Here is a 144179-nt window from a genome sequence, read left to right as displayed (position 1 = left end):
GAAATACTATGATGTAAAGTAACCAAGTGTAAGGGAACTGAGTAATCATTTCCGGGGATTTTTTTTTTTTACATTTAGTGGGATTTGTGGTGATGTTAAAAATCACCAAAGGGGGGATTGATGGAGCAGGTAAAGACAAATGTGTATACCTTCTCTATTTTTGCATGAAATATTAATTACGTAACCATTCTAAATATTAACTTGTACTAATAGTGTGAAGTGGTATAATTAATCAACCCTTGCACCTTAATAAACGCAAGATACACGTGGGAATAAAATGCAAATTGCATGGCTAATTAATAAATGATTAACTATGGTACGCAAACTAACTGTAGGATGTGTTGAAATAGAGAATTGCATGATTCATGTTGCGTTTGTGATGGTTTGTGCCTCCAGTGCTGCAGAATGGTGAGTATTATTGCTTTAAATGTTGCTCTACGCTAGGAAAATACTAATATATATTGGGATTAGTGTGGGTTTTAACATTAGAATCTTCATTTCCATATATTAATTACTGTTATGTTTGTTTTTGCTTAAGTTGGTATTCGGACCTACTAGGACGCAGTACACAAAATGGAGGGCCCGATTCACAGAAATAACTTAAGACAAAATCCTAAACTTACTACCATTTTGGTATTCACAGAAGGCACTTACTCATTTCGGTATTCACAGAAGTTTGGAGTCCTAACTTTAGGACTCCTAAATACCTTCTGTGAATACCGAAAGTCTTGAAATTAGGATTTTTCTCAGTTTAGTAGTAGTATAGTTAGGACTCCTAACTTTAGGATTCCTAAATGCCTTCTGTGAATAAGGAATGTCTTAAAATTAGGATTTTCCTCAATTTAGTAGTAGTAAAGTTAGGACTCCTAACTTTAGGACTCCTAAATACCTTCTGTGAATACCGAAAGCCTTAAAATTAGGATTTTTCTCAGTTTAGTAGTAGTAAAGTTAGGAGTCCTTACTTTAGGGCTCCTAAACTGAGAAAAATCCTAATTTTAAGACTTTCGGTAGTCACAGAAGGCATTTAGGAGTCCTAAAGTTAGGACTCCTAACTTCTTTGAATACCGAAGTGAGTAAGTGTCTTCTGTGAATACCAAAATGAGTAAGTGCCTTCTGTGAATACGAAAATGGTAGTAAGTTTAGGATTTTGTCTTAAGTTAGTTCTGTGAATTGGGCCCGGAGTTCGGAATTGGCCACCGTCATGTGAGCGCGATGTCGACTGCGCAGACTCAGATGGCTCTGAAGATCTCCAAGCAACCTCCGATGAGAAACAAAATGTTCCTTGTCAAGGATAGGAACGTGGTTGACTGCCAAGACCCAGGCTGGTGTAATGACTGAGGGGACAATGAAAGACCTGTATAAGAAGGTTTACATGTTGTTACTTCGGAACTTTCGCCTGTGAAACTACGAAAAGAATACAATTGGGAAGATGTCATACCCGGTCTCATGGGAAACAGGCAAACCTGGGAATATTGAATAGACTTACAATTTTCGGAGGGTTTAGCCAATCAGAACACTTTCCACCCCTAAATTGTTGCACATTGTCCTAAGGAGAAAAAGAGTATAAAAGGGGGGGTTTAGAAGTATATCTTCATCAATATCCTTATTGCTGTTAGGCTGTTGGTGTGCAGAGTCGATTTGCTGGATTGTTGGTTCGTTGGTGTGATCGCCTGGTCCCTTGGCTAAATCGTGGGGACTGCGTCGTGCTGAGGGAGATTTCCTGGACTTACCTGGTGTTTTCTTTGATGATAAGAGGACAATACCATCTGAAGGTGTTTGCTTATTGCTGTGGGTTGACGGGTTCTTCTGGAGGTGGTCGCCAATGTCCAAATTTAGGTAAATATATATGTTATGTCAATTTATGTTAGAGATCAAAGACTGGAAATCGTTCAAAAGAGAGATCGGTGAACTGTAATCCTGAATATTCCAACACAAAGTGACTTAATTAGATAAACTAAATTTGATTAATAAGAAACGAGTTTGTGATTCTTTAATAAGGTATTGAAAAGCTAATCGAAAAGTTCCGAAGCTTTAAATGTGTTTTAGCTGGTTCTAAATCACCATCAACCAGTCCAACTAATTGGTCCATCGACCAAGTGGTGGAGTGCCTTGATGTTAAAGTTAGGATTCTATAGGTTCAGATGTATATAATGTATATAATGCAAAGGAATTACGCAATGAATGTGTGTATGAATGAGCTAGTGTGGTGACGAGTCTGTGATATAGGGAGGATATGTAAATTTTCCCTTTTCCGCTGCAGCACTGGTTTCACTTTCACTTCATTTGTTTCTCCCTTCCTTTGGGCACTGACCAAGTACTGATAGCTTCTTTTTAATTAGTGTCTTTCCTCTGCTCACAATTTCAGAAGTACTTTTTTTTCATTTAGTTGCATTTTACAGTTCTCGATAAGAGTTCATGTGTTTGCTTGCCCCATTTTTGTAGCTTGCCACCCTGACCGGAAGCTGTAAGCATAATCCCCATTAGTGGAATGAGAGACTGTTAGGATGAGTGCACTGCTATTTATAGTGATAGGATGGAAGGATATTGGGATATAATTCCAATAGTATAATGGACATCGATATGTGCTTAATCAGCAATGCCTTATGTCACGTGATGGAAGATGGCTGTATTGTTTACCTGTACTGTAATTGTTGACTCTGAAACACAATGAAAAAACCTGTAAAAAAAAAAAAGCATAATTCCCATTTGTCGCGCAGGACCTTCCTGGGTTCCACACGACTTGCTCTTATAAGCTGCTTTGTGCTTTTCTCAAGGCTTGACTCTTTTTATGGTATTACATATGTGCCACGCATCTTCTCTAATCAAGATATAAATATGTTCATGAAGCCTACATGAAATCCTTGTTTAGTTTTAAAATTTCACAGTGATTCTCTGCCAGCCCTACTTCCTATTTAATTAACAGAATGACACATTTTAAGTTCCGAAAAAGCATACAGCAGTGGCTGCTACTTGCTTACCTATAGTTGTTAAAGTACTTCCGATAGCGCCTTGAAGACATAAGACAAATTATTGTAAGGATTGCTAGTAGCAACCGTTGCTGAAGTAGTGCAGGAACTAATCGTAAAATAAATATTTATAAATATAATATTCTTAGTCGTTCTGAATTCCTTTCCTGCTATTTTGTGTTTATGCAACACTTCCATTTGCCCAGGGGCTTGTCTTTGTCTAATGAACTCTAAAACAAGTTGTTAAACTTCAGGACAGTTAGATTTGTTCTTTGATGTTTTTATAAGACTCTCTAATTTAGAGAAAGAATTCACTGAATTTGGTACCCTCCCACCTCCCCTTCCTATGGCGGCCGCGCGCAGCGGGCGCGCTAAAAGGCAAGACCGTCCACGCCCGTCGGCGCCTGGCTTGCGCCCAGCGCCAAACCCGCTGGCCCCCGCGAACCCAACGACACCCGACGCCGCTACGATGCCAGCACCCTTCACGCACTCAACGCCGGCCGATTACACACCTGCGTCTGGGCCACCGTGAAGCACACCCATGGGCTGTTCTCCTGCCGGAACTGCAACTATACCAGCCTACAAACCACCACCACACCCACCGGGGTAGGCCGCAACAGCCTCCGATGCCTCCTGCTCAACACCCGCTCCACACGCAAACACGCAATCGAACTCTGGGACCTTCTCGACTCCACCTTCCCGGACGTCGCCTCCCTGACGGAGACCTGGATGAACCCCTCCTCGGCACCCGACATCGCCATAGCCATCCTGGACGTCTACAAGATCACCCCAAGGGACTGCACCAACGGAACAGGAGGAGGAATCACCATCGTCCACAGGAACACCCTCAGAATCTCGACCAGCACTGATGACACACCTATCACCGCCGAACACATGCACTTTCAGAACCACATCGACCCCAACACCACCCTCAGAGGAACCGTCATCTACAGACCTCTAGGCCTGACCACAGTTCAGCGACTCCATCGCCGACTTCGTCAGCACGCACGCCCTTGCGTCCACGGACTACATCCTCCTCGGAGACCTGAACTTCCACCTCGAGAACAACAAGAACAGCAACTCCACCACCCTGCTCGCCAACCTCGCCAACCTCGGACTCAAACAGCTCGTCATGACTCCCACCCACTCCACTGGACACACGCTCGACCCCATCTTCTCAGCCAGCAACCACGTCACCTTCAGCCACACCACCGAACACCACTGGACCGACCACCACGGCGTCCACTTCTCCTTCAAGAAGCCCACCACGCACCATTACACACAATGGGCCCCCCACTGCAGCTGGAGCAAAGACACCGAAGACCAGCTAATCACCACCCTCACCCAAAACCCACCAACGGACACTACCGACAGACTCCGCCGCCCTCAACCGCAGGCAATGGATCGACGACTGCGCCAACACGCTCGCCCCGATCAAAAAACCCTCGAACGACAGAAAAGCCATCTGGTTCACCTGCCGATTTCGGAGCATCCAAGCAGGCCTGCCGCAGGCTCAAGAAGAAGTGGCACCACGAACAGAAACCGGACAGCAACACAGCCTACAAGAGCGCCATCTGCAGACACCACCAACTCATCCGAACTGCCAAAAGGACCTCCTTCAACGAACGCATAGACAACAACGCACATAACAGCAAAGATCTCTTCAACATCCTGAAGGAAATCTCCAACCCCAGCTCTAACTCCAACGACATCCCGCCATCACAAGACCTCTGCGACTTCCTAGCCACCTTCTTCCACCGCAAGATCGCAGACATCCACGACAGCGTCAGCAACCAGGCCCCCCGACAGACACAGAGACCTCAGACACCTCAGACTCACCGCCCCCCAGCCACACCGACCCCCTGCTCTCCTGGACACACGTCAACCGCGAAGACACCATCAAAATCATGAACACCATCCACTCCGGTTCTCCATCTGATCCCTGCCCGCACCACATCTTCAACAAAGCAAGCTCCACCATCGCACCCAATCTCCGCAAGCTCATCAACAGCTCTTTCGAGACCGTGACCCTCTCAGAGAGCTGGAAGCACGCCAAGATCAACACCCTACTCAAGAAACCCAAAGCTGACCCCAAGGACCTCAAGAACTTCCGACCCATCTCCCTCCTCCCGTTCCCGGCGAAAGTAATCGAGAAGATCGTCAACAGGCAACTGACCTTCTTCCTCGAAAGAACAATATCCTGGACCCATCCCAATCCGGATTTCGCAGCAACCACAGCACCGTAACAGCGCTCATCGCCGCCACCAACGACATCAGAGCCATGACGGACAATGGAGAAACCGTGGCCCTCATCCTCCTGGACCTCTCGGCCGCCTTTGACACTGTCTGCCACCACACCCTCCGCACACGCTTCCACAACGCAGGGACCCGCGACAAAGCGCTTGACTGGACCACCTCCTTCCTCACCGGCAGAACCCAGAGTGTCCGCCTCTCCCCTTTCCGCTCTGAAGACACCAAGATCATCTGCGGCGTACCCCAAGGATCGTCCCTCAACCCGACACTCTTCGACATCTACATGGCACCGCTCGCCAACATCACCAGATCACACGACCTCAACATCGTCTCATACGCCGACGACACCCAGCTCATCCACTCCCACACCAAGGCCCCCACCACCACCAAATCCAACCTCCACGAAGGAATGAAGGCCATCGCCCGTTGGATGACTAACAGCCGCCTGAAAATCAACTCGGACAAGATGGAGGTCCTCATCATCGGATCCACCCCCTCCACCTGGGACGACTCATGGTGGCTGACCGCACTTGGAGCTGCTCCGACGCCCACTAACCACGCACGCAACCTGGGAGTCATCCTGGATTTTGCGTTGTCAATGACCCAGCAAGTGAACGCCGTCTCCTCCTCCTGCGTCAACACCCTCCGCATGCTCCGCAAGATCTACAGATGGATCCTCACCGGTACCAGAAAGACAGTCACCCAGGCCCTCGTCAGCAGCAGACTGGACTACGGTAACGCCCTCTACACAGGAACCTCAGCCAAACTCCAGAAACGACTACAACGCATACAGAACGCCTCTGCATGCCTCATCCTCGACATCCCCAGCCACAGCCACATCTCCGCCCACCTGAAAGACCTGCACTGGCTCCCCGTCAACAAGAGGATCACCTTCAAGCTCCTCACCCACGCTCACAAAGCTCTTCACAACACCGGACCAGCGTACCTCAATGAACGACTCACCTTCTACACCCCGAGCCGCCAGCTTCGCTCCGCTGATCTCGCCACCGTCCCCCACATCTGCCGAGCGACCGCCGGCGGCAGATCATTCTCCCACCTCGCTGCCAAAACCTGGAACACCCTCCCCAACCACCTACGACAGACCCAGGACCTGCTGGCCTTCAGGAGACTCCTCAAGACCTGGCTGTTAGAGCAGTAGCAGCACCCCCCCCCCTCCTCCCCCCCAGCGCCTTGAGACCCTCACGGGTAAGTAGTGCGCTCTACAAATGGATTGATTGATTTATATATGTATTCGTGTTGTGTAACCAACAGTTCAAATTCTTCATTTGTATGTCCCTTACTTACAGAATAAATATTCATGCTATACCCGTATGTAATGTATACCATGGTTTTGGAGCACGGATGTGCAATGTTCAGACATAACCGATGAGCTGCTGCCCATTTTATTTACAACACAGCTCGGCTTTCTTTTCCTATCTGATCTTCTATTCTTATATTTTTCTGTATCGGGAACATTATATTTTTGCATATCTCGAATATGCTCAAAATAATCGATTAAGCAACACGCACCATAGCCGTTGTTTTCTTTTAAAATAATGATTCATCGACTAAATTATTGTTGTCTCTGTTGTGGTACGCCGTTATCAGTTATTTTATAAATAAACAATTGAAACTTGATCTGAGTCATCCTCCCTGCAGAGAACGCTTTGTAATACTTCAGGCTTTGTTTTTCTATTTATCATTTTTTTTCAATTTTATATTTTCATGCAAACTTTTTCCGCTGGGGTTGTGGGTCCAAAGAAGATGTAGCATTATGGCCAGAGCTGCCAACTTGGGAACCAGATTTGAATCCTGGCGGCTGCTCAGCATCCTGTGATTCGGGACAAATCACTTAATTTCTCCATGTCTGAGAAAAAAACAAATAAAAAACGTTGGCGAAACCAATAGGACTATTGGCTTTGTCAAGGTTTTTTTTAGCCTTGTTGTTCAGCAGCGCAACTGCTGTGCAGCATGCCTGAAAGTAAAAAAAACTATTGGCATGACCTGGCCAGCTCTGACCGCATCATTGCACTTTTTTCTTTACTTTGTCATTCTACACAGCTGCTCTACAACATGACTAAAACAAAGATTGTCAAAGCCAATAGCTCTCTTGTAGGAGAGACCTTTTGGCTTTGTCACTGCATGTTTTAGGAGTTTGGTAACCTATTCTATTTTCAGGCAGTCGGGAACTTTGCCTTGGGTTCAATCCTGGTTTCTCGTGAGACTTTGCCTCTATTCCCTCTGCGGTATGTGCTCAAAATCTGAATCCAGCAGGTTGGTTGAGCATTGAGTTTAACTGATGCAAAGGCCTCTTTGGACTGTAAATCAGCACCTTCTAACAATGTGCAGCATAGTAGACACAGCATCCCAAATGAAGACACACGCACTAGAGGTTCAAAGTACCCTGATCAGGTTGAATTGGAGCCTCACTGCAGTTTAGCAAGCATGACATCTCTCCCCCTCTGTGCACATAAAGCCTCTTTATACACATGTGAAGGACAGGCAGCCCCTTAGCACGTCCAGCCTTCTTACACTTCTGTCTCTATTTCCAGGCTATGTCGAGCAGAAATTACAACCCTATGAGGTAATCCAACAAAGCTGCTAAAGAAGCAGAAGTACTTTAATTGTCTTTGTTGTGTCCTTCTGTGTGCAAGAGAGGATGTTGTCCGTTCAGCCAAGAGTACATGTTCCAGCCAACTCTGTGCTCTTCTCTGATTTTTGGCTTTAGGTTGTGCAGGGTGAGAACTGACCTGGTGTCCATAGCAGAATCTGGAAAATCAAGAATACTCTTGTTGTGCTACTTCTCCGACCGAGATACTTTGTGTGAATGTGTTCTTACAGCATTTGACTCTCAGAATAGACACACAAACTACAGTGACAATAGAACATGGTCAACGCAGAGAGGGGTGCCAGTTTGCTTGTTTGTAGGGCATCCTCACTTGTTGCCTTTACACATGCTGGATTCCATGTTCTAACTCAGTCCACATGGGTCAGCAGGGGATTGATTGCTGTCATTTAGTAACGGAGGATGCGCCTGCTGATCTTTTTGATTCGTCCATTGTGTTGGCCAAGGTTTAGTTGCAGTGCACTCTCTCTGAGTCATGATTTTGGTCTATAGACTTGGCCTTTGGTTAAAGATCTTTCATGAGTAAGGTAGACGAGGGTGACCAGACCAGTCCACCAGTAAGACGGAGTCAACAGAAAGGGCCCCCTCGTACGCAGTCAGAAAGCCAAGAGTCCGGCTTGTACAGACCTGTGTCAGGTTGTTGTTACTTAGACAGGCGCTCTGCTGTGTTACCTGAGAATCTCTAGTGACGTCCTAGTGGAGTTGGAATTCTCCCAAAAAAGCATCTGAAACATTTGGGTTAGATTGAGTTTCTGTGAGTAACTGCGATCCCTCCACTGCATCGCCTCGAATGGTCTCATCATTTGATGGTGAAGTTGACAGGGAGCCAGTATACCGATCGGAGGGGCGGAAAAGGCATTTTGCCTTGTCAATGCCATAAGTGTCAATAGACTCAGCAGTCTCTGTGCAGTGTTTCACAGCAGGTCTGCAGGTATGTAGCATGCATTTCAAACTTGGATGAGATGGTTTGGGTGTGCTTTGTTTCTGGTTGGCGAGGCCTGCACATTCTTTAACTTCTATAACCTGGATCCTCCAGGAATCAGTTCATGAGTGAGTGGATTATTACCTTATAGTGTGCTTTGAGCTCTCTCTTAGTTGGATCTTTGTTATTTCTAGAGATGGAGTGCCATGGATGGCATGGAATTCTCATCTCTGTGCCTTGTGGCATGAAAGAAGAGGAGCTTTCCAATTTATTTTATTTATTTATTTTTATACGTTTTTCATAGCGCTAGCTAGACCCGAAGGTATCAGAGCGCTTTACATATAATGCGAGATCATTAGATTTAAGTACATGCAGCGGTAGTTGCAGTATGCATACATAGGAACCACTTGAGCTAAAAAACGTACAAGAAATAGTGGACCACTGAAACACTAATTTAGCCGCTATAACTGGTGAGGGCAGAGTGGGTGTGAGCTTTGGGGGGACATAGCTCAGTTAGGGTGTGTGTTAAAGTATTTGTTGAGCAGTAGGTGTTTAAGGTCCTGTTTGAAACTGGAAAATGAGGGGTTACAGCGCAGGCCACTAGCGAGTGAGTTCCATATTGGGGGAGTATTTCCAGAGAAAGAACGGGCCTGGGAGGATTTCTTTTTCAGTTTGGGAGGTATGAGAAGTGCGTTAGAGCTCCTTAGAGATCTGGCTCTACCAGCTTTTGAAAGTTTGTTCTCCAGATAGTTGGGGTTATGTGTGTGAAGGGCTTTGTGGGTGATGCAAGCAGTCTTGTAGAAACATCTTCCTTCGATTGGGAGCCAATTGAGGCTCTTGAGGGCCGGTATGATGTGCTCAAACCGATTGCAACCTGTTATTAGCTGGGCTGCCATGTTGAGAACTGAACTTAAGGGGGCCGGGTGAGTTTTCGGAGTTCCTGTGAAGATGCTGTTACCATAATCCAGTTTTGAGAGGACTAGTGATTGCACTACCGTCTTAAAATCTTCAGGGGGAATGAAAGGTTGGATTTTCTTGAGGTGTTTTAGTATGAGGGTGCTCCTTTGGCTGAGTTGTTGATGTGGGCTTTCAATGACATGTTTCTGTCCAGGGTGATACCTAAGGACTTAACGGTGTTGGACAGTTTTAGAGAACAGTTTAGAGCGTCCAAATTCTTGAGCCATACCTGGATTGGTAGCAGGATCTTTTTCGGGGAGAAAAGTAGTAGTTGTTTTGTTGGGGTTCAGCTTTTCCTATAGAGGTCTGTGGAGTTTAGATTACCCTATGTAGATTTTCAGTTGGTTTAGTCTTTCCTCTTTTTGGAGGATGGCAAGGATTAATTCTGAGATTTCAGATAGGAGGGCATGTACAGTTCTGTATTTGCTGCCATGGGTCTTGGCAGGATGGGGGTAATTAGCCGAGGCAGGCTCGCACAGGTCAAGGAGAGAGCCATCTGTGGGTGTTTATTGATTAGAAGGGGGCACAGTAACTTGAGAACTATGAAGGGAGATAAGATAAGACTCCTAAAAAGAGAAGATTTTGGGGAAGTAGGAAAGTCACTCTCATAAGCTTGAAGGCTATAGACGGTATGGTTTGGTACAAGTGATTTGAAGGGTGCAGGAGGGTTTAGGTGTGAGTACATCATTTGTTAGAGGTACCAGTGGGTGTGTAAATTTCCAACCTGTGGGTGTGTTAGTGGGGGGATCATACGTACGTGCTGACAGGATAGTGAAGAGTAAGCTGGAGGGGATATTAATGAAAGGTGTGAATGCAGTGGATTAAAAGACCGCTGCCAGGGTAGTTGGACATGGTCAGGCTCTTGCAATACTAAATCATTTGGTATCACATTGGAGATTAAACAGAACCTAGATATGCACATTTGAAAAATGGAAAAAGGGGCAGTCTAGCAAATAAAAAACAATGTTACCAAAGAATGCACTCTCTAGTGCTAGCTCGGCTGGATTATGGAATAGCCACACTCCATGGTCAGAAACGTTTGCTCCGAACGCTTGTGAAGTGTATAGCTGCAATATCTTGTTCCAGGTCACAGGTGCCCTGTTCCCTTGTTTAACTGCTCCAAAATAATACATTTGCAAAACAATTAATACGAGTAAGAGGGGCAAACTGTAAAATGTAAACAACTCTCAAGTAATCAGGTATCAGTGTGTCAATGGAATTGAGGTACCACATGTATTCAATAAGAATAATAAGACAGTCCTTCATTAAGATGGTATTCTTTATTTCATTCTTGTAATACAGTGATGAACACAACCAATGCGTTTCACCCCTGAAACAACAGGACTTCTTCAGGGCAATCGTTAGTCACAAATTTTTGTTCACATTTGATGGGCAGAAAACTAATGAGTATTTTTAAACCTAATTTATGCTTTTCACAGTGTTCTATTTTCAGTCAATCCAAAAAGTCTGTATTTTAACTTTAAATCAGCAGTCCCATGTGCCGGTCTCATAGGTTAAGCATCAAAGTGGCATGGTGGTGTGCCGCAAAGAAGCCTGCTTCAATTTTTAGGCAATGAAGCTAAGCGTCTGTTGCATCCTACAGAATAAATTGACCTTATCAGGAAAGTTCCATCCACTCCACATCTTTCTCCCTCCCCTTCCTCCTCAATTCCTTTTACGTTTCTTGTGTAACTTCCTCCTATCCCTTATGCTGCTGTTCTAAACACCCCATTTTTTTAAAATAACCATATACATTTTTCACAAAAGTATACCATTTTTCTGGTTATTGGTATTTCTTCATTTTGACATTTTCGCATAATAGAATGTGTCAGGCTGACTTTCTTCGTTGTGGAAATTTGTTAAAATGCCGGAATTCCTAATGGAGGAGCCATACATAACCTGGCCTCTCCTCCATGCCCCAAATGTAGATAAAAGAAACTTGTCCTGCATCCATGCCTCTGCCCCTACCCTCTTTTTCCCTTCTTGAAGATGGAGACCTATCTGCTCCCCATCGAAGCAGAGATCCAGTGCCGCGCTGACAGGCTCTCGGAGAGCCCTGTCAGAACAACCTGGATTTTTTTTTAATAACGTAGCAACAGTAGGAAATAACATTTGTTAGCCACTGTTGCTATGACATAGCTGTGAATAACCAGATTTAGTGACATGTGGTAGTCATTTGCTTCAGACGCTGTCTTTGTACCATTAAGAATTGGATGTTATTCCATTTTCAGAATATCAGATGGACCAGAAACAAATTTCTCTTTCGTGGTGGGCACCTCCAAGATTTCTTGTTCCCTATTTGAATTGCGGTTACCTTCTTTCTCCACATGTTGTCGCCCCCTCACCAGTGAAGTACTTTCAGTTCAACCTTCAATCTTGCATTAAAATTCACTCATCACACAATTGCTCTCCTCTTGCATTTTAACTCTCTTGCGGAGTCAAACCTCTGCTGGCAGATTACAACTTTTATATCCCCGTGCAAACATTGTCTTTTTTTCCCTCATACTTCACAGTGGGAACCTCGTTCTTCCAGTCTTTCTCTCCTTCCCTTCATTTCACTCTTTGCTTTATGCCTGCATATTTCTAGCTCTCAAAATGTGGCCACATTACTTCAGTTCTTTTCAGCTCCTCCGATTATACTTGCACTTTCTCATTCTATTCTGAATTGGCTGCATAAATACAAAGCTACCCCTCAAACTGATTTGGCATGCAGCGAGTCGTGTCATCACAAATACTAAAAGATTTGAGCACATCTCACCTGTCTTACTGCCCCTCAATTCGCTTCCACTTGAACTCCTTTCTGGATATAACTCCTTTCTGGATATAAAACAGCGTGCATCACTTACAAGCCAGCCTATCATAACAATCAATCAATCAATCAATCATTTGTAGAGCGCACTACATACCCGCAAGGGTCTCAAGGCGCTGGGAGCTGGGGGGCCGCTACTGGTCAAACAGCCAGGTCTTGAGTATCCTCCTGAAGGTCAGCAGGTCTTGGGTCTGTCATAGGCTCAGTGGGAGGGTGTTCCATGTCTTGGCGGCGAGGTGGGAGAAGGATCTCCCGCCGGTGGTTGTTCTTCGGATGCATGGGACGGTGGCGAATGAGAGGTCGGCGGAGCGTAGCTGGCGGTTGGGGATGTAGAAGGAGAGCCGTTTGTTGAGGTAGGCTGGGCCGGTCTTGTGGAGTGCCTTGTGTGCATGGGTGAGGAGCTTGAAGGATATCCTCTTGCTGACGGGGCGCCAGTGCATGTCCCTCAGGTGGGGGGGTGATGTGGCCGTGGCGTGGTACATCGAGGATCAGTCGTGCCGAGGCGTTTTGGATGTGTTGTAGTCGTTTGATGAGCTTAGTCGGGGCTCCTGTGTAGAGGGCGTTTCCGTAGTCGAGTCTGCTGCTGACGAGGGCCTGGGTGACTGTCTTACTTGTATCTGTCGGGATCCATCTGTAGATCTTGCGGAGCATGTGGAGGGTGTTGAAGCAGGAGGAGACGGCGTTGACCTGCTTGGTCATTGAGAGCGTTGAGTCGAGGATGATTCCCAGGTTGCGTGCGTGGTCGGTGGGTGTCGGGGCTGCTCCCAGTGCCATCGGCCACCAGGAGTCGTCCCAGGCTGAAGGGTTGGAGCCGAGGATGAGTACCTCCATCTTGTCCGAGTTCAGCTTCAGGCGGCTGGTCTTCATCCAGTTGGCGACGGCCGTCATTCCTTCGTGGAGGTTGGCTTTGGCGGTGATGGGGTCCTTGGTGAGGGAGAGGATCAGTTGAGTGTCGTCGGCGTAGGAGATTATGTTGAGGTCGTGCTGTCGTGCGACGTGTGAGAGCGGGGCCATGTAAATGTTGAACAGTGTCGGGCTGAGGGAGGATCCCTGGGGTACGCCACAGATGATCTCGGAGGCTTCGGACCGGAATGGGGGGAGGCAGACGCTCTGGGTTCTGCCGGAGAGGAAGGAGGTGGTCCATTCCAGAGCCTTGTCTCGGATCCCTGCGGCTTGGAGGCGTGCGCATAGTGTGCGGTGGCAGACAGTGTCGAAGGCGGCGGAGAGGTCTAGGAGGATGAGTGCTGCGATCTCGCCGTTGTTCATCAGGGTCCTGATGTCGTCGGTGGCGGCGATGAGGGCAGTCTCGGTGCTGTGGTTGCTGGGGAACCCTGACTGGGAAGGGTCCAGGATTCTGTTTTCTTCGAGGTATCTGGTTAGCTGTCTGTTGACGATTTTCTCGATGACCTTGGCTGGGAAGGGGAGCAGAGAGATGGGCCGGAAGTTCTTGAGGTCTCTTGGGTCAGCCTTGGGTTTTTTCAGTAGGGCGTTGATCTCGGCGTGTTTTCAGCTCTCTGGGAAGGTCGCGGCCTCGCGTGAGAGATTGATGACGTTGCACAGGTGGGGTGCGATGGAGCTGCTTGCTTTGTTGAAGACGTGGTGCGGGAAGGGATCTGACGGAGAGCCGGAGTGGATTGTGCTCATGGTCTTGATGGTGTCATCGATGCTCACGCTGACCCAGGCTAGCAGGAGGTCGTGGTCGATGGCGGAGGGTCTGTTGTGTTGCTCTGTTGGATCTGTCTGGGTGTTAAAGCTGTCGTGGATGTCTGCTATCTTGCGGTGGAAGAAGGTGGCGAGGGAGTCGCACAGGGCTTGTGACGGCGGGATGTCGTTGGTGATGGAGAGTTCCTTCACAATGTTGAAGGGCTCCTTGCTATTCTGTGTGTTGTTGTCGAGGCGGTCTTTAAACAAGGTTCTCTTTGCGCCCCTGATGAGGTGGGGGTGGTTGCGGATGGCGTCCTGGTGTGCTCCGCGGTTGTCCGGAGTTTGTACGCTGTGCCATTTCTTCTCTAGTTTCCGGCAGGCTTGCTTGGAGGCTAGGAGTTCTGGGGTGAACCAGCTGGCCCCCTTGCTGGTGTCTCTGTGGGGGGGGTTTCTTCGGCGTGGCGAGGGTGTTGGCGCAGTCTTCGATCCAGCGTCTGAGGCTGTGGGCAGCATCGTCGGTGTTGGAGAGTTCGGTGGGTGGGCTGAGAGCGAGGTTTGCATGTAGTTGGTCTTCGGTGATTTTGCTCCTGCAGCGGCGTGGGATCTGTTGGGTGCAGTGGTGTGTGGTGGGTTTCTGGAAGGTGAAGTGGATGCAGCAGTGGTCGGTCCAGAGGAGTTCGGTGGTGTGGCTGACGGAGACGTGCGGGTTTGAGGAGAAGACGGAGTCGAGCGTGTGGCCGGCGGAGAGGGTGGGCGTTGTGACGAGTTGCTTTAGTCCGAGGTTGGCGAGGTTATCGATCAGGGTTGTGGAGTTGTTGTCGTTGTTGTTCTCAAGGTGAAAGTTCAGGTCTCCGAGGAGGATGTAGTCAGTGGAGGTCAGGGCGTGCTGATGAAGTCGGCGATAGAGTCGCTGAACCGGGGGTAGGGACCGGGGGGTCGGTAGACGAGGGTGCCTCTGAGGGTGGAGTTGGGGTCTGTGTGGATCTGGAAGTGCATGTGTTCGGCGGTGCTGATTGCGTCGTCGGTGCTAGTCGAGACCCTGATGCTGTTCTTGTGGTCAATGGTGATTCCTCCTCCGACTCCATTGGTGCGGTCTCTGCGGGTGATCTTGTAGACATCAGGGATGGCTATGGCGATGTCGGGTGCGGAGGAGTCGTTCCACCAGGCCTCTGTCAGGAAGTTGACATCCGGGGATTTTGTGTCGAGCAAGTCCCAGAGCTCGATGGCGTGTTTGCGCGCGGAACGGGTGTTCAGTAGTATGTATCACAGGTGGGTGCAGTCTTTCTTGGCGGGTGGTTCGTCGGTTTTGAGGCTGGTGTAGCTGCAGTTCCGGCAGTTGAAGGGACCGTGTGTGCGTTTCGGGGCGGCCTTGGAGCAAGTGTGGATCCGTCTGGGGTTGAGGGCGTGGAGCGCGCTGGCATCGTAGCGGTGGCGGTCGTCGTGGCGGGAGCGGGGGTCAGGGGTTCTGGCGCTGGGCGCGGTCCATGCGCGGACTGGCGCAGACGGGCTTGCCTTAGGCGCGGCCGCACAGCGGCTGGCATATATGGGGAGGTGGGAGGGAGGAGCAACTGGGAGGCGGAAGGTGTGGGCAGCGAATGGGCAGTCAGGGGGGCAGGGTCGCAGGGGACACAGTGGGGGGGTGGTGAGGGACGACGGAGGGAACAGAAGGAAAAAGGCACAAAAAACGAGGGAAAAACGAGTGGAATAGAATGCAAAAAGGGCACAAAATCAGTGGAAAAACGAGTGACACAGAAGGCAAAAAGGGCACAAAATCAGTGAAGAAACGAGTGGCACAGAAGGCAAAAAGGGCACAAAATCAGTGAAAAAACGAGTGTCACAGAAGGCAAAAAGGGCACAGAAATACAGGGGCAGTTAAGAATTAGAAGGCAAAAACCGTGCAGAAAGGCACGGGGGCAGCAAGGGGAACAGAAGGGAAAACCAGGCAGAGAGACACGGGGGCAGCGAGGGGAACAGAAGGGAAAACCGGGCAGAGAGACACGGGGGCAGCGAGGGGTACAGAAGGAAAGAAAACGGGCAAGGACCACGTACAGGCAGTGGGGGAAGACAGACAGCAGCAGTCACAGGCACAACAATGAAAATACAGGCAATACAGTAAAACAATAAGGCGGAAGATGAACAATCTTACGGCTTACCACTGGCCACCAGGGATGAGGCGCAGGTGGTAGCCTGCGGGTGGAGGAGGGCCTCGATCTTCCGCAGCTGGGGCAGGGACACACAGGCGGAGCTGTGCGGAGGGGGGAGCGACCTACCTGGAGGGTCAAGGGTCGCCACTGAGTAGCAGTCAGTGGAACTTCACATCTGTGATAGAAACGGAGTCCTAAGAAGTCTTGTCCTGATTAAGATTGACGCAGACAAATGCAAGAAGACATCCACACAGAAACGTTCCTGTTAGGATGATGCTTCCAAGATCTGAAATGCTTGTTCCTTTCGCATCGGAAAAACCTTGTCGACCTTATGATTGAAAAGAGGCCTTGCTTAACACGACCTAAGTAAGCGTAGCCATCGTACGCAAGTCCATCACCGAGCTATGGAAACAGCTTATGTCCCCCCGGTTGTCTGATAGAATGTTGATGACAAAAATAGCGTGTGGATGGAATATCGCGTAAAAAATATCAAGGAGCTAAATATTGCGGAGGTAAGTGCAAATAGGTAAGTATAGATGTAGTAAATTCACAACATTCTATTCCCAATAACTTTGGCGCCGACTGACGAATCTTCGCGAAATTTTCAAAACTTGTGGGGCGCTCCGGTCCGCTCCTATCTTGAAAGTTTCGGGGTGATTCGTCAAGCGGGGGATGAGAAAAAAGGGGGTCCCAAAACTTGTTTTCCCCATGCAATTTTCCTTAGGAAACTTTAGATACGGCTACAGCCCGAACTGCTGAACGGAATTACACCAAATTTGACAAAGAGGTAGTTCTTGGTTCAGAAGGAACCCTTTCTTGTTAAATGGTGTAAATCCGTTCAGTACTTGCTGAGAAAATCAAAAGTAAAAAACACATATAAATCTAGGGCCGCGGATACTCCCGAGCATGAGCTTTATGCTAATCGGCTGTCAACACTCCAAACCAGGGTAGAAACACCCTGACCCCTTAGGCCTGCTCAGGGGGTCCCTCAAGGACCCCCAGGGCCCAAAAAGTATTTTTTTTTTTTAAATCGGCGAGATTCGTGCACCTAGTGCGAATTTCGGCTGAAATAAAAAAAAAAACGAAGTGCGGGTTCCCGCGCTTCGTTAATATTTAGCCGCCGGGTGGGATTTTCAAACACAATTGCGGGGGGGGGGGGGCTCACTGCCAACCCCGCAGCCCCGGGGACCGCTACCCCCGGCGCTTCTTAGTTTAATGTTGGGGGGCTCTAAGGCCGCCCCGGGGACCACCACCCCAGGGGCTCTACTTAATTGTTATTGCAGGGGGCACACTGCCCCCCCTGGGGACCGCCACCCCCTGGGGCTTTTAAAATAAAAATAACCTGTGTGGGGGGCTGAAGCCCCCCCACACGCCCCGGGGACCATATTATACTGTCAACTTGTGCATTAGAATTAAAGCAATTCATATGCATTTTTCTATTGTGTTTCAAGTACATTTTGTCACAAGTGATATTCCGCAAGACAGAAAGGTGCATTCTTTTCTTACTATAAATAACTACAAAAATATTAATCTCAAAATGATGTATATTAACATGTTGTTCATAAATACATTCTTGCATTTCATCATATAATTAATTTCATATTATTCACAAGCTATGAAATTAGTTATAATTATCTGATAAAATGAAAGAATGTATTTATGAACAGGATATTAATATATCTCTTTTAGTCTCAAATAAACTAGATATGAGTACCTTAGGACTAAGCAAAACTTGGGAAATGAAATGCCTTGCATATGATTTATCTTTAGATCATTTTGAGATTATTATTTTTGTGATTATTACTAGTAAGAAAATAATGCACCTATTGGCTTTGCCAATGCTTGTTGGTTTAGCCGTCTGTAGGTCTGTAATTCTTCCGACACTGTACGCAGGATTGCAACCAGAGCCACGTTTACAAGGCATGTTTGCTGCGTTTCAGTGCCACCCACTGGCCACTTGAAAAACAGCAGCAGACATGTGGAAGATACATCGATCCTGACAGACTGCTTGCTATAAACTAAAGGAGCATTGGCATTGCCAGTCGCTCTCAATTGTGTGCAAAAGTAAGAAAGATCAAACGGCATTGCCAATGCTTGTTCTTAAAGCAGTTATAGCTACTGTTAACTGAGCAGGAAGGTTCCCCATATGTAGAGTTTGCCTTTGGGTGTTTGGAGCTCTAGATGTCAAAGGCTCGGAATGAAGCGGAGTCCAGACATTAACAAGCATTGGCATAGGCAATAGGTCTCGCCTTTGGGACCTTATAAAGTGTTTAGTCAGAGCTATTGACTTCGCCAATTTCTTTAATCCGTTGCGTGCTTCTGGCGGCTAACGGCCGTCACGCGCACTAACTCCGTAGTGCTGCGCACGTCCGTTGGCCGACGCGACCCCGCCTACTCATCAAAGGTGCCGCACCGCGGCGAAATTTCTGTTGCGGTAAAAGGGTTAAGCTATGTTGTGGAGCAGTGTGGCTGCTGTGCAGCATGTTGAAAATTTACAATAAAGTGATAAGCATTTTTTTACCTTATATATAACAAAGTAGACATCATGTACAAATGAACAACCCTATTAAAAAACAGAATTGACATATACTATGTCTTCTAGTTTTTCTGTCCTTGCAATGTTGGCAACTTCTTCTTGCTGTTCTAATGCTTGCTTGTTATAGTTTTTTTTATATGGCGGGGTGGGGGGTGGTGGACATAAATAACAATAAGGTGGAGGTTGCGAAAAAGTACCTGAATTACAACATGACCAGCATACGGACACGGGGGGAGAATCCACAGATGCCAGATTCCAAGGGTGGACTGAGATGATGTTGAGGTGGTGGTGTGCTAGCGCGGAGGTGATGCTGAATGATACTTACGTAGTGCTGACTGATGCTGGGGTTGTGGTGGGCTGGTACGGAGGACATGCTAAGGTGGTGTTGAGTGATGCTGAGGTGTGCTGAGTGATGCTGAGGTGGTGTGCTGAGTAATGCTAAGGTGGTGGTGCTGCGCTGGTGCTCAGGGAGTGCTGAGCTGATGCTGAGTTGGTGCTGCGCTGAGCTGATGCTGAGGTGGTGCTGCGCTGATGTTGAAGTGGTGCTGAATCGCTGCTGAGATAGGCCTGCACTGGTGGTGGAGCACTTATGTGCAGGTGGTGATGTGCTGTGCTGATGCTGAGATGGTGCTGATGTTGAGGTGGTGCTGCGCTGGTGCTAAGGTAGTGTTGCATTGATTCACTGGTGGTGAGTTGGCACTGCGCTGATGCAATGGTGGTGCTAAAGTGGTGCTGCACTGGTGCTGTGTGGTGCTGAGGTGGTGCTGCACTTGGGCTGAGTGATGAGTAGGTGGTGTTGTGGTGGTATCAGGTCCTGCTGAGTGATGCACAGGTGGTGCAGATGTAATGGTGCTGAGGAAAGCTGACTGGTGCTGAAGTGGTACTGAGCTGATGCTCAGGTGGTGCTGCGGTGGTGTTGCACTGTTTCCGGGGTAGTGCTTTGCTTATGCTACGATGGTGTTAAAGTGGTGCTGTGCTGGTGCTGAGTGATGCTGAGGTGGTGGTGCTGTGCTGGTGTGTAGGTGGTGCTGAGGTGGTGTTGTGATGCTGAGGTGGTGGTGCTGTGCTGGTGTGTAGGTAGTGTTGAGTGATGCCGAGTTGGTGCTAAGGTGATGCTGCACTGATGCTGAGGTGGCGCTTCACTGATGCAGCGGTGGTGCTAAAGTGGTTCTGCGCTGGTGCGGTGTGATGCTGAGGTGGCGCTGTGCTGGTGCTGAGGTGGTGCTGCATTCGGGCTGAGATATGCGTAGGTGGTGCTGTGCTGGTGTTGTGGTGGTATCAGGTCCTGCTGAGTGATGCTCAGGTGGTGCTTCTGTAGTAGTGCTGAGCGAAGCTGACTGGTGCTGAAGTGATACTACGCTGATGCTCAGGTGGTGCTGTGGTGGTGTTTCACTGATGCTGAGATGGTGCTGTGCTTATGCTGCGGTGGTGCTGAGTCATGCTGAGGTGGTGGTGGTGGTGCTGTGCTGGTGCGTAGGTGGTGCTCAGGTGGTGTTGAGTAATGCTGAGTTGGTGCTGTGCTGAGGCGATGCTGAATGGATGCTGAGGTGGTGCTGAGCTGATGCTAAAGCAGTGGTGCAATGTTGCTAAGTTGCTGCTGATGTGGGGTTGCGCTGGTCCTGAGGTGCGGCTGCGCTGGTTGGGGTGCACTGATGTGGAGGTAGTGCTGCGCTGATGCGGAGATGGTACACAGTTCTCAGGTGACTTACTGTACTATTTGCATTTTTCTGCATTTTATAATCTGACATTTCTTGTCTGAAATTCGGTCTTCATTATGTCGTTGGACTTCTTTTTCTGTTTCCTTGTTTTTAATCATAACCAGTTCTTCACGCACGTTGGCGCGTTTCCGTTCATCAGCACGGCACCCCAATTCATGTTTAAATTGCACGGCATGTTTGCAGCACATAGGGAGAGCTCAGTGTGTGCGAGAAACAACGCTGAATGTTTCAAATGGAAGTTGGTATATTGATGCAATCGATTGCACGCGTGTGTAAGTAAAAATATAATTTGTGTTACCCATCCATAATTTTGATAGCAGGCTTGTCAGTTAAACAGGTTACAAGATGCTAAGGCAGACCACGCTCTTCACCTTGGAATATTTATGCTCGCGGTCCACCTCGGAGCCCTTTCTCCCCATAAAACACAGCTTGTTCATTTTTATGGGCGAACCTGGTCAGTGATAGATTTTAATATTGTAGGGTGATACAGGTCAGGGATCGTAGATCTGAAGCCGCCAAACCACCACCAATACCACCACCACCAAAACCAGTACCACCACCACCAATACCACCACCAATACTAATACCACCACCAATACCACCACAAATACCACCAATACCACCACCACCAATAGCAACAAAACCACCACCAATACCAATATCCTCACCACCACCAATACCCCACCACCAATACCACCACCACCAATACCACCACCACCGATACTAGTACCACCAATACCTCCACTACCACCTCCATCAATACCTATATTGCCAATACTGCCACCACCAGTACCACCACCACCAATACCACCACCACCAATACCAATACCACCAACTCAGCGCCTCTCTCTCACTAGTAATATCAGCGGCACTGTACGAGCCCAGAGCTGCAGCCGAGACCATCCCTCCCTCACTCCCTACCTCCATGCCTGGAGCACAGCCCGTCCTGCACCAGGTGGTGAAGCCAGGGCCCTACTACATCTGGAGCGTTTTTGAAGAATAGACGAAAGACGAAGGGATACATACACGACCCCGATATATGAAAATTAAGGGAGATGACAAACTACATGCTCACCCCTGCCTGAATAACAAGTAAATATAAAAGAGGGATCAACATCCATCTGGAATAAATAAAGCTCCAGAAAAGAAAGTGACCGAGATCATTTCCGGCAAACTAATTGAACTTGAATTGAAGCCTACCCCGTCTTTTTCGTCCCTTGAGAGAAATTGAGCAATCTCTGCAAGTTTCCAACGTTCTGTCAAGATATCTACAAGTACTCCACTTTTGGAGACTCTTTTGCCGCAGTATAATTGTACCGGTGAATTCGACATCACAATTGAACACTTATATATATAAGGAGAAAATAGCTTGAGTCCTGAGGAAGGTGGTTCTATGTGAAGTTTTCACCACCGAAACGCGTCGACGCCTGTTGTGTTTTAAGTGTTAAATTTGGTACAGTTAGGGAAAGACAGGGATTGGTAATTTATGTCTGACACTGCCTTCAACAAATCCAAATTGACAGATGTATGACACATTGCTTGTCAATCACTGTTCTCCTTTTCATGGCATGAAACATGTTTTGAAATAATTGTGATAAAGTGTGTGGTGCTTTTATCATTTTAACTGTATACGATCTTTATGTGTATGATTTATTATGTTTTATATAACACGTCAGTGATGAATTTATATTGATTATTAAAATACAGATTTTTTATCTATTTCGTTTCATTATAAGTGCTTCTTACAGACCCAACAGTTAGGGTTAAGTAAAGTGTGCAACATGAGTGTGTTTGAAGATTGAGAGGATAGTGATGGTTGACCAATAGCCAACAGGCATATATATTTTTATACTTGCGTTTTTATTAAGCCAAAGATAGCAATGACATTACATAATGCCACAGTGCACACACAAATCACGGAGAGGGCAGGAAATAGCCCCCTCCTCCCGCTCTTCCTCCTGAGCCGCGACAGTGTAATCACAGAGCGAAAGATGATGGAGCGCTTTGTTAGTGTTTATAGCTCGGATCATATGTAACTCTCACTTCACACTTTGTGTCTGTGTAATCTACAATACTTACACATCTTCTTCATTGCACTATTAATCACTACTTTGGAAGTCGTCGCAGGCCGGTCTCTTCCTCTTATAATTACAATCTAACAAGCGGTCGAGAAGGCCCTTTATTGCAATGCCATATGTCTCGCATTTGCAAGAGTTTAAGCTATAATTATTGTAAATGACAATACCTTTTATTTATGTTTTTAAACCCAATAAAAGGCATTGTCATTTACAATGCCAATAACTCAAACTCGAGTGAATGCTAGACCTATTGCATTGCAAATGCTTGTTTGTTTTTATGGCAGGCGAAGGTCAAATCCAAGTGCCGGGTCAACTTCCTGTGATACTGGGCAAATTACTAAATGCCCCTGTGCCATAAAAAGAGAAAAATATACTTTCAAGTGTAAAAGTTCGGCTTCACGTGTAAAATGCTTTTAATGCTCTCGGGCTAAGTTTGCTCTATGTCAAGCTGCAAAACACATACTAAGTACATACGCGCTTTACATGGTAGGAGAAAATGACGATTTAAATGTCTGCCTCACAGCCACGCTCTCAAAGCAAATGCTATCTTTTATATTATAAATAACGTACAAGGGTCTGTTTGTAAAAAAAAAAAAAGATAAATGATCACCTTAGGTTCAAGCTACTTAACTCAAAACATGCGGTGGTTTCAGGTGCTTCATATAGAGGGCATCACTGCTGCTGCTGGCGTTCCTTTGTCAACGCACGAACGTACTTGAAGAGCTGTTCACAATTTTTTTAAACTGAAAAAGAAGTCCAACGACGTAATTAAATCAAACCGAAGAGAAATACTACACGTAACAGGCCAGTTGCCAGGGAGGGGAAACACCCACCGAAAGACGGGACAAACGATACAATTAATCACTGAAAGGAAGGGAATTTTTAAAAGCATACAAAGGATCCAATGGGAAGCCAGAGGTGTGATCAATGCCCATAGATGAGATACAGCATGTCTCGCAGAGCAACGCATGCGCGCTGTCTCAGGCTCGACCTAAAAATGGACCTGTGCCAGAGTCCTCTATTGCAAATAAGACTGACTTGGAAGGCTGAACCAAACCCAAGCCTTTCCTCCATTGCAGAAGAGGCTGGCTTAGAAGGATAAACCGCAACGGCATGGAGATCCTGCCCTGGGATCACATATTTGAAATGTATTTTCACTGGACACGCTTTCCTATAATCTGTGCTCCGTGAAGCCTTCGTGGTAGAGTTGGCAAATCGGTGCATGTAAGCAGGGCTCCAGGGCTCCAGTCCTCGCCTTATACAAATCATTTTATCAAGTGACTGACGGCTCCATGTACTAAGCCAGTGTTACAAATAGAGCTGGGTTCGACAGCAAATTAATGGGGCGAGCCAAGCTATAGCCCTGCCTAGGGTCTGGCTTGGCTGTGAGAGCCCAGGCATGAGCTAAGCTATGAAAATATTACGCATGCATAAACAGTAACAAACGTAGTGTAAAAATATGATACGGTAGCTGCAAAATTCAAAAAAGTGTATTTCTTTAACATGCGGAGACATTTCACCTTAGTACAGCATGCCCCTTATGTAAAACTAGCAACTGTGTCTGCGATCTTAAAAAAAGGATTGAGCTCGCCTGAAGGATTGATACTCACCGACACATGTGGAGGTGCAAGTCTGGTTCTGTTCTGACAGGGGCTCATCTGCCTTTGGAGCATGAGAAGCACACAAACCCCTGCTCAAAATGTTGACTTCTTTTGGCCTAGCGGAAGGAGGTCCTATCTGGACCTTCGAAGATGTTCTAGTCTCTGCTCGAATTGTCAAGCATGGCTCCTCCTCCACTTTTTTCGTCCTTCTTAAAAATGTTGTATAGCAGCAGGACTCAGGTACTATACCTACCTCAAGTTACCAACTCCCATTACTGCCCATGTGGCATTATTTTATACATTCGACACCATCTCTACCTTGTGCATGTTAACATATGTATCATGGTGCCCTCTCTGATGGCTTCACCCCTTCTCTTTGGTTTACGTGCATGCAGCGCCTGCTACTCCTCTGGCTAGGCTGATGCTGTGTAGCTGCTCTATGCTTTAGTACTACATATCATTGTATTTTGTGTGACTGTCACTCACACACCCTCTATGTGACTGGTAGATGCAATCCCCAAGCCAAGACATAAGCTCCTGTCTGGTGATTCGTGCATTACACCAACATGCTTCCCACATGGGACCACAGCAAATACAACCCTCTGCCAACCACGCATTCTTCCATTGTGCAGCTTGCTACCCGTGCTATGATGCACTCCGTCTTCCCACAGTGGGGGAAGTAACACTATGTGAATGCTACAAAGCAAAGACTGTACATAGAGCAGCAGTAAATGATGATCTGTGTCACTGGACCGCTCCACTCCCTGTAGATATTCCCCATTAGTGCTAGAATAATGGTCCATGAGACACGGCTGCCAGTCTCCGAGCGCAATGTGGTAATCTGGATCCATTGTGTAGGCCCGCATCCCTCAAAGTATCAGGCCCCAGAATTTGCAGCGTCCATTGATTTGAATTGCTTCAGACAGCACTAACCCTAACCGCGACAACTCTTTCATAAAGTTGAGTCTGAGGTTGTTGTTTGCAGCGCTAGCAAAACTGACCCACACCGTCTTCACCAGAAACCTGCATTGCAGAAACACCAAGGATGCCAAAATCAGCAAGCAGCTCACCAGAAGACTACAAACCATCAGGATTCCCCTCAAGCTCCCATGCAGCACTCACATTGAGCTGCACCTCAAAGAGCTCCAATGGCTCCTGATCCACAAATGCGCACGGTTCAAGCGCCTCACTCACATCTTCAAAGCGCTACACAGTATTGGCCCTGGCTACCTTAACAGTCACATCTCCTTTACCAAACCTTTCGAGACCTCCACTCAGCTGGACTCCTACTTACACTCAACCAATATACCAATATACCACATCATTCATCTAACAGAATATTTCCTGCTGAACTCCTGCTTCTGAAACAAGTTGGCAATAAAATCCCCAGTAATTCTCATGAAGGGGGATGGATAGCTCCCAACCAGGGAGTCTATTTCAACTAAGGACAGATCTTTGCTGAACTAAGAAGATGTGGGGAATAATAGACGTTACGTATGAAAAAGTTCATGTTATTAACAGTTGTATTTGTAAAACTGATCTTGCGCCAAAACACCCTTGGTGGAAGTTTAGATCACATTACTGTGAAGTCCAGTGTGAGAAGTTTCGAGACCCACCAGTCCTCTGCTTGACCCATCTGTCCCTTATTTACAAACTTCGCCTGGACAACAAAATGAGTAGGTCCAGTTCCGTGTCCTTGACTCTTATTTTTTTATTTATAATGTTTTATATAGTGCAAACATGACCCTTGCGGGTATCACAGCGCTTTACAATAATCAAGGCGGCATGTATAGAAATAACAACCTCACCCAGGAGGGATAGGCTATGGGCGAATCCACCAGAGAGAAGACAACAGGTTTCCGGGCAGACAACAACCAGTAAAACAACATAAGAACATAGACATACCGAGAACCTGCTATGCATTGAATAATTCCAGGCAGCCATCCCCCACCACTCCAGCACTTGTGTGCGGATGCCAGCAACATTCCCTGACCGAGCTCGAGATGTGCCTGCTGGTTGCCAGGTAAAGTTATGTTGGACTTAGTTCATAGGAGCCAGGTGTTGCCCTGGTGACTCAAAGGTTTGATAATCCAAACATCTTCTACATGACTCTATGTCAGTGCTCACATTACTTCCGGGGTGACTAACCATTCTCATTCTATTCCAAGCTGTTTTGCTTTGACTACAAGAAGGCATCTATCTCATTTGTCACAAGATTTTCCAGTCCATGAAAATTCAGCGACCTACCACTGTTTGCCCCTACCACTGTGTGCCCCTACCACTGTGTGCCCCTACCACTGTATGCCCCTACCACTGTGAGCCCCTACCACTGTGAGCCCCTACCACTGTGTGCCCCTACCACTGTGTGCCCCTACCACTGTGTGCCCCTACCACTGTGAGCCCCACCACTGTGTGCCCCTACCACTGTGTGCCCCTACCACTGTGTGCCCCTACCACTGTGTGCCCCACCATTGTGTGCCCCTACCACTGTGTGCCCCTACCACTGTGTGCCCCTACCGTGGGCCTGGAGCGGTCATTTAGACGAAGGGTCGTGACACTTTCTTTTATTAACACTGAAGCCATACCTTTACGCTGGCCTCTTATTTATTGTAAATTCCACCTGTGTTTTTTCTTACAGTACACGTTACATGTTTCGAGTTTCGAGGTCTGCGTCAAGTCCGATAACGTGAGGATGCTCGGATTATATCTTTCAGGTTTCTTTAAACTTTTTAACTGCCTTAGCACATTACCTCTGGCAATGATTATAAGGTTGAAGATCATATTATGTTTGCCTTCTGAGTCCTAAATAGGCCGCACATCAATCTCAAGTTCAACCAAGTTCTCCCCGAAGTCTTTTGCCTCGTACAAGTACATTTATGGGACAAGTGCCCTCACCGAGGGGTTTAGAACGGATTGTGTTGTTATTGCGGTTTACATAGACAACGACCAATTAGGAAGCTATGTTATATCATTTCCAGATACACCTTCTTACCCAGCTTTTTCAGAGCAAGTGGTAACCTGCTTTGTGATGATAGGGTGTTATCTTCAGAGGCAGTAAATGGCAATTTTCTCCAATTCTTGTCTCTTAAAATGCCAAACTATCCTTGTTGTATTTCTGTGCCTATTTCTCCGCATCTGTGCTATAGGCCTTTACGTTGCAAAGTTTACATATAAATGTGCTCCCAGAAAAATTGTTTAGTTTAATAATACCATTACTAGAGAGTTGTTTCTGTGGGTGCAACACGAAGGGCTAAAAATATATATTTTTAAAGCGCTATGACGTGGCCAGCATTAATTTACTTGTTTTTTTTTTTATCAGTTTTAGCCACGCTGCAACTCAGTCGCACTGGTGTACAACATGTGTCCAAAACATTGCCAAAGCGAATCGCTGTAGTAGATAAGACCTATTGATTTTGCCAATGCTTGTGGTATTTTAGCCTGCTAAAACTTGGAATACTCCCCCCTCTCTCTCCATCTGACTAGTGCTCATGTTGCCTTTCGAAAGGCTTTAGAAATCTTCCTCTCTTCTTAATTTCTCTCCTCTTTTGATTCTTTCACCCACCTAGCCCCAAGAGGTCCTTTTTGGTGTCATTGTGCTCTGTCTTTCTATCCATAATTGTTATATGCCCTGCTCTTAGGAATCCTAGAACTCTATTTTTCGTTATACGTTTTGTAGCAAGAAAATGTTGATTTGCATCCAAAACTCTTCGGATTTTGTAGAATATTTTTTGAAAGCATTTTTTTCACTACATTTTGGCCACAGAATGAGATCTATACTGCAAAAGACTTGAACATATGTAATATCCTATAGTTATGAGTGATAAAAATGCAATAGGTCTCGCATTTACGCGAGTTTGAGCTATTGGCACTGTAAATGGCAATGCCTTTTTATTTATGTTTTGGTTTTCAAAGCATGAATAAAAGACACTGTCCTTTACAATGCTAGTAGCTTAAACTCGCGTAAATGCGAGACCTATTGCAAATGCTTGTTGTTTCTGTATACACAGGCTAACCTGTCTTTTCCCTAAACATCCTGAATCCTCTTTTCACAAATTTCCCCAGACAATAAATGTCCTCCTCTCTTGATCGCCTACCGATAGAATGCCAGTTCTGCCCACGGCACCTCTTAAATGTCGCCGGCACATCCTGCTAATAGTAATTATAAACGGCCACAAGCAGCAGCAGTATGAAATGCTTATAAGTCATGCATCACTTTTCCATCAGTGAATACTGCGCACTAATTAGTTAATCTAAGAGGTATGATTCACTTTCCAGCTGCACCTGCACTTTGCCCTGCACTTCGTGACTCTCCAGTGGCCGGGGGCAGCTCTGCTCTGCAGGCCTCAGGAATATTCTGCGAGCTCTCGATTGTAAGACTAAACAGGAGTGTGTGGGTCAGCTTCAGCAAGGCCACAAACCTCAAGTAGGGGTGTAGCTAGCGTTGATGCAGGAGGTGCAGTGACACCGGGCCCGGAGTCGTGAGGGAGCTTTAAACCCATTGAACTCCTGCAATTGCTGTATTTTACTGCCACAGCAGAAGTCATTGTTTACTTTATTTCGCTCACAAACAACCATAACAGTACAGTGCAACGAAAGTAAATCACAAAAAAGACATCTTGTTACATGGAATAAAAAAAATCTATAATAAAATAAAATACATTTTATTTAAAATGATCTAGTGAACCAGGATGTCAATGGTTCCCTAAACACCGTCCAATTGCAAAAGAGAAAACCCAGTCTTCCTTGTCCTAGTGCAACTGGCCGCGTGTGCAAACATTTCAAGGAAATCAGCAGAGTCAAGCTTTTGTATAAAAACAAATGCTACTTGTTGACGGAATAGTTTCAATGCCAAGACACATTTCATTTACATGGCAAATTCTTAGTTCAAAGTTACGCATTACAGGCATTCAAATCAACAGGGATCAAATAAACATGCCAACTTACGCTTCATAAAAAATGTATGTGTAACATATTAAAAGAAATACCATGTATAAAGTATCACAATACCCCAATCATTATTCAGAGGAAAAGCCAATCAACTATAAAGTTTCTAGCGCATTTAGGCCTATGTGCAAATCATGCAAGGGCGTTAGCATGTGCAAAGTCCAGGCTATTGTAAGAGAACAAGCACATGTTTGGGGGAATAATCCAAAGCCAGATCACATTTGGCTAACATATTAAATTTATAAATCATGATGGCTAATATCAACGATTTATCATAGAGTAAACATTACAGTGCAAAATGTGTTAAAGATGTGTAAACGACAGCAGTTAATGGGGTCATTTTCCTAGCTAGCAGCAGGGTCCGTGGCATCCATGTTACCTATTCACCCCAGGGGGCCTCAGCACATACAAATAACACAGACAAACAAGCGGCCGTGCGGCCGAAAATGAAAGTGATCGCGATCAAACATGAAAGTAATCGGTAAAGCGGGGCGCACGCGCCCGCGCACACGCACTGTAGCTCTAGGCTGGCCTGGTAGCACTTTTTAGGGCTGGTCTGGCAAGACTTATTGAGAGGGCTCCAAAAAGTGCTACCAGGCCAGCCTAGAACTACAGTGCAGCGCGGGCGCGCGCGCCACTTTTACCGAGATTACTTTCACTTTAGCGGCCGCACGGCCGCTTTGATGTGTGATCGTGATGGCGATCACTTTCACTTTCGCGGCTGCAGGGCCGCTTTGCATAGCCAATAGGTCTCGCTTTTAGGACCTTATAAGTATTTAGTTATGCAAGTGTTGCATAGCTAAACACTTATAAGGTCCCAAAGGCGAGACCTATTGGCTATGCCAATGCTTGTTGGAGCCCTCTCAATAAGTCTAGCCAGACCAGCGCATGCGCTGGGTCAGGCGAGACCTAAAAATGACATAATAAAGAGACGTTTTAGTAAATAAGAAAGGAGAGCTGTTCCGCCAGGTGGCGCCCGTGAGTCGACGATATTCCGAAGAGATACGAGTCTCGTGCTGGGCTGCTGTTCTGTACATTTGATTCACTCTTGACTACCTCTGCCGTCTGTCAGAGGACCCAGGCTATATGACAATTGGCCGCTTTCCAATTATTTCTCTGTGTTAGGGTTATTTACTTAGCGCCTGCTTTGCCCAGACGGTCATAGGGCGCTTTAAATAAAATGAGGAAGTGATTATAAGCACTGGGCAAACAAGGGATACATGTGGTATGCAAATCAGTTTACACAGCTTCATGAAGTCCACGCATGAAGGGAAGGAAGTAGCTTTTACTGCAGGGTTGAATAGAGGGTGGGCCAGGGCGGAACGAGAAGGTGGCTGCTCCGAACAGTGCGTGCCAAGGTCAGTTGGCTGCCGGCAGGTGCGGGGTGAAGAGGTAGGTCTCTGCTCCTTCGTGGAGTGTTGTACCGGTGTGAGAAATGAAGTGCTTGTTCCGCTTCGCTGCCACTTCAAAGCGCTCCCAGCGTGAGCGTGATGAGTCCTTCCCTAGTTTGCTGCACATGATGCTGTAGCGCCTCGAAGTATGCCATGGGGCGGATGAAGCTGCCGCGGACACTGACGGATTCTTGATCTTCAGTTCTGTGGGTCCCCCGGACGGACAGTCGTAAGATGCAGGGACTCAGGGCAATGACAACATGATATATATTCACTATTAGAACTCAATGTTTTTCTTTGTTATTGATTTGCATATGTTTACCCTTCTTTGGAGGCGCTACACTGAGACTAACCACTATTTATTGCCCTAGGTTTGACAGAGTTGGTGTCGATGGAGTGTTTTCTACTGAGCCAGGATGGGGTCCACGACCCTATACTGCTTCCTGATGGCAAGGCTGTGGTGCTTGGCCGGGGCCCCGAGACCAGCATCAAGGATTCCAAATGCTCAAGAAGGCAAGGTATGGCAAGCCCCCTCCCCCCCCCCCCCACAGCACAACCTAAACAGATCTACCTGCCACCTCACTTCAAGCGTTGTAGTAGGTTTGGAACTCGGATGCAGTGTGGCACAATGCTCAAAGTCCCTTCAGTAGCATCACTATTGGAGCAAGCATGTCTTCAGTTACTGATAGGTGAAGTGGGACATTTACAAATATGAAGGCTAGAGATTTGCTTGAAAAGTTGAGAAACAAAAAGCAGCCACACTCGCCGTGAAGGGGAAAGCGCCAAATTTCCCATTATTCGTTTTTCAGATTGATAAAACCTTAACTGTAAATGAGCAAGGGAGGCCTGCGTCACCACACGCCAATCTTTTAGTGGCTGGCTTTTTGCTGAGGCAGGGCGAGCGTTTGCCACTCAGTTGGGTAAAAGATTGTTGCCAGTTTCACTCATTTCATATGTATCTTGGCAAGTTCTCCCCGTGATCATATTTGAGACCGAAAGCCCTCTCCATGCTGTAGTTTGGTGTTAAGGACCGAGTGGACCAATTGCCAGAGTAGGGGAGGAGCCATGTTTTTAGAGCTCCTTCGAAGAAGAGGTGGTCATGACATGTTCACAGGTGGAGTGAATGAAAACCGAGTGCCTCAAGTATTGGAGGAAATGAAAACTCCAGTCTTTAGGGCCGTTTTGATGGAATCTTTATCTAGTATTTTTCAGTTGAGCATCAAGAGGGATTTTGAAGTTTTCATGCGGGCTGGACCGAGAAGGAGGTACCTCCTAGACGACATTTGTATTATCGAGGCATCTCATTCCAGAGCTGTCTTTAGGTATTGCGTAGTCTGGGATTAGAGCTTCACAACTTTATTGTGTAATGGACCTCTTCCATGAATTGCTTTGTGTGCAATTCAGCAGGCTTCAAATAAGATATTTTGAGCCACTGGCAGCGAGCGAATTGTTTTCAAGGTCTGAGAGATGTGATCCAAAGGACGAGATTCAAATAGAGCTTTGAGGCTGTATTATAAATCTGTTGGAGTTTGCACAGAATTTACTACAGTGTAGTGAGTAGAAGTAGACCCATTGGGTGTGAGTAAAGTTTGGGATGGCTTGCTTTTGAAGCTGGAATCCCAGGTAGGAACAATTCAATTTTTGAGTCAGAGGAGGTGCAAAGAAGTTGTTAAGTCCATGTCTAAATCCAAAATGGCTTGGGAGATGTGATAAATCTGCACTTTTGGCCAAGGGTGAGGGGGAGACCAGTAATAATGCGTCATGATTTCTGTCTTGCTGGTGTTCAATTTTAGATGGTCCTTGGTTCCGCTGACGTTATTCATTAAGAAGCAAGATCCAAGCATGCAAGCACTGGTAGTTGGCCAAGTGTAGTATTGTCAAGACAATCTGACATTGGCCTCCTTTGTTATTCGAGCACAGGCCTCGACAGTGGAGGTGGGCTAGTGGAGTGTAGAGAGACGTGGGAAGAGGTGAGGCAGATGGAGCAATGTTGAGGGATGGATGATTTGAACTTTTACTGAGAGGGACAGCGAGGTCCAGTCCAGTGAGAGAATCGGCGAATGAAGTGGGATGGTTTACTTTGTCCAAATCTGGTATCTTGCTCAGGGAAAACGTAAAGTTAGTCACTTTCTCTCTGCTTGAGGTTTTTAGGTCATCCCAGGTTCTGGTGAGAGCTCACTCCAAAGTGTGGCACAGATGGCAGACAGCTTGGGCAGCAGTGAGGAAGTTACTGTTTTTGATTAACCCCATCAGCTGATGGTTGTCAGGCCTTTTGTCAACGGAGCGTGCCTAGCTGGTGGATCGTATTAACTGGCATCATTGACATAGGTTCTCGTTTCTTCGGGACACGTTTGATGTAGTAGAGATGAGGTCCTTCAGAAAGACTCACTATCAGAAAATGCTTTCAGAGTGGTTCTCTCTGGTGCTGCCGCGGCTGTGCAGTTCAGATTTTCATGAATAGGATGGGTGGTCAAGGTTAATTCATTGCCTTAGATGTTTGGTACAGAGCAATATCTTGGAACCTAAAAGGCAAAATGAGTGGGTAAAGGTGACCTGTGGGAATTCTCAGATGGAGGGCTATGGTGGGCATGGAGGTTTTGGACAATGGACTGATGAAACAATAATAGCGTATGATATAGAACAGTTGGTCCTAGGACTTATTTAGCCGCGCAACAAGTCAAAAAACATTTATAATACGGCTTTCATGCCGTATCCGTGACGAACGGTCGCTTGAGATTCTTCTCGCCGACTCACGGAAAGAGTAAATAGTGTGATTGTTTCACCATCTACCGGATAATTCTCCTGGCTGATTTGATCATCCTGCACCACCCCTCCCTTACCGCAAAAGTGAATCGGACTACCCGTCCCCGGGAGCTGTCATCAGGGCCTTTCAATGCCAGGCGCCTGCAATAGGTTGGCCCTCCTTCACCCCTGTCCTGAGGAAGACCCGCAAGCGGAGGGTTAAAAAGCCCCCTTCGCTTTAAGTCGGGTCGAAACGTCGACGTCTACCCTTTACCAAGGGCCTGTACCCTATGACAACACCATCCCATCCTTTGAACAGATGATATTTCTCTGCAACATTCCTTGTGAATTATTTTTAATTAATGAAAAATTATGTTTTTTTGGACAGGCCACAATCAACTGGTGCTAATGTTACAACCAGTTGTATATGCAAAACCATTGTAACTTTTCATGAACCATTCTCTTTCTATGCCTTTTCTCAGCTTTACTACACACAAGAGCACCCCTTTTTTCACCTCATTTTTCTTGGAGCAACCTCTTGACGAATAAATAAATAAAATACACGTTTGGTAATGTCTTTACCTTCAGGATTGGTACTATGAATAAAATAGACCGTCTTTCTTAAATACAGCGGGTATCTATTTTCTTTCTCGTAAGGTGCATAATTGTATTAATTACTATTTGCTGAATATATTTCTGCTTGCAAAATATTTTTGAATTATAAATGTTTTTTTACTTGATGCACGGCTAAATGAGTCCTAGGACCAACTGTTCTATATCATACGATACCCAGGTCCATGGACAGTGATCGGGTTACCCCATTAGTTTATAATGGGAACCGTAACAGCAGCTGGTGTACCTTGAGGCCCTGGACTTTTCCCCTAAGAGTCACAGGTGTTAAGAGAAAACTGTTTCTTTGGAGCGTGAATGGTTTTGGGATTCTGAGATGATGATGAATATTTCTTTCAAAGGGCTTGGGGCATAGGTGCGATGGGTAATATAGCAACTCTTCTTAGCTTTCTGCATTGTTTCCTACAGAGTCTCAGCAGCATTGGAAGCATTGTTTGCTGACAGGCTGTGTTCTGTTCCTCTTTTTGCCCTGGAGGTGCCTGTTTGTTACTGCTGAGCTTTAATCAGATCCTGCTTTCCTCTCAGAGATGAGGTTCTTCAAGGATGAGAAATGAGACTGCAGTTGTTGGGCTGCTGAAGTTATCGCGCACTATAGTGGTCAAAGGGTTTTAAGCAAGGCAGGATTATGTATCTTCTGCCTGGCACACGTCCAGCAGACATTGACCCACAAGGATTGGTTCGGGGAGGGAGTGGCGATGGAAGATGGGATTGGTTGGTGGTCACTCTGTGGAAATGGGTGTGACCCATAGGCTATTTTCTATACCATGGCAGTTGAAGAGGTCACTGATAGTATACCATGCTGATTTTGTAGCCTCTTGGTGGGCTGGTGTAACCACTGTGCTTCCATGTTGGAGATTAGGGCTCAAGGTGAAGCCATGCTTCTGAACCACATGTTGAAATCACCAAGTGTGGCTAGCATCTATTCATAGAAGATGCTGGAGCAAATGAATTTGCTGAACGCTTCAGCAAAAATGGTGTTATCTGGAAGTTGTCTGTATAAGTGCAGGAAAGAGTGGCAGGAGTTGGGGGTGAGATATGATTGTATTTATTTATTTCTTCATATTAAAATCATGAAATAACTTACACTTGTTTTAAAGTCCAGAGATCTTTGGAGAGCATGATTTAGGTTTTTTAGTGTTTAGGGAGGTAAAGGTCAAGGGATGTAAGGGGTTTTGAGGTTTCATGGGCAGGCAGAGATAAAAGGAAAGGGGTTTTAGTGTTCAGGGGCGGGTAGAAGTAAAGGGAGGTAAGGGATTTTTAGTGTGGAAAAGTGAGACATAATGAGGAATATTATCAATCATGGAGTTAAAATTATCGCCGCTTTAGCAGCAGAAAACTGCAGCTAAAGCGGCGATAATGGGCTTGATAATATGCCCTTGAGAATTCCAATAGAAGCCCATGTTGTCACCAAAACATGGGCTTCTATTGAAATTCTCTGCGGCATATTATCAAGCCCATTATCGCCGCTTTAGCGGCAGTTTTCTGCTGCTAAAGCGGCGATAATTTTAACTCTGTTTCTTGATAATATGCCACAATGTGCTTACGGAAGATTGAGCGTGGGTCAGTGTTATAAGGCTGAGGAGTTCATGAATTCCAGGTTGCAGTGGCGACACCAGAGAAAGATTGTTTCTATGCTGTGGCTGCTCCGAAGTTGTGAGGTGAATGGAGAAGGGTTCTGTGATTTCTCATACCCATGCCCTACAAGATATATTGAATAGATCTGTTTGGTATGCAAGGATATTTTCTTGTACGTCTCTGTGTTCGTGGCTCCTCATTTTAAGTGATTCTGGCTGGAATGGTGGCTGGCGGCAAAGAATGGGTGTGGTGTGCTCATGTCTGCCTGTGCAGTGAACCAGTCTCACACAAAAGTTTAGGGCTGCTTTGAATGAGGTAATTGATGTTTGGCGAAAATCCTGCTCAAACGGCATTGCAGAAGCACGGTTTTGAGATGACTAAATCGCGAACCACGATTTTGAGATGTTAGTGGGAGATGACATGTTGGGTTTCAACAGCAAGAAAAACAGATCAAAAGAGAAAATAGGGAAAGATCTGTAGAGCACTGTCTAAATCACAACCTGGATTTGGGAGGTTATTTATTGGGTGTGCTGGATTCATTTCTCATCAGACCTGAAGTCAGGTGGTTGATCCTTGTTGGATGTCATGGTCCTTTTGTCTAAGAGCTGCATTTGGTTGAAATACGTTGTGTATGGGACTGTAAGTTGAGCTGTATTTGGGGGATTCACTTTGTTTATGGGAGTTATGCCGATCTTCCTTGGATGCATTGACTGGTGAGCGTGGCTTGGGTTGATGTAGTGTGGTGTTGTATAGTAGTGTGTATAGTATAGTGGAATAATTGCTGCTGGAAATTGATACACAATTATCTATGCTGTGGTTCAATGTTTGGGTAGTACAGTGTTATATACGCTGCTTTTGGATGCATGTTGTTGGGTGTGGTACAGGAATGTGTGCACTGAGGGTAAGTGATCATTGTTGGGTGTGGACATTAGATACACTTTGCTTCGGGTTCTATAGAGATGTGTAAGCTTCAGGCTGTGAAACTTGCTTGGGCACTCTTGAGTTACATGCGAGTTGCAGTTGATTGACGTTTTCAGGTGCAGTAGTCACGTCGCCTACAATAGGTTAAAGTCTACTGATCTTGTAAGCACCTCATCTTTTAAGTGCCCAGGGCTAGCCCTAACATGAGTCATTGGCACGCATTTGGAAATTGATACCTTTCTTTATCAGTAAATGTTTTCAGGGTGAGTCAGCCAATCTAAAGCAGTGGCGAACATGACCAGAATTACTGTAAAGTTACTCGGAAATAACTCTGTAGACCACTGTAGAAGACTACAAACCATTCAGAACTCTGCAGCCAGACTCGTCCTGAACCTCCCACACAGAACTCCCATCACACCACACCTCTGGGAGCTCCACTGGCTACCTATACACGAATGTGCTTATTCAAACTCTTCGCACATTCATACGTCTTGTTCCCTTGCAGGAAAGAATGGTGACCCTTTGTGTATTCAATGTTCTTAATCATATTTTGGAATAGAAATCATGCTGTTTTGATTCTGTTTACAGTCCTGAAGAAGTTCCACAGCCAGAAGGAACGAAACGCATTGCCTGTTTTGTTTTTATCATTAATCACTAATCAAGACTATAGAAAGAATATTGGAATTGGCCTGGGATGTTTTCTGTTAATTGGTTACATCAAAGAGTACGCTCTTTCCCATTGTGAATGAACACCAACATTTTTAGCTAATATCCTTTATATGTAAACCTGGGACACAACGTTGTTGTATCAATCAGATGGAATGGTGTATTTGTATTAATTGACTCAATCATAACCCTGTTCGCAGGGGAGGTCGGTGCATAGGATCCCCTGTTAGTAGTTCCACTTCCTGCTTTCCATCACCCTTTATCCTCCCCAGTTTCTGACTGAAACAAGTGCTGATTGAATTGTTGCCCATCATGCTTGTCCTGTCTGTCTCAGTGTGCCGCAGTTGGATAGAAATACAAACGTGATGAGTGGAATGCTTGAATGAATCTCAGCCGCTTTTAAGTATTCTTGGCCGAATTACAATCCATCATTTTGTTTTGCTCACTGTGCTACTACAGATCTCAAATCAGACATGGTCCTGCACCTCTAGGAGCAGTGGAGCCTGAACTCCAAGGCCACATCCTTTCTGAATGGAAGCACAAGCAGCTCCAGGCTGGGCTTGGCCCTATCAGTGAGGCGCAGGTTGAGACCTATGGCACTGTTGCAGTAGCGGCATGACCAGAGCTGATTGGCATGGTATGGTAAGGATTTTTTATAGAGCGCACAACTCACCCTGGGGCATCTAGGCGCTTGACTGGGAGAATGAGGGAGATGAACATACCAGCAACGCATAGAACAATTAAAACAGGAAAGTTTTTAATTGCTTCCTGAAGATAGTCAATGACTGAATTTTACGGACTGCTAAGGGAAGCTTATTCCAATAGCTCGGGGCTAGGTATGAGAACGCTCTACCTCCCGTGCGTGTGAGGCGGATTCTGGGAACTTGAAGAAGGTCCAAAGTATTAGATCTAAGATTCCTATGAGGAGAGTATTTGACCAGTTTCTTTCGGAGGTAGAAAGGACCTCTCCCCCTTAGAGCATTATAGGTCAAACAGCAGATCTTAAAGATTGATCGGTTTCTGATATTAAGCCAATGCAGTTCCCTCAGCAATGGTGTTGAGGCCGAACCTGGTGGGCGATTCAAAAAAAGCCGTGCTGCCGTGTTTTGAATAACCTGAAGTTTAGCCAGGTGGATTTGACTCACTTCAGCCAACAACGCATTTCCATAGTCTAAGCGACTAACAACCATCGCCTGGACTAAGGTTCTGCGCTGAGATATGGGGAGGTAAGGGAAGATTTTCCTAAGCAACCTTAGTCCATAATAGCAGGAGCTGGTTGTTGCTGCTACCTGATCTTTCATAGTTAGAGCCTGATCCAATTGAATCCCGAGATTCTTTACCGACTGTTTGGGAATGGGGGGGTGACCGAGTTGACTAGGCCACCACTCATCAGACCAGCTGTTTTTGGCTTTACCTAAGAGCATAACCTCCGTTTATTCAGGATTGAGCTGGAGGCAATTTCTTGACATTCAGTCAAAGATGGCAAGCATTCCAGAAGCAAAACGGAGTTTGTCGAGTTCTGGGTTTGGTCCAATTGTAAACATAAGCTGGGTGTCATCAGCATATGATATAATTTCAAAGCCCAGATACTCGACTGCTTTTGCCAGAGGAGCCATATATAGGTTAAAGAGAGTGGGGCTCAGACAAGAACCTTGCGGGACTCCCCTGTCAAGCAGCATTTTTTGAGAGACATACGGTCCCAGCATAACAGTTTGAGTTCGACCCAATAAGTACTGTTCTAGCCATTTCAAGGCTAACCCTTTTATGCCACAGTCCTGGAGTCTCTCCAACAGCTTCGAATGGGAAATGGTGTCGAAAGCTGCGGAGAGATCAAGGAGGATCAGAATTACTGAACCTCCTTTATCAACAGTTAGCCTGAGAGAGTCTGTTACGGCCAACACAGCCGTTTCCGTGCTAAAACCGGGACGGAAACCAGACTGTGACGGATCTAAAAGATGGTTTTCCTCTAAGTACAGGCTTAATTGACTATTAATGCAGTTTTCCAAGATTTTACCTAGGAGAGGTAGCAGGGAGATGGGACGGTAATTTGCCCAAATCAAGGGGTCTGCCGATACTTTCTTCAATATGGGACGTACGACCGCCTCTTTCCAAGCAGTCGGGATTGTGGCCGAGGTGATAGAACTATTAAATATGTCTCGAATTGCAGGGGCACAGCTCAGGGCCAGATCTGCCATAATTTTGGGAGGACAAATATCCCATGGCGATCCCGATTTAGCTCCCGAAAGAGCTTTAACCACCTCCTCGACTGTAACTAACGAGAAGCAATTTAGGGAACATATATTTATATTGTTTTGATTCCGGGGTGATTGAGAAGGAGCCATCGGGGAGTTATTAGTGGTGGGAAAATTTGCATAAATATTCAATATTTTTTCCCGAAAATAGGAGGCCAGAGAATCACATAACTCCTGGGATTCTTGGGGCAACTGTCTGCAAGCTTTTGGCGAGACAAATTCCCGGACAACATTAAATAGTGTTTTCTGGGAGTTGCTCGCATTGTCAATTTGACCAATTATGTATTGCTGTCTGGCTACTTTTAGGTTCAGGTGGTATTTAGACAATACCCTCTTATACAGTGTTCTATTTTCCTCTGACTTGTCCGTGCGCCATCTCCTTTCCAAACGCCGACAGCTAGACCTTTCTAGCTTCAATTCACCTGAGAACCAGGTGGTTGAAACTCTCTGGGTCGTTGATTTCATTAATTTCTTAGGAATAATTTTGTCTAAAGCTCCTTCCAACGCAGTATTAAAAGTTTCCAATTGTTCACAAATATCTTTAGTATGGTCTAATTGGTACAAAGAAAAAGTCTCATTAAATGTCACAGGAGAAAGATTGTCCCACCTCCTACGTAGCCTTTGGGGTTGTTTGATGGGCTGTATTACACTTAATTCGGCCAGGCAGGTTATATGGATCGTAATCATAAAGTGATCGGTCCATGGGAGAGGGTACGGAAGGTCACAATGAATCCGGTCTGAGTTGGAGAAAACTAGGTCCAATAAGTGCCCCGCAATATGGGTAGGACCGATTATTCGTTGAGTGAGGCCTAAAAGTTTGAGAGAAGCCAGTAATTTGATAACTTCAGGGTCCTCTGCTTTTTCTCCATGAAAGTTGAAATCTCCCAACAAGAGGAAGGTTTTTGCTGCTAGTATATGAAGTGCCAGGTATTCTACTAGCACATCTACAAAACTTCCTTTAGCACCTGGTGGGCGATATACTATTGCTCCATACCAGGTGTCAGATGGAGAAGCCGTGATTTTAAAAATGCCTAATTCTAATTGGTCATTGCATACTGAGGAAACCCATTTTACCTCCTAGTCTTTCTTAAATTGCCCGATCCAGATGAATAAACTTATAGTTCTCTGGAATCGCCAGCGTAATCATCGCCTGGTTTGAGGGGTTTAGCCAGGTTTCGGTAAAAAAACACAAGGTGGGGTCCTGGGATGTCATCATGTCCCATATTTCAAAAGGGTGTTTTGCTAAAGATCTAGCATTACATAAAATATTTCTATGGGACATGGTTCCCAGAGTTCCTGAATTCTCCACGACGACATTAGGTTCCTCAACTATGCTCATTTGGTATTTACAATTGTGGCAGGATACTGTGCCCCTCCAGCATGGAAAAATTGGACTGAAAGCAGTTATTAGAAGGACATTTCTGTGCTTGGACGAGCTTATTTATTTGGTTTAGAACCACCGCCGAGTAACTAACTGCGGGGGCATGGGTCCTGGGAGAGGCAGCACTACTGGCCCCTGGTCGCGTAAGGGCGCGGACGGGCGCAGATGGGCTTGCCATTGGCGCGGCCGCTGCGCTCGTCCGCTGCGCGGCCGTGTCAGCATTAGGTTCATCTCTGTCTGGAGTGGCAGAGTGAGCACTTATTGAGAGCATTCAACATTCTGAAAGTAACCATGCATCTGAAAAAGCCAAGGAACACTTGTTAAATTGGGAGTACCTGAACGAGGGAAACAGCCTATGTTCTAATGAGTAAACTATGTACAGGGATGCAGGCCAGAGTCATTTTAGTGTCTGCGATTCTCAAGAATTGCGCCCTTCACTTTTTTTTCTCAGTTTGATTAGTAAGCACATAATGCCCAGCTCTTGTAGTGCAAACGTATCTGGTCTGAACGTCCAGTATGGTCTGGTGAAGTAAACTGAAGATCTAATTTCAGGAGACGTATTGGTAGATTGCAGTTGGATGGAACACAAATACCTTGCAACACATAATGTCTAAAATTAGCTAAAATCACTGGGATCAATGTATAATGAGGAGCACCATTTGAAATTGCTTATAATATACAGCTGTCAAATTATACCCACACCCTTAGTAGATGGTAACCACTGCTCCCTCACACCAGCTACATGGAGGCTGAGAGTCGCTGGTGGCTGATTCTAGCTTAGGAGCGCAGTCCTGTTTTCCTGCGCCCTTGAAGTGGCAAGGATGAGCTGCACTCTCTTCTCTTAAATTTGCTGTACACACCATAACTAAGGTCCGTATTCCGTTCCCATTCTATGGTGTGTGTTAAACAGTGTGATATGCGTAGCATGGTTTAAGTGCATATGATGGTCAATGCTATCCAATGGCTTTGCATGCCATGTATCGATCAGAAGGAATGCACCAAACGCTTGACTAGCTTATAGCAGTTGCTTCCTTGCATTCCGCTCCTCTGTAAATACACAGGGTGGTACACTCATGTCTGATTGGCAGTGCTGAAAAAGTCTAAGAAAATTCATCTTTTGGTTGACCCTGGCTTTCTTCCAGTACCCTAAAACACCGTTTTATACATTCCTTTTTTCAGCCAGTAGCCATGCTTCGGCTGGTATTCTAGGAAGCTAGCACCGGCCCAGGAAGACATCTTAACAGGGTATTACATCCGCTGTCCACCTTGAAGCATTTGGACCAGCCCTTTGCACTCTCTAGAAGCCTCCTACTACAACTTGGAGAGGAAGGAGCTGTACTGCCTTATGTAAAGAAAGGATCCATTCCCAACTAGGAACACAGGAGCTTTCAAAGAGGGACAAAGAGCTTTTCCTCTGTGGCCCAGATGTGGAGTGATGCCCCCTTGACTCCACCAGTTCTGCTTATTATGGAAGCACTTGAGCGTTCTCTCTAGGCCTTTACATTCAGAAGTTCATTTTATTTCATTTAAACTGTGGTTGGCTCCTCACCGTCAGTCCTGCTTCCATGTCTCGAGTGGCAAAGCTTATGGCCCAGTGAGTGTCTCCACTTTCATAGGTTCCTCTACCAACCAGACAGCTTATGCACAGTTGGCTGGTGGTGAGACTTGAACCCCTGAATTTTGGTACCCCATGGGGATCTTGCTGTAGGTGCCTACTTCAGTTCAACACCAAGCCCACTGCATTGACTTGAAACAAGTTGAATTGCTAATTAGACTCTCCCTTGAACTGTGTCTAGTGTAGATCCTGACCTCTCCCCCCCCCCCCCTTAAATAGCCCCATTAACCGGGCATCCAGTCTGTATTATGAAACAGATTGTGCATCAGCAATACTTTATAGACTTGCGTCTGATCCCTGTTTAATTGAGGTGGTAATTTCTTGAGCTTAATTTTCTTTGGGCTTATTTTAGTGAAAATTCGCCAACATGCACTTCAATCCGCTGACATGCCTGGTCCTGATCCCAGTATTGGTAAGAAAGTAGGGCAGAGGGCGATACTTCAAGGTGATTTGAGAGAGGATTGAAAACGTGTCAAGCCAGTTAGGAGACTGTAGTTTATTTAGCTAGACTAAGTTAGAGTGCTCAATTTAAAGCAGTTTGTAATGAGTTTTAACAACAGCAGCATGTTTGATTAATCTATCAATTGACAATATATTTATTCTAAGCATTTACAGTGAATGACGACATTTATTGTAGGTTTATAGCGCTCCCTTCCCTGAGATTTTAACATGAGAAGTGTTGACAGATTTTGGTAGTTGTTTACAGCAATGATATAGTGTGTGTTTCCATATGTAGCTGTTCATTATAAACTTGTTAAAATATACAAGCAAGAACTGTAAACTAGTGCTAAGCTTGCAGCTCTGGGGAGGAAGGGACGCTCCCATGGACTGTATTCTGAGAATAATGGACAATGGTGACATCGCGGCCCTTATCCTACTCGATCTTTCTCCCAACACCGTCTCACACCCTAACTTTATCCAACGAAGCTGGCATCCATGGTCCCGCACTGCGCTGGATCTGCTGCTTCCTGATAGGTGGCACCCAGTCAGTCATCCTGGCCTCTTCCCCTCGGACGCCGCCACCCTCCTCTTCAACTCGGACGCCGCCACCCTCCTCTTCACCACGGATTCCGCCACCCTCCTCTTCACCTCGGATGCCGCCACCCTCCTCTGCGGAGTTCCACAAGGATAGTCCCTCAGCTCTCAAACTCCTACAGCACCCCACTCTCAAGCACCCTCCACGCCTGTGGAATCCATATAATTTCATAAGCTGACGACAACAGCTCATACTCTCCCTCTACAAGATGCCAAACCCCCAGACTCATTTCTCTGCCTGCATGACTGAAGTTGCCAGATGGATGAAAACCAGCTGCATCAAGCACCACACAGACAAGACGGAAGCAATAATCTCCGGCAAAGACTCTTCTCTTTGAGACTCTATCTGGTGCTCCACCGAACCTGGACCCACACCCCTCCCAGCAACACACAAAAAAAAAAACGAAATAGTGATCGACAACCAACTCTACACGACTGACCAAGTAAACACAGTCTCCGTCTCCTGCTTCTACACACTCAAGATCTTCAAATGGCTCCCCACCAACACTCGTAGAACCATCACCCAAGCCTCGTCACCAGCAAGCTGTACTATGGCAATACACTCCATGCTGGAATCAACACTCAACTGACCAGCAGACTCCAGACCATGACAAATTCGGAGACCAAGCTCACCCTCAACCTCTCAATCATTTCACCCCACACCTCAAAGAGCTCCACTGGCTCCCAATCCACAAACAAGTAGTCTTCATAGTTCTCACACACACAGAACATTACGCAGCCTTGGCCCCATGCGCCCCAACAACCGAATAAACGTCCACAAACCCTCCAGACTCCTCTACTCAGCTGGACTCTTACTTGCCCGCTTCCCCTGCATAAGCAGAACAAGATCCAGCGGTTGTGCCTTCTACTTCGCTCCTAATGCCTGGAATGACCTACCCCTTTACATCACAGTCTCCACCTCAGTTTCTGAATTCTGCAAGAAACTGAAGACCTGGCTCTTCTCCCAGCCCAAATAGCTCCTGCTTCAGCGCCAGGATACTCTCCCGGGTGAGTTGTGTCCAATACAAATACACATAACACAACGTGCCATATAGGAGCTGCTGTGCAAGATCACGCCTATTGCTCCCACAGATGAACAGCGCTAGCAGCTTAATTGTATATATAGTTTGCTAAAGGCTATTGCAGATTGTAGTGCAAGGAGGTAGACAGAAGTATTCTCAGGAGTGTTTAGGACTCACTCCTGGGCGTTGTTTGTAAGATCATAGCAGAGCCATAGAGCAGGCGTATAAGCACCAGCTCGGATCTGCACGTGGCAAGGCCAGTCTTTGATATCTGCCAGGTAGTGCTTAGCAGTGATCATGCTGAGACACAGGAGACATAGCGTTAGAACAGAAAATGGATGGTAAAACAGAATTATGAGTGAAGTCTTTTCAAATGTACTCCAGTGAAGGAGCAGAGTAAAGTTTGAGTTTTGCATAATGTGCCTCAGAGTTTGGGACAGGGATATTCAAGCAGTTTGGTTCAGTGAACTCTGTTGGTCGTGGAAAAGTAATATGCTATTTGCAACTGGTAGACCATCATAGGGTGGTGTGTAGTATAGCAATTTGTTGAACTCATGGATGTGTTGTAGCTATAGCTCTCCTGCTGAGTCTAGATTTGCAATGGGTGTGTTACAGTAATACATGAACTGCACTTGTTGAGCTATGTCGGGTGTGGTACAGCAGCATGTGAGCTGCAGTTTCCTGGGCTGTATTGGGGGTGGTATAGAAGCATGTGGGTGCAGGTTGAGCTATATAAGGTGTGGTATGAACTGTGTGAGGTGTAGTTGAGAAATGATATGTGAAATACAGTAATTTGTGAACTACATTTGTTGTATGTCAAATGTGTCTCGTGTTGATGAAAAAACATTCAGGGTCAAGGATGAACAATCATATGCAAGACTTGGGCGTCTTGCTGGCTTTCAATGTAGATGCTCTACAGTGGATCAAGCAGTGGAAAGGGATTCCACGTCTGCAGAGGCCAGGCGTATTAGGAGTCTTTTGTCATCTTCTCAGTTTAGAGAAGTAATTTTACAATCTCAGAAGTTGAAGAAATTAGTTCAATAAAAAGGTACCCTGAAAGTGGAGATATTTGCCCACAAATCTTAGAAGCTTAGGGATGAGCAGCCAGGAGGTTGTCAAAGGAGAATTCCAAATTCTCTGAAGGATGGTAGAACTGAAGAAGCTTAATTAGGAGGCCTGGTGCTTGACTATGAATGGATTTATTTACAGTGCACAGTGTTTTAAGCAGGATCTTGTTTCAACAGATACCAGTTTAGGGATCTGAGATGAGGGTAATGTGGCCTTTTCGCCAAAAGATTCAGATGTCCAGCATCAATTTTAGAACATCCTTAATTTCTTACTCCTCATCCCTACTTCTCAACTCTACTTCTCATCTCATGATGGATGAGAAATATGGATGAGAAGTAGGGAGGATGGTGAGAAATAGGGATTATGAGTGACAAGTAAAAAGATGGATGAGAAGTAAGAATGATGGATGAGAAGCAGAGATGAGAAGTATGGGTGAGACGGGTGAAGGATGAGAAGCAGGGATGAGAAGTAGGGATGATGAATGAGAAGTAGGGATTTAAAAAAAAAATATTTTTATTAATGACAAGCTTATACAATGTACACACTTTACAAACATTGGCAACCGAGGTTGGATCACAGGTTTGAAATTGTACCACAGACCCCGAGTCATTTCAATGTCATGACAATATTAGGTAGACCCAAATTACACAATTAAACTACCCCGAATCTTGCCTTCAGCTAAGGTGCTGGGGCTCACATTTGCATCCCCTATATCCGTTCCATTTTTCCCAAATCTGCGACCATTTCTTAGGACACCGTCTAGATTCGTACACTGTCCTCTCTGTCCACATGCACCAATCCATGTCCTTGTCCCATGCTGTAAGTGTCGGTGTTTCCAGCGCCCTCCACAATTTATCAATGTTCCGTTTAGCAATTATCATACTAAGTGTCACCCATATCCTTTCTTTGTTGTTTAGGTCTGTAGGGCCCCATATATTCAGGAGACACAACTTTATACTATACTCAATCTTGTAACCCATCACTTCCTCCATGCACTTCGTCACTGTAGACCAATACTTCTGTATACCCCTACATTCCCAAAGTGTATTGTATGAAAGTTCTCTCCTGCCCACATCCCCTCATGCATTCTGCCTCAGATCTGTAGCCCATCTTCACCAGCACCGGGCCGGCAAGGTACGTTCTGTGAAGTATTTTCAATTGTACAAGTCTAATCCTTGAGGAGATAGCAGCCTCTTTGGGGTAGGTAAATGCTTCAATCCATTCCTCATCCTCCAATCCCGCTACATCGTGCTCTCACATGGCTCGGAGCCTGAGGAGGGGGTCAAACATATTATTGATTAGTTTCTTATAAGTTAGTTTAATGGACTGTCCCGGCATATATGTGTCCAGAATCCTGTCTTCTAACAGGGAGGACTCTGTCGGCGTCTCGCCGTTCGCTATACCAGCTTGTAGTGCGTGCCTGATCTGAAGGTACCTAAAGTACTCAGTATTTGCAAGGTCGTACTCAGTTTGCAGTTGGGCGAAAGTGACTATCCCTCCTGCCCTCCACAAGTCTCCAACTTTGGAAATCCCGATTAAATCCCATCGGTCGAAGCCTTTGGTGTGTTGCAAGCCACCCAGTTGCTCCGCGTCCTAGAGTGGGATGGCCTATGTAACCTTGCCCTCCCAGCCCAGGCTTCTCGTTGCCGCCCGCCAATCCTGGGCCGCATGCAGTGTGGTGCCTGACAGTTTCAGCTTGGTGAGGCGAGCATATAGCGCCCCCGTGAAGCTTACCCCCGGAAGCAGCCAACTGTCCATTTGGTAACGAGGGTCCCCTTGTGGTCTATACGTTTTTGAATTTTCTGCAGTTTGCCATTCAGATTGCTAGGGATAGCAGTAAAGATGCTTTTGGAGGCGAGATTTTACCCCTGGGGTGGGCTACTGACATCTTTTTAGATAATTGGAACAGCACCCAGATTGGGAAATACATTAATCAGCTGTAATTAAACAACTGTCTTTAACAGGGGGCACACTTTTTTATGGTTGAGCACAAGAATTGAACATAGTCGGTTTCCAGTTGCATAATTAAATAGCCAACTTCGACAGCTGTTCAGTAATGACTGGTGATATTTTCTTTCGGCTACTGATTAGTGTATCTCCCTATTATGTGCCCCATAAATGCAGACAACGGATATTGTGGAAGTGGTCACTGCCGATGTTAAAATCTTTAGACTCAAGTTGTAGTTCCCTTGAACACTATGCATCACATATATATTCTTTTTGTGATTTATTAAAAGGAGAGATTCTTAAAGTTAAGAGAGTTTAAGTTTTTGATTGTAACAAGGGGTGCCACTCGAGTGCTTCTTGAGAGTGACAGTGGTACACAAGTTGTAGTAAGTGGGTGACGTCTTTACTATATTCTGGACCATTATACTTTCTAAATTACACCCACCATACGCAAAGATAAACAAACTGTCTATACAGGCTCTTCTAAAGCTAGCGGAGAACATAAAAGTACATTGGCCGTCCTGTGTTCTAACAATCTGGTGTATAAAAACTGTGAAACTGATAGCAGTCATATCTTGTGCAGTTCATCATTTGAACTGCCATATTTTAAACACCAGCGAATAGTAAATGTTCTTATGAACATTTATGTTCATAAGGACTTATGTTCTTGTGTCTTTTTGGTTATATTCTTGGAACTTTCCATATCCAAACACAATATCCACGGATGGATCTTTTTGAAATTGATTGATTCACTCGAAATAACCATTATATGATGATTTGAATGTGCTTCACATGTTTTACTGTCTCTAGTGTATTGTAATTTTTAATTGCGAACATTTCTTATCAGATCATTGTGTTTATTTTTATATGTTTCAAGAAGTAAGTCTTTTTTTAATAAAATCATATTTTTATAAACTCTTATAGTTGTTTACCAATGTGCTTGTAATTGTTCCTTAGCGCCCATACTTGGGGTATGCGAGATCCTTGAACAAGTGTATGTTTTTTTAAAAGATTTGAGTGTAAATGAATGATATGTGGTAAATCCTATTAGCTCCCAGAGAGTTTCTCTTTATTTTGTACAGTAGAACGTGAACTGTAGTTTGTTCACTGTGGTGTATTACAGTAGGTTGCTATCTCAGTCTGATTGAAGTTTGTGGGCCGTGGTATTACACGTTGACGTGAGCTGCTTTCGATGGCCTTCATTGGTGTGCCCCATTACTATCACCTCCTACTTGCTGAACTTTGATGTGGTGGCACAGTGATATGGATGAATTGCATTTGGGGCAATAACTAAGTTGTGAGTGAGGGTGTTGTCTCCTGCTGGTATCATGAGCTGTGGGTGAATGAACGGTGTGGTCTGCAGTTATAAGTGATTTTTCGTTTCTTTACCAGCTTTGTCTAGTTAAACGGTGTTGCCTGCTGTACTAATGTGCTGTTGTCCTGTTTCTGTCATTGTAGTGGAGCTTTTGGCCGACTGGCAGCATCAGACGGTGCGCATCACGCAGGTGAGGCTGAGACTTTGTCCCATTTCCCCTCTGCCTTAGTTTCTTCGCTGTGATCTCTTCCCACTAAACCCCAGTACTCTGTAGTCTGCTTTCCATTTTGCATGCCTGCAGGCAAGAACACTCCCTTTTGACCACGAGCTGGCAGCTACCTCTCTGCCCCCTTTCTGGCTGACTGTAGGCTGGGCCTCCTCTCACCTTTAGATGATTGTAGGCTGAGACATCTAACCTTTGCCCACATTCTCACCAGGACCCCCTCCCAACATCGGCCAACATATAGGCTTCCCCCAATTTCATTGCGCCTTATATAAGTTGTAAATCTCTGGCTTTCTCCAAGGTCAACCCTGGACCAACCACCCCCTCTATCTACACAGATGTAGGCTGAGTCCCTTACCCTTTGGTTTCCTGTAGCCTGAAGCCTTCACAATGCCACTTATAGGTGGAGGCCCTCACACTTTGGTCGCCTTCAGAATCAGGTCCTCACTTTTTAGCGACCTGTAGCCTGAGGCCCTCACCCTTTGGCGTACTACAGCCTGAGACCTCACCTCACCACTTGGCCACCTGTAGTCTGCAGTCCTTGGCCATTTGATGCCTTTAGGATGAGTCCCTTATCCTTTGCCCACATATAGGTTGAGACACTCGCCTTTTGGCTGCCAGTAGGCTGAGGCCTTCGCACTTTGGCCACCGGTCGATGGAAAATTACACCCTTTGGCTGCCTAAAGCTGAGGCACTCGCTCTTTGGCTGCCTGCAGGCCGAGGCACTCACCCTTTGACTGTCTGTAGACCGAGACCCTCACCCTCTGGTTGCCTGTAGGCCGAGGCCCTCACTCTTTGGTCACGTGTAGTCCAAGGCTCTCACCCTTTAGCCGGCTGTTGCCTGAGGCCCTCGCCCTTTGGCCACTTATAGGCAGCTTCTAACTAAGAGCAAAAACCTCCAGAGCGCGCCGTCTGATATTCCATGCTGGTAAACTGTTGCTGTCTTCCCTCTATGAAAGCCTATGTGGCTTTGCCATACTGTTGTGCGTAATATTTTGTGGGATGGCCAGTTGGCACTGACTTACCTGCGCTGGTGCTTAGTGGTAAATGTGGTGCTGCCAGGGTGGGCGGTTGAGTGGTTGTTTTGCACCATTTCTTCTAATAATTTTGTGGGAGGGGAGTTGTAAGGTCCCTCAAATGGAGTAATTCATCCAATAAATATCATATACACTTTTTGCGTCTTTGCAGCTTGGGGATAAACCAACTTCAGTAGAGGAGTTGGAGCTGAAGAAGGGGGAGAGCACTACGATAAAGGAAGGGGAGACCTTATGCTTGGTGAATGGTCTCTATCCCCATACTATTCGCTTCACTGGCTCCAAGCCCAGCCGACCCCCTTCAGCTTCTGAGACCAAGGCTGATGTCTCAGCCCGGCCCAGAGACACAGTACCAAAGAGAACCGTCAAGGACTTCCTCTGTGCACATCGCCTTGAAAACTCGAAGAAGAGCTCCAGCAACAGGGAGGCACAGGCAGAGCCCAGCAGCAAAAGGCCCCAGGGGAGAGCCCCATGGAACATGGGTCAGGCTCAGACTCTGAAGAGGAGGCCAATCGCAAGCTGAACCACCTCCAAGAGACCGCAGCCCATGCCCATCAGGCAAACAGCAAAGCCGTTCCGCGGGCTGGTTCTACAGAGGTCCACAGAGGAGATACCTGCCCCAGAGACTCCTGGGAGGAACATGGCAAGCTGCTAGTCTTCAACAAGAAAGGGGTGCAGGCCAGCTCCAAGGTATGAGATGTTTCCCAGCGCACTCATGTACACACACATACATCTATGACACACAAACCTTGCATAAGGTGCTCTGTGGAGAACTGACACCTACACGTATTGCAGTCAGTCTTCCACACTTCTCTTCCTGTATGAAATATTGTGCAGCACAAAATGTAGACCTGTCGCAGACAGTAGTTTCGCCCCTCTTTTGAGATATTGTTCAGTGCACCCCCTCTTTCAACATATTGGTCAGCGCACTGATACACCTATTGTAGAATAACCTATGTTTCTCTAGTTATATAAGATTTGTAGAGCTCAGCACTCACTATACATAGAACCCACTTGTGCATGCCATTACATAGTGCCTCAACATTGTCATGAGATCTATCACTGTGAGCCGTATGGCTCACTTCCTGAGAAGACAGATGGGCATGGAGTTGTCACCCATTGGCTTTGTCACGCATAGGGGTTTCCTCAAATGTTCAATATTCTTTTCTTTCTTGTTTACTTCTGTTCTTGTCTGAGATGGTCTGCACTTTTTCAAACCATCCCTCTTACATCGGTTCCACCCTTCACCGGTCCGCTGTTAAAGTAGGTCTACTTTGCTCACCTAAATAAACATTTCATTTTTATTAAATTTCAGTTTACAAAATGATATAAAATCCCACATAAATATGCAACAATTAAGGCAGAACTTAAAACGCTCGATTCTTAAAATTAAATTGACCCTTGTGGTTAGACATTCTGTTTCTCATACAACACCCTCCAAGCTCTTGTTTGACCTCCCTGAGGCATAGGGCCCCCACCCGTGCAACTCGCTGCCCTCCCCCCACTGTAAAGACTCTTAACAGATAGACAAATGCAATTAGTGTGGCTTAACCAAGGGCGTAGCTTTTTATTCACATAGTCACATTGCATCAGTGAGGAATGATAATTCTAGTTGAGTATACATTATTGTTATAAGTCAACAAGCCAAAGATCAGCCAAAGACATTGTTATGAAAATGCAGGTCGTAAGTTCAGCAAACCAGCTCAAGGAGTGTGCAAGAAATACCCTAGCTGTCTCTACCCATTACAGTTCAACACTTTGGAATGCAAAAGTGCCAGCAGGCCCCTTTTCCATATCCATCGGCCACGCCCTCAACCACGGGCATTCGGGCATAACTTAGTGGCAACTTTCCCTCCATCATTCCGAGGGATGGGCAATACCCGCAGCTCCACATACATCAGGGCACCGCATAGCGCTCCATCCCTGTCACCAAAAACAAAAAACGTTCAACTTCAGGCAACCCCGGGGTAGGGCAAGAAGGTCCAGGGCCACCAGCAGGCCAGTCCCCCTCCTGCCTGCCCAGTGCCCGCACCAAACAACACCCCTCCAATGTGTACGTTTAGTAAATCAGTCCAAATTTTGGGTAGTCCCCTTATTCTACTGCAAGAAATTCAATCAATTCCTCCTTCCTCCAGGAGTTGGTTGCTGGGGCATGTTGGGGAGGTGCACGGTGGAGGGAAAAGAGGCTGACCCCTGACCTTGGGATGCCTTATATTGTGCGGCCTGAGGCGCCTCCAGATGATGTCATAAGTGCCGCCCCTCTCCATGGTGAAACCGCTGAAGGACTCCCCGCCTTGGCTCGCTCCTGCCCGTGGAGCGACTAAGAGGCACCCCACTTCTGTTTGCAGGTGGCACCTGATCATTGTGGACAGGCTCCGTATTTGCTTCCATTCTGTGGCCTGATTGGTCCTTTAGCCCCGATTGCACAGAAGCATGTAGGTGTGCTTCTCCGCATTGAGTGTATTCAGTGCCCTTTCCAGACAAAGGCTACTGTTGAACTCAGGCCTCCATAGGAGGGGATGTTGCTGAGAACCCACAGTACACCACTGTTGCTTTCAAGATGGCGACAAGCAAGACTGCTTCCACTGCTGACACTGAGCTGTGGGGAGATCACTTAGAGTACTGGGACACACTTTGGTGGATACACTACCTCTCGATCTCAAAAAAGTAAAAAATGAAAACTTTCAGGAGAGCACCAAAGAGCCATTTATTGTGTTAGCTCTATCTGTGGGTCCAGGAGGAATGCTCAGCCTGCAGCATCACAAAGCCTTCTCTGGTGTCAGTGCACTTTATAAGCTCCTTCAATACTCAGTATTTTAGAAATGTGACAGGCCTATCTAATTGTCGATGTTATTTTTGGGGGCTCTCTCCTGTTGGCCATCTTTGATCCGTGGCCATCAGAGGGCTTCTTGAGACGCTGCTCAGAACCTTGCCTATCTTCCAGATCGCCGGCTTTGACATCGACGGTACGATCATCACCACGAAGTCCGGAAAGGTCTTTGCTGTTGGTCCCGATGACTGGAGGTGAGTGGGTTCCTTGCAGGCATGGGTTCACTTTGTGTCACTTGGCCACTAGCTTTTTATAGTAGCAGTCCATGAGAAAAGCAGAGTGGGCTGGAGGTGTTGTTGTCAGAGCTATCAGTATTACAATAGCTAAGGGTGCTTGAAGTCCATATTGAGGTACATTGGTGGAGCTGTGTATGTGTTTCAATGCTTGGAGAATAGAGCCTTCTGCAGGTCAGGATGGAGTTCTCTGTATGGAACAGCATAGACACCACAGGTTCAGATTGTGAATTCTGCATGGGACACAATGTTGGAAGAGCAGCCACTGCTGCAGATCAGGATGTACAGTGGGTGATTTGTGTCCCACCACCCTGTGCTGTCAGTGCCTAGGGTGCTGTAGGCTTGGATTGAGCCACACTGGAAAAGCTATGTTTGGGCCTTAGTACTGGAACAGCAGAGAGTGCTGCATTTACACATTTAGAACTTTCCATTGTTAGGGTAGCGTATTGGTCCTAAAAATAAAACTTCATGGTGTTTTCCACTAATATGTCTGTCTTTGTCTACAGAATTTTATACCCAGAGATTCCCCAAAAATTAAAGCAGCTTTTAAGCGAAGGTTACAAGGTAATTTCTAGCCTTTAATGCCTCCCTCCTCCTGCACCTCACTCTTTTTAGCCCTTTAAGTTGATTTTGTCCTTTTTTCTGTTGCTCTTTGCAGATTGTCTTTATCACCAACCAGCTGGGGATCAGTCGTGGCAAACTGAAGCCGGAAGTGTTCAAAGCCAAGGCGGAAGCCATAATCGAGCAGCTGGTGCTACCTGTGCAGGTGAACATTGGTGGGGCTTGGATTATCTGTGGAGGTGGGCCAGATGAGGCTGAAACTAAGAGGGGTGTACTTGTGTAGGTGGGAGTATGAGGCATTCGGGTACCTGCGCAGGTGAACATTTGTGGGGCGTGGATTGCCTCTTGAGGTGGGCCAGATGAGGCTGAAATAAAGAGGGGTGTACTCGTGTAGGTGGGAGTATGAGGCACCGTGGTACCTGTGCAGGTGAACATTGGTGGGGCGTGGATTGTCTGTGGAGGTGGGAGTATGAGACACCGGGGTACCTGTACAGGTGAACATTGGCGGGGCATGGATTATCTCTGGAGGTGGGCCAGATGAGGCTAAAAGAAAGAGGGGTGTACTTGGGCAGGTGGGAGTATGAGGCACTGGGGTACCTGTGCAGGCGTACATTGGCATCAGGTGAGACTCGAGGAAAGAAGGCCCTACCTGTTCAAAGGGACTACGGTACCTATTAAGGTGATCAGAGGTGAGGGGATAACCAGTGGATGTAAGCGGGGTGAGTTTTCAAGTGATATTGGGTATATATTTAGGTGAGCAATGAGGCGGGTGCAGTGACCTGTGTAAATGAACCAGGACAGCAGGGGAGTAGAAAGGATGATGTGAATGTTGACCTGAGAACTGAGAGCAAATGCAGGCGTAGTGGTGGGACTTGCGTAGGATAGAAAGCTTCCATCCACTACCCTAGACTCTTCCGTGTGAGAAGTGACTGAACACACTTAAGAGGTTGGCCACATTGGCAACAGTGTTGTACCTCGTTTTATTTTCCTTTTGTTTATAACATTCTGCATAGAAGTGTGTCGAAATGACAATATTTTAAGTGCAGTTTCACACCTGCTGCTTTTGCCCTCTCTTTTCCATATCATTATTTCATTTTTTATTTTCCTTTTCACTGAGATGCTTCGAGAGCTGCTTTGTTTTTATGTATTTTTGAGGCTTCTTCCTATGAAGCTCATTCTCTAGAAAGCTTCCACTTTGTTTCCTGCCTTTCTCTCCTCTTTCTTCACCACCCCCCAGTTTCCCAAGAAACTAAACTAGCAGCATATGCCTGTACCCTAGACATTCACATGCATTAACCTAGCCAGCTGATCGAACAACCATCCCTCAACATGTTTCGTTGTGACATTGAACAGTGATTATTACAGTACATCAGACTCGGTTTTATTTCTGCTAGAGAGGTTTGTTTGCAGTTATATCTGATGAATGCAGAACAGGTCTCCTTCTTCACACAAGTATGCCCAGGCACAGGGCTAGGCTAGTTAGCACTCTTTGCAGATTGTCTTTATCACCAACCAGCTGGGGATCAGTCGTGGCAAACTGAAGCCGGAAGTGTTCAAAGCCAAGGCGGAAGCCATAATCGAGCAGCTGGTGCTACCTGTGCAGGTGAACATTGGTGGGGCTTGGATTATCTGTGGAGGTGGGCCAGATGAGGCTGAAACTAAGAGGGGTGTACTTGTGTAGGTGGGAGTATGAGGCATTCGGGTACCTGCGCAGGTGAACATTGGTGGGGCGTGGATTGCCTCTTGAGGTGGGCCAGATGAGGCTGAAATAAAGAGGGGTGTACTCGTGTAGGTGGAAGTATGAGGCACCGTGGTACCTGTGCAGGTGAACATTGGTGGGGCGTGGATTGTCTGTGGAGGTGGGAGTATGAGACACCGGGGTACCTGTACAGGTGAACATTGGCGGGGCATGGATTATCTCTGGAGGTGGGCCAGATGAGGCTAAAAGAAAGAGGGGTGTACTTGGGCAGGTGGGAGTATGAGGCACTGGGGTACCTGTGCAGGCGTACATTGGCATCAGGTGAGACTCGAGGAAAGAAGGCCCTACCTGTTCAAAGGGACTACGGTACCTATTAAGGTGATCAGAGGTGAGGGGATAACCAGTGGATGTAAGCGGGGTGAGTTTTCAAGTGATATTGGGTATATATTTAGGTGAGCAATGAGGCGGGTGCAGTGACCTGTGTAAATGAACCAGGACAGCAGGGGAGTAGAAAGGATGATGTGAATGTTGACCTGAGAACTGAGAGCAAATGCAGGCGTAGTGGTGGGACTTGCGTAGGATAGAAAGCTTCCATCCACTACCCTAGACTCTTCCGTGTGAGAAGTGACTGAACACACTTAAGAGGTTGGCCACATTGGCAACAGTGTTGTACCTCGTTTTATTTTCCTTTTGTTTATAACATTCTGCATAGAAGTGTGTCGAAATAACAATATTTTAAGTGCAGTTTCACACCTGCTGCTTTTGCCCTCTCTTTTCCATATCATTATTTCATTTTTTATTTTCCTTTTCACTGAGATGGTTCGAGAGCTGCTTTGTTTTTATGTATTTTTGAGGCTTCTTCCTATGAAGCTCATTCTCTAGAAAGCTTCCACTTTGTTTCCTGCCTTTCTCTCCTCTTTCTTCACCACCCCCCAGTTTCCCAAGAAACTAAACTAGCAGCATATGCCTGTACCCTAGACATTCACATGCATTAACCTAGCCAGCTGATCGAACAACCATCCCTCAACATGTTTCGTTGTGACATTGAACAGTGATTATTACAGTACATCAGACTCGGTTTTATTTCTGCTAGAGAGGTTTGTTTGCAGTTATATCTGATGAATGCAGAACAGGTCTCCTTCTTCACACAAGTATGCCCAGGCACAGGGCTAGGCTAGTTAGCACTCATACAAATCACACTCTTTATGCAAACTATACCACTAACATTGCTCACATCATTGAGCACTCTTCGGACTCACACAGAGACCTATTCATAAACTATATTTTGTAGTATGTAAGTTGTACTACTGACGTATTGTGCTATACAGTCGGAGGCCTCCGTCTGTCCTATATTTTGTCTTCCCCACACACACATAGGTGTGCATTTGTGTACTTAATGTGTGAGGGAGAAGGTGGAGTGGCTGGAAAAAGGAGGGGTTTAGAGAATCACACGCTAATACAAACCACCACCCTCACAAAGTATGCTATGCCTATTAATCTATACTTCTAAAATCACTACTGCCCTATAGGTGTCAGAACAGGTTTAAATGTACAGTCCAGCCTTTGAGTAAGTTAATGTTGACTCGATGATTTCTCGGGAGCGGATCGATGCCAAAAGGGGTCCACCTCTCGACAGCCCCAAATCCTGAATGCTGTTAAAGAACAGGAGAGTGGGATGGTCAAGCGGGGGAAGGAAAGGATGGGAACAGCGGGGAGGGAGATCTGAAAAGGAAGAGATACTCAATACATTAGCCACTTATAAGGTACTGCGTGTTTAACTCGAAATCTGTGAGGGGTTCGTACCTGTAAATAAACTTAAGGACAGCGTTCTCCAGGTGTAAACATCCTGGATTCAACACAAGCAATACTCGGTTCTGATCGATAGTTTGGATTCTGTTAATGAAAGGAAGGCATCATGAAAACACGCTCCTTTCACACTGTGGCCAAGGAAAACAAACACTCTCTCACGCACATAACCATACACACCATAAATGTTGTCGTGCTTCACTTCACAGGGGAAGAGCAGAATGCCGCCTCTTAAACCCCCTGTTTATACACAAAAGAAAGGAGTCAAAATACGTCTTTTAACTCCAGGTAAACGTAAGAGAATTCCAACAATTGGGGAGACCGTAATGCTGCTGCAGGTTATTTGCAATCCTAAACACCTAATAGGCCCCCAAGATGTGAGCAAGTAAATCAGACGGGGACACAAAGGTTCAAGTTCACTCAATGTACATAAATGCGGGCTCTCCTCTTAATGAGGAAGGTCTATGAACAATGCGCGGTGCTCCGCGTTCACAATAACGAGAGCGGTACCAGCTCCAAGTTCTCTGGTGGTGCAGGTGCACCCTTACCCAACGCGGGCGTACTGCAGGTTTCACAATCCTCGGCTGCTTCGAAAGAATAACCAGCAGCGAGTGGAACGCCGGGCGGCGTCTTAAACTGTCTCTACTTCCGGTATATACCCACGTGATCGGACTTGGTATCGGATGTGCAAAGAGGCCTGGGAATTGTAGTTTTGACGACGTTGAACCTTTCCGCTTCCATGCTTCTTGCCTCCAATGCGTTGCTGTCCTGATTCCACCACCCGGTCAGCCAACACCAAAGATCCTCTGCCTTGAATGCCTGCAGAGTGCCCCCACCACCACCGCGAGGTATGTCCGTAGCGCTACGCGGCTCGTGTGACGCTCGAAGGGGGGAGGAGCGTAACAGCACATCCTCCCTCGGGGGCCCTTTCTGTGGACCGGGCTTACTCGGATTGGATTTATGGAAGAGAGATACAAGACGAGGGGCGTGTACGTTAGATGCTGGCTCCCACGAGTTTTCTTCAGGTCCGTAATTCTTCCAAGCCAGAAGGTACCATAAGGACTTATGTCTCCATTTGGAATCAAGTATTTTCTTCACCTCATACTCGGGTTCTCCGTCAATTACGATAGGGGATGGTGGTGGCCGTGCCTTTATAGCAGATGGTTTCAAGAGCGAAACATGAAAGACCGGATGAACTTTCATATGAGCGGGCAAGGCGAGCTTGACTGCCACTGGGTTTATTCTTTTCAGTATGCGGTACGGGCCTATGTACCGTGGATTAAAAATGCTGTATTTTCGAAATCTTAGATTCTTCGTAGATAGCCATACGAAGTCACCTATCTTATAGGTTGGACCCGGTCGACGATGCTTGTCGGCCTGTTTTTTTTATTGTTCCTTGGTTTTCTGTAGGTTCTTCCTGGCGGTTTTCAAGGTTTCTTGAATTAATGTAACTCGTTCTTGTATGTTAGGCATCTTCTCATCAAACTTAGGCCTAACTATGGGAAGGAAGCGAGGATGAAATCCATAGGTACAAAAAAAAGGTGTCATCTTGCTCGAACTATGTTGAGCGTTATTGTATGCAATTTCAGCTAACCAGAGAAGGTCCACCCATTTGTTCGTTGTTTGATCTACGTAGCAGTGTAGGTATTTCTTTAGTGTTTGGTTCAAACGTTCTGTTTGACCATCTGTTTGTGGACGTGTTGTTAGATATACGAAGGGTTGAGCACCAGGTTTTCCAAAATCTGCTGGTGAACTGAGGGCCTCTGTCTGTAATGATGACCTTAAGTAGTCCATGAAAACGAATGACATGTGTGAGTAGTAATGTTGCCAACTGGGATGATGACGGTAGACCGGCACAAGCAATGAAATGGCCCAATTTGGTGAGGCTATCCACTACCACTAGAATGGTTGTATATCCCTTATCCTTGGGTAAACTTACTATAAAGTCCATAGACACGTATTCCCAAGGTATCTCGGGAGTGGGTAGGGGTTGAAGCAACCCTTGTGGTTTCCTATGGTCTGCCTTGGCTTGACAGCACACAACGCACTGTTGGATTCGTTTAGTGATGTCTTGTCTGATGGCTGGCCACCAAAAGTGCTGTAGTATTTTTTCCAGAGTTTTCTCTATTCCTGCATGTCCGGCACAAGGGTCATCATGACACCAATTGAAGACAGTTCTTCTTAAGGCAGTCGTTGGGACTAAAAGTTGTTGTCTTCGCATGGGAAGTCCATCCTTTATACGCCATTCAGTGTTCTCCTCCATCCAGGCCTTCCAAAATGAGCTCTTTATAGCTTGTTTCACCTGGTCCAGGAACATATCGGTTTGAATCACACAAATAACTTTCTTGGAGGGAATGATGGCGTGTAGTTCTGGTTTGGTCGTGGCAAAGGAATTGTCACGGCGAGAAAGGGCGTCTGCCTTCATGATCTCCACCACTGTTCTATAGGTAACAACGAAGTCGAACTCAGCAAAGAACAACATCCAGCGCAGTTGACGAGGGGTGAGCAATCGGGCTGACATCATGAACTGCAGGTTTCTATGGTCAGTATATACTGTTACAGTGTGTTTCGCTCCCATCAGATAATGCCTCCATTCCATAAAGGCGTCCTTGATGGCTTGAGTTCTTTCTCCGCTATGGTGTAGTGTGTCTCCGCCGTATTTAACTAGCGAGACATGTAGGCCACCGGATGTAGTTGCCCATTCTCCTTGTTCCTTTGTGACAAGATGGCTCCTATCGCCACGTCCGATGCATCTGCCTCTACTATGTAGGGTACGTCGCTATCTGGGTGGGCTAACACAGGTGCAGTGGTGAAGGCAGTTTTCAACACGGAGAATGCCCTCTGGGCGTCTTCAGTCCATTTATAAGGTACATTTTTCATAAGCAGTTTGGTTAGAGGAGCTGCCACTTGTGAAAACTGCCGAATAAAACGCCTGTAAAAATTGGCAAACCCCAGGAAGCATTGCATTTCTTTTATATTATTGGGGGGGGGGGGGTAACCAATCCAGAACTGCTTGTACCTTGCGCGCTGCCATTTCTTGTCCGTTAGCAGATAGTATTATTCCCAAGAACTCCACTTTTCTCACATGGAACTCGCATTTGCTTATCTTACAATATAAGTGATGACGTCGAAGTGTAAGCAAAACAGCGCGAACGTGTTCTATATGGTCTTCTTCCTTTTCTGAATATACTAAGATGTCATCAATATAAATGATGACCGTGATATCAAGGAATTCACGAAGTACGTCTGTCAAAAAGAACTGGAATGCGGCTGGCGCATTGCATAGTCCATATGGCATTACGCAGTACTCAAAAAGTCCATATTGTGTGCGGAAAGCCGTCTTCCACTCATCTCCTTTGCGCATTCGTACCAAATGGTATGCTCCTTTCAGATCCAAGCGGGTGTAGATTATAGCCTGTCTCACTTGATCTAGCAATACTGGGATGAGTGGCAAGGGGTAGCGGTTTTTAATGGTGATACTATTCAGGGCTCTAAAGTCCACACATGCCCTGAGTTCATGATTGGCCTTCGGTATGAAAAAGAGAGGTGATGCTGCGTGTGATTTGGATGGTCTTATGAATCCGTTGTTTAAGCATGTATCTAAGTAATGGCGTAGATGCTCATTTTCCGGCTCTGTGAGGGCGTAGACTCTTCCACATGGTACCACTGCCCCTGGTACAAGGTCTATTTGACAATCGTAACTACGATGCGGTGGTAAAATATTGGCTTGTTCTTCGCCGAACACATCCCGAAGGTCATGGTATGGTGCAGGCAAGATTACTTCCTTTTCCTCAGCGTTGGCTATTACATGTGTCTGAGAGAGTTCCTTCGCCGGGCTATGTCGATTACTACCGCAATGTTCTATACAATAGGGTGAGTTGAATTCTATCACTTCCTTTTCCCAATTAATAGCTGGATTGTGTTTTCGAAGCCAGGGAAGACCCAATATTACCCCATATTGGGGTGCTTGTATCACATTGAAACTGAGCGTTTCCCAATGTTGTTCTTCCCAAGATTTTTCAAGGTTTCCAGTACAGTAACGAATAGGGCCAGAAACCAGTTGTCGCCCATCCACAGTCATTACTATTTCTGGTTCGGTCTTTGGAATGAGCTTTATTTGTAGTGTGTTAGCTAGTTCTTTATCCATGAAGAGTCCTGTTGCTCCTGAAACCACCATGGCCTTAAGGGAATGTTTCCGATCATCGAAATGTACTTGTAATATCACATGAAAGTGGGACGCCGGACCTTCAATTGCATTCTGAACCGAAGGGATCGATTTTATGCCCAAGAACCTCCATTCTTGTCTTCTTGAGCCTTGGGGTTTTCCGTCTTCGGTGTTTCCCCAACCATGCGAGATAACACGTCTCTGTCCCGTCCCTTGGGTTTAGCTAGGCAATCTTTCACATAATGTCCCTTCTTTCCGCAATATAGACCTAATCCATTCCTGCGTCTCTGCTCTTTCTCTTCTGATGTAAGAGAGGCTCGAACTGAGCCTATTTCCATGGGTTCCTGCACGGTGTTATATCCTCCCGGAACTGTTCTAGCACGGTCAAACCTGAGAGAGGGTTTATCCCCTCGTCTCTTATCCACACGACGTTCGGATAATCTGTGATCTAACCTCTGGGTCAAACTAATAAGAGCCTTACAGGAGGTGGGCTGAGGGTCAATAGTCGCTAGCACATTCTTAAGTTCATCCTTAAGGCCCTGATAGAACAATGCACTTTGTTTACTCTCAGGCCAATCTGTTTCTGTAATCAAACGTTGGATGGTGTTTGCATAGGCTACTAGGTCTCTATTCCCTTGTTTTAATTCTAGAAGCTCACGGTCAGCTGTAAAGTTGGCTGCTCTACGGTCAAACACGCGCTCAAATTCTTCGCGGAACGCATCCCAGCCATACAAGAGAGGGTCGTCGCGCCGCACCAAGGGAACTGCCCACTGGGCAGCGTCGCCATTCAAGTAGGAAATGGTGAAGGCTACTCTAGACTGATTGGAAGGGAATGCCTTTGGCTTGCAAGAAAAATGTAAAAGGATTTGCGTAATGAACACTTGCACCTTATGGGCTTCCCTTAAGAACCTTTCCGGTGCTGCTAGTGGAATAGGCGTCAGCAGTTCTACACTAAATGGCGCAGCTGAGGAAGAAAAACCCCCTGAGGGAAACCTCCCTGTACCTACATCAAAGGGATTGCGCTGCATCCCTTCAATTCTCTGTTTCAAGACTGCTGTCTCTTCTCGAGAGGTGGCTAACTCTTGCTGTACTAATGATAAGGCGCCTAGAACGTCCTCTAACGTGGCCATGTTTTGTATCGACCCGCCCAGGAGGAAGTCAATTCATGGGCTGGTTATTCTGTTGACTCGATGATTCCTCGGGAGCGGATCGATGCCAAAAGGGGTCCACCTCCCGACAGCCGCAACCCTGAATGCTGTTAAAGCACAAGAGAGTGGGATGGTCAAGCGGGGGAAGGAAAGGATGGGAACAGCGGGGAGGGAGATCTGAAAAGGAAGAGATACTCAATACATTAGCCACTTATAAGGTACTGCGTGTTTAACTCGAAATCTGTGAGGGGTTCGTACATGTAAAGAAACTTAAGGACAGCGTTCTCCAGGTGTAAACATCCTGGAATCAACACAAGCAATACTCTGTTCTGATCGCTAGTTTGGATTCTGTTAATGAAAGGAAGGCATCATGAAAACACGCTCCTTTCACACTGTGGCCAAGGGAGACAAACACTCTCTCACGCACATAACCATACACACCATAAATGTTGTCGTGCTTCACTTCACAGGGGAAGAGCAGAATGCCGCCACTTTAACCCCCTGTTAATACACAAAAGAAAGGAGTCAAAATACGTCTTTTAACTCCAGGTAAACGTAAGAGAATTCCAACAATTGGGGAGACCGTAATGCTGCTGCAGGTTACTTGCAAACCTAAACACCTAATAGGCCCCCAAGATGTGAGCAAGTAAATCAGACGGGAACACAAAGGTTCAAGTTCACTCAATGTACATAAATGCGGGCTCTCCTCTTAATGAGGAAGGTCTATGAACAATGCGCGGTGCTCCGCGTTCACAATTCGAGTACCAGCTCCAAGTTCTCTGGTGGTGCAGGTGCACCCTTATCCAACGCGGGCGTACTGCAGGTTTCACAATCCTCGGCTGCTTCGAAAGAATAACCAGCAGCGAGTGGAACGCCGGGCGGCGTCTTAAACTGTCTCTACTTCCGGTATATACCCACGTGATCGGACTTGGTATTGGATGTGCAAGGAGGCCTGGGAATTGTAGTTTTGACGACGTTGAGCCTTTCCGCTTCCATGCTTCTTGCCTCCAATGCGTTGCTGTCCTGATTCCACCACCCGGTCAGCCAACACCAAAGATGCTCTGCCTTGACTCCCTGCAGAGTGCCCCCACCACCGCGAGGTATGTCCGTAGCGCTACGCGGCTCGTGTGACGCTCGAGGGGGGAGGAGCGTAACAGTTAATGCCTTGTGCCAATTTATGCAAACCCAGACATTCACAAATGCTGTTAATGTGCATTAGCCTATTGTCTTTTCTATTTCTTGTACTACTGAGGCATGTTGGTGTGGCCTTGGCACGCAAGGCTGGTGTAGGATTGGGAAAAGGCGGCATTGTGGCATGTGTCTTTGTCTGATTTGGTGTGTTTGTTTGTGTCTTGGCTGCTGCTGTCCTGCCCTTAGGTCAGCACAGCCCTGTTACCTATGGCTGGCTGTGCTCTGTCAAACCATCACTCGGCAGTGATTTCTCACTCCTTCTCTGCCTGCAGGTGCTGGTGGCCACTGGACTGGACATCTACCGGAAGCCGGCGCTGGGCATGTGGCATCACTTGTGCGACAAGGTTTGTAGATTGCCAGCCTGACCATTTAGTAACAAATTATTCTTTTTTTCACAGTATGAACTCTTCTGCATTCGTATATAATATGATATAAGTATTTGCTAAAGACCCATGTTGCGCACAACCGTACTTCATTTTAAACAAACCAAGGTAAAGCAAATAGGTCTGGCCTTTAAAAAGCGAGGGCCGAGCTTTTGGCTTCGCCAAGGCTTGTCTTTAAAATATTCTTTAAAATAAGTTTAAAAAAGACAAAAATCAAAGAACTCGAGGAAAAGCAAACAAATATCTTCAGACAAATATCCTAAGGTATTTCAAAACTGTACATTGAATTCAGTGTTTTCAATCTTTATAAATGCCACAGTTTTTCTGTTCAAATACTTTTGACTCATCAAACTCTAATCAGAATTTGAAAAGAAAAACGAAATGTCAGAATGTGAAGGCAAAGCTTGCCAAGACCTAATTTATGTTATACAGGATTCAGCCATTGGCCCTCCCTCGGTTGTAGCCCAGGAAACATATTCATGGGCCTCCAGGAGAAGTCTTGTGCTAAGTACACCTTCTTCACCAGACACCAGCTGAGGGAGTGCAGCAGATGGCCCTTCCCCAGTACCATGGAATCCTTGTGTGCTACCTTGTGCTTACATACAGCATGTGGGAGATAAAACAAACACAACCCTTAAAGTCTGCTCTTCATCCACCCATTGCTGTGCTTTCTCAGAGAAGCTGGCAGAGTTGGGGAGCAACAAAGGATGGGGAGGTGTGGGTCGTTTTAGGGGAGGAAGCAGTACATGAGTGCAAGAACTAGGCAGCACGTGCACTCTTGGAGTGCTGAATAAAAATGAAAATTAGATCCTAAATGTGGGCAGCGGAATGATAAAAGACAGCCAATCAAAAAGCTTGTAAAGAGGCTGCGCACCATGGGAGTGACAAACAAAAGAAGAGGACGGCAAGCCATCAAATAACAAGTATGCAAATGAGATGCACAATAAAACCAACCAGTGGTAAGCAATGGGCAGGTTTAAGGCTAAAGTGAGTTTACCTTAAGCCTTTGTAATCACATAGCTTGCGCCGTCTGGCGGATGTGACCTAAAAACAATACTGAAGCAATCCGACTTGAAGGATTCATTAGATTGCCATCGGTATCCATTGATTGCCGCTAACGTTTCGTTTTTGTGCCTTGTTGGAGTTGCAAAATGTCAGTGGAATGGGTTTGACGCTTGCCCAGAGAACAGTTTTTACTGCACTTGACAAGTGTATGCTTATTTCCCTGTGCACTTAGAAATATTGGTAACCTTATGACCAGTGAGGTCACTGGTGGACACAAAAGATCTCCCTACTGTCTACAACAACTCAATACCAGCGGCGGCTCATCCGCAATGGCGGAGGAGCTTCGCCCCACTGGTTCAGATCCAGCAGCTGAAAAATAAAACAATATCTTACTGTATTTTTATTTTTTAGCTGCTGGCTCTTGGCTTTCTCAAACCCAGCTATATTGGACAGTGGGTTGGAGAAACAGCACAGACTTCCTGTGCCTGAGCGAGCTTCTTGTCAGCCCGCTCAGGCCAATCCCGGCGCTGCTCTCATTATGGAGAGCAGCACGGATATTGGATGGGGAGTCAGTGATGCGGCCCCAGGAACTGCTGGGCACAGCAGAGCAGAGATGCAGCAAGAGGCGAGGTATCATGATGTAAGTTTGAAGTTTTGATGTATTAATCGGCTGCGCTCCCCCCCCACCCTTGTGCTCTCTCGTGCTACCTCGGGCCCCCTTCACCCTCCCCCCCCCATCTTAAATGATATCGGGCGCCACTGCTCAATACCCTCTGTCACCATTACACACCAGCTTTGGCACGTGCGTCAGAGCCCGGCGTTTTTACATCGCAATGGCATTCGAGATCATCTTTGTTGCTGCACAGCCTTTTTACTGAACTACAAGAGATGAACTACTAGAAGTGGAAACCACCCTCAGCCAGGGACTCTCTGGTGGACATGCTAAGGGCGTATAGCTTATGTTTCGACCTAAAGTCTCATGAGTAGTTACTTGATGCTCCATAAGCCAGGCCTAACCAGTTTTGTAGTTTGTTAGTGAACGGAGGAATCCTCTTTTTCCCATGTCTCCAAATATTGACATCCACTGCCACACCATATCTCCCCGATCCTGATCCTTCTCAAACTCTGCCACTTTTAACACTGCCAACCATGGCATACTCTGAACACACGCTGTGTGATTGGTGTTCGATAAGCCCTTGGATGTCTGTGGATAGAAGGCAGTATGCAAGTTTTTTAAAATTGTTTTTCTCTTTTTCACAGGCCAATGCAGGAATTAAAGTGGACGTGGAGGGAAGTGTGTACGTTGGAGGTAAGCGAACCCTGTTGGTTGAGAGCGCCCTAGTGGATGAATGGACACGGTCTAGCATGCTTTAGCCGTTCTCTCATCTGCCTTCCACTTACCCCCAGACCTCAACCGCACAAACCCCTTATTAGAATCTAAACCAAATACTCGCATCTTCTAATGCCCATGTAAGTAATTGCCCCACTCCATTGCTTCTCCATCTAAGCATGTTAACATTTTAAATATTATATTTTAATGTATTTTTGCCATATGTGAGTGCTGTTGTGAGTGCAGACACACCAGTTCTAAAGACTGTGGTGTATTTGTCTGATACCATCAGTTTCTTCTGGGTGCTCCTGTAGGGGTTGGGACCGAGAGTGCACCTCACCGTGCAGATGCATGAGCAACCCATAGGGCAATACGTATAATGTGGTCACACCATTCATCTCAAAGCGGGCAGGGACAGACTCCGGCGGGAGGAATGAGGGCAAGAGCAGATAAGCTAAAGGTTAGTTGCGTTTTGTTGCTTTTTGCTCCTCTTTCTTGCCCATGTGAACCCCGATGATGAAGAACATGGTTGGTTCAGATTACTGACTTTGTGTTGCTCCGGAGATATGATCGCTACTATCCTTTTAGAAGATCTTTCCTCTCGTGGTTTTAATATATCTTTATTGAATTACTTTGGTTGTGTCTGAAAAACAGACTCCAAGAAACATGAAATCACAGGCTCACCCCACCCCATTGAACCCATTGACACACACTTGGTACAGTGACAATCAGCACAGGCTCCCCCACCCCTCAATCTGCCTCTTGTCCAAACCACTGGACTGCAATCTCTGCCTCCCCCTCGGGTTCAACAAGTGTATTCAGCAAGTTTTTCTTCAGCTGCAAGTCGTTCTCGCTCTCGTTTTTTAAGAGTACGCCAGCGCCCATAAAGAAACAAGTTCCTATTCTGTCTGTACTATCTATATCACACAAAAGTATTTTGAAAAAGCTAGTTGTTGTCAACCAGACCAATAGACAGTGACGTTCGCTGGTTGTCTGTTCTGGGCTAATACTGCTTTGTTTGACTATCTCTGCGGAGTGCCCACACAGGCGCTGCGTTCCCTCTTAATTCCCTTTTTTTGATCTGTCTCCATCTAAGCTCTCGATATCTCGAGCAAATTCCCACTAACCTAAGAACTGCTCCTACACTCTTGCAACTCAGAAAGAAAGTGAAGACTCCTCTCTTCAAAGAACACTAGCACTCTGTACTTTGGGACCTCCTGTGTAACCTGCCTCTTGTAGGTGTTCATGACTCATACTTTCGGGCTAACGGACTCTGTTAAGCTCTTCGTTGCTCCCTAGTTGGGTTTGCACATTGCTGGCATAATGCAGCACTTGCTGTCTATTCCGTGTCACTTTTTTCTGGCTTGCTCTCTGTTGCATTTCCTTTGTAGTTCCTCCTCAGCTTATGGCACTCACTTTTTGGTTTATGGTCTCTGGAGTTTGTCGAAGCCAGGCTTCCTCTTGGGTATTGTAGGAAAGGGCCTCTTTTGGACATTGTTAGCCCCCAGTTCCTGCCTGGAAAATGATGTAGGTTTGAATGGAAGTGCACAGGGTCCCCGCCAACTGGGTATTTTGTGCCAGTTCTCCTTACCTAAACTGTACCTTTTGTTTCCACAATTGACACCCCTTTACCTCACATATAAGTCCCCCACAAAAGGTACTCCTGATACCAAGGACCTTGTGGTTAAAGAGGGCCCCTAAGGGCTGCAGCAATTAATTGTGCCACTCTAAGAGCCCCCTTCACCAAGCACATGCACACTCTCACTGCAGTATGCGTGTCTTGGTGCAGACAAACCTGAAGAGTCAACATGGCACACATCTCTGTGTGCCAAGCCCGTAGACACTGCATGAGATATAGATAAAACACCCCTCTAGCAGGCCTTAGCCCCAAGGCACAGGTGCAGTGTATCTCCTGTGAGGGCATATCTGCATGAGCAGATATGCCACTGCCTTATCCTTGTCAATTCCTGGATATTATAAGTGACCAGGGAAGCCATAGTAAGTACATGGTCTGGACACACGTTATGATGGCTTCATATGAGATGTTTTGTACCAAACATCTCAGCATAATAAACCTGCACTGATTCCAGTGTCAGATTTATTAAACAATGCACACAGAGGACCCCTTAGAGGGCTCCCTGAAACCTACCAAACATTAATGAGCCAGCCTTCTACCACGAGTGTTCTGACCTCATGGGAAGAGTGCATGCGCACTCTGAGGCCGAGAACAATCTCTTTCCTTGGTGGAGGTCTTCATCCCTTCCCCATGTCAGGAAGAGCCATCCGTGGCAGGGAGCTTCAAAGGCCTTGCTTCCCTTGAAATGTGACCCCAGCCTCTCCTGTTAGAGGGGGCAGGCCCCCCTTCCTGTCCTCACCCCTTTTTTTGCAAGAGGACACACGGGAAAACATATAGGGCCCGATTCACAGAACTAACTTAAGACAAAATCCTGAACTTACTACCATTTTGGTATTCACAGAAGGCACTTACTCATTTTGGTATTCACAGAAGGCACTTACTCATTTCGGTATTCACAGAGGTTAGGAGTCCTAACTTTAGGACTCCTAAATGCCTTCTGTGAATACCGAAAGTCTTAAAATTAGGATTTTTCGCAGTTTAGTAGTAGTATAGTTAGGACTCCTAACTTTAGGACTCCTAAATGCCTTCTGTGAATACCGAAATTCTTAAAATTAGGATTTTTCTCAATTTAGTAGTCCTAAGTTTAGGACTCCTAACTTTAGGACTCCTAAATGCCTTCTGTGACTACCGAAAGCCTTAAAATTAGGATTTTTCTCAGTTTAGTAGTAGTATAGTTAGGACTCCTAACTTTAGGACTCCTAAATGCCTTCTGTGAATACAGAAATTCTTAAAATTAGGATTTTTCTCAATTTAGTAGTCCTAAATTTAGGACTCCTAACTTTAGGACTCCTAAATGCCTTCTGTGACTACCGAAAGCCTTAAAATTAGGATTTTTCTCAGTTTAGTAGTAGTATAGTTAGGACTCCTAACTTTAGGACTCCTAAATGCCTTCTGTGAATACCGAAATTCTTAAAATTAGGATTTTTCTCAATTTAGTAGTCCTAAGTTTAGATTTAGGACTACTAAATTGAGAAAAATCCTAATTTTAAGAATTTCGGTATTCACAGAAGGCATTTAGGAGTCCTAAAGTAAGGAGTCCTAACTATACTACTACTAAACTGAGAAAAATCCTAATTTTAAGACTTTCGGTATTCACAGAAGGCATTTAGGAGTCCTAAAGTTAGGACTCCTAACTTCTGTGAATACCGAAATGAGTAAGTGCCTTCTGTGAATACCAAAATGGTAGTAAGTTTAGGATTTTGTCTTAAGTTAGTTCTGTGAATCGGGCCCATAAAGAATAGGAGGTGTACCCCCCTCTGCCAACTCAACCCCTTAGGTGCTGGAGGCGAGCTGAAGTACACTTTTCCGTGCCCACCATCTTGCATATGGTCGGACTCCTCTAATCAGGATCAGGGATGTGCTCAGCCCCCACATGGGATGAGCATTTAGAGGGCATAGTCACCTTTAAGGTAGGTAGCCCATTGGCTACTGCCTGGCACTCCCTTTAAATGCCCCTAAATGCAGTATTTAGCTGGCTCAGATGAGGAGCTTGCTCTCAAACAACTAGCCAAGAGGGCAGATTTAGAAGCCCAACTCCTAGCTATAGAAAGAAAGAGAAAAGAGATTGGCCTACGACCCATCTCTGGTGGCAGCACATTCATAAATAGGGAGAGAGTAGATTCTTTTGACCCTAAAATATCACCGAGTGTTTCATTGCTTATGAGAGGGCCTGTCTTGGCAGACAGGTCCACAGGAAGCTGTGGAGTGCTATCCTGTGGGAAATCTTCTCAGGAAAGTGCAGAGATAGACTCCTGCCACTCAATGAGAACAAGGCTGACTCCTGTGACCTCATGAAGGGTGCCCTAATTAAGGTCTTTATATTCCCCACTGAGGCGTATAGGATCAGATTCAGGGAGGCTTGAAAAACCCAGAGCCAGACCTGGGTGGATTTTGTAGACTACTCAGTGAAGTCACTAGGAGGTTGGTTAGAAGGTAATATTGTGCATGACTTTGAATGGGCTTTATAATTTGAAAATGAAGTAGCATCTTTTAAGTAATTGTTACCAAGAAAGGCTACATCAATTCCCGGTAGACCTAGGTCCACTTTCTCCTCAATAGTTGGGTAAGAAGGCTGACCACTGGTGACCAAGACTACCACTGGTGGAGGGAGACCACAAGAGAGGCCAAAAAGCCTGAGTAGACTCTAGTAGGGAATGTGGACATAGCCACCTTAGCTGTCTGGCTCACTAACATGGAAAACATACAGACAGCATCCTGTTATTAATGGGGTTATGATGGAAGCCTTGATAGACATTGGTGCCAGAATTAGCATGAAACACATGTGGAAGGTGTGTGGAGTGACCCACAGGTTCACTATCCCCTACCGCCCACCGTGTAATGGCCTTGTTGAAAGATTTAACAAGACCATGAAAGGCATGATTGGTGGACTCCTGAAAAACACAAAAGGAGATGTATGTCTTCCAAGCCTGCTTCTTGCCTACAGGCAAGTGGCCCAGAAGGGAGTGGGGTCCTCCCCATTTGACATTGTATTTGGTCATCCTGTCTGGGGACCACTGTGCCTTGTGAAGGAGAGATGGAAGAAACATCTTGTTGAGCTGTAGCAAGACATAGTGGACTATGTGCTTGGCCTCCGCTCCAGGATCGCAGAATATATGGAGAAAGCAAGTAAAATCCTTGAGGCCAGATTAGCGCTCTATAAGCAACGGTATGACCAAAAGGCTGCTATGGTTGAGTTCCAGCTAGGTCAGAAGGTGTGGGTTTTGGAGCCAGTGGCTCCTAGGGCTCTCCAAGACAAGTGGAGTGGACCCTACCCTATCCTAGAAAGAAAAGGAGATGTCACCTATCTGGTGGACCTTGGCTCTGAAAGGAACCCCAAGAGAGTCATCCACGTCAACCCTTAACCCCTACTATGACAGGGCATGTATGACCATGCTCATGGTTACAAATGAGCATCAGGAAGCAGAGAGGGAACCTCTCCCCGGCCTCCTGTCCTACAAAGATGGGTCAGTGAAAGAAGTGGTCTTATCAGACACCCTCACTTCCCACCAGCAGACTGATTTCAAGCAAGTCTTAAATCAGTTTGCTGAGCGCTTCTATTTGGCCCCTGTGCAGGCTACCTGGTGTAACCATGATTTGGACACAGGTGAAAGCCTACCTGTCAAGAATAAAATGTACAGGCAGTCTGATCATGTGAAAGAGAGCATCAAAGCTGAAGTAAGCATGATGCTGGAATCTGTAGTCATAGAGCTATCTGAGAGCCCCTGCGCCAGCCAAGTTGTCTTAGTCCCCAAGCCTCATACCCAGGGTGGGAGGAAAACAAATTGGGTAATGGGTGGACTATAGGGGTCTCAATGCTGTCACCAAACCAGTGCACACCCAATTTCAGGGACAGATGAACTTATTGACAGGTTGGGAGCAGCCAAGTATCTGAGTACCTTTGATCTCACATCAGGGTACTGGCAGATAGGTCTGAACCCTAGGAGCAAAATAAACATCTGCATTTTTAACCCCAGCTAGGCATTATCAGTTCACTGTGATGCCCTTTGGTTTGAAAAATACGCCTGCCACTTCTCAAAGGTTGGTGAACAAAGTCCTTGATGGATTGGAATCCTTTCATGCGGTAGATCTAGATGATATTGCTCTCTTTACCTCCACATTGCAGGATCACCTGATTCCCCTTGGGAAAATCATAGAGGCTAGAGGCTCTGAGAAGTGCGGGCCTCACTACCGAGACATGCAAGTGCACCTAGGACAGGGAAAGGTATACTTGGGTCACCTTGTTAGTGGAGGCTAAGTTCAACCTTTACAGCCCAAGATCCAGACCATTCTATACTGGGTGGCTCCAACTGTCCGGACTCAAGTCTTGGCCTTCCTTGGCTGGACTAGGTACTATTGGAGGTTTGTAAGAGATTATAGCACCATTGTGGCACCCCTCAGAGACCTGGGGAACTGAACTTTCACCTGGAGAAAAACAACAACAACACCACCACCACCCTGCTCGACAACCCCGCCAACCTCGGATTCAAGCAACTGGTGGACACGCCCACCCACCTCTTCGGCCACACGCTCGACCCCATCTTCTCCGCCAGCAACCATGTCTCCTTCAGCCACTTCACCGGACTACTCTGGACTGACCACAGCTGCGTCCACTTCACCTTCAAGAAGACTACATCCCACCACCACACGCAACAGATCCCCCGCAGATGCTGGAGCAAAGTCACCGCAGACCAGCCAACCACATCACTGAGCCAGAACCCACCTGTCGACACCCCTGACACCAACGACGCAGCACACAATCTCGCACAGTGGATCACCAACTGCGCCGACGACCTCGCTCCACTGAAGAACCCCCCAGGCAAGACCGGCAACAGAAAAAACCTCATGGTTCACAGACGCCCTCAAAGTCACAAAAAAATCATGCCGAACCCTCGAAAAAACCTGCCAGCACGAACAGACATCAGAAAACATGACAGCCCTCAAGAGCGCCACCCGCGAATACCAACAGATGATCCGCACCACCAAAAGGACATCGTTCAAAGAGCGGCTGGACAACAACACCCACAACAGCAAGGAACTCTTCAGCATCATCAAAGAGCTCTCCAACCCCAGCGCCAGCAACAACGACATCACACCATCGCAAGACCTCTGCAACTCCCTCGCCACGTTCTTCCACCGCAAAATCGCAGATATACATGACAGTTTCGGACCCCAGACTCCGCCTCCAGCCACCAAACCAACGACCCCCAACACCACCCTCAGCGCATGGACCCCCATCAGCACTGAAGACACCACCCATGTCATGAACACTATCCACTCTGGCTCCCCCTCCGACCCATGCCCTCATCATATCTTCAACAAAGCCGACACCATCATCGCACCCCACCTCCGGAACATCATAAACTGCTCCGTCACGTCAGCCACCTTCCCTGAGAGCTGGAAACACGCAGAGATCAACGCCCTTCTGAAGAAACCCACAGCGGACCCCAAAGACCTCAAGAACTTCTGCCCCATCTCTCTTCTCCCCTTCCCGGCTAAAGTCATCGAGAAGACCGTCAACAAACAGCTGACTGGATTTCTCGAGGTAAACCACTCGCTCGACCAATCCCAGTCCGGATTTCGAGCCAACCACAGCACCGAGACCGCCCTCATCGCAGCCACTGATGACATCAGGACCCTGATGGACAACGGAGAAACAGCCGCTCTCATCCTCCTGGACCTCTCGGCAGCCTTTGCTACCGTTTGCCACCGCACCCTAATAACCCGCCTCTACAACACTGGGATCCAAGGAAAGGCCCTGGACTGGATCACCTCATTCCTCTCCGGCAGAACCCAGAGAGTCCGCCTCCCCCCCGAAATCATCTGCGGCGTACCCCAGGGCTCCTCGCTCAGCCCTACCCTCTTCAATATCTACATGAGCCCCCTCGCCACCATCGCACGCAAACACAACATCAACATCATCTCCTACGCCGACGACACCCAACTGATACTCTCCTTCACCAAAGACCCAGCCGCCGCCAAAACCAACCTCCAGGAAGGAATGAGAGATGTCGCAGAATGGATGAAGCACAGCCGTCTGAAGCTCAACTCGGACACGACGGAGGTCCTCATCCTCGGACAATCCCCATCCGCCTGGGACGACTCCTGGTGGCCCACGGTGCTGGGCACCGCACCGACACCCACGGACCACGCACGCAACCTGGGATTCATCCTGGACTCATCCCTCACGATGACCAAGCAAGTCAACGCCGTCTCGTCCTCATGTTTCAACACCCTGCGCATGCTCCGAAAGATGTTCCGGTGGATCCCCACTGAAACAAGAAAGACGGTCACCCAGGCCCTCGTCACCAGCCATCTGGACTACGGGAACGCCCTATACGCAGGAACCACAGCCAAACTTCAGAAACGTCTTCAGCGCATACAGAACGCCTCTGCACGACTCATCCTCGACATCCCTCGCCACAGCCACATATCCGCCCACCTGAAAAACCTGCACTGGCTCCCAGTCAACAAGAGGATCACGTTCAGATTGCTCACCCGCGCACACAAAGCGCTCCACAACATGGGCCCCGAATACCTCAACAACCGCCTCTCGTTCTACACCCCCAGCCGCCAGCTCCGCTCCGCCAGCCTCGCCAGGGTCCCACGGATTCACAGAACCACCGCCGGAGGAGGATCGTTCTCCTACCTGGCAGCCAAGACATGGAACTCCCTCCCCGCACACCTACAACTGACCCAGGACCATCTCACCTTCAGGAAACACCTCAAGACCTGGCTATTCAAGCAGTAGCAGCACCCCCCACCCCCTCCCTTCAACGCCTTGAGACCCGCACGGGTGAGTAGCGCGCTCTATAAATGTTATTGATTGATTGATTGATTGATTGATTGACCTCCAAAAGAATGCCCAAAAAGGTGATCTGGACAGTGAGCTGTCAAAAAGCTTTTGAAACTAGGAAGGAAGCAACATGCTCTGCACCTGTTCTGAGAGCTCCAGATAATGCCAAACAATTCATTCTGCAGACTGACGCCTCTCAACATGGGATAGGAGCGGTCCTATCCCAAATAAATGACCACGGTGAAGACCAGCCAGTGACATTCATTAGCAGAAGGCTACTGTAGGAATCTCCTTCCCTAAACGGTACCTTTTATTTCCACAATTGGCACCCCTTTAGCTCACATATAAGTCCCACGTATAAGGTATACCTGGTCCCACATACCTTGCGGTTAAAGAGGGTCTTATAGGGCTGCAGCACAAATTGTGCTACCATAAGGGACCCCTCAACAAGCACATGCACACTGCCACAGCAGCCTGCGTGACTTGATGCAGACAAAACTGAAGAGTCGACATGGCACACATCCCTGTGTGCCATGCCCATAGACACTGAATGAGATATAGGTAAGACACCCCTCTAACAGGCCTTAGCCCTAAGGCAGGGTGCACTAGATCTCCTGTGAGGGCATATCTGCATGAGCAGATATTCCCATGCAATATACTTGTCAATTCCTGGATAGTGTAAGTGACCAGGGAAGCCATAGTAAGTACATGGGCTGGACACTCGTCATTACGAGTTTCCCAGCTCCTTGGTGGCTTCACTGAAATATGGGTTGGTACCAAACATCTCAGCATAATAAACCTGCACTGATTCCAGTGTCAGGTTTATCAAAAAGTGCACACACAGGACCCCGTAGAGAGTTCGGTTCTCTGAAACCCACCAATCCTTAGTGTGGTCACAGTCTAGGCTGTGCCAGCCTGCTACCACCAGACAGTGTTCTGACCTCATGGGGAAAGTGCCTGCGCACTCTGAGACCGAGAACAATGCCTTTCCTGGGTGGAGGTGTTCATGCCTTGCCCTGGTCAGTAAGAGCCATCCGTTGCTGGGAGCTTCAAAGGCCTTGCCGCCTTTTTAATGCAACCCCAGCCTCTTCTATTAAAGGAAGCAGGACCCCTTCCTGTCCTCACCTCCTTTTTGTCGGAAGGACAGGTGCGTAAACATAGACGGAATTGGAGGATTGCCCCCTCAGGTGCTGTAAGCGAGGTGAAGTACACTTTTCAGTGCCCACCACCTTGAAGATGGTGGGACTCCTCTAATCAGGTATATGCCCATCCCCCACATTGGGTGAGCATTTAGAGGGCGTAGTCACCCTTAAGGTAAGTAGTCAATTGGCTACTACACAGCACTCCCTTTAAATGCCCCATAAAGGTAGTATTTAAGTGGCCCCCCTGAACTTCAGTTCTTAATGACCTAGGAAGAGCCAGGCACCACAGAGTCGCACCAGCAGAGAAGGCTGCAGAAACCAACTAACTTGGCCCCAGCCCTAATTTCCTGTCTTCAGCCCTCGTCGATCCTGCACCAAAAGATGACTCATCCTGCAGCCCAGTGACCTCCAAAACCCTGGGAGGACTGAACTGACTTCAACAAAGATCAAGACTACTGAGAAAAGTGGACCTGTTCACCAAGCGACCATCTTCAAATTAAAGACCCTGTAACCTAAAGAACCGAAAAGCCTGCCCCTGGTTCCACCTCTGCACCCGTAGCCTCCAGCCCGAGTCCAAGTGGCCCAATGGTTCCATCAAGATTCCCCAGCATTCCAGAGCCTGAGTCCACTGTGATCTGACCTCTTCTGGACTCTTCAACGTCAACTGCAGCCTGGGCAGCGAGACCCTCCCCCGCCGCGACCTGCTCCGGTAAGCTGTTTCAACGCCTGAAGACTGGCCCCCCAAAGCCGCTGCTTCTCACCTGTAATCAGCCTCTGAACGATTGCCCTAATCCCCATTGATTTGTATTGGGCACCCGACCTTGAACTTGCACCCTGCAACCGGGTGCCCCTGTGCTGCTGGTGGTGCACTGTTGCCGCTGAACCGAACCTTTCCCAATACTTACCTTAACTTCTGAAGGCTGGTCTTGTAAGTCAATGTTATCTCTATGTATGCTGAATGTTTTCTAAATATTATTCCTATAAATTGGTGTGGGATTTATTCATTGAGTGGTTTCTCATTTATTGCCACTGTGTGAACAACAAATGCTTAACACTGTCCTCTGATAAGCCTATCTGCTCGCCCACACTACCACAAAAGAGAGCATTAGTATTATCTACTTTAGCCTCAGCAAAACCTCTGGGGATCCACTGGACTCTCTGCACACTATACATCATTTTGGTATAGTATATAGAGAGCCAGCTTCCTACAGTTATGTTCACTCCTATTTGTGATCTTAGATGTTTGCTCTCATGCTTTATGCATTTCACTTTGTGGTTCCACACTTATTTCCATTGAATATGTTTCATTTTCTCAATTTCTGTTTTCCAGATGCTGCTGGACGCCCAGCCAACTGGGCTCCCGGCCAGAAGAAAAAGGATTTCTCCTGCAGTGACCGACTGGTAAGAGCCAATCAAGCGGTGTGGAGAAACCATACCTTGCATTGGTGGATATTTTCAGAAGCGTGCGAAAGCTCATGGATAGTCTGGGTATATGAAGATTGATTCCGTTCCTTCTCCAAATGTGGTGAGATTTAGGGGCTGTGTCCAGGTTCTGAAGGGAATACAGTGTTTGGGTCCAAGTTAAGGAGAGATACAGGGGCTTGTGTTTAGGTTACGGGGAGATCCATGTGCTGTGTCCAGAGTTCAGAAAGATTGAGGTGCCATGTCCAGAGAACTACAGGGGCTATGTCCGGAGAACGGTGAGATACAGGTGCCGGATACAGAGAGATATCGGGGCTGTGTCCAGAGTACGGTGAGATACAGGTGCCGGATATAGGGGCTGTGTCCAGAGTACAGAGAGATACTCGGCTGGGCCCAGGGCAGGGAGAGATACAGTGCTGTGTTCATTGGCCTGTCTGTGTGTTCAGTGCCCACTCAGTTTTGGCAAAGCCCTAATGCTTTATGCTTGGCCTTATTATTGGTCGAAAGGTATGTAAACAGGTCAGTTGCTGCAAGGTAAGTATCTCCTGTTTAACACTGCAGGGATGGACAGTCAGGGTGGTGACAGGCCCTCCAGGTCTTAAGTTTGGGGGTCCCATAAAGTTTACGATCTGATGAAGGTGCAATGTTCACAGTTCAGGAGAGGGTTTGCGGAGGGATGGCGGGATTCACGAGCGAGCTTCAGACAGTTTGTTTTACTGATTCTCTCTTCTAGTAATATCATTGCAGTTACTGCGTTTATTTTAACAAAACCTCAAAGATAAAGTCCTGAATATTGGAGGCCCCTTGAGCACTAGGAATGAATACTGTCTCAACTTGGAGATCCCACCGTGCATGAAAAGCTATGCCTGAAAAAGAACATCTCCTTCAGCAGTGAAACGTTCAGCCTGTGCCCAGTTACATCTGTCTGGCTTCCTGTTTCACCTTCTTTTGCAAGACCCCAGGACTTCCATCTTATCAACCCTTTTCCTGAACAGCTCAACTTCCCCATCCCTTTATAGCCGTAATATACCATTATGTATTCAGGATTACAGCAACAAGAGTACATGTTGTGTTCTTCTCATTTCTCCATAAAGCATATCCTTACCTTTATGGCAAGGTACTTGTTTTTTAAGTACCCCCTCGCAAAAGTGATAACTTAATAAATCCCATAATGCTAGTTTAACCAAGTGTAGTTGCTGCCCATAGACCCACCTAAATTCCATGTTTAATCTGCAGCTGCAAAATGATTATTATTCTTACTTGATCCTTATGTCTACATCAATTTCCGTGGTGGTGTCTGTACAGTTGCCACTGGTGATTGTAAGTTTTCTTGTGGTCCAAGACAAATGTGAGGCATATACATTATGGAGTAGTGGTATACCAAATTCTAGCTCCCTAGTTTGATTCCTGTCTTTTACTCCTTCCTTTGTGATTGGGTGATAGATTGTAGTTTGTGTAAGTGAGGGATATTTCACAGCTTCATGTATGAGCAAGCGGCACTGTTCAGATTCCTCTGTTAGTCAAGAATATTTATCAGTGGCTTGTCTGAGACTGTAGTAGTTTTCATCCTTCTCTGTGTGATAGATAAAAGTCTTGTGTGTGTGTGTGTGTGTAAGCAATTTTTGAAGCTTCTTGTGAGCAATTCCTTTTCACCATTGTTTGAAAGTAGTAGAACCTAACACTTTCTTTTGTGAGTGACACCAGCACATGTGTGAACTTTACAGTGTCTTCCTTGTGGCACTAATAGATACTTTACAGCTTTATGAGTAAATGAGCGAAAACTTGCAACTTACTTTATATCTTCCTTTATGAGTGACACACACACACTTTACAAATTCCAGTGTCATCGAGGGATAGTTTACAGGTTCATGTGTGAGGAGCAATTCCCAATGTGCACAGTTAATACTTTTTAGCTTCCTATATGAGTGAGACACACACTTTGCAGGTTCCAGTGTCACTGAGGGATAGTTTACAGGTTTATGTGTACGTTGGGCCATTTTACATCATCATGTCGACGAGAAAAACATTACACCGTCTTTTAAGAGCAAAGGTAGTTCAAAACGGTTTGCACGAACCACGGGTTGTTTCCAGTGCCTTTTGTGACCAGAGAATAATGTATATCTTTCCTTGTGAGTGATGGCGTGTGGCTACCTAGTGAGTAGTGGATGCTTTAAAACTTACTGTATGTGTGAAGGATGCTTTACAACTTTCTGTGTGAGTGAAGTATGCTTTACAATTTCCTGTTTGAGTGAGGAATGCTTTACAAATTCCTGTACAGGTGAATGGATGCTTAACACATCCTGTGTGAGTGAGAGATCACTTACAAATTCCTGTGGGAGTGAAGGATGCTTTACAAATCATGTGTGAGTGTGGGACGCTTTACAAATTCCTATGTGAGTGAGGGATCCTTTTCAAATTCCTGTGTGAGTGGGGCATCCTGTACACATTCCTGTGTGAGTGAAGGATGTTTTACATTTTCATCTGTGCGTGGAGGAGCTCATATACATTACTTTGTAGGGGTCCTAAAATTGCTGTGTGAGTGAAGGTTGCTTTAAAATGTCCTATGTTGGTGGAGGATTCTTTTTCCGCTTGCTGTGAACAGTCTTGACCTCAATGTCTGTCTTTCTAAGCCTTCTTCCGTTCCTTTCATCTAGTTCGCCATGAATATCGGCTTGAAATTCGCTACTCCGGAGGAGTTTTTCCTTGGATGGAAAAAAGCGGAGTTCCATCTTCCCACTTTTGACCCTGTAAGTAAGCTGTCAGTCTTAGTCCCTGGTTACCAAGTCATCTACAACTGTTTGACCGGACATCTGAATCCAGGCTGATGGACAAAAGCAATAATGTGATAACCGAGTTTGGTGGTACTGGAAAAGGTAGAGATAAGTCAAGGGGAGAGACAGAATGAGCACAAGTGTCCTGCACCATTAGGGCCAGTATGTCCTTCCTGAGACTGGCCATCAGGGGGCAGAGTGGCATTGCTCGGTGTAGAATCTGTCAGAAAAGAATGGAGGCACTTACTCCTAAGGCTGTGCCAGGGCATCGAGAGACCACTGCCATGGAGACCACTGGAGCACCGTTTTAAGAGAGAGTGAGACTGTAGGCCGAGAGTTAGACCTTGGAGATGGAAAGAGACTAAAGAGAGATAGAGAGAGTGACATCTGCAAGAAGGAGAATAGCAAGCAAGGGAGAGGTAGAGGAGGGAGGAATGAATGGAGACTGTGAATTGAGATAGACAGGGAGGAGAGAGTGACAGATGCGAAGGAGGCTGACTTTTCCAAACAAGAACACAGTCCCCTACTTCTCTAACTAACATTCAATTCAATGTTCAATTGGTTCACATCTTTTCTCGAGGGCCGCCGACAAACGGTCTGGGCCTCTCCGAGCTCCGCCGAGATGCCGCCACTGGGAGTCGGTGTTCCACAGGGTTCTGTGTTGAGCCCGACTCTGTTTAACATCTTTATGACACCTTTGGCGGCACTGGTGGAGTCCTTTGGGGCCCGGATCGTATCCTACGCTGATGACACCCAACTGCTTTTCACGTGTGGGAAAGACCAGGCTTTTGATGGTGAGAACATCCGGGGCTGCTTGGAGATGGTTTTTGGCTGGTTCCAGCGGAACAGCCTTAAGGCAAACTCCAGTAAATCGGAGGTGTTATTTTTCGGCTGCTCTCTGGACCCCGATTGGCAGGCCTGGTGGCCATCAGGTATGGATTCCCCTGTCCGGGCATCGCTCGTGGCTAAGAATCTGGGAGTGAAGGTTGACAATAATTTGTCACTGAGCTCACACATTTCTGGCCTGGTGGGTACTTGCTTCGGCATGCTTAAGATGCTCCGGAAGTTCTTGCCTTTACTCACAGAAGAGCATAGAAAGATCACTGTGCAAGCCTTGATCGGCTCTAGATTGGACTACGCTAACGTCCTTTATGTAGGTCTTCCGGAATATCTGGTTCAGCGGCTGCAGGTTGTGCAGAACTCCGCGGCCCGGGCCATCTTTGGCCTTCATAGGCGAGCGAGAGCTTCGGGTCTGGTCCGATCGCTTCATTGGTTACCTATCCGGAAGCGGATTATGTTCAAAGTACTGACCCTGGCGCATAAAGCGCTCTTTGGCACCGGAGCAAAGTATCTACAGCAGAGAATGTCCTTCTACCGCCCAGTTAGATCTCTGCGGTCGGAATCTTTGTTTCTCGCGGTGGTTCCTCGGGTGAGGAAGACCCGCACGGGGGGTCGCTCTTTCAGTCTGAGGGCCCCTCAGTTGTGGAACTCTTTGCCTTTGGTCCTACGGTCCTCCTCTTCTCTCCTTTTGTTTAGGAAGAGCCTCAAGACGTGGCTTTTTAACCTTTAGGGTGTCTCTGTCTTTTTCTTTTGTTTGTTTTCTTGTTTTCTGGTTTTACTGAGCTGCCTCGATAAAGCGCCGGGACACTCCACGGAATAGCCGTGCGCTATAGAAATAAAAGCTTAACATAACATAACATAACATAACATTCTGCTTCAGGGTGGTAGGGTGGATTTCCCCTGGGTAGCTTGTTATAGGTGTGACATCCTGTCTAGGGGCCTTTTTCTCATTAACTCTGTTTATTTTCCTTTGGTGGCTCCTGGAGCCTGCTGGAGGTGCCGATTCTTTCTTGGTTTTGTTTGTCAGAGCTTTGCACTGATGACTGCAGGAGTCTGGGGAAAACCAAACAAGTAGCTTTGTTCTGAGTTAGGGTAGCTACTGCCTCCTCCACCCATGCAGTGACTGGCAATTATAGCAGCAAATTACAGTCCAGGCGCAAAGACTTTTTAACGGTATCCCTGTAGGGAGAATTCCTACCGCCTCTCCCCAATAAAAGGTCTCCCAGATTTCTTTAGTTGAACTTCCCTCCCCTCCTCATGTGCAGAACATGTATGAAGGGTGAATCTTAGTCTGAAGGGTGTGATTCAGGGAATACTCTGAATGGTGAGGTCCAGCTTTCCTCACCAAAACCTGTAGTACCTGGTGGGTCGGAGAAGCACCAGCCCCATTCCTTTATGCAGAGTAGGTTTGCCCAGGCTTGAGTGAACCGCCTCCTGCCCCCATTCACTTCCCTATGCTGTTGGCATCTCCTGTGGCAACAGTAACAGATACTTATGTCTGAACCCAAACCACATCTCACCGGAGACCAGTTCCAGCTGGTATGTCAGTGGATTAATGTCCAAAAGCCTGTGAAATCTGGACTTCCCTAGGAAGATGCACAGCTAGACGACTGGATGGGTTGTCAAGTTTGTGAACATAGCAGGTCCTCTGGTTGGCCCTGCTTCCTGCATTGACCATCAGAGGGATGTATGTGCTATGCTTGTCTGCCAGTACTGGGGTCATCGTATTTTATATAGACACCGACGTAAAAGGACATCAGACGCAAATTAGAATCTCTTAGGAGTGACCACACTGCCTGTAGACTAGGTCTTAGGCTGGGAGCCAGTGTGAAGGCATTGGAGCTGCGTCGTCGCCTGACGTAGCAATAGCTGGAGAGTCCGAACTGTCCAGAACGACGCATGCCAGCATCCCACACCTCCGGGCCAGAAGGATCCGGAGGCAGTCGCCCTTCACATGCTCATTGCGGGCCTAGTTCAGTTGGCTGGTGGAAGTTGCCCTGATACGGTCACGTTCTAACCCTGAAGGATCAGTTACCAGTTGAAACTTGTGCTCTGGTGACTGCAGCCCCTCAGCCCACCCCAGTCCTTCCTGTCACCTGTGCGCATCAGCCACCGAGTTTGTACCCACTTGTTTGACTAGTGCACTGTATCCGTCCCTAGTTTATTTATTCATGTTCGATTAATTAAAATTATTACATGTATGAACCGTTACATAAAAATAGGAGATAAAAACAAGTAACAATTTATTTTTTAGAAGTGCTGATAAATTGGTTCCGCTAGTGTTAAAACAGTTAAAATACAAATTGGTTGCGATTATCATGATCTTTAGAACACAATGTTCGAAAGGTTTTAGGATTTCAAGTATTAAAGTGCTGGGTGCTTGTTAGGAGACTCCTGGAACCTCCTGCTGTTTCGGCCCCTGCAGGTGGTGGTTGCGGGCATCTGACGCCACTGTCAATCTCTTGTGATGGTGGAGCGTGGGATGGTCTGTGTCCGCTGCGGGCTTCTTGATGCAACTTCTAGGGCTGCTCACGACGCGTCTCCGCGACGTTGTGAGGGCGGAGTGCCTGTCGCGTGTTTGTTAATATTCCTCCTGCCTGGGATACTCCAAACGGCCTTCAGATCAGCGTGGGATGATTACATTTCGACTGGTGAAGGGTCCCAACTCACAGGTTTATATGTTTCCTTGGAGGGTGGTGGCTCCGGGTCTGTGTCCAGTTGGCACGCTTCCCATGGCTTCACCAGGCGGGGACGTATCTATGGCCTATTTGGAGGATGCGGGTCTGTGTGGTTGGGGCGTACATGGTGGCGGCTCCAGTGAGTAAGTTTCGGATGGTGCTAGTAAATTTCCCTATCCAGAGTTTGAGGGTAGTTTTTGCTGAAGCACATCTGATGCCTCTCTGCAGCGGTTAATACCTTTCAGCGTAACAGGGGCCGGAGCAGGCAATGCCGTTCCAGCCAGTTTGGGGCAGCGGCACAGTAAGGGCAGCCAGGATTCGTTGCAGTATTTACAAAGTCTGCAGGGTATTGCCTCCTCGTGGTTAACCCAAGCCAGGTTGAGGTAGGCAATAGTCAAGGCGATTAGCTTATATAGAGGATTTTCGTGCAGGCCTGGACAGAGAGAGGTCATTGAAAATATGACTGTGCCTTTCCTGGGCTGTATGATTCATCCAGTGCCTCTGTCAATGGGTTATGTCGAAGACTCCCCATGTTTTGTTCAAAGGATGCTAGAAGGGTTCTCTTATTCACAGCTTTTTTCCAAACTGATAGTGGGATGTCTTGCATGAGCAGACTTTCAGGCCTGAATTTCAATTAACTTATTGCTTTTGCCAGCTGTAGCTGCCACGGGGAACCTACTTCTACGAGAATTGCCCTCAGACGGTACTTGAGCGAGGACTCTGGGGCCCGCGTGACCCTAAGATAGTATTCTAAAAGGTCCCCCTGTCCTGCAAGGTCTGGCCTACGGAGGCCCAGTTCCAGCCGCAATCTAGAGCTGGTGGCCTGCCGAGGAGCGAATAGTGTGGTCTTGTAGGCCTTGATCTGGGAATCTGTTAAGGAAGTTGTCAAGGGCTCCAGGGAAGGCCATGTGGCCGTAATTGAAGGCCGGGATCCACTTTGCTCTTAATAATGTCGGCATGGGTTCCGCTGTGGAGCTTTGTAGGCGGCCACTAAGGCGCTTTAGTAGATGGACATCTGGTGCGCCCTTGTGTTGAAGATGCCTTAGGTGGGCTGCTGCATTGGCCCTTTCCGATATTTTACCCAGTGTTGTTCCCTAGGATGACCCTGGACCAGAATGTGGTAGCGAATGTCCACCTTGACCCAAGTCCCCACTGCCTGTTTGTGAGATAAAAGCTTTTGCAAAAGACTAGAGAGTATATTGTTTCTGAATGTCTAAGTAAGTAACATAGGCCTTGAGATCAGTGTTATGACAATGTTAGCTCCTAGAAGCATTAGTAATACTTGGGTTTGTTTTGGGCTCCAGCTGTGGCAGCATCTTCTGGTTGTCGCTGTTTCTACCCTCCTCCCCCTCTCCCTTGTCTGCTCGCCCTTGCTACATAATGCCCCAAGGAGTAGTAACTTGTCTATGTAACTGGATTGCATTAGCTTTCAGGCCCTAGAACACCAATGGTAAACAGCAGCCCCCAGGCAGGATACTGCCCTGTAACCACTGACTGCCCCAAGACCCCAAGGGAAGGCCTCGCACTTGGGTTAAGGATTGCCTGCTCTTTAATGGCTTTGTAAAATTAGTTTTGGAAAAAATGACTATTTTTTAACGTGTCCCCTATCCTCTGCCCTCTCTACGGTTAGCGGAAGCTGGACCCAGCAGCTCCCCTGTACGACCCTCCGACTGCCCAGCTGGTCTCTCGCTCCCAGGAGGTGGTGGTCGCTGTTGGTTTACCTGCAGGTAAGGGGGAGCTGCCTGCATTAGCTCAGTGTTGTTACCTCTGCTCTGCCAGCGCAATCCAGTGACCGCGCGGGGACCCGTAGTGTCTGTGGTCGGGTCAGATCTGAGCATCTCTGCAGCCTGCCTTCTGACTGAAGTCTGGGCCTATTCGGGCTCTCACCACCCGTCTCCACAGCTAGCAGGGCGCCAGCTCCCTTACCCCCGTCTCCACAGCTAGCAGGGCGCCAGCTCCCTCACCACCCCTGTCTCCACAGCTAGCAGGGCGCCAGCTCCCTCACCACCCCTAACTCCACAGCAGGGAGCTAGGCCAGCTCCCTCACCACCCCAAACCCCACAGCAGGGAGCTAGGCCAGCTCCCTCACCACCCCGGAATCCACAGCAGGGTGCCAGCTCCCTCACCACCCGTCTTCACAGCTATCAGGGTGCTAGCTCACTCACCACCCCTGACTCAACAGCAGGGTGCCAGCTCCCTCACCATCCCAGACTCCAAAGCACGGTACCAGCTCCCTCACCACCCGTCTTCACAGTTAGCAGGGCGCCAGCCTTTTCACCACCCATCTCCACAGCAGGGTGCCAGCTCCCTCACCACCCCTGACTCCACCGCAGGGTGCCAGCTCCTTCCTGTGCAGTAGGGCGGTACCTCCTCTATGCAGTAGTAGGCAGCCACCCCTTTGCCCCTGTATTTTAGCAGGGTGCCATCGACCTATGCCCAGGCCTAGCACTACTACACCCGCAGTGTCACTCCTATCCACGACGCTCTAGCCTCAGTGGGAGCAGGGCGGCGACACCTCCTCGTCCCAATCTCGAAGTCCAGTAGCAAGGTGCCACCCCGACCTTAGGTGCCCCATCCCCTGCACTGCAGTAGCAGGGCTCCCACTCCTTTACCCGCCAGTGCCACCCTCCACTATTACTGTTGGAAGGGCGTTCTCCAGGGGGCTTCGGAATACGTTCCGGACCACCCTTTGACCCACCTCTCCCAGAGTTAGGCCGAGCAAGGGCGGGGAGGCCCTTCCTGGAAGGGTCTCGTTCCTAGGATCGCACACGCTGAGCTTGCACTATCTGACAGAGAGACACCACACAGTAGTTCTTCGTAAGACAGTATACTTTATCGATCGTTTCAGGGGATCTTTATGATCCGAGATGCAGTTGTTAAATCAATGCCACAAGCGGCGGCGGTTTCGTGATGGGGGTAGTGGGGTAGCGGGACAGTCTTTGAGTTCAGTGTCTCTGCGGAGTATCCTTCGCACAGCTCTCAATCCTCGAGCTGGGGGATGTTGTTTCTCTCGGCAATCTCTGCCGATTCTCCTGGAGTGGAGCGCCGCGAGTCACTCAGCAGGCACAGATGGTTTCGGAGTCGGGGAGCCGCGACAGCGTCAGCAGGGCTCAGATGGTTCAGAGTTCGGGGAGCCGCGACAGCGTCAGCAGGGCTCAGATAGTTTAGAGTTCGGGGAGCCGCGACAGCGTCAGCAGGGCTCAGATGGTTCAGAGTTCGGGGAGCCGCGACAGCGTCAGCAGGGCTCAGATGGTTCAGAGTTCGGGGAGCCGCGACAGCGTCAGCAGGGCTCAGATGGTTCAGAAGGTCAGGTAGCGTTCTTGGGTTCAGAGATCGATCGAGCCGCGACCAGGTCAGCAGGGCTCTCGTAGGTCCAGGTCTTCTCTGCCGCCTGTCCCTTCAGCACCCCTTGTTATACTCCCCCTCCTCTTTGAAGTTGGGAGTCCTCGCAGAGAGGGGTCTCCGCGCCTGGGGGCGGTGTGTCGGGATTTCCTGTCGCTCGGCCCTTTGATCTGTTCAGGTGGGTCTGGGAGGGACTCCAGACGCCCAGCATGCGAGGCGCCCGCTCACCGGGGGCCTGGTGGCCGATCGAAACCCTCCTTGGGGAGGAGATCAGGGGTATGATCGAGGTGGCGTCCCTCGGTCTGGCTTGGGGGGGTTTCTCTCTCCCTCGGCCGGGCATGCGTGGTAGTGTCTTGGGTTTGGCTGGGGCTCCGGCCGGCCATCGAGTTTGTTGGGCCATGGTGGCCGGAAGTCTGTGATGCCGGGGATCAGGTGGAGTTGCAGGGTTGCTTACTGGTCGGGAGGGCCCACGCCACAAGGCCGGTCTTACACGTGCCCCCCCCAGCTGAAAGGCGGGGAGAACTACCCATCCACTTGGGGGTTCTCCTCGCTGAAGAGGAAGAATCGGGACAGGCCGTCCGCGTTGGCGTGGTCAGTCCCAGGGCGATGTTCCACAGAGAAGTCCATCCCCTGGAGGGAGATTGACCATCGTAACAGCTTGGGGTTCTCTCCTCTCATTTGCATCAACCACCGCAAGGGTCGATGATCCGTTTGAACTCGGAAGTGTGTTCCGAACAAGTAGGGCCGCAGCTTTTTGAGGGCCCAGACTACGGCGAAGGTCTCTCTTTCAATGGTGCTCCACCGTTGCTCCCGAGGTAGTAGCCTTTGGCTGATGAAGGCTATGGGCTGATCTATGCCTTGGTCGTTGAACTGTGAGAGGACTGCCCCGATGCCGTGCTCCGAAGCGTCCGTTTGGACCACAAACTCCTGAGAGTAGTCGGGGGCCTTGAGTACCGGAGCAGTACACATAGCGGCTTTCAAGGCGTCGAACACTTTTTGGCACGGGAGAGTCCACTGTACTTTCTTCGGGTGCTTTTTGGAGGTTAACTCTGTGAGGAGGCCTGCGATGCTGCCATAGTTTTTAATAAACCTCCGGTAGTAACCGGTGAGGCCCAGGAAGGCCCAGACTTCCGTTTGGGTCGTGGGGGGTTCCCAGGACAAGATGGCGTCGATCTTCGGCTGGAGGGGGGCGACCTGCCCACTCCCCACCTGGTGTCCCAGATAGATCACTGAGCCTTGTCCAATTTGACATTTGCTGGCTTTGACTGTTAGGCCTGCCTGGCGCAGGGCCATCAGTACTTGTCGGAGGTGCTGGAGGTGTTCTGTCCATTGGGAGCTGAATACCGCTATGTCGTCTAGGTACGCTGCGCTGAACCCCTCTAGCCCGGCCAGGACCCTGTTCACCAGTCGCTGGAAGGTGGCCGGGGCATTTTTCATCCCGAAAGGCATGACTCTGAAGCGGTAGTGCCCATCCGGGGTGGAGAAGGCGGACCGCTCCTTGGCTCCCTCAGTGAGCGCGATTTGCCAGTATCCGCAGGTTAGGTCGAAGGTGCTGAGGTAGCGAGCGGCCCGAGGCGGTCGATGAGCTCGTCTGCGCGGGGAATAGGGTGAGCGTCTGCTCGGGTGACCGCATTGAGTCCCCGGTAGTCCACACAGAATCTCAGCTCGGGGGCGACACCAGGGGCTGCTGCCTTCGGGACCAGTACTACCGGGCTGGCCCATGGACTGTCGGAGGGTTCAATCACCCCGAGGGTTAACATCTTGGTTACCTCGGCCTGGATGCAGGTCCGGACCCGGTCAGGGACTCGGTAGGCTCGGTGTCTTATCGGCGGGCTGTCTCCGGTGTCCACGTCGTGGACACACCAGTCGGTGACCCTAGGGGTGAGGGAGAAGAGGTCTGTGAATTGTCTCAATAGCTGGCGGCAGTCGTCGGATTGTTGGGGGGTGAGGGCGGAGGACAGCCTCACCCCCTCTACGCAGCCAACTTTTTCGTTAGCACACAGGGGGTCCAGAAGGGGCTCTGTGTCTTCTTCGGTCCCATCGTCGGTGGCCAGGAGCAAACTCAACTCTGTCCTCACAAAGTGGGGTTTGAGGCGGTTCACGTGGAGGACCCGGAGGGGGTTCCGTGGAGACTGAACATCAACTAGATACGTGACTTGACTCTTCCGTTCGACCACTTTGAAGGGACCAGTCCATTTGTCTTGGAGGGCGCAGGGTTTCACCGGGGCCATTACCCAGACCTGTTGGCCCGGCTGAAACTCGACCAGCGGGGCATTCTGGTCATACCAGCGCTTCATCTCTTCTTGGCTAGCCTCGAGGTTTGTCTCGGCGAGCTCCCGGAACTTCCGGGTCTGGTTGCGGAGCGCCAGGATATAGCGGAATACATCTGGAGGGGTTCCTCGGAGAGCCGTTTCCCAGCCCTCTTTGACCAGGCTCAGGGGTCCCCGGACGGGGTGTCCGTAGAGTAATTCGAACGGGCTGAACCCCAGAGATTTTTGGGGAACTTCCCGGTAGGCGAACAGGAGGCAAGGGAGGAGGACGTCCCATTTCCGGTGTAGGGGTTCTTCGAGGCCCATGATCATCCCTTTCAGGGTCCGGTTAAATCGCTCGACTAGGCCATTGCCTTGGGGGTGGTATGGGGTGGTGAATTTGTACGATACTCCGCAATGTTGCCATAGGAACTTCATGTACTTGGAGATAAAGTTCGTGCCACGATCACTCACGACTTCGCGAGGGAAGCCTACGCGGGAGAAGATCCCCATCAAGGCCCGGCCTACCACGGGGGCCGTCACGGTGCGGAGGGGAATGGCCTCTGGGTAGCGGGTGGCATGGTCCACCAGGACGAGGATGAACCAGTGGCCCTGGGCGGTGCTGGGATCCAGGGGTCCCACGATGTCGATTCCGACCCGCTCAAACGGGGTACTAACAACGGGGAAGGGTTGTAGCGGAGCCTTGCGCTTCCCACCACTTTTTCCGCTGGCCTGGCACGTGAGACATGACTTGCAGTGGGCCTCTACATCCGCTCGCATTTTGGGCCAATAGAAGTGGGTAACCAGCCGATGATAGGTTTTGTCTTGGCCTAAGTGTCCTGCCAGGGGTACATCATGGGCTAGGCCTAGGAGGAAACTTCGGAAGCGCAGGGGTACCACCAGTACCCGGGCCGACCCCAGCTCGGCCGACTTCTGTTCGCTGTACAGGAGGCCGTTTTCCCAATATACCCAGTGGGTTCCGGACTGGTCGCCTGCTGCCTGGGCTTCGGCCTGCTGTCGGGGTCCAATGAGGGACAAGCAGGTGGCTTGTTCCCTGCAGAATTCTTCTCGGGAGGGACCTCCCTCACATTGCCAATGGGCCATCTCGGGCAGGTCCCGAGCTCGGTCAGTTGCTCGGGGTCTGGATGCACTGACCCTTCGTCAGGAACGGGTTCTTCTTCCGGAAGAGGGTCGTCGGGCTCGGGTAGTGCGTCCCGGTCCTCGGGGATGGCAACTGGGTTCAGGGGTAAGGCCTCAGCTCCTTCGGAGGAAGGCGATCGGGTAGACATGGAGCGCGTGGTGGCGCATACCCATTCGGGTAGGCCCATCATTTCCAGATGGGCTCTTCGTTCCACTTGTCCCCACAGGGAGCTCTCGAGGTCGTTCCCCAGGAGGCAGTCTACCGGTTGGGATGTTCGGACTGCCACTCTCAATTTACCGGTGACTCCCCCCCACTCGAAGGGTATCAGGGCCATCCGGCAGAGGCTCTCGGAATTGTCCGACGATATAACTGGACAGAAGGCGTCGAGCAGTATCTGGTCTTCGGAGACCAGGTGGCAGTGGACTGCTGTGACACTCGCCCTGGTGTCGCAGAGGGCCTCGACTCGGTGACCGTTGACCGTCACTCGCTGTCGGTACTTCTTCGTGTTGGCGGGTAGGGGTGTTCCGGGAACCATCTCTCGGTCTCCTAGGGAGACCAGGGCCATGGCTGCTGGTTCCCACTCTTCGGATTCTTCCATCTCTTCTCCTAGGGCTACGGAGGTCATTTGTCGGGCTGGAGGGGCTGTCGTTGCGGGTCGTTGGTACATGGGACACTGGGGGTCAGTGGCATAGTGTCCGGTCTGTTGGCAGCGAAAACAGGTGATCTTGACTCGGGGTCCCTGCCTCCCCGGGGGCCCGGTGCTGGCTGGAGGTGGGGCTGGAAAGTGCGGAGGTTGGCCTCTGGGGGGACTGTGCTGGGGGCCCACCTGGGATTCCCTCGGTCTGCCTTGGTTCCCTCTGCCCCTCTGGCGGAAGGGGCCCTGACTGTGGCGACCGTAGTCTCCCACGGGACCCCGGGAGGCCCGGGTGTTCACCCATCGGTCAGCTTCGACCGCCAGTTTCCGAGGGTCAGTGAGCTTGCTGTCCAGGAGGTGCTGGCGTAACTCCACAAAGCAATTTGCAGACAAGTGTTCCCATGCTATTAGGTCAAACAGTTCCTCAAAGGTGGAGACCTTGCTGCCCTTGATCCACCCGTCCAAGGCTCGGCTGTAAAAGTTCACGTATTCTACCCACGTAGTACCGGGTATCTTTTTGCAGTCTCGAAACCGTTGCCGGTACATTTCGGGGGTGAGTCCATATCTGGCTAATAGGGCCTCTTTCATGTGGCTGTAGGAGTTCAGCACCGTGGAGGGCAGGTCCAGCAGGGTATCTCTCCCCTCGCTCAGGAACCGGCCCCACAACCCAGGCCCCCAATCCTTCTGCGGAACTCGGTGGGAGGTCATGGCGACTTCGTAGGCCTTGAACCACTGCTGGATGTCGTCGTTCTTGTAGTACTCCTTCACCACATCCTTGGGGATGTGGACCTTTGGTTCCACGGCGGAGGAGAGTGGTTGATTTCCCGTGGTTCTGGACTCCTCATTTTTGGCCTTGAGTTCGATCTCTTTTAGGCTGCGTTCGTGTTCTAGTTGAAGTTTTCTCTCTTCGTGTTCGCTCTGGCGTTTCTTTTCCTCGAGTTCCCCTTGTAGGCGTAATTATTCTACGGCTAACTTTTTCTCAGCCAGTTTTAGCTCTTCTTCAATTTTTAGTTTGGCTAGTTCTAGTTCGTGGTTGCGGTCCCTCTCTCGGTCCGCTAGCTCTTCCGGGGATAGGCCCCCCTCTGGGGCGCTGCTCCTTACCGGGATGCTTCGTGGTTCGTTTGGCGGCTCTCCTTCGGTTTGGGCCAGGGAAGCTCCTGCCTCGACCCAGGTCTTTAATGCTCCCTGGAAATCTTCTTTAGTGCTTAATCCGGTGGTAGCGATTCCAAGGTCTTTGCAGAACTGTTTTAGTTCTCGGTGCGTGTAATATTCCAACTGGTCCACTCGGAACGTCGGGCTTGTGTTGGTTCCTGCGGTACCTATGGAGGTTTCTCCTTCCATCTCTTTTCGGTAGTGCGTCAGCCGTTTACTGTACGATCTCCAGGTGTCGGCTCGGATCCCGTCATCTGCCACCAAATGTTGGAAGGGCGTTCTCCGGGGGGCTTCGGAATACGTTCCGGACCACCCTTTGACCCACCTCTCCCAGAGTTAGGCCGAGCAAGGGCGGGGAGGCCCTTCCTGGAAGGGTCTCGTTCCTAGGATCGCACACGCTGAGCTTGCACTATCTGACAGAGAGACACCACACAGTAGTTCTTCGTAAGACAGTATACTTTATCGATCGTTTCAGGGGATCTTTATGATCCGAGATACAGTTGTTAAATCAATGCCACAAGCGGCGGCGGTTTCGTGATGGGGGTAGTGGGGTAGCGGGACAGTCTTTGAGTTCAGTGTCTCTGCGGAGTATCCTTCGCACAGCTCCCAATCCTCGAGCTGGGGGATGTTGTTTCACTCGGCAATCACTGCCGATTCTCCTGGAGGGGAGCGCCGCGAGTCACTCAGCAGGCACAGATGGTTTCGGAGTCGGGGAGCCGCGACAGCATCAGCAGGGCTCAGATGGTTCAGAGTTCGGGGAGCCGCGTCAGCGTCAGCAGGGCTCAGATGGTTCAGAGTTCGGGGAGCCGCGACAGCGTCAGCAGGGCTCAGATGGTTCAGAGTTCGGGGAGCCGCGACAGCGTCAGCAGGGCTCAGATGGTTCAGAGTTCGGGGAGCCGCGACAGCGTCAGCAGGGCTCAGATGGTTCAGAAGGTCAGGTAGCGTTCTTGGGTTCAGAGATCGATCGATCGAGCCGCGACCAGGTCAGCAGGGCTCTCGTAGGTCCAGGTCTTCTCTGCCGCCTGTCCCTTCAGCACCCCTTGTTATACTCCCCCTCCTCTTTGAAGTCGGGAGTCCTCGCAGAGAGGGGTCTCCGCGCCTGGGGGCGGTGTGTCGGGATTTCCTGTCGCTCGGCCCTTTGATCTGTTCAGGTGGGTCTGGGAGGGACTCCAGACGCCCAGCATGCGAGGCGCCCGCTCACCGGGGGCCTGGTGGCCGATCGAAACCCTCCTTGGGGAGGAGATCAGGGGTATGATCGAGGCGGCGTCCCTCGGTCTGGCTTGGGGGGGTTTCTCTCTCCCTCGGCCGGGCATGCGTGGTAGTGTCTTGGGTTTGGTTGGGCCTCCGGCCGGCCATCGAGTTTGTTGGGCCATGGTGGCCGGAAGTCTGTGATGCCGGGGATCAGGTGGAGTTGCAGGGTTGCTTACTGGTCGGGAGGGCCCACGCCACAAGGCCGGTCTTACAATTACTTATTAAGTGTTCTGACTTTTCTCCATTTTGTTTTTACAGCCGGGAAGTCCACATTCACGAAGGAACATATGGTGCCGAACGGCTACGTCTCTGCCAACCGGGTATGTATGGGGGGTTTAAGGGCGGGGTGGAGGGGGTGTAGGGTGACGATCGCTGGGGAACAGGTGGAAAGCGACAGGTGTACATCAAAAGACAAGGGTACTGAAAGAATCGGTACACGCAATGAGTTTTGTTACATTTGTCGCATCGGGAGAAATATGCTTTGCATGCTCCTGCCATCTAGTGGTCGGATTACGGAAAGGACCAAAAAAGTAACTGCATGCAAAGTACAATTTGCTTTTTAGGTCTCGCCTGGCTGTCGCGTAAGCGATTGCACAGCGAGACTTATGTAGGGGCTTCAGAAAATGCTCCCAAAGGCTTCCCAGGCGGATCGGGTGGCGGTTACATGCACAACCACGCGTATTCCATTTGCCACCAGCTACTTCCTGCGCGTGCACCGCCTCACGCATTCAGAGAGATTTAGTAAGGGGCACAAGACCTTAGGAATGCGGTTTATGGCCAGTGCATGTGAGGCATTCAAGCACGAAGCTGGCATCTGGCATCGGACTTGAAAGCAGCAGACTGCTTTCGCCAGCGCGCGCTCGGCCTCACTTCCTGCATCCCCTCTTACAACAATTAACTTTCGTTATAACTCACACCCCATATGCTCGTTCCCTCCCACCCTTCCTTTGATGTCCGCTTTTCTTGTTGTTTACAAACCACGCCACACACTGCTGCACGCCACACACTGCTGCACGCCACACACTGCTGCATGCTGCACACTGCTGCACGCCGCACACTACCGCATGCCACACACTGCTGCGCACACTGCTCCATTACATACTGCTGAATTACACACTGCTGCACGCCGCACACTGCTGCACGCCGCACACTGCTGCACGCCTCACACTGCTACACGAAACACTGCTGAACGCCACACACTGCTGCACGCCACACACTGCTGCATGCCACACACTGCTGCATGCCTCACACTGCTGCACACCGCACACTGCTGCACGCCTCACACTGCTGCACGCCACACACTGCTGCACGCCGCACACTGCTGCACGCCGCACACTGCTACACACCACACACTGTTGCACGCCACACACTGCTGCACGCCACACACTGCTGCATGCCGCTACACGCCACACACTGCTGCACGCCACACACTGCTGCACGCCACACGCTGCTGCACGCAGCACACTCCTGCACTCAGCACGCTGCTGCACGCCGCACACTGCTGCATGCCACACACTGCTGCACGCCACACACTGCTGCACGCCACACACTGCTGCACGCCACACACTGCTGCACGCCGCACAATGCTACACGAAACACTGCTGCACGCCACACACTGCTGCATGGAACACACTGCTGCACGTCGCACACTGCTGCACACCACACACTGCTGCACACTGCTGCATTACTCACTGCTGCATGCTGCACGACACTGCTGCACGCAGCACACTGCTGCAGGCCGCACACTGCTGCACGCCGGACACTGCTGCACGCCTCACACTGCTGCACGCCTTATGTAGGGGCTTCAGAAAATGCTCCCAAAGGCTTCCCAGGCAGATCGGGTGGCGCTAACGCACACAACCACGCGCATTCCATTTGCAACCAGCTACTTCCTGCGCGTGCGCCGCCTCACGCATTCAGAGAGATTTAATAAGGGGCACAAGACCTTAGGAATGCAGTTTATGGCCAGTGCATGTGAGGCATTCAAGCGCGAAGCTGGCATCTGGCATCTGGCATCGGACTTGAAAGCAGCAGACTGCTTTTGCCAGTGCGCGCTCGGCCTCACTTCCTGCATCCCCTCTTACAACAATTAACTTTCGTTATAACTCACACCCCATATGCTCGTTCCCTCCCACCCTTCCTTTGATGTCCGCTTTTCTTGTTGTTTACAAACCACGCCACACACTGCTGCACGCCACACACTGCTGCACGCCGCACACTGCTGCACGCCGCACACTACCGCACGCCACACACTGCTGCGCACACTGCTGCATTACACACTGCTGCATTACACACTGCTGCACACCGCACACTGCTGCACGCCTCACACTGCTGCACGGCACACACTGCTGCACGCCACACACTGCTGCACGCAGCACACTGCTGCATGCCACACACTGCTGCACGCCACACACTGCTGCACGCCGCACACTGCTACACGAAACACTGCTGCACGCCACATACTGCTGCACGCCACACACTGCTGCACACCACACACTGCTGCACGCCACACACTACTGCACGCCGCACAATGCTACACAAAACACTGCTGCACGCCACACATTGCTACACGGCACACACTGCTGCACGCCGCACATTGCTGCACGCCACACACTGCTGCACACTGCTGCATGCCACACACTGCTGCACGCCGCACACTGCTGCACGCCGCACACTGCTGCACGCCACACACTGCTGCACGCCACACACTGCTGCATGCCACACACTGCTGCATGCCACTGCACGCCACACACTGCTGCACGCCACACACTGCTGCATGCAGCACACTGCTGCATGCCGCACACTGCTGCACACCGCACACTGCTGCACGCCGCACACTGCTGCATGCCGTACACTGCTACACGAAACACTGCTGCACGCCACACACTGCCGCACGGCACACACTGCTGCATGACGCACACTGCTGCACGCCACCCACTGCTGCACACTGCTGCATTACTCACTGCTGCATGCTGCACGACACTGCTGCACGCAGCACACTGCTGCACCCCGCACACTGCTGCACGCCGCACACTGCTGCACGCCACACAGTGCTGCATGCCTCACACTGCTACACGAAACACTGCTGCACGCCACACACTGCTGCACGCCGCACACTGCTGCACGCCGCACACTGCTGCACGCCGCACACTGCTGCACGCCGCACACTGCTGCATGCCGCACACTGCTGCACGCCACACACTGCTGCACACCACACACTGCTGCACACCGCACACTGCTGCACGCCGGACACTGCTGCACGCCGCACACAGCTGCACTCCACACACTGCTTTTATGCGAGTTTATGCTACTGACATTGTAAATGACAATGCCTTTTATTTGTTTTAAAACCAAAACATAAATAAAAGGCATTGTAATTTTACAATGCCAATAGCTCAAACTCTTATAAATGCGAGACCTATTGCATTGCAAATGCTTTGTATAGATTTTATAGATTAGAATGCATGCGCAAAGCCTGAAATTCCACCACGTTTTTAGGTTTCGCATAGGCAGCGCTTGCGCTGTCTTGAGTCATGCTGTATTCAGGATATGTCGATAGAGCTCCACTTACGCCCTACTCATATTTTTAAATGGCTCCTGTCCCTGTCCTTTGTAAATGGTAGCTTTTCATTGGTCATTAGGCCATTGTAGTCCCGCCTTAGTACCGCCTTGTCTCGTGTTGTAACCTCCCATGAGGACGCCCCCTGTTTCTTAAATGCCTTCAGACAGGACACTCAGTCCTAAATTATATTGGCAGTGATTACTTTACTTGCTAGCACATCTCACATTATATTAGACCTTCTATAAATTTCCATTCATTAGCTCCACATAGAGTACAACCTAATCTGTAATTAATATAATAATTATTTTGTCACATTTCAAAGCGACTAATTGTATTTGTGCTTTGTACTTATAGTTGTTGCTTATGAGAAGCAAGACTGTCAGTGTGCGGAGTTTTCTGCACTGTGAGACTCAACAGTCAGGGCGGAGAACTCTGCACACATAAGTTTAGGGAGTGCAGAGTCGTAAAACTCTGCACATAGTTTGTGAATTGCATTGTGTAGTACGTTTTGTACTACCAAGTGTAGTTTGTGAATTGCATTGTGTAGTACGTTTTGTACTACCAAGTGTAGTTTGTTGATTGCATTGTGTAGTACGTTTTGTACTACCAAGTGTAGTTTGTTGATTGCATTGTGTAGTATGTTTTGTACTACCAAGTGTAATTTGTTGATTGCATTGTGTAGTACGTTTTGTACTACCAAGTGTAGTTTGTGAATTGCATTGTGTAGTACGTTTTGTACTACCAAGTGTAGTGTGTGAATTGCATTGTGTAGTACGTTTCGTACTACCAAGTGTAGTTTGTTGATTGCATTGTGTAGTACGTTTTGTACTACCAAGTGTAGTGTGTGAATTGCATTGTGTAGTACGTTTCATACTACCAAGTGTAGTTTGTTGATTGCATTGTGTAGTATGTTTTGTACTACCAAGTGTAATTTGTTGATTGCATTGTGTAGTACATTTTGTACTACCAAGTGTAGTTTGTGAATTGCATTGTGTAGTACGTTTTGTACTACCAAGTGTAGTGTGTGAATTGCATTGTGTAGTACGTTTCGTACTACCAAGTGTAGTGTGTGAATTGCATTGTGTAGTACGTTTCGTACTACCAAGCGTAGTTTGTTGATTGCAGTGTGTAGTACGTTTTGTACTACCAACTGTAGTGTGTGAATTGCATTGTGTAGTACGTTTCGTACTACCAAGTGTAGTTTGTTGATTGCATTGTGTAGTACGTGTTGTACTACCAAGTGTAGTGTGTGAATTGCATTGTGTTGTATGTTTCATACTACCAAGTGTAGTTTGTTGATTGCATTGTGTAGTACGTTTTGTACTACCAAGTGTAGTGTGTGAATTGCATTGTGTAGTACGTTTCGTACTACCAAGTGTAGTTTGTAAATTGCATTTTGTAGTACGTTTTGTACTGCCAAGTGTAGTTTGTTGATTGCATTGTGTAGTACGTTTTGTACTACCAAGTGCAGTGTGTGAATTGCATTGTGTAGTACGTTTCGTACTACCAAGGTTAGTTTGTTGATTGCATTGTGTAGTACGTTTTGTACTGCCAAGTGTAGTGTGTGAATTGCATTGTGTAGTACGTTCCCTACTACCAAGTGTAGTTTGTGAATTGCTTTGTGTAGTACGTTTCGTACTACCAAGTGTAGTGTGTGAATTGCATTGTGTAGTACGTTTTGCACTACCAAGTGTAGTTTGTGAATTGCATTGTGTAGTATATTTTGTACTACCAAGTGTAGTGTGTGAATTGCATTGTGTAGTACGTTTTGTACTACCAAGTGTAGTTTGTGAATTGCATTGTGTAGTACGTTTTGTACTACCAAGTGTAGTGTGTGAATTGCATTGTGTAGTACGTTTTGTACTACCAAGTGTAGTTTGTTGATTGCATTGTGTTGTAGGTTTTGTACTGCCAAGTGTAGTGTGTGAATTGCATTGTGTAGTAGGTTTTGTACTACCAAGTGTAGTTTGTGAATCAGGCCCAAAGTGTGCATTTGCCCCTATTTTACAATCCGTGTATGAAACCAGAGGGGAGTTTCCAGCCAGTGCAGACAGTTCTGCCTTTATCCACCACTTCTCCCCATCAGAGTGACTGCTCGTTCTGTGTCCTGTGGCTCTATCCACACTGCTCTGGGAGGCTGCCTCAACAGCAGCTTCCAGTTCTCTGCCGTGTTGATGATTGTTGCAGGAACAGAGGGGCGTCTACTAAGAGTACCTTTGCTGTTGGACCTGATCAGCAGGGATTGGAGAGGTGCTCTGTGTACCTTAATGCACCAAGAACACACTGGAGAAATCAGGTGTTCTGATGGCTGGAGCTGTGCTATTTGTGGTCTGGCCCTGCAGACCCTGCTAATGACACAATGTTGGCTTTCTACTTTGAGTTTAACTCCTTAGTATACATTATGAAGCCAGGAATAATGCTGATTTTAAGCCCACAGAAAACGAATGCCTGCCACTGCATGTAGTTAAGGGTGGAAGAAATTGGGCTGGGATATGCACAGGTGGAAGAAATGGCTTTGTCAGGTTTTTATTCCTGAGAGGCTTTTGCTATGGCAAGGCTATTGGTGTATGGGCAGAGTCTGTCGTATGCCAGGCTGGTGCAGCAGGGACACGCCGTTCAGAGAACATATTGTGAACTCCAGTGACTCCAGCCAATCTCTCCTTGTTTGTTTACTATTTCTGTCCTTTTCTTTGTGACCTCAATTGCATTTATTATAGATCATTAGCCGGTTTCACAGATGTTGCGCCTTTACCCTATCCATCTGCTTTTCTTTCTTTCTCAGGACACTGTAGGATCCTGGAAAAAATGTGTGGCAATGTGTGAGCAATCCCTGAAGAGCGGTAAGAGCGTCTTCATCGACAACACCAACCCGGATGTGGATTCTCGCCGCAGGTGAGTGCTCTCGCTCATTCTTTGAGAGAAAATGTATCTTTGAGATAAGCTCCAGGGTACAGAAGAAGACAAACCCAGGGGCTTCTTGAGCACTTCTCCTTCTCAGGCTATTGGTGGGATGTTCTCCAGAGGCAGAAGGTTTTCAGATCGTCTAGAAATAAGTGATACTTTCAGCTCTGGATATCCCACCTATGCCTGGTGCTGATGGCGAGCAGTCAATCACCTTCCCTTTGAGCTGGGTGCAATAGCAAAGGGTCCTCCCTTATGCTGGATCGGCTAATAAGGGTATTCACTGCAGTATGAGTAAATGAGGAGCCTTTCAGTGGCTCCCACTAAGCTGGGTGGACTGACATAGGCATTAAATCTTTTCCGGGTGTATGAAGGAGCAGTCCAAGGCCCTTTGCTGGGTCAACTAGTAATGATATTACACCTAGCTAGGGAGCATTAAGGAGTCCACCACTCTGGGCTGGGTGGACTAACAGAGGTATTTCGCGTACTCTAGTGGATGATTTAACTGACCGTGGCCTCCCCCATATGTTGCGTGAAATAGTAAGAGTATCATACCTGCTCCGGGTGCATGAAGGAGCTATCCATAGTCTCCTCCTTATGCTGTGTATATTAGGAAGGGTATAGTACCTTCTCTGGGTACTTTAAGGGAGCTAGCTGTCCATGGTCTCCTGCCCTTCGACGTCCAATAATAAAGGTATAGTTCTGATCCTGGGTGCTTTAGGAGTTGTCTACGGTCATCCCCTCCAAATGTTGGGTGGAGCATTAAGGATTTTCTATCTGGTCTGGGTGCATGTACAGTCTAAGTCCTTACTCTATGCTGCGTTGAATAGCAAAGCTAGTCTACATACCCAGGGTGCATGAAAGAGTTGTATGAAAGATGAGTATTACTATTAAAGATGGAGAGGAGTTGGACTAACCGGTAGGGCGGTCGACCTCGAATCTGGGGAACCGGGGTCCAGTCTCGGCAATAACGCTGAACATCCTGTGATTCTGGGCAAATCACTTAATCTCCCCGTGCCTAACAAAAATGAATGTGTCCGCATGTAACACAACTGATGCTATGTAAAGCGCTCTGATACCTTATACCGGGTCAAGCTCACGCCGTTTTAAAGTCTGTAAAAGAAAAAAGGTATCCAATCGAGCCTGGGTGTATGAGGTAGCAGTCCAGGGTCTAACTGTATGCTGTCCGAAGGAGGGAGCATTCTGTCGGCATCCTCCTATCATGATCCACCATGTTTGATCTTTCTTCCAGACTTTCCTGGTATCTGCCATCTATCACCTCCTGGCCTGCCTCTTTTCCCCATAACCTTATGCCCATTATCTTTTGACCTAAGCCCACAACTGCCACAAGCTTCTGCCCTCCTACTGATTGACGTGTCAGAAGAAATAATGTCTTCATTGGGGGTCCCACATGAGTCTAATTTGTTACCTCCTATTTTTCAGACTTCATATGAGCCCTTTCTCAAGACTTGCTTAATCTTTTGACTACAGCATTTTCTTATTATCATCCATCTCAACCAGCAAGCCTCTGACTCTATGCTCTTCTTTTATGATTGACCAAAACAGGTTTGGCACTGGACGGTCCATAGCTTATTAAAGCTTGAACGCCTGTAAATGACAAATTCTAATCTTGAGAAGAAATAAAGTGGGATTGGGCCAGTCTCTCTGACCAGGTAACATGGGCCCTCCACCCTCTTTCCCCACTGCACCTAAACCTAAATCCCTAGAGATGTACAGCACTAACCTGCACCAACTTTGGTGGAACACTGCAGTAATATCTCAAGTAAGCATGTATTAAGAACTGCATTTACCATAATGCTAAGAGGCGAACTGTGCTGGGAGGTGAAGCAGTGTGCTCCCACCCCTTCCTAAATCCCTAGGAGTAGCATTAGACTGCAAGCTAATACAAAGCACAAACCAACACAATTTGTAGCTCAAGCTCCACATCCTAAGACATGCTCTTTCTACTTTTCCGGCAGATCTTTGTGCATGATATCAAAGCTTGAGTACCATCGGGCCTCTAAAAATCAGACAAATGTTACCAGACCTGTAGGTATAGTGCCTTGAATAATCTACTCAACCTAACTGTAATGCACTTTACCCGTAAACTTGTTTCAAATTGTATGATCCTAGAAAAATATTTTATTTCATAGTCACCTTTTTCTTCATTATTACATACGAGAACCCCTTCAAATATGCAAGTTTAGCATATCTGCTATACAAAACACTCTTTTGTTTAATTTAATCAACTACATTTAATCCATGTATTATAAAAATCTAGCCCACGTGTAGGGTACACATGACCCCTGACTTGCCTCTTAGTTCCCTAATAGCATTGTCATCAAGGCAGGGGCAGGAATGTTTCTCAGTTCATGTTTAAAAACTAGCACTTTTAATAAATATATTACTAAAGCATGATGTGGTGGTGTTCTGTCATTTGCAGACAAACACTTTTGTTGAAATGGCTACAAAGTTTCCCACTCACATGCAGTTTTACTAATAAAACTATTTAGCGTACAAACAATAATGTTTGGAAAGTGGGTTTCAGTAAATATTTATCATTTGCACATCACCAAGTAAAGTATTCTGATTTGTTTTGATCCTATTAAAATCTTTGTTTCCATCTCATTTCAGAATTACAGGCAAGTGATGTTTCTAAGTACTGAAATATATTTCAAAATATTTGTACTGTTTATTTACAAGTAATTTAAAAAAGTGATGTGTCCAGCACAATTGACACTTACAAAATCCTCTATCTTTGCAGTCAGAGAAAGAAAAGGTAAACATTAATCTTCAGGATAAAATAAGCAGCAATTTGTTAGAAGACCTAAGCTGACTTTTGACCTCTCTCATTATGCATTTGGTGCAGCAAATGCGAAACGATAAAAACAAGATTCAAAGGTATCTTTATTCCTCATTCACTTTCTGAATGAGCAGAACACCTGTTCTTTGACTGCTTGAGCTCTCTTTCAAGAGTGGGCCAGTAGGCACTAAAATAGCTCAGTCTGATACAATCTGACTCGCCATTGCAAGTGGGCTAGTAGATTTTTCTAGGCCTGTCTGTGACCCTATAGATTTAGGCTTATCTGTATCAAGTATGGTTACATTGCAGTGAATGCACAATGCATCAGTGTGACTGGTTTGGCAGATTAGCAAATTTGATCTCATATCTGAGGCTTGAAGGAATCTAAGTTGTCTTGCAGTCCAGCAAAGGATCGATTTCATATGTCTCTGCCTGCTAACCTACTGGCTATCTGCCTTATAAAATGTATAAGATTGGGTAGCAGATCTATCCATCTAGAATCGTCCTACTATTTGGAATGCTCTGCTTCTCTCAGAAGGTTGGAAAAAGATTTGCTAAAGTTCATTAAAGTCATGGCAATGTGTCTTTACTTCCGGTCCTAGGATGCTTGTTTCTGGTCCAGGGAGGACCTGGCTTGGCAGTTCGGGCTGGACTGTTCCCATGAGGCACAGGGTCAAGACTGATTTGCATATGGCCAGGTCTAAACTGGGGTGGCATGGTGAGCAAAAGAATTATGAATTTAACCCAGCTCTCTTGACTGGGGATGAATGTTTTGATATGTTCTGCATTCCGCCCATCAATTGTGTGTCTTTTGCTTTCTCGCCCTAAGTGCGCCGGGTATGCCCAGACGTGGGTCCCAGGCTCACTGTGCCACTGGAATCAAGCTATCCTGGCTGAAGAGGGGTGAAACCCTGAAACCGGGCCTAGGATGCTTGTTTTCGGTCCAGGGAGGACCTGGCTTGGCAGCTCGGGCTGGACTGTTCCCATGAGGCACAGGGTCAAGACTGATTTGCATATGGCCAGGTCTTAACTAGGGTGGCATGGTGAGTAAAAGAATTATGGATTTAACCCAGATCTCTTGACTGGGGGTGAATGTTTTGGTTTGTTCTGCATTCCGTCCATCAATTTCGTGTTTTTTGCTTTCTCGCCCTAAGTGCGCCGGGTATGCCCAGACGTGGGTCCCGGGCTCACTGTGCCACTGGAATCAAGCTATCCTGGCTGAAGAGGGGTGAAACCCCGAAACCGGTCCTAGGATGCTTGTTTCCGGTCCAGGGAGGACCTGGCTTGGCAGTTGGGGCTGGACTGTTCCCATGAGCCACAGGGTCAAGACTGATTTGCATATGGCCAGGTCTAAACTGGGGTGGCATGGTGAGCAAAAGAAAGATGGATTTAACCCAGATCTCCTGACTGGGGGTGAATGTTTTGATTTGTTCTGCATTCCGTCAATCAATTGTGTGTCTTTTGCTTTCTCGCCCTAAGTGTGCCGGGTATGCCCAGACGTAAGTCCCGGGCTCACTGTGCTTCTGTAATTAAGCTATCCTGGCTGAAGAGGGGTGAAACCCCGAAACCGGTCCTAGGATGCTTGTTTCCAGTCCAGGGAGGACCTGGCTTGGCAGTTCGGGCTGGACTGTTCACCGTGAGGCACAGGGTCAAGACTGATTTGCATATGACCAGGTCTAAACTGGGGTGGGATGGTAAGCAAAAGAATGATGGATTTAACCCAGATCTCTTGACTGGGGGTGAATGTTTTGATTTGTTCTGCATTCCGTCCATCAATTGTGTGTGTTTTGCTTTTTCGCCCTAAGTGCGCCGGGTATGCGCAGATGTGGGTCCCGGGCTCACGGTGTCACTGGAATCAAGCTATCCTGGCTGAAGAGGGGTGAAACCCTGAAACCGGTCCTAGGATGCTTGTTTCCGGTCCAGGGAGGACCTGGCTGGACTGTTCCCATTAAGGCACAGGGTCAAGACTGATTTGCATATGGGCAGGTCTAAACTGGGGTGGCATGGTGAGCAAAATAATGATGGATTTAACCCAGATCTCTTGACTGGGGGTGAATGTTTTGATTTGTTCTGGCTGGACTATGCCTGCTTGCTGTATCTGGGAGCAAATAAATCCAAAGTTCAGAGGCTACAGAGAGTCCAGAATGCGGCCGTAAGATCGCTTTTTGGCCTGCGCAGAACTTGTTCAGTGACCAGTGCAATTCGCCGCCTTCACTGGCTGCCTATGGCCAGGCAAATTGAGTTTAAGGCATTGTGTATCGCCTTTAAAATTCTGAAATTGGCATCTCCACAAGTTCTGTCTGACCTTCTTCTACCTTACACTCCTACACGATCACTTCGATCTATGGGACAATGTTTGGTGGTGGTTCCCCGGGTGAGCAGAGTCAGAGCTGGTGGGCGCTCTTTTTGCAATAGAGCTGCTATTCTGTTGAACTCTTTGCCGGCTTGTATTCGTGGGCTCACCAACTACTTTCATTTTAGAAAAGCCATTAAGACATTTTTGTTCCCCTCCTTGTAGGCCTTCAGTGTTATTTGTGTTCGGCTCTTTTGTTGCTTAGCGCTGGGACGCCTCTTAGCTGAGGCAGCTGTCGCGCTCTATAAAACCCATTAACATAACATAACATAACATAACATTCCGTCCATCAATTCTGTCTTTCTCTTTACTTCCAGTGTACAGCCTGATCTACAGTGGCTTAAGATTTGATCCATAACAAGTTTCCTGATTTCACATACTGTCTTCCTATCCCAGGCGATTAAACCCCTAAGACTCCTATTAATCTTAGGACTTTACCACCCAGGCAGACACTCAAGGCAGAGCCACTGCTTAAAAAGTTATGAACTCCACTGCCACTATTGTGTGTCTTTCTTTGTCCTGGAAGCTTTCTGCTGTTTTTCATCAATCTCCCGCGTTTTAAGTAAGCAGAAGCAGGTACATGGGCATGAAGTCAATGTCCAGTCTCCTATGCTAAGAAACCACGGTCCATATGAACTAACACATTTCCTCACAGACACAAAATGGGACAAACCATTTCTTACATCTGGCCACGTGGGCGGTTTTCCAAATCCGTCCCTCTTCATAACCAAAAGTCCTTTCAGGTTCTGATATGAAACTTGAAAGGTTCATCCCTGGTTTTCCCCCAAGCCCTTATTTTTTGACTTGGTGCAACATTATCTCCATGCCATTTGGGCTCTTATACTTAATCTTGGCTTCTTGAAGGTTTACTAATCCTCAGACATGGTGGCTGTAACCCAGATTGCATGCTGGGGTATATATGTATTTTTTAAATGCTACTTACTTTGTGGGGTTCTTTGCTCATAAGTAGGCTTTTCTGATTTCAGTTTCTATTTTTGGTAAATTCTGGTGGGGTTTTTCAGTGATTTCAATACCTTAAAAAAAGATGGTTATCAGTGATTACACATTTCCTTTTCATAAAAGACAACAGAAACAGTGTTTTTTCAGTGTTTATGGAATGTTTTACTTTTATTATTGCTTGCTTTCTGCACTGTTAGTGCATGGCATCTATACCGTGTACTTAGTGTATGTGAGGTCCAAATACAGTTTTGCAAATCAAACTTATTGTACTACACCATACAATACTTCTTCAGTGAGTCTTTGGTCATGCACGATCACTCTTTCCTTCCCAGGTAAACTTTTATCTGTGTAAAGTCCATGGCACTTGAGACGGGCAACGCCAAAACAGCCAGTACACAGCTCTGGCCACCTATATAGCTTTCCATACCAATACTGGTACACTGAAGATTGTGATTCTCTGGGACTCATTCTGTAACAAATGCATTGAACTGGGCACATATGCACTCAGAGTTATTGAAGAGGTAAAAAATGAAGCAGTACTTTTGAAAGTCTGCAGAAAATTCCCCTTCGCGGAAGAGATCTAGAACTTGTGTAGAGTACCACTGTGAGGCTTCAATGACTTCAAATGCCATGGTTGGGGATGTAAATGTAAAAATCTATCAGCTGTGATGCACTCCTGTCAATCCTAGTAATCCTATTTAAAGAAAGGTTGTGTTAGTTAGTCTGTGTGGGTGTGCTGCCTTTGTAGTGGTTCTACCAAACCACTGGTTCAAAAAGAAAAGTATTTTCTAAGACAACCTCTCCTAGACAAAGCCTGCACTACCAAGAAAACTCTGTCACAAGTGTGTTTAGTATCATTTGGTGTAAGAAACAAATCTCAGAAAACTTCATCAAGTAAACAAACTCAACACTCCATGATAAACTGATATACATAAACATGAAAACAAGGTTTCAATCCAACGTAGTTCATTGCTTCTTTTATTCAAAAGCGTGTTTGGTTGATCAATGTTGAACTTCACATTGCATGCATGTAGTAAAAACTCGAAGATTATTGTTCCCAATGCATTTCGGGTGTGTCATACACACTTCGTCAGGGGAAATCTCCAACAAGCATATATACACTAAATTAGTAAATCAAACTACTTCATTGAATTGTGTGGTGACCGGCCTCTCATTTGCCGGGAGAAACGGAAACATTGGCAATGTATACATATAGTTTCTTGCACAAAAACAACTTGATAAGCGATGTCACAGTAAATGCAAAGTTGTAGCCTGACAAACATACCCAGTTGTAGCAACCAAAAATCGCAAAAGTCAAACAAAGATCAGTGAAAGGAGGATATAAAGGGAAGTGAATAAAAGAGTGACCGTTCTGCCCATGCCAGTGAACAAGGTAACAATTAATTGAGTGGGTATAGGAGCAATGTGCACCATTCCTGTGTGAATCACACAAAAGTCCACTCTTAGTGTAGATACCTTTTATCGCTCACGAGTTCAACCGATTCTCTGTTTGCTACTGCTGCTAATCCAATAGATTTAGTGCGGTTGGCACGTGGGATATCTGTAAATTATGACACTAAGAGTCAGGATAATCCAACTGGGATTGTGTAAAAAGGACTATAGGTGGTCTACCAAAGGACTCTAGGCGTACCTATCTGTACTTAAGTCGAATATCAAGACGAGTATTATTCTATATGCAGAAAAACGCCCAAAATTGTCCTGTTAACAAGATGTAAAAAAATGTAAATAAAACCTCGCTTTAATTCTACAATGGGATTCCAAATTACCCTAGTTCTTCACCACCGGTGTGATTCACAACCATGCATCTCGCCTTGTTACTTCTACAACGGCTAGGACATGGAAATGGAAATATACGTGAGCTACATGTCCTCACTGTGCCATAAAATACATAGAGGTAGAGTTAAGTGCGACCAAGATTAAAAACAGGGGTAGATACCCCCCGCTATGCGAGTCTATATAGGTGGCTCTGAACTTACTTGATAAATGGATGAAGGCGGCATACAGTGTAATCTTGATATGCGAACAATTATCCCTCAGTTCTTTCCCGCTTATAAACTTTCCGTCGCTTTCGTGTTCACGCTAGAATTGCTAAGCATCAAGATAGGACTAATGTGTGTGTTGAGCTGACATGCGCGGCGGCCATATTGATTTGTGTGTACATTTAACATTCGTAAGCAGAAAGGTCACACAGACTAAATGAATGTGAATAAAGTGAGAAAAGTGAAGGCAAGAATCAGAAAATCAGATTACACAAATGAATCATAAAGCGCAAGTGACAGTAATTACTGTAACTTGTACTAAATGGAAAATATTGCTGTATTACACACATATTATCTTAACGAACACCTGGAATGATGTGGATCTTAAATACTGTCAGAGCCTGCTCTACTTCCCAATTAGTGAAAACATTCTTTTGTATATACATATGTTAGTGCTGATGCTGAATGACAATTATGTTGAAGCAATTATACAAATGGTTATACACTTATAGAGGCTATTCATCTGGTTACGTAAAACGAATGGCTCACTTAAAAAATCCCTGGTTTTCACCCACATATCTTCCCCTCAACCATGATCCTACCAAAGAGTTTCAGGATTCTTTATGGAATATACTGACATACGCACTAGACATGAAATGGATCACAGAGAAAACACGTGCTTACTTGTACACCAAGTTCCCTCGCAGGCCCACAATTTACATGTTACCTAAGATTCATAAAAATTTGGAAGATCCACCATTTCGACCCATAGTATCAGGATGCAATTCCATTCATGAACCATTGGGGCAGTACATAGACACTTTTTTACAACCGTTTGTACAGTCAGGTACCACATATGTGCAAGATACTACACACTTCCTAAAACTGATTAGGGACCTCCAACTGCCACCAATGAAGGAGATCTGGCTAGGTACTGTGGATGTGGTATCTCTGCATACTTCCATACCACACTCTGAGGGAATTGAGGCCATTGAGTGGGCATTGTTACATCAAGATGATATAGCTGCCAATAAAGTTTTTCTCTTACAATTGCTGCAATTCAGCCTATTTAACAACTACTTTAGCTGGAAAGACAGGTTCTTATTGCAGACCCACGGTACTTCTATGGGTTTTGCAGGAGCACCGAGCTATGCGAACACTTTCATGATGAAATTTGAGCAGGAATATGTTTTGAATGAACCCTCTTGGACTGACCAGTTGATTATGTATCGCAGATACATTGATGACATCTTCATCATCTGGCAGGGTTCTAAACACTCTCTTGAAACCAAACTGAGGGACTTGAACACCAAAAATCAGAGAATTCAATTTACCTACACACTTGATGCCCATAAAATCTCTTATTTGGACGTTTGCTTAGAAGTGGATGGTTTAAACATCAACACCTCGGTTCACAAAAAGTCAACTGACCGCAACAGTACACTACATTACAGTAGTTTTCATCCTGACACTCTCAAAAAACATTTACCCTTTTCACAATTTTTACGAATAAAACGTATCTCATCTAATGAAAATCAATTCACACAAGCATTGGTTGAATCCAAAAAGAACTTTTTGGATCGAGGCTATCCAAGTGAGGTGATTGAAACTTCTGTTAAACGAGTAGAAGAGATTACAAGAGAAGTGCTTTTAGAGAAAAAATCGAAACCACAACTCAAACTGGAGGTCTATGTATCCACATTTTCCACCCAGTCGGCAGCAATTAAGAAGATTATTCTATGACGTTGGGATATATTACAAACAGAACCTGACTTCAAAGAACTTTTTCAAAATCCTCCTATATTTGCGTACAAAAGATCTAATAATCTCCGTTTGATTATTCACATTTAGTAATTGTTACTGTCAAGAAAACGGAATCTTTTGGGCCTGATGTATTTTTTATATATTGTTTACGTACCTAATTATGCACAAAGGATGAGAACTAGGGATTTTTCATGTGAATCATTTGTTTTATAACCAGATGTATAGCTTCAAACAGTTTGTTATTCACAAGGGATGATAATTAAGTTTTTTAATGCGAGCTTATTGTTTGTTGCAACCGAATACAATTAAAAAATATAATTGCTTAACACTCATATTGGCACGAGGGGCATTCTCTATGTGAATCATTGGTTTGACAATCAGATGTATTACTCTGAACTGTTTGACATTCATAAGGGATGAAAACCAGGGATTTTTTAAGTGAGCAATTCGTTTTACGTAACCAGATGAATAGCCTCTATAAGTGTATAACCATTTGTATAATTGTTTCAAAATAATTGTCATTCAGCATCAGCACTAACATATGTATATACAAAAGAATGTTTTCAATAATTGGGAAGTAGAGCAGGCTCTGACAGTATTTAAGATCCACATCATTCCAGGTGTTCGTTAAGATAATATGTGTGTAATACAGCAATATTGTCCATTTAGTACAAGTTACAGTAATTACTGTCACTTGCGCTTTATGATTCATTGGTGTAATCTGATTTTCTGATTCTTGCCTTCACTTTTCTCACTTTATTGACATTCATTTACTTTGTGTGACCTTTCTGCTTACGAATGTTAAATGTACACACAAATCAATATGGCCGCCGCGCATGTCAGCTCAACACACACATTAGTCCTATCTTGATGCTTAGCAATTCTAGCGTGAACACGAAACCAACGGAAAGTTTATAAGCGGGAAAGAACTGAGGGATAATTGTTCGCATATCAAGATTACACTGTATGCTGCCTTCATCCGTTTATCAAGTAAGTTCAGAGCCACCTATATAGACTCGCATAGCGGGGGGTATTTACCTCTGTTTTTAATCTTGGTCGCACTTAACTCTACCTCTATGTATTTTTTGGCGCAGTGAGGACATGTAGCTCACGCATATTTCCATTTCCATGTCCTAGCCATTGTACAAGTAACAAGGTGAGATGCATGGTTTTGAATCACACCGGTGGTGAAGAACTAGGGTAATTTGGAATCCCATTGTAGAATTAAAGCGAGGTTTTATTTACATTTTTTTACATCTTTTTAACAGGACAATTTTGGGTGTTTTTCTGCAGATAGAATAATACTCGTCTTGATATTCGACTTAAGTACAGATAGGTAAGCCTAGAGTCCTTTGGTAGGCCACCTATAGTCCTTTTTACACAATCCCAGTTGGATTATCCTTCCTCTTAGTGTCATAACTTACAGATATCCCACGTGCCAACCGCGCTAAATCTATTGGATTAGCAGCAGTAGCAAACAGAGAATCGGTTGAACTTGTGAACGATAAAAGGTATCTACACTAAGAGTGGACTTTTGTGTTATTCACACAGGAATGGTGCACATTGCTCCTATACCCACTCAATTAATTGTTACCTTGTTCACTGGCATGGGCAGAATGGTCACTCTTTTATTCACTTCCCTTTATATCCTCCTTTCACTGATCTTTGTTTGACTTTTGCGATTTTCGGTTGCTACAACTGGGTATGTTTGTCAGGCTACAACTTTGCATTTACTGTGACATCACTTATCAAGTTGTTTTTGTGCAAGAAACTATATGTATTCATTGCCAATGTTTCTGTTTCTCCCGGCAAATGAGAGGCCGGTCACCACACCATTCAATGAAGTAGTTTGCTTTACTAATTTAGTGTATATATGCTTGTTGTAGATTTCCCCTGACGAAGGGTGTATGACACACCCGAAATGCATTGGGAACAATAATCTTCGAGTTTTTACTACATGCATGCAATGTGAAGTTCAACATTGATCAACCAAACACGCTTTTGAATAAAAGAAGCAATGAACTACGTTGGATTGAAACCTTGTTTTCATGTTTATGTGAATGTATATCAGTTTATCATGGAGTGTTGAGTTTGTTTACTTGATGAAGTTTTCTGAGATTTGTTTCTTACACCAAACGATACTAAACACACTTGTGACAGAGTTTTCTTGGTAGTGCAGGCTTTGTCTAGGACAGATTGTCATAGAAAATACTTTTCCTTATGGTTGGTGATTGGACATTCTATGCATCATGGAAAGCCATTACTCATGCATTGTAAATTTAAATTTCCTGAATTGCTCCTCAACTTTTCTTTGCTTACCAAGTGGCAAGCATTCTAACATGGAACATGTTGCAGTGCCAAAGTCACTAAAAGTGTCAGCCAGCCTTCTCTCAAGGAGATGTTTCACATCTACACCAATTACTCTGAACACTTGGGTGCCGATTACGAACCGGTAAAAAAATTCCCCGTACGACTCGTATCCGGTCTTTTTCCCGTACGAATCGTACAAGTGCCGTACAAACTGCCAATTACGATTCGCATGGGAAAAAGACCATACGAATCGCATTGGGAATAATTCCCCACACGTCCTCGGGTCGGAAAATGTGTCCGACACGTCCCCGGAAGATTTACCGTACAAATGTGAAAAGTGAAGTCCGACCGCGGAATCACGATCCATCCCGTGCGTCCGATGTTACAACCGTATGGAAAAAACACTGTCCGCACCGAACACCCATAGCAACCATGGAGACATGTGCCCGCATACGCGTCGGCCCCCCCCAAGCCCCCGTACGTTCGAGTCGTACCCCCCCCGTGTATGTACACCCGTGTACGTGTCGTACCCCCCGTGTATGTACACCCGTGTACGTTCGAGTCGTAGCCCCACCCGTGTATGTACACCCGTGTACGTTTCGTACCCCCGTGTATGTACACCCGTGTACGTTCGAGTCGTACCCCCACCCGTGTATGTACACCCGTGTACGTGTCGTACCCCCCCTGTATGTACACCCGTGTACGTTCGAGTCGTACCCCCACCCGTGTATGTACACCCGTGTACGTGTCGTACCCCCCGTGTATGTACACCCGTGTACGTTCGAGTCATACCCCCACCCGTGTATGTACACCCGTGTACATGTCGTACCCCCCGTGTATGTACACCCGTGTACGTTTGAGTCGTACCCCCGGCCGTGTATGTACACCCGTGTACGTGTCATACCCCCGTGTATGTACACCCGTGTACGTTTGAGTCGTACCCCCGGCCGTGTATGTACACCCGTGTACGTGTCATACCCCCGTGTATGTACACCCGTGTACGTTCGAGTCGTACCCCCACCCGTGTATGTACACCCGTGTACGTGTCGTACCCCCCGTGTATGTACAACCGTGTACGTTCGAGTCGTACCCCCACCCGTGTATGTACGACCCGTACCCTCACCCGCGTATGTGTGGAGCGTACCCCCACCCCAACCATGTATGTACGACCCGTACCCTCACCCGCGTATGTATGACCCGTACCCCCACCCCAACCGTGTATGTATGACCCGTACCCCCACCCCAACCGTGTATGTACGACCCGTACCCTCACCCGCGTACGTATGGAGCGTACCCCCACCCCAACCGTGTATGTACGGACCGTACCCCCACCCCAACCTTGTATGCACGACGCGTACCCCCACCCGCGTATGCATGGAGCGTACCCCCACCCCAACATTCTAAGTACGGAGCGCACCCCAGGCCCCAACATCACCAACTTCACACAACATCGCACATGTACGAGTCGTACCAAGCCAGACACAAGGACAGCACTGTACAACAAAATGGCCCATGTACACACCGTACACACGCTAAAAACGCACGTACACAACCAGGACAAAGCAAAACAACACAAGAATACACCATTCGAATGGCACAAAGCCACAAAACATGTCCAACAACCACAAAAACAACACATTCACTGACCTGCAACTGCCAAAATCCAAAACAGAGGCCCAAAACACAACCACTCCTTATAACACACCCACCCAAAGTTCAAACACAGCCACACCCACCAATGGACCAATAAAAAGGGCCCACACACACAAACCATGAGCCTTTGCAACAGACTCACTGCTGCCAGACCCCACAGACAACCTACAGCACCATACTAGAACCTTTACTACACCTTACACTTGCACACCTTCACACACACACCTTCACAAACACCCCCTCATCACATTCACACACGCACACCCAAACAACCACACCCACACACCCACAACCATCCACACCCCCCCCCACCATCCACACCCACACCCCTCACCATGCCCACTAACAAGAATCCAAAGTTCACTAGCCGAGAGTTGGAGGTCCTTGTCGATGAAATCCTCAGAGTTGAGCCACACCTCTTTGGAACATTGGTCAGACAGACCAGCATTTCAGAAAAAACAGCTATGTGGCAGACGATCATCGATGCTGTGAATGCTGTTGCGGACACCAGAAGGACCAGGCATGAATGCCAAGCCAGGTGGTACGATCTGCGGAGGAGGGTCCGAGCCAAAATGACCGACGAACACAACCAGGCCAACGTCACTGGAGGAGGGCCGCCCCGCAGACGCGTAGAATACCATCCCTGGGAGGAGAGGGTGATGGCCATACTGCCGGTGGTGGCAGTGGACGGATTGGAAGGACTCCGAGACCCGGGTGAGTACACAAACAACTCACCTCACATGGGGGGAACGTCATCCACAACCAAACTCACAAACAGGCACGCAACCACCCCAAGCTATCGCATGACTCAACCTCACTCCATGAACACGCACATGCCACTGGCGCCACCATGCCCCATGCACCCAGCTGGACAATGCCAAGTCACAGGCCACGGAAAACACCAACACAAGACACGGTAAGCCGGATGGCGGGAGTGTGGGCCACAAAAATCACATAGTGCAACTCAGAAGCAGACAACAATGCCCTCTGCCCATATGGCCTAGGTCACAGCCAGACAAACAGTGTGTCCCCACACAGGAAAGACTTGCCAGCAAATGGCGGACGCCTTGCATTAAGACATGGGGGTGAAGGCACTTTTTGCACATGACAGCAGCTAATGAACAGCCAACACTGTGAAAGAGTGGCAGCACACACCACCACAGCAGCAGCGCACACACAGACACTACACCCAATGGGTGCCTGGAGATCAGAAACAAACTCACATCAACAATCCAAGGGCCATTCAAAGATCTGCTAACAGTGTGTGCCCAGGAAGCTGGGCTGAGGTGACAGAGGGTGACACACAGAGGGAGGGAGAGGGGGACAGAGAGTGAGGGAGACACAGGGAGACGGACAGAGGGAGGAGGCTGACACACAGAGGGAGGGAGAGGGAGACAGAGAGGGAGGGAGACACAGGGAGACGGACAGAGGGAGGAGGCTGACACACAGAGGGAGGGAGAGGGGGACAGAGAGGGAGCGAGAAAGGGACACACAGGGAGAGCAAATCAGCCTTGTGGTGTGTGGGAATGTCTGCTCGTCAGCAGGTGGACTGCGTGCATGTAGACAAGGGTGGCCAGTGCCAGAACCCCCCCTCTTCTCCATGGCAAAACACAGGGCCATGTCACAACCTGTGCACGAGCACAACGACAGCTACCTGCATCATATAAGTGTGTGGAACAACTCCATGTGCACACGTACAGTGCTACACGGAAGGCGCCAATGCATGGCTCGCCACACCTGCCCACTCCACTGCTGACTGCAGTCACAATTGACGCAGCAAGTAAGACTGTGCCACACATAGGTAAAGTCGCAAAAGCTGTGGCCAAGGGACATACCCATGCACAAGTGCACTGTGAGTGGAATGCAAGACATATCCAAATTCCCAGAGGAAATGTGCCAACTTTGAAAACAATGAAACATGGATGTTGCATGGAACAAAATTACCATTGTCTCTCTCACACACAGGTCAACGTCGTGGATCACCCCCCAACACTGGGGGGGAAGACTCACAGGACCTGGCTCGGCGGGATGACGGAGCCACTGGCAGCGACGACTCTCACCACTCTGTGGACGAACCCGACCCGACCAACCTGGCCCCTCTGGTGTCCAACGGCCTGCAGCACCTGCGTCAGGTACAACTGGGCCAACCACCACCCCCACTCCTGCCACATCCCAGGAGACACCCAGGATCCCTGCCCCACCACCACAATGCAGCCAGGCTGGCCAGGAGGGACACGGTGTCCCGGGCACCCAGGAGGAGGCAGGCGACAACGCCAATGCCACCCCTCAGGGGTCCCGGAGACCCGATATGCCCACAAGGGCAGGCCAGGTGCAAGTGGGCAGGGGTGGTGGGAGTGAAGGACGGCGGAGGCGAGAGCCTGACCGGTTGGCTGGGGAACCGGTATATTCCCATGTCCGAAACATCCTGGACACATACCGGCAGGACACCACGGGCATGGCCCAGGTTGTGTCCATCCTCGAGGAGATCAAGACCCAGCAGGCCCAGCAACATGCGGAGCAACATGCCTGTCTACTGCGACACCAACGGCGGATGGAGGACAGACAGGCTGAGCTTGTGACGGTGTTCACGGGAATTCACAGTACACTCCGTCGGATGGCCGACAACATGGGCAACCCTCCCTGTGCCATCAGGCGTAGAACATCACCACCCACGGGGAGGGATCAGGAGGAGGAGACATCCGACGGAGCATCCCAAACATCGTCACGGCCTGCTTCTGAGGGTCCCCGCAGGAGGGCGGGTCGTCCACGGAAAAGACCGTGAGGGTCGGCGCAACAGCACCATCTCCCAGGACACCTGGCCTGGCACCTGGCCCACTGGAGCAACAGCAGCACAGCAGCAAAAGACATTCTCTGCCACATGGACTTTCTGGTCACTGTCTGACCAATGTTGACAAAGACTGTGGCATGGACTCTGAGGATTTCTAATGGCAAGGACACCAACTCCCCTAGTGAACTTTGGATTCCACACAACCGGAAAGCCCCTCATGTCAAACCCCCAAACCCCCCCCCCCCTCCACCCCAACCAAAATAAAAAGTCACACCGTAAAGAGAAGATGCCTACTGATTGCATTATTACCTTACATGTGTCTTGTAAAGTCTAACCATGCCTGAGTTCTCATTTGACTTCAACCATCCACACCCTGGGGCCTGAGTCTGGCACAGGACACACATGGGTCACATTGTATTAGGCAAGACAGACATGGAGCACCATACACACCCGTGATGGGCCCAACCAGCTGAGGGGGTGGCCGCACAACCGTGCCGACAGACATATTGAGTACAGCGACAGCCATGCGCAGAGGTCAGGGATCATGTGGAGTGTCCTGTGGGGCACCCAGGTATGTGTGGACAGGTGGCAGAACCATGTCCTGCAAGCTTGAGTCAGGTGGATGCAGAGAATGGTGGCCTGGCCAACGTTGGATGCATGGGGATGGCACATGTCACAATACCCACACAGTCATGGACATCATGCACAATACACTGTCTAATCCCACACAAACAGCTTGCATCTTGCTACTCTACACATAGACACATAGCCACTATAACGGAAAACCATGCCAGACATGCCGGATGCACCGTGGCAACACACCAGCATTGACTGAGAAGAGGCACCTTGGAGGCATAGGGACACCTTTATTAGTCATGTATTCGGGATTGCAGAGGCAACTCGGAGTACACATGAACGGGTCATGTGGAGTAACATGTGGGTCCAACACTGGCACCCCCCTTCTGCAACACAAATGCGTGGTAGCCATGGAACTGGCACACAAGTGTCGGCTAACAGCTAAACTCCCCCTGCTGCTCACGGAGAGACTGCCATACACCATTGATCGGCTGATGTGGAAGTCCCACACCATGTCAAGCCAATGCAAACCGTATGTGTCCGAGGGCAGTGTAACACACATTGATGCCATCATCACATTCCACAATCCCATCACTGATGACTGTCAACAAGTCTGACCATCTATTCAGGTGTACCCAGCTGCATGTCATGTGTACCATGGTGATGCGACATGTCTGCAGAGGAACCAAACATCGACAGGGGCAGTGTGCATACATCGTAAACAACTGCCACACCCAATACACCCCTGATGCATCCCTTACCCTAAGGAGACTTCCAAACTTGTCCGTGCGTGTAACACTGAGTCAGCACACGATGACGTGTCAATGAGGAATAGCAGTGCCACAACAATGCAATCAGCAGACGGCATGCGCAAGTACCTGGGGAATAGAGACACACAAGAAGTCAGCCACAAAAAGCACAGCCACTTGCATGTGCATGTACTCGACACATGTAAGGATGACAACATGCCAGGTCACAATTATGACTGGGGAAATACACATCACTGCCACCATCACTCAAGTGACACATCCACACACACCTCTGACTCACGTGGCATGCATGCAGATGGACACACACATCGCAACACATGCCACACGGGGACCAATGCGTGCACACACAGACACTGGTACTCACCACTAAGCAAAGAAGTCGCGTCTGAGCCGAGTCCGGATGTCCTCTTGCGGAACCACATCCTCCACATCACGAGCCCCATTGCCAAGACCTTCGTCCTCCACGGGTGGATGGTCCTGATCATCTTGATCCAGGATGAGTGGCACAGCTTTCTCAATGCCATGTTGTGCAGCATGCAGCAGACCATGAAGATTTTGCAGACCTTTGCCGGGGCATATGGGAGGGCGCCGCCGGTCTTGTGGAGGCATCGGAATCGGCTCTTCAGGAGGCCAAATGTCCTCTCTATCACTCGCCTTGTCCGGCCATGGGCGGTGTTGTAGCGGAGCTGGGCCGGCGTGATGGGGTTGCGGAGAGGTGTGATCAGCCATGGCATGTTGGGATAGCCAGCGTCCCCTACATGGAAAGCACATGGACATAAGTAGGACAGGAGAAGCGGTCGTGCTGGAAGTCTACGCAAAATACAGGACAGACAGAGTGTACCCACCAACAACACATGCTCGTTCGTTGCGCAGCTGCGTCATCATTTCAGGCACCCTGCTACGCCTCATGATGTAGGCATCGTGTGCTGATCCTGGAAAACGAGCACAGACATGTGAAATCACCATGTTGGACAGACACACCACAAGGGCATTGATGGAGTGGTAGTGCTTGCGATTCCTGTACGCTACCTCCTGTGCCTGTGGTGGTACCAAAGCCACATGTGTCCCATCTATGGACCCAATGACATGGGGCATCCCTCCCAGGGCATAGAATCCACGCTTGACACCAGTCAACATTTCAGGGGTTGGGAAATGGATGAACTCATCCAGGTGAAGCTACATGGCCTCTAAGAAATCATGCAGCACACGGCAGAACATGCTCTGGGACATGCCACCAACATGAGCTATGGTATTTTGAAAGGTACCCGTGGCAAGAAAATGTAGGGCTGCCATTACCTTCAGCTTGGGTGTCAGTGCCGTAGGATACCTGTGCAGCGGTTGCAGGTGTGGTGCCAGCCTCGCCGTCAACTCCAGAATCAACGGTTGGGGGAAGCGGTAGCACCGGATACAGTCATTCTCCCGCATGTCAGCCAAGTCCGGAATTGCTCGGGGAAGAGGCGGCGCTCTGCAGAAATATGGAAGTGACAAGGAAGAGTGAGTGCACTACAACAACAATTTTTTGGTGCTGAGCACATGTTAATCTGTCAATACACATATGCGACATACGGAGTCAGGTATGTGCCACATGCCCTGGACACGTATGGCTGGCAGGTGACACTCCTACCAAGACCCAGCTACACACGGAGATTGTGAACCTCCACATGCCATGGCATGGGATTAGCTGTGTCCCAGTGTAAGAGAACAGCCAGACGCAACACAGGAGTGACATACATCCACACATCAGCAGAAGTAGGATGTCGATTGCAGAGACTGGTAGCGGAACACTAGAGCCACAGGTAACATGACATTACACTAGGACAGCCCACACACCTTGCCATGAAGGTGTACATGTGATGACTCACCACACATTCATGGAGAGGATGCAGACATGTCCTTGTTACGCTACTCTGTGTCCCATGCATACATACGCACCTCACATCCGATACCACATGTGGCCTGGTGTGCGGAACAGTGTGCCATGTCCATCTACACACAGACACATGTTGGTTGCTGCAACAGCTGATGCTTTTGAGGGAGCTCCAACATCAACCTAATGGGAACCCCCCACACATACATGACATAGTCACATCGTGCACCGTGGGTAGTGACATGTCTGGTGTGGTAACCCCTGTACCGGGCATCAGGGGACACTTGCGTGTGTTGTTGACCGTGCCATGCCAGTGACGCTCATCCCAAGTGTGCAGTACGACATGCACACATGTCAAAGGAGTTAAGGGCATGCCTGGCACACATTGCACCGTCACACATAACATCTGTACACATCTCATCATACATCTGGTGCCTTCTCCACTCAGGAGTAATGTGCCACATCACAGACTTTCACACCTGTGCCCCACACATGTAGTAATGCCCAGACAATGCCTTGATGTCCATCCATGGACAAGTATGTCAGCCCTATTCCTTCCTGTGTGCTGCCTGTCACCAGTGTGATGTGTGAAAGGCACCGTACTTTTGCTAAGAGGGCCTATCACTATGGGAGTGCTGCCGTATGTGTACCCATAGTGATAGTGAGCGTACGCACGCGTGTACGGTCCGTCTCACTATGGGTGTTCTCGCGTATGCGTACTCATAGTGATAGTGAGCGTACAGGCGTGTGTACGGTCCGTCTCACTATGAGTACGCATACGCGAGAACACCCATAGTGATAGTGAGCGTACAGGCGTGTGTACGGTCTGTACCACTATGGGTGTTCTCGCGTATGCGTACTCATAGTGGTACGGACCGTACAGGCGTGTGTACGGTCCGTCTCACTATGAGTACGCATACGCGAGAACACCCATAGTGACAGTGAGCGTACAGGCGTGTGTACGGTCCGTCATGGCATGTTGGGATAGCCAGCGTCCCCTACATGGAAAGCACATGGACATAAGTAGGACAGGAGAAGCGGTCGTGCAGGAAGTCTACGCAAAATACAGGACAGACAGACTGTACCCACCAACAACACATGCTCGTTCGTTGCGCAGCTGCGTCATCATTTCAGGCATCCTGCTACGCCTCATGATGTAGGCATTGTGTGCTGATCCTGGAAAACGAGCACAGACATGTGAAATCACCATGTTGGACAGACACACCACAAGGGCATTGATGGAGTGGTAGTGCTTGCGATTCCTGTACGCTACCTCCTGTGCCTGTGGTGGTACCAAAGCCACATGTGTCCCATCTATGGACCCAATGACATGGGGCATCCCTCCCAGGGCATAGAATCCACGCTTGACACCAGTCAACATTTCAGGGATTGGGAAATGGATGAACTCATCCAGGTGAAGCTACATGGCCTCTAAGAAATCATGCAGCACACGGCAGAACATGCTCTGGGACATGCCACCAACATGAGCTATGGTATTTTGAAAGGTACCCGTGGCAAGAAAATGTAGGGCTGCCATTACCTTCAGCTTGGGTGTCAGTGCCGTAGGATACCTGTGCAGCGGTTGCAGGTGTGGTGCCAGCCTCGCCGTCAACTCCAGAATCAACGGTTGGGGGAAGCGGTAGCACCGGATACAGTCCTTCTCCCGCATGTCAGCCAAGTCCGGAATTGCTCGGGGAGGAGGCGGCGCTCTGCAGAAATATGGAAGTGACAAGGAAGAGTGAGTGCACTACAACAACAATTTTTTGGTGCTGAGCACATGTTAATCTGTCAATACACATATGCGACATACGGAGTCAGGTATGTGCCACATGCCCTGGACACGTATGGCTGGCAGGTGACACTCCTACCAAGACCCAGCTACACACGGAGATTGTGAACCTCCACATGCCATGGCATGGGATTAGCTGTGTCCCAGTGTAAGAGAACAGCCAGACGCAACACAGGAGTGACATACATCCACACATCAGCAGAAGTAGGATGTCGATTGCAGAGACTGGTAGCGGAACACTAGAGCCACAGGTAACATGACATTACACTAGGACAGCCCACACACCTTGCCATGAAGGTGTACATGTGATGACTCACCACACATTCATGGAGAGGATGCAGACATGTCCTTGTTACGCTACTCTGTGTCCCATGCATACATACGCACCTCACATCCGATACCACATGTGGCCTGGTGTGCGGAACAGTGTGCCATGTCCATCTACACACAGACACATGTTGGTTGCTGCAACAGCTGATGCTTTTGAGGGAGCTCCAACATCAACCTAATGGGAACCCCCCACACATACATGACATAGTCACATCGTGCACCGTGGGTAGTGACATGTCTGGTGTGGTAACCCCTGTACCGGGCATCAGGGGACACTTGCGTGTGTTGTTGACCGTGCCATGCCAGTGACGCTCATCCCAAGTGTGCAGTACGACATGCACACATGTCAAAGGAGTTAAGGGCATGCCTGGCACACATTGCACCATCACACATAACATCTGTACACATCTCATCATACATCTGGTGCCTTCTCCACTCAGGAGTAATGTGCCACATCACAGACTTTCACACCTGTGCCCCACACATGTAGTAATGCCCAGACAATGCCTTGATGTCCATCCATAGACAAGTATGTCAGCCCTATTCCTTCCTGTGTGCTGCCTGTCACCACTGTGATGTGTGAAAGGCACCGTACTTTTGCTAAGAGGGCCTATCACTATGGGAGTGCTGCCGTATGTGTACCCATAGTGATAGTGAGCGTACGCACGCGTGTACGGTCCGTCTCACTATGGGTGTTCTCGCGTATGCGTACTCATAGTGATAGTGAGCGTACAGGCGTGTGTACGGTCCATCTCACTATGAGTACGCATACGCGAGAACACCCATAGTGATAGTGAGCGTACAGGCGTGTGTACGGTCTGTACCACTATGGGTGTTCTCGCGTATGCGTACTCATAGTGGTACGGACCGTACAGGCGTGTGTACGGTCCGTCTCACTATGAGTACGCATACGCGAGAACACCCATAGTGACAGTGAGCGTACAGGCGTGTGTACGGTCCGTCTCACTATGGGTGTTCTCGCGTATGCGTACTCATAGTGGTACGGACCGTACAGGCGTCTGTACGGTCCGTCTCACTATGAGTACGCATACGCGAGAACACCCATAGTGACAGTGAGCGTACAGGCGTGTGTACGGTCCGTACCACTATGGGTGTTCTCGCGTATGCGTACTCATAGTGATAGTGAGCGTACAGGCATGTGTACGGTCCTTCTCACTATGGGTGTTCTCGCGTATGCGTACTCATAGTGATAGTGAGCGTACAGGCGTGTGTACGGTCCGTCTCACTATGAGTACGCATACGCGAGAACACCCATAGTGACAGTGAGCGTACAGGCGTGTGTACGGTCCATACCACTATGGGTGTTCTCGCGTATGCGTACTCATAGTGATAGTGAGCGTACAGGCGTGTGTACGGTCCGTCTCACTATGGGTGTTCTCGCGTATGCGTTCTCATAGTGATAGTGAGCGTACAGGCGTGTGTACGGTCCGTGTGTACGGTCCGTCTCACTATGGGTGTTCTCGCGTATGCGTTCTCATAGTGATAGTGAGCGTACAGGCGTGTGTACGGTCCGTCTCACTATGAGTACGCATACGCGAGAACACCCATAGTGATAGTGAGCGTACAGGCGTGTGTACGGTCTGTACCACTATGGGTGTTCTCGCGTATGCGTACTCATAGTGGTACGGACCGTACACACGCCTGTACGCTCACTATCACTATGAGTACGCATACGCGATAACACCCATAGTGAGACGGACCGTACACACGCCTGTACGCTCACTATCACTATGGGTGTTCTCACGTATGCGTACTCATAGTGAGACGGACCGTACACACGCCTGTACGCTCACTATCACTATGAGTACGCATACGCGAGAACACCCATAGTGAGACGGACCGTACACATGCCTGTACGGGCCGTTGATATGCATTTGGGGTGCCCTAGGGCCCCGGGACACACCGTACCTGTGTGTGAAGCTCCAAATCACATAGGGGACACATGAGGGACAAGTATAAAGGCCTACATGCATGCTGGTTGTCATGGAGACCAAGTTTAAAGTTTGAATTTTTTTAAGCAGGTGCACAGCAGTAGTCAGTTTGAATGAATCTACTTTGTTGCAATGTGCTTCTGGAGTTGACATCATGCTGAAGAAAAAAACACAATAAGAACCCACTGACTGTGCTAGGTTTGAAGGGATTGGAGGAAACATAGGATGCAAATGTGAGTGACCAATCACTCTGTACTCCTGTGCATGAAACAGGCCAGCAAGGCAGATATAAGGCAGACAGGTCCCATGAGGGAGCACTTGCCTGCACATCTTTGGATTCGACGACCCAGCTGCTGCTGCTGATTCCCTGGAACCATGTCAAGGTCTGTGGAGAGGTCACAGCCTTTCACCCTGGAGGAGAACCTGGCATTGCTGGATGTGATCCTCCCACAGTACCCCCTGCTGTATGGGCGACCAGGTTATCAGGTGAGTGCAGAGTCCACTAGCACAGACTGTGTCCCTTTTTTGTGACTGTGACTTCTGCCATTGTGTCCAGGTGTGACACACATGCTATGTACTGTAGGGGGGGTCCCGGGGGGGGAATGCCTGATGTCTCCCAGCCAGAGCATGCTGTGGTGCATGTCTGCCGTCCTCACTAGCATTGTGTTTACTGTGACAATCACTGCATGGTGCATGCCACATTCTGCCTGTCTTGTCCTCCTGGGAATGTAGCCTCTACAGTCCTCATGTGATTATGTGGTCAGCCCAGTGTGACAGGTGACTGTACCCACATATGTGTGTTAGTTCTGTGTACCTGTGCGGAGAGTGTCCACATGATGTGTTCGTACCCTGGACATGGGTGTGTGTGTAAGTCCCCTGTCATGTGGGTGGGTGCATATGTGGAGTGTAGCACCCCAGCTGCATGAGGGATGGATATACCCTGCCCATCTGATGTGAGCAGGGAGCAGTGCTGTGTGTCTGACGTGCAGAGCCAGCCCCACACCTGTGAGCCCCCCCCCGTCTAGTGGCACATGTGCAGAGTGATGTTTGTCGCTGCATTTGGCAATGGCAGGTGAATGTCCTGTGCCTGTGTGTGTCTGTGTACTCTGCTGCGGTAGCGTCAGTGGCCTGTGGCATGTGACTGCTTAGAGGTGCTGCACATTATCCTGGTGTAGCTTGTGATGCACAGTGTGAGCCTGGATCATTGATTGTGTAGTTGCCCTCATTCCACCTGTGTACTTTCAATGGCACATACTGATTTTGCCCTTCCCCAGAGGATCATGTCCCTATGACAAAGGTGCAATGCGTTGGATGCATACTATGCCTTGTTGTAAACAGCAAATTTGTTCTAATATGTCTCTCTGTGACATGTGCCTGGTGTAATGATGTAGTGTCACTTGTTCATCCTCACAGGTAGGCGCCTCTGCCAAGAAGCAGATATGGCTGACCGCCGTCAGTGCCGTGAGGAGTGCGGATGGGCGCAAGCGGCGCCTGGCCCAGGTGTGGAAACGCTGGCAGGATATCCGGTGCTGGACGCGGAGGATCGCACGGGTCCTGCTGGGGGACTCACCTGAGACCCATAAGAACCGCGGGCACCGCCGTCTGACCCACATCCACAAGCGTGTGCTGGCGGTGGTATTTCCAGACTTGGAGAGGCGCTTACAGGAGAAGCAGCAGCAGGAAGGGGGTAGGTACATGTGTGTTTGTTGTGTGTCACCAGCATTTGTAAGTGCACAGTTGCATGGATACACTGCCAGGGTTTAAAGGTGCTGTGCAGATCCAGTTACCCACAGTATAGCTGTGCTCTCCTGCCTCCCTTCTCCTCCTTGCAATGTGTTCCCTGGTCTGTGTGTAGTCACTCCTTCACAAGGTAATGTAGGCTGGCGCTTTCTCCACGTGAACTATGCCTGTAGCATCATGTGTGGGGGTGGTGTGTAACAGGTTTGGGGACCTTGCCTGTGCCCTGTCCAGTTCAGTACATGTGGGTTCCATGTCAGTTGGCACTGATGCTGAGTCCAGACATGGGAGTTAGTCTCTCAAGTGTCATGCCTTACAGCGCGCATGTCCTATGTTGTGGCCTGTGACATGATGTGCATGAGTGTGCGATACGCATAGTGCAGGGATGGTGGCGTGTGTTGCAGTCATTCCCATTCAGGACCATGGAGTTGTGTTGCCACTACTGTCCCCTGGGGCATATTTTCATAGGTGTCATGTGTGTCATCACAAAACGTGGACACTCTGTGTCTACAGCATAGGTTGTGCTCTGTGCCATTGTCCCCTGGCACCATGTATATTGACGTGAAATGTAGTACAAGTGTCCACTGTACAGCCTGACCTGATTTTCCTTGTTCATAGTCACAGTGGCCAGTGCCTGTGTGTCTTGTTACAATCATCTGATGATGGCCATTTGTACATGATTATTTGGACAGGCGCACCTTGGGTATTTGGCGTCCAATCTTGCATTTATACAGCCCCTGTGTATTTCACCCAGACTAAGAGATGTAAGTGCCACCTGTGTCTCAACAAATTGTCTCATGTAGGGGGTGGTTGGTGCGGGCCAAGCCTACATGTCAAAACCAGAATTCTCCTTGCTAGGTCTGGCCAGTGTGTGATGTTTGTCTGGACATACACTCAAGGTGCAGTGAGCCAGTCATGGTGGGCATGTTTTCAGTATTACCTATGCAGCATGTGCCTCAAGTTCATGGATATGGTCCCTCCTCATCCCTATTTTCGGCAACGCTGTGTGGTGCTGATGCAGTGCTGGATTGTCCCCAGGGCCTGGTTCCTATGTCAAACTCCATTTCATGTCATTTGCTATTGTGTCATGCTCTCCATGGATTTTCATTGGCATGGTGGGTCAACCAACTGTGTGTTGTTGCATGCCCTACATCTGTACCTTGTTTTGTAGATGTTACTGATCTTTCTTTGCAGGCTATGCACTGTAACCTATGTAGATTGGACTCATGTGACATATGTATACAGGTGTGTGATTAATTGCTGTCTCTTCACCTTGCCCACAGCATCGTCGGGGGACAGGGAGGGAGACATGAGCACAGACGGAGCGGAGGGACCGAGCACCAGTGCCAGCGTTGACATCGTGGCTGGCACATTGAGTGGTACTGAGGCGGAGGAGAGTGAGGCCGAGGACCTGTCCACTGGCACGACAGAATATGAAGCTGACGGGTCCGAGGATGATCTCTCTGAGTGGGCGGAGGCTGCAGCAGCAGCTGACAGCGGCACAACATCGCACCCGCCCCCTCCATTGCCATCAGCCGCCTCCCACTTGCTCGTGTCCCTTCCCAGCGTGCCCGGTCACCACATGTCTCCTTCCTGCCAGGCACCGCACCCCCTGCCCCTGTCTCCACTGCTGCCGCCAATGCCGAGTCTGTGGACATCCAGCGGCAGTTGCAGGTTGGTCAGGCTGCGATCCTTAATGTCCTCCATAGCCACAGCTAAGTGCTGCACAACATGGAGGCATACTTGGAGGGCATTTTTTCATCGCAGGCTGACCAACGCCAGTTGCTGAGGTCCATAGACTCGACACTGACTGCAGCAGTGGGTCTCCTGCAGCGCTACGTCCCACCCCCTACCCCTGCCCCATCCACACTTCCCACTCCCATGCCTGTCCCACGTACACCCAGACGTCAGCATGCACCCACCACAACAGACACAGGCACCACACCAGCAGGGAAGGTCATACGCACACTTCCTGGCACGCACACACAGGGTGAAGTAGGCACATCCACTGGGTCGGGGGGCAAACGTAAGTCATGCAGCCAGAGTGGGAGTCCGCATTCCACCCAATCCACTCCCTCCAAATCCCCTCCCCTCAGCTCTCCTGGCCACATATCCGGCAAGGACTCCTTCATGGCCGCTCTGTCCCTGAACCCCACTGTGACACCACCCCGCAAGCGGTCAAGGGAGTCCCTGGTCAGGGTGGTTGAGTCTCCCCCCCCCCCCCTGTCCACACCCTCCCCCAGTGGCGCTGCGACCCATCCCTCCGCCCCCCCCCCCCCCTCCTTGGGGCCTGTGGTTCCTTGGGGTGCAGGGGAGACGCTGGAGGACCTTGCTAAGGTGTGCAGCGACATCCTGGCCTCCGTCTTTGGCCCTGCCCCACCCCCTGTGGTGGAGTCCTCCATCCCTGCACCCACGACGCCTACCCTTCGCCCTCATGTCCCTGCGGTGCCTGGTCCTTCCCCCCCCACATGATGCCCTCCCCGCTGTGGAAGACGAAGGAGTCTGACTGTGCAGGCAAGCTAGGGGACACGCGTCCCACTGTGCCCCCCATCCAGCTGTGACTCATGGACTGCCCTATGGGCTTTGTAAATATTGAACTTGATCCACACACACATTATTTGGAAATGCTGAATAATGCTTTTTTTTTCTCCTTAGAACACTACTGCTTTTGTGGTGTTGCTGTTGGTGGGGCTGCTACATGATTTTGGGTGGTGATCACCTTTTTTTGGTTGTGTGGGAAATGTAGTAGTGTGCTGGTCATAGGGGGGACCCTGGTATCTGTGTGCCATCACAAGGTGTTAGCTAGGTTTCTCTGTTCATGTAAGCAGTAATACTGCATGGTGAAATTGTCCCAAGGTGTATTCCTTCCTCTGTGTACCCTGACATCTTCCCTGCAGGGTGTTCCCAATATTTAGCGCTGAGCTGTGTGTACATTAGCTGGGTGTGTGACGGACCCCTTCTACTTTGGCCATGCATGCAGAGCGATGTCTCCACCTGCATCATCCGTGGCATCCTTGGTGATCACTGTACTTGTGTATGTAGTCTGTTGACATGACTTCATGTGGACATGTTCCCTTTTAGGCTGTATGCATGTGTGTACTCCCAGCCTCGCACACATGTGTTACATGTACTGCAGGGTCTTTGTGCACCTGACTGACAATTGTGGCAATTGGATCTGTGGGTACTCCACCCTTATGTTTTTCCATGGGCAATGCTGGGGGCCTCTGCACCCACCCCTCCTGTGTCTGGGCACTGCTGGGAGGACTCTACACCCACCCCACCTGCGTCTGGGCACTGCTGGGAGGACTCTACACCCACCCCTCCTGTCTCTGGGCACTGCTGTGAGTGATAGGCACCCACCCCTCCTGTCTCTGGGCACTGCTGTGAGTGATAGGCACCCACCCCTCCTATGTCTGGGCACTGCTGGGAGGACTCTGCACCCACCCCTCCTGTCTCTGGGCTCTGCTGGGAGGACTCTGCACACACCCCTCCTGTCTCTGGGCACTGCTGGGAGGACTCCGCACACACCCCTCCTGTCTCTGGGCACTGCTGGGAGGACTCTACACCCACCCCTCCTGTCTCTGGGCACTGCTGGGAGGACTCTACACCCACCCCTCCTGTCTCTCGGCACTGATGGGAGGACTCTGCACCCACCCCTCCTGTCTCTGGGCACTGCTGGGAGGACTCTGCACCCACCCCTCCTATTTCACGATATGTACGCTTAGAACATACACGGGTGAGGGTTCGCTCCATGCATACGAGGTGGGGGTACGTGTCGTACATACACGGTTGGGGTGGGGGTACGCTCCATACGTCTGCGGGTGAGGCTACGGGTCGTACTTACACTGTTGGGGTGGGGGTACGCACCATACGTCCGCGGGTGAGGGTACGGGTCGTACTTACACTGTTGGGGTGGGGGTACGCTCCATACGTCCGCGGGTGAGGGTACGGGTCGTACTTACACTGTTGGGGTGGGGGTACGCTCCATACGTCCGCGGGTGAGGCTACGGGTCGTACTTACACTGTTGGGGTGGGGGTACGCTCCATACGTCCGCGGGTGAGGGTACGGGTCATACTTACACTGTTGGGGTGGGGGTACGCTCCATACGTCCGCGGGTGAGGGTACGGGTCGTACTTACACTGTTGGGGTGGGGGTACGCTCCATACGTCCGCGGGTGAGGGTACGGGTCGTACTTACACTGTTGGGGTGGGGGTACGCTCCATATGTCCGCGGGTGAGGGTACGGGTCGTACTTACACTGTTGGGGTGGGGGTACACTCCATACGTCTGCAGGTGAGGGTACGGGTCGTACTTACACTGTTGGGGTGGGGGTACGCTCCATACGTCCGCGGGTGAGGGTACGGGTCGTACTTACACTGTTGGGGTGGGGGTACGCTCCATGCATACGCGGGTGGGGGTACGTGTCGTACATACACGGTTGGGGTGGGGGTACGCTCCATACGTCCGCGGGTGAGGGTACGGGTTGTACATACACTGTTGGGGTGGGGGGTACGCTCCATACGTACGCGGGTGAGGGTACGGGTCGTACTTACACTGTTGGGGTGGGGGTACGCTCCATGCATACGCGGGTGGGGGTACGTGTCGTACATACACGGTTGGGGTGGGGGTACGCTCCATACGTCCGCGGGTGGGGGTACGGGTCGTACTTACACTGTTGCGGTTGGGGGTACGCTCCATGCATACGGGGGTGGGGGTACGGTCCGTACATATGCGTCCCCACGCTATGTGATGCTTGTGCGGGCCGTACCCAGGCCTTTGCCACGTGGGTACAGCCGTCCCGCCATTGTTGGGATGACGTAGGTGTGGGCGGGGTACGACTCGTACCCACGCTCTTAAGGCGTGGGTACGGGACGTACCTGTATTGTTGTGTTGCCGGTTCGCGTCGTCAAGCACTTCTGTTGTGGCGGTCGCTGGCTTTGATGGACACGCCCCCACCCCCTCGTAGTGACCATGGCCTGGGGGTCAGGTATGTCCAGGGCATGTGTGCTGTGTGACTTTGGTGGGGGTTTTGTGGCCTGCCCCTGGTCCTGCCCCCCCCCTTTCTCCCCTCCCTTTGTTGTTCTGACCTTCTGCGGCGTCTGCGTCCGAACCTGTAGAGGAGGTCGACTGCTATGAGGGCCGGGATGACACGTAGGTTCGGGTCCATGTCTGTCCGTCGCGTACAGGTACTCCTTGTTCGCGTCGTCCTTATTTCCCGGCAGTTTTTGGCAGCCGGAAAATATTCACCGTGCGGGATGACGTCGGTGCGAATCGTGATTCCTGGTTCGTGAATGGCAGGCTGCGTGCGTCCCGACGTCACGTCGGCGCTTTCCCGGATCACATTTGTATGTTTATTTTCGTCGGTCGGGGTTTTGTACGATTCGTACGGAAATGGTGTTTCCGTGCGAATCGTAATTCCATGTTTGTATATTTTGACGACCGGGTACGCGTCGGACGGAGAATATGCTCCGTCCGACGGTTCGTACCTGGTTTTTACCGGATCGTGATCGGCACCTTGGTAGACAAGGGTGTTTCCAGACTCTAGGTTTTTGATTATGTCCACTACAGCAGTCATATTTTCCTGTAAAAATGTAAGAATGCAATAGAGTGTACTTTTTTTCACATCACTATCAATATGCGACCGACAGTCTTCAATTTTTTTGTCTTTGGCACCATCACTAAGCAAATATTCTGTAAACGGTCACTATATGGTTACAATAGCATTCACAGCCTCTAGGACTGAGAAGCACTGGCTAAATGACACCGTTGGGATGAATCTTTCTTTGATGTCACACGAAGCAAGAAATGAGATATACTTGCATTTTAGTTCCCGTGCATAACGAATCAGTGCACCAGAATTAACTACAAAGTTGATAGCTTTCTTCATTAACTCTGAAGATTGTAAATATGCTTTCAGCATACAATATAGGAAGTGGCAAGGATCTCTTACAGGGAAGCACTTAAGCTCCGGTACCGATTTTGACAGGTCATCGCACAACTTTTTCATATATATAGTTGAATCACCGCAAATACAAACAGTATCACTCCAATCTTTGTTGAATTTGGTAAGAACATTTTACAGCAGCATTCCAAGTGACACTGTGTTCATGTTTTCTAAATGTCTTGTGCCATGTTTTCAACACTACCAAAGATGCTTGGTGACAGCACTCTTTTCACATATACCTGTCACTGCACCTTGCATTGAATGTTTAAAGCGTGGGGTGTTTGGCAATTCACCTACTATCAATACTGACTTGCTAAAAAAGGGGGCTGATGTATCAAAGGGTTGCACCCATTCTCTGTCTGTGGGTAAATGTGATGGTATATATTGGGAATATTCTCATGAAACCAGCCATTTTATCTCTCAGTGAAAGAATCAAACATTGCCAAAATATTAAATATGATTTAGATATTTCCTGATTCTCCACAGTTTATAAAATAATCAAATTTAACCTAAACATGCTTCGAAACCCTGCAACTTTAGACCAACAACCAGAAAACTGACAAATGCAAATGTGACCTCCATAAAAAGCAAAACGCAAGCAGAATAATGTTAGCCCAGACTTTCTTGCTGCTACCTTGTATAACAAAGGTACATTGTGTTGGCCCCTTCAGGAAGAAATAAAAATGACTCTTTCACTCTCCTTTTATTTTCTTCGAATGGCATTTAGTTTGTGGTTCTGCAGGTGTTTTTTCAGTATTTATATGTTTACACCAGTGAGGGCTATAGTGGCTGTGTAGATGTGATGTTCATAATGGTCTTGTGATATGCTTCACACACTTTTTTTGTAAGCAATAGCTGTAGAGAATATCCCTAGCTTGGTCAAGCTATGCCAAGACGTATCCTCTAATTTTCACGATTTAGAATGTGTTGTCTTTTGCTTAACGATTCTATGTGCTTCGATATAATAGTCACTGTTGTAAAGAAAGCAGGTTGGGATACAAAAGCACAAGACAATTTAGAAGAAGACAGAGCTGTACTAGGAGTACAATACTAATTATGTCTGTAACCTGTACTGATTTTAACCCCTGCTATACCTCCTTCAAAACTCCAGTTAATGTAACATTACCACAAGTCATTTAAATAAATTGAGTTTTCTCATCTCTCCCCTCTCTCTTCAGGTATGTTGAGGTTGCGAAGAAAGCTGGAGTCCCCGTCAGGTGTTTCTTGTTCACTGCAACTAAAGAGATGGCAAAACACAACAACACTGTGAGTATTGGGGCGAGTTAAAAAAACAGTGTAGTGCGGGTAGGTGGTGCTGATGACAGGAAGTCGCATGGAGGCAGAGTTAAAAAATGGCCAAGCTCATATATGAGGAAGGCTCTCAGAGTTGTAGAGATCAGAAGGTAGATCTTAGAAACACCTGCGGAATGCACAGGGCTCATCGAAATCTAGTCGATCTGACAGGGCTGAGGCTAGAAGAGTCACTACTTTGTGTTATGATGAGCTACATCATGGACAATTCAAAAGTGGAGGCTGGAGGCAATGACACTTCCGCTCTTCCAGACTCCTACTTGCATACGTCCCACGCATACAGAAAACTCGGTTTGGGGGTCGAGACTTCTACATCGCTCCTAAAACGTAGAATACCCTCTCCCCACATATAAGAGTCCCCTTCTCACTTCTTGAATTCCGCCAGGTCCTGAAGACCTGCCTTTTAGAGTAGTCCCACTAGGCCCTAGGTTTGGCTAGGCTCACAATTGTTCAGCACGGATACTTTATTGGGTGCGTTGTACAAATCTGCACAACATAACATGTCAGGCTACGAAACAAGAATGAAGTATTAGGAGAGTGGGGCTTGAAGTGAGGAGTAAGCGACCTGGAGAGAGCTGTGTAAGGTGAGAAGAGTAAAGGTCCAGGAGAAAACCAAGGTAAAGGGTTGGCTGTAATGGGCAAGAAGTTGTTGGAAAAAGGAGTAAATTGTTAGAAGCAATACTGCGAGGAGAGGGATGTAAGGGGCAATGAGGGTTTTGAGCTAGAGAAAAGTAATGGGCTAGTATGTAGCAAGTAGTAGTTGATGTAAAGGAAATGGTGACCGCTGTGGAGGTGAGAGGGGGAAAGGAAAAGTAAGAGAAAAAAGGACACAGGCAGAGAGGTGAGGATTAAAATTGAAGCTTCAACAAAGTTGCATTGACTGGAATGTGTGCTGTGTATCTGTGCTGTAGACCAAATAACTCATCGCCCAAGAATGTGTACCCCATACTCCCTCATGCCACAAAAAGAAGAACCTTCCTGCAAACCTTGGTTTCTGATGGACTAATCTGTCATTTCTTGTTCTAGTTCCGGGAAATGACGTACACAGGGCAGGGGCACCAACATGTCAATGACATGGCCTTCAACATCTACAAGTGAGTTGGCTGGGAGTGCATGTGACAACTGGTACGGAGTGTCAGTTTCTTGAGTGTGTAATAACCTGTCTTTGCTGTTGCAGGAGCAAGTATGTGGCACCTTCCTTGAACGAGGGCTTCACTGAGATCGTGAAAATCAATTTTGTGCCTAGTTTCAAGGATCCAGAGCTTGAAGCCCAGTACTGCTTATTTTTTAAGGGATGATGCCCTTGAAGTTGCTGGAGCAGCAGTGCTACAGGAGAGGAGAGTGCAGTGTGTAGCAAACCCTGGGGCAGGGGTGTAGGGCTCAACTTGACAGATGGTGCCATATTTTTTATTTGGGTATAAGTCAGCCAACGTCGTGATTCTTGAAGACCTTGTGCAAAGGGTCTCAGATTAACAAAAGAACTGCATGCACCCACAAATGAATTCCACAAACTAACTTTACTACTAACTGTACCTTTCTTACCCATACAATCCATCTTCCATCATTTCATGATATAACACTGTGCCCCTTCGGAGAAGAGTGAGTCCTTCAAAGGGGGGCAGCTGCTGCAGCAGAGCATAGCTTAGGGTTAGACTGCCAAGTGCAAGAACACAATGCTGACCAAACCCAGTGATACTCTGACTGTTGGAAGAAGTACACATAAACTGCATTTCTGTTAGGGGTGACTGAGCGTTGGGCAAAGTTGCACACACCGCAGTGAATGTGGTTGCACGGTGATAGCAGTGTTGACCTACTTAAGGTTGTGTATCAGGAAGATGCTGATTGCTTTGGGCAGTAACACTACACAAGGTAAGTAGTGCAGTGTTAATACACCCCCATTCTTAACTCATGTATCTCGCCTGTTTCCTTGGCCATTCTCCTGATGCTCATAAATGGGGGCGTGGATAGTACCACAAAGCTGGTTCTTTAATTATCGCACTTTACTTGCTTAATGTCTAGTACCCCTAATTTCCCTTTCTCCTGATGTCTATGTGCAGAGGTTTTTTTCTTTTAGTAAAAGTATCTTGTGTATGCATGCACTCTGTAAGAACCAGTGGGAGAGAGAGCAAGGGATCAGTTGGCTGAGATCTAGTATTCCCAAGTATACACACTCCCAGGTCTGTTGCTCAAGGATCACATCTTTTCCATGTGACCCACAGCCTCAATTACTTAGTTCCTGTCTTTCTGTCATTGACTCTCCACTTTGTTGTAAGACTCCAACCATGTGGATGTGATCAGGAATTATGTAATGTCCTGCTTGTCAGATACCCAAGGTAGAGCCCATGCACCAACTGTTGTGACTGCATTTCCCTTATCAGGGCGGTGCCAGCTTGGCTGTTTTGCCCATGTGTAATAAAGAATACTTGACATTTTACCAGTATGGCTTTCTGCAGCCTGATGATTCTTATGCAGCCATGCTGCCTCTTCATTTGTCTTTGTAAAGATTTGATCTAAGCTCTCCCCCATCCAGTTCCTCTCTTTTTATCTGTCTTAAGTTTCTTCTTTTCTCCTTGCCTTCTTTTAAATCAGGTGCGTTACCTCATTTCCTCACTGTATTTGGTACTTGCTGGTAATCTCTCCTTGCTTTCTTTCTGGTTGCCCTCTTGCCTCCTTCCCTAACTTTTCTTTCCTTTGTCCCTTACTAATTCTACATCTGTCAATTTTTTTTGCCTTGCTGTTCTCCTATCACTCTGAGATGGATCCCTTGTGCAATCAGCTGTCTTGGAGCCAGTGGCTGTCAATTTTCCACCATCCGATTCTCAACTGAAGTTGCTAAAGAGAAGAAGCACTCTAGGTTTGCATGGATTATACGCAATTACATCCTGTCTTCTCAGAGTGCAAGGATTTTCTGATGGATACTTCTAATCGCAGATTCATCACCATTAGTATATCCCGAGCACAGTGGATCCGGAAATGTTACATAACCGTGCTCTAGCATACCAGTAGATGATGGCATGCAGACATCACCAGGCGCCAGACTGGATCCCATAACAGTGCTCTTGCACACAGTTGGTGACGCTGTGCGGCGCTACGTTTTGTTTTGGTCAGAAATGACAAACAGGCACACGTATAAGCCCCACACCTGCACGCTGATTTCAGTTCCTTTCTTTCTGTGCCTTTGAACGTAGATCCGGAGCTCGGTTTTTCTTTTTCCTTGTCAGTTTGATGAGATTTTTCCCTTCAAAACATTTTCAACCAGATTGCAAAGGAACTATGTCTCCTCCAAAAACTTCAGGATTTTAACCATGCTAGGACCGATGCAAACAAATGTCTGGGACAGACCTGCACGAGGTATGCCTTTGGTGTATGGGCTTGAGATACAACTCCAAGTTGTGTGAGGAATGCGCCATTCTGAACCAAAGTTGATCCAGGAACTTGAAGCAAAGCTGTCCATCACCAAACATCGGAAAAAAACATGCAAGTGCCACTTGGAGTGAAGAGCGCAGACTGATTCACACTCTTATGGTCGTTCCCATGACAGTTCTTGTCACATTTGAAGTCTTTGGGTAATTGCAAACCGAAATCGAAGAGGAAATACAAGAAAACTAAGCCTGACTCATTCCCATCCGGCCACTCTCTATATGCAGACAAGTCACAGGGGCATTAGCATGGCACTCTGTCTTGCTCCGGATCCTCCGAGGAGCTGATTCCCAATTGATCCCAATGCACCTCTTGTTCCCCGAGTCAACAGCAATGCCACAAAAATTCGAGGCCATTTGGGAAGCCACACTGCGCATTTTTGGCACTCTTTAGGTTCCCTCAACTGTGATTCTGGTGTCTGAAACCGAGCCAAACTCGCCCAGGCCTTGACTGTCCACTTTGATGCACCCAGTCCCCACACAGCCAGATTCAGGTCAGAGTCAGCCAGCCTTCGGAGATGACAATAGAGAGGATGGGGACGACTTGCCCAATCATAATGATGACGACCATCTCTACGTAGACGTATGAAAGTCCAGTAAGCTGGATACTTCCCCTGATACTGGGCTGATTTTTCCATGTAGACCACCAATGGAGGAAAGTGCTTCCTTTGCTGTGGTGATTAGACGTTGAGCTTCGAATTGGGACCTTTGTCTCCGCTCTGTGGAGGTAAAAACTAATGTACTCACAGAGGTGTTACACCCTGGGCAGGCCTCTGGTCTTTTCTACTATTGAACGAATTACTTACTGACACATTGATGGGTCATCCAGTGCCATCCAATGAACAGAGTTTAACAGGCACCAGAGACCGGTACTAGGCTACATGAATTTTCTGACCCGACATCTTACTCCATACAGGCTGGTGCTTGAAGTTTCCACTGGCAAGGTGAACCCCAGTTAATTTCCCATGACCCCTCAGGACGGGGAATCAAAGAGAATTGAGACATTCAGGAAATAGATGTTCTTATCTACCAACCTTGCCTTGAGGTCCTTCAGTGCCTGTTCACTATGTGGCTGATATGCTCATGCCGTGTTGGACATGGCCGGCAAGATCTTGCCGGCAGCCCCTGATGACTTGTAGGTCTCTGTGGCTCAAACCACTCTGGATGATCAGGATGCGGTCAAATTTGTCATGGATGCTGCATCGGAGTCACCGGGGAGCAGGAAGTCAGTAAACCGGATTCTGAAGGTGCGATGACTGGTGACTACAGGGGAGAGTAGTTCCTTTACTCCAAGAGAGTTCTCTGGCAATTAGTAATGGGCTGGAGGTGCTTCGGGGTTCTTGGAGGCCTCACAGCAGCAGGGTGAGAAAGCAACCATGATTGTCAAGTCCTTGAGGCAGCAGGCAGGGTTTCACACCGAAAATATAGCAGCAGGTACTCTGTCCTCGAATCAGCAGCTCTTCTTTGTCTGTTGTCTTCTTAGGTCTGTCATATCTAAAGTTCATGGTCCTGGGCTACCACCTAAATACTAAATAGAGGGACGTTACAAGGGGAGAGAGGAAGTGAGCTATGAGCTACCTACCTTTAGGGTGTCTACACTCTCTATGTGAACACTTACTTTGGGGAGTGGGCACAACACTGACTTAAATTGACTAATTCCCTCTCAAAACAAGATGGAGGGAACTAAAAAGTGGGCTCCACATCTGCCCCACCTTAGGGGTGGTGCTGGCTCAATGCGGACCCACTTCCTGATTTAACTAAGTGGTTTGTCATCCTCCACTATCTAGAGATTCATGGGTTGCATTTTAAAGGCGCTATCGCCTGTGAAGCTTCCCGCCTTGGAATGCCATGCCAGAGTAGTTGTGAAGTACCTCCGCCCAAAGCAGGCTTTGTCCCAGGCCTCCTAGAGCACAGGCTCTCACCCAATGATGTCAGACACATGGCAGGCTGGCTAAGACTAGACAGAGACCACACCAGTGTTTAGTAGGTTTTCTGGGGACCCTCTAAGGTGTCCCCTTGTGCATTTATTAATAAATCCAACACTGGCTCAGTGTGGATTTATTAAGACGAAGTATTTGGTACCAAACATCCCTGGGTACAGGTAAACCAACATGGTGCTGGGGAGCTCATAATGATGGGTGTCCAGCCCATGTACTCTCTATGGTTTCTCTTTGCACTTAAAATATCCAAGAATTGACGTAGATATTGTAGGGGCATATCTGCTCATGCTGATATGCCCACACCTAGGATATAGTGCACCCTGCCTTAGGACTGTAACGCCTACAGTAGGGGTGGCTTACCTATACCTTATGCAGTGCCTGTTGGCATGGCACCCAGGGATGTGTGCCATTTCGCATTTTGCGATGCAGCGCGCGCAACGAAGTTCGTTTTATTTATTTAATTGTTTACTTACCTCTGTTCACCCATATTCCGGTGTTTACTACCCCCCACCCTGTCCCCTCCCCGCCCCACCTCACAGCCCCACAGACCTCCCTCCACGGGCCGCTACTGTTGACCACCTTATCAGTTATGGGGGTTTCATTTGCATGAGCCATCTGAGAGGCCTGTGCTCAATGTGAGCTAGGAAATGAGAACCAACCAAGTATGATCTCAGCTTCTTTAGGGACCAAACCACAGCAAAGGCTTCCCTCTCAATGGAACTCCAACGCTGCTTTCTGGGGAGTAATCTCCTGCTAATGTAAGCAACAGATTAGTCATGGACTTCATCATTGGTCTGGGATAGGACCGCTCCTATCCCATGTTCAGAGCCATCTGTCTGCACTCTGAGCTGCTTGGTACAATCTGGCGCTTTCAGAAAGGGTGCTGAGCACATTGCCTCCTTCAGAGTGTCAAAAGCCTTTTGACAGCTCACTGCCCAGTTAATCTTCTTGGTAATTATTTTGGAGGTCAGCTCTGTGAGGGGGGGGGGGCACAATGGACCCATATGCCTTTACCAACCTCCTGTAGTACCCAGTGAAGCCAAGGAATGACTTGACTTGGGTTTGGGCTGTTGGAGCTACCCAGTCCAGAATTTTCTGGCTCTTGGGTTGTAAGGGCTGTACTTGACCTCCATTTACAAGGTGGCCCAAGTACTCAACTGTGCCCTGCCCTTATCTGGCACTTGCTTACCTTGATAGTGAGGCTTGCACTTCTCATAGCCTCAACAACCTTGCCAAGGGGGATCAGGTGATCCTGCCAAGTAGAGCTAATGATGGCAATATCATCAAGATAAGCTACACTTAAGGATTCCAACCCAGCCAGGACTTTATTCACCAACCTTTGGAAGGTGGCAGCGGCATTCTTTAATCCAAAGGGCATCACAGTACTCTGATAATACCCATCTGGGATTCAGAAAGCTGATTTCTATTTTGCTCCAGGGGTCAGATTTATCTGCCAGTAGTTTGATGTGAGATCAAACATACTGAGATATTTAGATGCCCCTAACCTGTCAATTAATTCATCAGCCAAAGGAATTGGATGTGCATCTCTTTTGGTCACAGCATTGAGGCCCCTATAGTCCACACAAAACCTCATCTCTTTTCCACCCTGGTGTGAGGTTTGGGGACTAAAACAACTGGGCTGGCCCAGGAACTCTCAGATGGCTCAATGACTTCCAATTCCAGCATCTTGCTTACTTCAGCTTTGATGCTCTCCTTTACATGAACAGACTGCCTGTAGATTTTGTTTTTGACGGGTAGGCTGTCTCCAGTTTCTACATCATGGGCACACCAGTTAGTCTGACTAGGGGTCAAGGAGAAGAGCTCAGCAAACTGATTTAGGACTTGCCTGCAGTCAGTCTGCTCTTGGGCAGTGGGAGGAGTGACGTGACCAGTCCATCCACTAACCCATTTTTAGGGATGTTTGAGAGGAGGTCAGGGAGCGGATCACTCTCTGCTTCTTGATCCTCATCTGTGACCATCAGCATGGTCACATCAGCCCTGTCATTATAGATGTTAAGGTGGTTTATATTGATGACCTTCTTGGGGCTCCTGTAAGTGCCAATGGCCACCAGATAGGTAACCTCCCCTTTTTTCTCAAGGATAGGGTAGGGCCCTGTCCATTGGTCCTGGAGGGCCCTAGAAGCCACAGGCTCCAAAGCCAAACTTCTGCCCTGGTTTGAACTACACCATGGCAGTCTTTTGATCATACCAAGATTGAGAACTCCGTGCAGGCAGTGGCATAACAAAGGCCCCCATAGCTCCTGTGGTGCAGGGGGGGCCTAAGCTGTAGGGGGCCACCAGTGCACAATACCCTTGCCTGAGTGAGGCCATGTACTTTGCAGGGGGGGGCCTTCAAGTTTTGTTACGCCACTGCATGCCGGCACGAAGTAACTGCTGTAACCATTGAGGAAAAAGCTATGGTTATTTTCCCAGGACTCCTGTAGACAGATGATTTGAAAACTCCTTAGGAAGGAAAACCAGAAAGGGTCATACCTAAGACCCGCAACACCTGTAATATTCCAAGAAAAAATACCAAGCATATGTGGAGCATTAGCACATGTCCTGATTTCTAAAGGGGATAGTTCCTGAGAACTGCAGTCAAGGTAGAGTCAATCAATGACGTTCAAGGTGCTCAAAGGTTCAACAGAATTCAAACTGGGTACTTTTGAACAGTCTGCTTCAGACTTGAGCTGGGGAAACACAGGTATTAATGTTATGAGAAGCAACAGCTGTACAATGACCTCCGGTAGATGAATAGAGACAATTATTTTTAAAAAAATCCAATGATACTGGGGTAATGCCAGTATCGGAGCTACGCTGCAAGTGTAATGCCCTGAAAATGTTCCTTGCACACATTGAGTTGTTGAAGTTAATGACTGTGCAGTCTCCAGCCAAGGACTTTGTTGAACCTAGAAACACCGCTGTCCATGTTGATGTGATTAAATCAGTACAGTGTGGCGCCCAACTGACCATGAAGTCAATGAATGACCTTATTTCTGAGTCGGTGACAATCTTTAGTAGAATCAGCCTTGAGTTTGGGGACATTGGTCAAAACTACAACAAACGGTGTAGTTGCTGGAGAGAGTTCTATACAATATACTTTATAGAATCATGATCAGACATGAAGGCCCTGTTGCCTAAGCTATGCTCGCCACCGGACAAGGTACTCTCCGGACTGGTTTGTGACAACAAAGGATGATCGCACACCAGGGGGACCAGACAATTGCACATTAGGGAAGCCAGGTATAGGGGCTTTAGCCTTAATATTTGGGCCATCGCTCTGCTATACAAAAAAGAAATTCCTTAGAAAGCGGCTTGGAGGCCAATGTGGAACATAGATCACGAGTACTTGCAGCAACGGAGCAACAGAAACTACTGGAATTTAGGCCGCAAATTACTAATGGAGGAGGTGGATGAAGCAACTGGAAGGCCACTGCGAACCCTTTTGATGCTAGAGTCTATTGTGACATTCCTTAAAGGATTTTGTGATAAGTTGTTCAGTGTTCTTAAATATCTAGCCCAGTTGAGAACTGCATGAAACACAAGAATCGCTATCAGGCCGAGCTTTATGTGATGGAACCTTGCCCGGTTTGTGGCCTTCAATCTACTCTTTCTTCTTGGTAAGGCACCAGGGTCTTAGATAGTAATATCCCACTGCTGGTGAACAAGCCCGTCAGTAGTAAGCTGGTATAGGAGAGAAGGGCACTTGATGTTTCAGGAATAGGATCTGTTGATGAATTAGTAAGGTTCCTTAGTTGAGAGTCAATGGGGGAAACAAAAGAGCCCTGTGGTCTGGCCCCCTCCCAGGGCCTAAAACTGACCCTCGTCTTCTAGTAGTACTGTAGGAGCAGCTAGGTTTGTTTTGGGCGTATTTTTATTAATGGTATAGACAAGGTCCGAACAGAGGCAACTGAGACCTTCAGTCAAAATTAAAGGAACAAAGAAAAGAAACTAAAGTCCTCCAGGAAGTTAAGTGGCTGAAGCCCCAGGTCCGGTGGTCACTTCCTCGGGTCCCTCTTCTTCCGTCCGCTTTCCGTCAGCTTCTTAGGGGTTCTCTTGTTAGTGTGGCGTCCCCGGGAGACAAAGGAAACACAAAACAACCTCCCGTCAGTAACAGGACTTTCATGGGGTGTGATAAACCCTCCACCTGCTTGTACTATCACCACGGTCTGTGAGGGCGGGGAGTCGTGAGGGACAGGTCGGTCCTGACTAGTGCCCTGTTTCCAGTGTCCTCCCTGCTTTCCCCCTCCCAGTCAAGCGCTTTAATTAATTCAGGAAAGGCACTGACCTGAAGCTACAGTCCTCCAGGACTGTAGCATGGGGTGTCTCGGCGTCCTGGTTCTCCGAGGGACAACTGGACACGAGAGCGGTGTCGGATGGAACCCCACGGCCCTTCTGCTCTTCCTCTCCGGTGCTCCCTCGCTGCTGTCCGCTACACAGGACTCTCCCTGGGGCTGCTCCGCGTCCTCCTGCTTCTCCGTTCTCCGCCTTGCCTCTTGACTCTCCCTCTGCTTGCCTGGATGTCTCCTCCATTTCGTCCGTCCTCGCCTCTCTTGTCCCGGCGCGTGATGTCAGCTCCGCGCCGGCCGGGAGGACTAGAGCACTTCCTTCCTCAGGGTGAGACTCCGACGCCGCCATCTTGAAGGGCACGGAAGACGAGTCTTCCGCATCGCCCGTATTACACTGCCTTTCTCCTCGGGATGGACGATCGGGCCATTCAGAGATAGGACAACGGGAGAGGTAGTCCACATTACTTTGCAACCGCCCTGGGAGGTGTGTAGTCTGAAAGGAAAAAGGTTGCAGTGCTAAGAACCATCTCAGTATTTTGGAGTTGGTGTTCTTATTCGTGGCCAACCAGGTTAAGGGTGCATGGTCCGTTAGCAGAAAGAAATGTCTCCCCGATAGGTAATATTGCAGGGATTCCACGGCCCACTTAATGGCTAAGCATTCTTTTTCCATGGTGGCATATCTGGTTTCTCTAGGGAACAATTTCCGACTTAGGAATAGCACAGGTCGTAGAAGCCCTTGGGTATCAGGTTGGGATAGGACAGCCCCTAGCCCTCTATCTGAGGCGTCCGTTTGTAGTACAAAAGATTTCTTAAAGTCCGGACAGGACAAAACAGGGGCACTGCATAGGGCAGTTTTTAGGGAACTAAAACTGTCGTCTTGCCTTTGTCCCCAGTCTACTTCGATCTTTGTAGTTGTGTGTCTAAGCAGGTCCGTGAGGGGACTGGCCAGTTCGGAAAACCTTGGAATAAATCTACGATAATACCCCACTAGCCCCAAAAAGGCCCTAACGTCTTTCTTGGTAGAGGGACGTGGAATTTTCTGTATGGCTTCCAGTTTATTGTGTTGTGGTAGAATCGTACCATCCCTGATGGTGTATCCCAGATATTCAATTTGGTGTGTCCCAAGGGTGGTTTTCTTTGGATTCAGAGTAAGACCAGCGTCTCTCAAGGTTTTAAAGATCTGGTTAAGATGAGTTAAGTGAGTTTCCCTATCGGGATTATATACCACTATGTCGTCCAGGTAGGCGACAGCATAGTCCTGATGGGCCTTTAACAGAACGTCCATAAGTCTTTGAAATTTTGCAGGCGCTCCGTGGAGTCCAAACGGCATTACCTTAAACTGGTATAGCCCGGAGGGTGTGGAAAACGCTGTCTTTTCCTTGGCTGACTTTGTCAAAGGAATTTGCCAATATCCTTTTGTTAAGTCGATTGTTGACATGACTCTAGCCTCTCCTAATCTCTCAACTAACTCGTCCACCCGGGGCATTGGGTAGTTGTCAAATTTGGAGCGTGCGTTCACCTGGCGGAAGTCTATGCAAAAACGAAGACTCCCGTCTGGTTTGGGTACTAGCACAATGGGTGAGCGCCAGGGGCTGTGAGAGGGTTCGATTATGTCAGCCTTGAGCATTGATTCTACCTCTGCTTCTACAGCCCCTCTCCTAGCCTGGGGTATCCTATATGGTTTGAGGTTCACCACTATTCCCTCTGGGGTAATGATGTCGTGAGCTACTATAGAGGTACGTCC

The 144179-nt window shown here is 48.1% G+C and overlaps 1 protein-coding gene across 1 annotated transcript; it reads left to right on the top strand.

The window, feature by feature from the left end:
• The first annotated feature begins 30478 nt into the window (after positions 1-30478).
• On the top strand, positions 30479-135221 carry LOC146809404 (bifunctional polynucleotide phosphatase/kinase-like). Its single transcript, XM_085616246.1, is given in 18 exon segments — positions 30479-30590; positions 30961-31107; positions 48902-48948; positions 50170-50470; positions 50473-50705; positions 52960-53039; positions 53585-53642; positions 53737-53844; positions 63921-63992; positions 66297-66345; positions 77268-77338; positions 80014-80106; positions 85279-85375; positions 93676-93737; positions 99762-99871; positions 132655-132742; positions 133814-133881; positions 133965-135221. Coding segments are annotated over 17 exon segments (1785 nt in total). The 5' UTR covers positions 30479-30590; positions 30961-30980; the 3' UTR covers positions 134086-135221.
• The last annotated feature ends 8958 nt before the right edge of the window (positions 135222-144179 follow it).

The sequence above is a fragment of the Triturus cristatus genome, chromosome 7, assembly GCF_964204655.1.
Source record: "Triturus cristatus chromosome 7, aTriCri1.1, whole genome shotgun sequence".
Taxonomy (NCBI): Eukaryota; Metazoa; Chordata; class Amphibia; order Caudata; family Salamandridae; genus Triturus; species Triturus cristatus.
This window is presented reverse-complemented; position numbering and strand designations above follow the sequence as displayed.